General features: G+C 44.0%; 2 protein-coding genes and 1 non-coding gene across 3 annotated transcripts in view; 1 reads left to right on the top strand and 2 right to left on the bottom strand.

Moving 5' to 3' along the window:
• Positions 1-27,308: 27,308 nt before the first annotated feature.
• On the bottom strand, positions 27,309-91,739 carry ZNF81 (zinc finger protein 81). Its single transcript, XM_008272556.5, has 5 exons — positions 91,588-91,739; positions 83,415-83,637; positions 51,167-51,293; positions 47,684-47,779; positions 27,309-36,457 (listed from the first exon to the last, which is right to left on the bottom strand). Exons 2-5 carry the CDS (start codon positions 83,466-83,468, stop codon positions 34,761-34,763), a joined length of 1,974 nt encoding a protein of 657 aa, XP_008270778.1. The 5' UTR covers positions 83,469-83,637; positions 91,588-91,739; the 3' UTR covers positions 27,309-34,760.
• Positions 91,740-106,794: 15,055 nt separating this feature from the next.
• LOC127485008 (U6 spliceosomal RNA) lies at positions 106,795-106,901 on the top strand. The gene has a single exon (XR_007912217.1). It is a non-coding gene; the product is annotated as a U6 spliceosomal RNA (small nuclear RNA).
• An 18,296-nt stretch (positions 106,902-125,197) lies between these two features.
• The window catches only part of LOC103351829 (CXXC-type zinc finger protein 1), a 6,777-nt gene continuing 5,876 nt past the window's right edge, over positions 125,198-126,098 (bottom strand). The window contains exons 8-9 of the mRNA XM_089323933.1: positions 125,938-126,090; positions 125,198-125,861 (exon numbers count right to left, since the gene is read on the bottom strand). Coding sequence (XP_089180059.1) covers positions 125,715-125,861; positions 125,938-126,090 — 300 coding nt within the window. The 3' untranslated portion in view covers positions 125,198-125,714. The remainder of the gene's footprint in view (positions 125,862-125,937; positions 126,091-126,098) is intronic.

Genomic DNA, 126,098 nt, shown 5'->3' with positions numbered 1-126,098 from the left:
GGGCTGGGCCCCGCTCCAGGCTGCTTCTCCCCAAGACACCCTCCAGAGAGGAGGCAGACCCCAGCTGCCCAGAGACCAGAGGGAGGGGAGGACCCTAGAGAGGTCTGGCGCCCTCTAGAGGAGCAGGCCGCACAGTGCCACCACGGTGATAGGACAATCTCTGCTCTCTGCTCAGGAACCCTGGAGACACCAAGGCCAGGGAGGGTCAGGAAGGTGAGGCCATTTCTCACTTGGGGAAAGCGGCATGATCTAGCGCTCACCTTCAGGCCTCTCTCTGTAAGGACCCAGCACAGGAATCCAGTGACGCGAGGGGCAGCCGGGCGTTAAGAAGGCTGTGGCTAAGGGCTCGGGTTTGTGCCTCATACCCAGGAAACACTGCAGGTTTTTCCTTTCCCAAGCTCCTTAGAGATGTCACAGCTCGTTTGTGCTGCAGCTCTTACTGCTACAGCTCTTTCACCCTGCTGGGTGGCCTCACAACCAGGGAGAATGAAGCATGCACACAAGGAAGAATGAACAAGCAAAGGAAGTTAACCAAGACGAGAGAAAGCTCCGGACCCAAAAGGCGCTGCCATGAAGGGCTGGAAGGAGGAGCTTTGCTGTGATTCTAAATGGGGAAGTTTGTCTGATTGGTCGAGGGATATGCTAATGAAGCATTCAACAGGAGCCAACCAAGGCCTGACTTCAGAGCAGCCTGTTTTGCATAAAAGTTCACAGAATGTTGGGGTTGGCACTATGGCTTAGTGGTAGAAGCCGCCATCTGCATTGCCAGCATCCTATATAGGCGCTGGTTTGAGTCCTGGTGAGCTGCTCCACTTCCGATCCAGCTCTCTGCTGTGGCCCGGGAAAGCAGTAGAAGATGGCCCAAGTCCTTGTGCCCCTGCACACACGTGGGAGACCCCAAGGAGGCTCCTGCTTCCGGGCTTCAGATAGGAACAACTCCAGCCATTGAAGTCAATTGGGGAGTGAGCCAGCAGATGGAAGACCTCTCTCTCTCTCTCTCTCTGCCTCCCTCCCTCCCTCCTCTCTCTGTGAAAGAGTTACACAGAGAGTTACACAGAGAGAGAAGGAGGGAGGGAAGGAGGGAGAGAGAGAGAGAGAGAGAGAGAGAGAGAGAGAGGTGTCCCATATCCACTGGTTAACTCCCCTGATGACCACAATGGCTGGAGCTGCGCCAATCCGAAGCCAGGAGCCAGGAGCATTCTCCTGGTCTCCCATGCGGGTGCAGAGGTCCAAGGACTTGGGCCATCCTCCACTGCTTTCCCAGACTGCTGCAGAGAGCTGGGTCGGAAGTGCAGCAGCCAGGACTCGAACCGGTGCCTACATGGGATGCCTGCACTGCGGGCTGTGGCTTTATCCATTATTTCACAGTGCCAGCCTCTATATAAATAAATATTTTAAAAAAATGAAAAAAAGTTCACAGAATAGTCAACCAGGTCAGAGGTGGGCAAGAAGTTGGGCAGACACAACATCTGATGATTCTTTGTATGTGTTTCTCCCGTCTCTCAGGGCTCCTGGCGGTGTCCATCATGTATGTTTCTTCCTTTCCTTTCCAGGGCCCCTGCAGTCCCTGTCACTAGGGCCTGGCATTGTAGTCCGTCAGGTTAAGTTGTCACTTGTGACTCCAGGATCCCATATGACCACATAACAGTCCAGGCTGCTCCACTTCCAATCTAATTCCCTGCTAATGTGCCTGAGAAGGCAGCAGGAGATGGCCCAAGTGCTTGGTTCCCAGCCACCCCCATGGGAGACCTGGATGGAATTGCCAGCTCCTGGCCTAGCCTGACCCAATCCCAGCTATTGCGGGCACTGAGGGAGTGAATCAGTGGATAGAAGCTTTCTCTCTGTCTCTCCCTGTCTCTGTCTCTCTCTGTTAAGGAAATGAAACAAATCAAAAGAAAAGGGAGTGTCAAGATATGTCAGACTGCAGGGTATAAATCCTTACCTCCAAACCCGGTAAGATACACTGTGTCAGTAGTAACTTACAAGCACCCTGCCAAGCACATTCTAAACCCCAGAACAATGCATTGTCGAGGAGTAGCTCTGCCCTTCCTGCTCTTCTATTTCATGGTCAGCAGTTAGGGCTGAGACTTCCTGTGTGCCCTGCTCCCCCTCAGAGTGATCAACAGTTACTGATCAGATTCGTCTGCATGTCTGTTCCTGCTTGTCATCACCCATCCCTTCCTGACCAGAGCTTAGAAGGCCCTGCCTGCAGGCCAGACAGGCTGAGTCTCACTTAACCAGCCCCGCCCCCAGCCTGCTGCCTGGGAAGGCTGAAACCCTATTTCACTGTGCTGTCCTTCCTAAGGACAAATGCCTTTCTGCCTTGACTCGTTGTCTTGGCGCCTTCTGTGCACCAACATCTTAATCCTAACCCTTGGTACCAAAACCTGGGCAGGCGACTCCCAGGCGGCCGGTCCACGGGAACCGCCACGTCTCCTTGCTCCTTAGACTCGTCACACTCGTCACACTCCTGGGACGTGAGGCAAGTTCTGCTGAGTCCTGTCCAGAGGGCCTGGCCGCATTTCTACTCCAGCCATCCACCCAAACATCTTAGCACTGTTATTGGAGAAGCCAAGGCGTGAGACAGAGAGCAGGGGAAAGCCACATAGCGAGGTTCATTAGGGCAGGGACATCGGTGAGAACGGACGGGCACCTCTCCAGACAGGACCTGGGAGAGAGAGCCCAGTGCACATTTAGGCTGGGGCTTCTAAGGGGGTGGGTCTTGCCTTCCCTCCCCCTCTCCTTCTTCTCCCAGAACAAAGGATTTGTTGAATGTAAATATGAAAAATTCCGTTCTGAGTTTTTTTCCCACTGAAGTTACCAGACAGGGGAAGCCTGGCCGGCGTCGCCCCACCTTAGAGGAAGGATGGTTATTGGGTAGAAGGGGCAGGGCCCCTGGAAGGTCAAGATCTGGGCAGGGCGTTTGAAATGCAGATACTGGGCTGCACCTGGAAGGTTATCAGGATGACTTTGAGATGCCACTGTAGATGTCAATTCCTTAGGCCTTTGTCACACACACGTAAGCTCATTTCTGACTTCCTACCTAACAGCACTAGGTCCAGTTCCCTCCTCTGGCCTGGGACACTGTCCCTTCTGGCCAGCGCCCAACTGTGGGGAGGCCTGGAGTTAAGAGATGGTCTCAGTTTTCAGGTGCAGAAGGAGGTCTGGGGACGCCTGTGTCTCTCCCTCCTTTCCATTTTGTGACCCTCTGGAACGCACCTCCATTACTTTCCACGTGGGAAACTCACCCTCCCGACCACCTAAGGATTCACACCTTAGATGTCTCCTTTATAACCTTAGCACCCAGGGCCGGTGCTGTGGTGGAGTGGGTAAAGCTGCCACTTGCAGTGTGGGCATACCATATGGGCGCCGGTTCAAATCCCGGCCGCTCCACTTGTGATCCAGCTCTCTGCTGTGGCCTGGGAAAGCAGTAAAAGATGACCCAAGTTCTTGGACCCCTGCACCCACATGGCAGACCCAGAAAAAGCTCTTGGCTCCTGGTTTTCAGCTCCTGCCATTGCAGCCAACTGGGGAGTAAACCAGCAGATGGAAGACCTCTCTTTCTCTCTCTCTCTGCCTCTCCTTCTCTCTCTGTGTAACTCCGACTTTCAAATAAATAAATCTTTAAAAAAAACTAAACTAAAAAATAATAACTTTAGGACCCCCATATCCACAAGGAGAAAATAAAGCCTAAGAGACTCATCTTTTTCTGCAATTCGGGTTGGCCACAGTATACAACAGATAACAGTCAGTAGTCCTAAGATGGGAACTTTAACCCCCAAATGCTCCAAGACTTAGCCTCATCAGTCACAGTGGGACATGCTCTGGGCTCCCCATGTTCAGTCCACACATCCTCTTTCTCCATAACGCCCTTCATTCTGTCAGTCTCCCTCCAGCTATTAGATTCCCCCTCTTAGGGGAAAGACCAAAGTTCGAACCGTGGAGCCCTGAAGTCTGAGCTTGACTTTGGTACAGCCACCCTTGTCCCTGCCACCTCTTCCTCCTCCTCACGCCACCTCGACACGCTCAGAAATCTTCCTCTCCTTCCAACCCATCTTCTGCGTTGCATGGCTCTCGGCCTTCAGCCCGTTGCTAAGATTCCCGCCTGGCCTGGCAGGTGTACGCTCTCCATTAAACTCTGTCAGCTTGCTTTCCCCAGTCTACATTACTGGGCACACACTCTGATTCCCTCTGGAGAGATGTGCATCCGTTCTCTCGGATACCCTAACCCATTAACCTTGCTTGCTTGCTTACCACTACCCCGGGTCTCATGCCTGAATCGTTTCCTACGCGTAGACAAAAAGACCTCTGGTAAGCCATCTTTGGTAACACTGTTGCTAAAGCCAACCAGGAGAAAATGAGACCAATCACTAATTTAGGGTTCACAACGCTTTGGTACAGTAAAATTATGAACCTGTTTCCTACCTTCTCCCCCAAAATTCAAAAATTGCTTTAAATTAACGACGAGTTAAAATGCTGCCTGTTCTTGTAAAAGATGATTTCTCTTAATTTAGAGGTATTCCAGGAGTGTGTCAGGGTGTACGTTAGAGGAATTAGTGGGTAGGAGAGACAATTGTGGAGAAAGTTATAAACAGAACAATACATTCTTGGTGACAAAAGGTGAAAGAAGAAATTTTTTAATAAAAAGAATTTTATATACAAACAAAACTGAGGAAATAAGTGTGTTGTAGAAGGTTTGTGACTGGTAACTGCTGTGTGAGATTAGGATGGATGAGATTTAAAGGAAATTATGTAAAGTTAGATCTAGTCTTAAATGGCCAGTTAACAGGATTATCTGACTTGCTACCTCTTTGTCTACTGAAGTAATGTCTCACAGGCTGATGTCACCTGCTGATCTCTTTAATCAAGGTTTTTCTCTGTTTCTGTAACTAACCTAGGTAACGAAAATTGTATGTGTTTCAGGACAGCTTTCTCTTGTTTTCTGTTATATTGTTGACCCTTAATTACTTAGGAAAGCTGAGCCTTAAAGGACCCACCAGGGCCTGCGCTGTGGTGCAGCGGGTTAACGCCCTGGCATCACGTATGGGCCCTGGTTCGAGACCCAACTGCTCTACTTCCAATCCAGATCTCTGTGTGGACTGGGAAAGCAGTAGAGGATGGCCCAAGTCCTTGTGCCCCTGCACCCACATGGGAGACCCAGAGGAAGCTCCTGGCTCCTGGCTTCAGATCGGCACAGCACTGGCCGTTGTGGCTAATTGGGGAGTGAACCATCGGATAGAAGACCTCTGTGTGTGTGTGTGTGTGTGTGTGTGTGTAACTATGACTTTCAAATAAATAAATCTTTTTTTTTTTTTGACAGGCAGAGTGGACAGTGAGAGAGAGAGAAAGGTCTTCCTTTTGCCCTTGGTTCACCCTCCAATGGCCGCCGTGGCTGGCGTGCTGCGGGCGGCACACCATGGGGATCCAAAGGCAGGAGCCAGGTGCTTCTCTTGGTCTCCCATGGGGTGCAGGGCCCAAGGACTTGGGCCATCCTCCACTGCACTCCCGGGCCACAGCAGAGAGCTGGCCTGGAAGAGGGGCAACCAGGACAGAATCCGGCGCCCCGACCGGGACTAGAGCCCGGTGTGCCAGCGCCGCAAGGCGGAGGATTAGCCTAGTGAGCCGTGGTGCCGGCCCAATCTTTTTTTTTTTAAAGGACCTACTACATGGTTTTAAACCCCTGACAATATATTAAAGTTCCAAACTAAGTCTTCTGACCTTGAGGCATCTAGGTGGATGACTGGAACTCTCAGAGGATAAGACTCTCAGTTGGGGTAATAAAAACTTTTTAAGTTAAATTGTGTAAAATACACATGTTGCTCCCCGTCTTCGTGGAGGAGCGACACTAGACCCTGCGCTGTTCTTTTGTCTGCTCGGCCCTCCCCGGGTTTGCTGCTGGTTCTTCCCGGGTTGGCTGCCGATCCCTCCACCTCCGTGGAGGGGCGGTTCCCCCTAGCCAGTTTCCCCACTTCCGCGGGGGAGTGGCACACTGCCGGCCGGCTCTCTCAGGGGCTGCACAGGTGTTCCTTCAGATACATGTTCCTGGTGCATGTTGTCTCTCTCCTCCTTTATAGTCCTCTTTCACCAATCCCAACTCTGCTACCCACACACCGAGTACGCTGCTCTCCTCCAATCAGGAGTAAGTCCTACAGTTTATTGGTTGAACTGGAGGCAGCTGTGTAGAAGCTGTTTCTCCCTTCTCAGCGCCATATTGTGGGAGAGCAGATGCATAGAATAAGTCTTAATTCCAGTAACTTAGTCTAGTCCAAGTTGCTCCCCAGAGATCCCCCTTTCTTTTTATTTTTGGCGTTGATACGCGCCTGTCTTCGGTGCCCCGCGGCACACACTCTGCTCTGCTTGCTAGAGTTGCCCACAGGTGCTTACAAGCCCTATCAATCAGGCAAACCGAATCCGGGTCCTCTCTTCGCCATGTTGTGAGGTTTTTAGGAGCTGATGCGTGCCTGTGTTCGGTGCCCTGCAGCGCATGCTCTGCTCTGCTAGAACTGCCTGCAGGTACTTACAAGCCCTAACAATCAGGCAAACCGAATCCAAGCCTTCTCATTGCTGTATTGTGGGGAGACTTATTGGTGTTGATAACGTGCCTGTCTTCGGTGACCTGCAGCGCATAAGCTGCTAGCTGCCCGCAGGTGCTTATCGTCTTACTAATCAGGCAGACCGAATCCAAGCTCTCTCATTGCTGTGGTGTGGGGAGGCCTTATTTTTCTCTATTTCTCTATCTCCGGGCATTCCCATTTCTCCTATTTTACTTCTATCTGCCAGCATTCCTATTTCTCTCATTTTACTTCTAAACTTCTGTTTCTCTTATCCCTGCGGCTTCATCCTCCCTAACATATTTTTCTCTACCCGGTATGTTTCCTAACTTTTCTTCCAACAATATTCCCCTCTCACTTCTCCTGGCTTCTCCCCACAGTCCGTATCCGAGTCTAAGTTTCTTCTTGCTTTCACTTTAAATCCTAGCTTTCAATCCTAACTTCTTTCCCCCAGTCCGTATCCGAGTCTATGCCTAGGCTTTCGATAGCTTCTTTCGGCACCTTTTCCATCCGGCTTTTCCCTAGGCTCTTTGCTAGTCTCTCTCTCTGGTATTTTCCCACTTCTTCCCGTTTCTTCCCACTTCTTCCCTCCTAAGTTTCCTATCCGAGTCACGGCACCATTATGTCGCTCCCCGTCTTCGTGGAGGAGCGACACTAGACCCTGCGCTGTTCTTTTGTCTGCTCGGCCCTCCCCGGGTTTGCTGCTGGTTCTTCCCGGGTTGGCTGCCGACCCCTCCACCTCCGTGGAGGGGCGGTTCCCCCTAGCCACTTTCCCCACTTCCGCGGGGGAGCGGCACACCGCCGGCCGGCTCTCTCGGGGGATGCACAGGTGTTCCTTCAGATAGATGTTCCTGGTGCATGTTGTCTCTCTCCTCCTTTATAGTCCTCTTCCACCAATCCCAACTCGGCTGCCCACACGCCGAGTACGCTGCTCTCCTCCAATCAGGAGTAAGTCCTACAGTTTATTGGTTGAACTGGAGGCAGCTATTTAGAAGCTGTTTCTCCCTTCTCAGCGCCATATTGTGGGAGAGCAGATGCATAGAATAAGTCTTAATTCCAGTAACTTAGTCTAGTCCGAGTTGCTCCCAGTTGCTCCCCACATACACCATAATATTTTTTTTTTGACAGGCAGAGTGGACAGTGAGAGAAAGAGACAGAGAGGAAGGTCTTCCTTTGCCGTTGGTTCACCCTCCAATCGCCGCCGCGGCCGGCACGCTGCGGGCGGCGCACCGTGCTGATCCGATGGCAGGAGCCAGGAGCCAGGTGCTTTTCCTGGTCTCCCATGGGGTGCAGGGCCCAAGCACTTGGGCCATCCTCCACTGCACTCCCTGGCCACAGCAGAGAGCTGGCCTGGAAGAGGGGCAACCGGGACAGAATCCGGCGCCCCGACCAGGACTAGAACCCGGTGTGCCGGCGCCGCTAGGCGGAGGATTAGCCTAGTGAGCCGTGGCGCCGGCCAATACACCATAATATTATCAAGTGATGCCAAACTCATGTTGTGCTTATACAAAGATCTGGTGTTTTGCGCTCTGGGATCAATGGGACAGAACTCCAGAATGGACTGCCCCACCCCGCCACAGCTTTATGTTTGTTGTCTGATGACGGAGTGTAGCAAAAATGTATGCTCCTGGGGCCAGTGCTGTGCTATAGCAGCTAAAGCCGCCACCTGCAGTGCCGGCATCCCATATGGGCACTGGTTTGAGTCCGGGCTGCTCCACTTCTAATCCAGCTCTCTGCTGTACCCTGGAAAAGCAGAAGGTGTCCAAGTCGTTGGGCCCCTGCACCTGCGTGGGAGACCCAGAGGAGGCTCCTGGCTCCAGATCGGCACACACCAGCCACTGCAGCCAAATGGGGAATGAACCAAGTGATGGAAGACCTCTCTCTCTCTCTCTCTCTCTCTCTCTCTCTCTCTGCCTTTCCTTCTCTCTGTGTGTAACTCTTTCAAATAAATAAATCTTTAAATAAAAACATATGCTCTCTCCTCAAACCTCTGTCTGACCAGGGCCTGATGGACACTGAGACAGGGAGCTGCTGCCCACCCCACTGCACCCCCATTCCTGCTCACCCCCCTCTTTTCCTCCATACTGCCTGCGCATTCCCAGCAACTGCCCCCAGCAGATTCGGGGAGCCTTCCCGAATCCCTGAGCTCTGTGGAGGCCATGCTGGCCATGCTCACCCCTACCACCCATCCCCATCTTGCCTCTCCGTGAGGTGCCTGGTGCTGAGGGTGTTGTCCATGTCCGTGTCCCTTTCTCCTTTTCTGATCTGGCTCGAACTGAAAAGCACCGAGGTTCCTACAGCACGGAGTCTGCCCAATACACAAGGGAATTCTTGCACCTAACCCACGCCTGTGACCTCACCTAGCAGGAGGTGTATGCTACTCTTTCCTCTTCCCCACACCTAGAGAGAAAGGTCCACAGCGGGGCTGCTGTCATGGCCTTTGCAGACTCCTTACACACACCTAACTTGACACTCTGTTCAAACAGACGCAGCTCTAAGGACCCCAAAGGAACTAGGATAACATTTAAAATCACTTTACAAAGCCTTCATGAAAACCCTGAAACTTTTATGAACTGACTCAGAGGCCCTCCTCAAATACAGCAACTTAGACCCAGGGTTGGAGATGGACAGACTCTACTTCCATACTCTTTATTTCACTGGCACCCCCAGATATTACCAAAGAAAGCTCCTTAAATTAAAGACAAGCCCCAGACCCAACAAAAGAATCTCAGAAAAGCTGCCTTTGGGGTCTTTAATACATTAGACAAATCTAAAACTCAAAGCTAAAAGGAGAGCAGACTAAATACCAGCTACTTGCTTGCCCACTAAAGAGGGCCATACAATACCCTGGTCAACACCCTTCTAGCCCCTGGGGCCTTGCTTCAAGTGTGGCAAGCAAGAACACTGGGCAAGAGCCTTCCCGAATCCCTGAGCCCTGCTGAGGCCATGCTGGCCCTGTGGGGACGGGGGACACTGGAAATCTGCGTGCTCCCGCCTCTCTGGAGGCTGAGTCACTCCCTCCAACCCCAATCCAGAGCCAGGATTGTCCGGTCATGCGTGCCTTGGACTGGCTGCCAAGGACCGACAAGACCCCCATCACTGCCATCGCCAGTGCAGATCCCAGGGTGTGTCTCACAAGCCAATTTCTTTCTTTTTGGATATGGGGGCAGCTTACAGGAATATGTGAGACCTTTAGTCCTTGCTCTCTAGATATTATTGGAGATAATGGCCAGATTTCACAGCCACTCAGTACTCAACGTCTTATTTGCTCAAAAGGATCTATAATCTTCACTCACAGCTTTCTTATCTTACCTGCCTGTCCAACTCTGCTCCTTGGGTGGGCATATTGACTAAGCTATACTCCATCATTGCCCCACAATCCTCAGACCCTCGCCTATCCCCTCTCCTGTTACTAGCCCCCTCTCTCAAGACTCTAAACCTCACACGACAGTTGGGTATCCTTTCCTGCAGGTAGACCCTTTGTCTGGGACACTGGACACCATTTGGTTGCCCTTCACCTCAACCACGTAAAGATACCCCTCAAGGACCCCTCGTTCCCCAACAATCCTCAATACCCCCTCAACCCACAAGCCTTACACGGGCTTTGACCTACAATCACTAGACTGAGGTCAGCAGGACTACTTCAGCCAACTAACTCCCCTTACAATACCCCTATTCTTCCTGTCAAGAAGCCTGATGGAACATACTGTTGGGTCCAAGATTTGTGTCATAAATGTGGCTACACTCCCCGCAGTGCCAACTGTCCCTGCACCACACACCCTCCTCTCCTCTATTCCCACACACTACTCACTTCACTGTCACAGACCTCAAAGTGGCCCCGGTTGGTGGCTGGTGGCCTGCTGGGCACCCAGGGACACAGGAGCCCTCCCTGCACCAGGGCCACTTACCCTCCACGTGGGCCTCTGTGCCCCCTGTGCACCGCCAGGGGTTCCCTGTGGCTGGGGTCAGCCCGAGGCCTGCTCACGCACACGGCAACGGTGCCCACCAGGGACAGCTCACCTCAGCCCTAGTGGAACATGCAACTCTGCGAGGAAACAGCTGCACCCCAGGGAAGCCTGCACCCCTGCTCAGTGGGGACCGCAGGGAGGGTGGGGCACCTCTCCAACAAGAACCCCAGCGCCTCCTTCCCCGATGGAGCGAGCACGAGGCGCAGGAGAGCCAGGCGATGGGCAGCCACAGCGCATCGCCCCTACTCACACCCTCCAGTCCCTGCATGGGGGCAGGGCAAAGTGCCCCACGCTCCAACCTGGGTGCGACCTCAGCACAGCTCCTGCCCTAGACAAGCCATCTCCCAGGGGACCTCACAGGCGACCACCACCACCACCCCCCTCCAACGTGAGTGGGTCACAGGCCAACACCTTACACAGCACCTCGACGAAATCAGGGCTGGAAAACACAAGGTGCACACACTGGGGATCAAGAGACGTGGGAGCAGTTCATGACACTGACCTCTGCTCAGCCCTGTAGGTGCAGCACTCCTCTGCTCACATCCAACACGACATGGTGGAAGTTTAATGCAAGGCCAAACGTGAGCTAACCAGATTCTCAAAGCAGGTGCACCTCTCAAGGAAGAGGGGTCCCCAGACCTTGCAGATGAGCCTCCTTACCCCTCCTATTGGGGGCCACGTGAGAGATCAGGGCATTTGAGTATCACAAGGTCAGGAAAATGGGTTAATAGAAGAGTGCACCCAACAGAGAGTCATTTAAGCAGAGTCATTCGGGACTACACTAGATACCAGAAATCTACACACTGGGGCTACTACATGGCAGGGGGCAGGAAGATTAGACAGGAGAGGCTTCACCAGAACTGCCAAATCTATTTCATTGGCCCTCACCCTGCAGCATCAGGAACCACTAGAGATGCCCGAACTGTGGCAGATGGTGAAAGAGGCAGCTGCCGGCTAAGCCACTCAGAGTACCAACCTCCGCCACCACTGCCCAATGTTTCAGGCTTTGGGGAGCTGCACAGGCAGGCAGGCAGGCCCAGGGTGCTGCCTCACTGCCGAGTAAATGCAGCAACGGAATTTCTTTCTTTCTTTCTTTTTTTTTTTTTTTTTTTGACAGGCAGAGTGGCCATTGGTTCACCCTCCAATGGCCGCCGCCGGCGCACTGTGGCCGGCGCACCGCGCTGATCCGATGGCAGGAGCCAGGTACTTATCCTGGTCTCCCATGGGGTGCAGGGCCCAAGCACTTGGGCCATCCTCCACTGCACTCCTGGGCCACAGCAGAGAGCTGGCCTGGAAGAGGGGCAACCGGGACAGAATCCGGCACCCCGACCAGGACTAGAACCCGGTGTGCCGGCGCCGCAAGGCGGAGAATTAGCCTAGTGAGCTGCGGCGCCGGCAGCAACGGAATTTCAAACTAGCTTTGCTTGGGTTCCCACCTTCCTTAATGGCCCGTGCCATAGTAAGACACATAGGGCTTTTAGAACAAGGGTTGTGGGGAGAACTTCAGAAACCACTGCCCACAGCCCTGATGACGTTATTCACGCCCCTATGGCACAACGACAGTGTACTGCTACCCACACGCGGAGCAGACCCCTGCAGAGACACCGAGGCCTCTGCCCAGCACACAGCCACGCCGGGCACGTAGCCCCAGGACGCTGTTCACGGACATGGGGGCCCTGGCCTTGCCCCCACACCCGTTACCGTCCTTCACCTTCTCCCTCCCGGCAAAGCCGGCGCCTGGCCACTTCCCCCTCAGTCCCGCCAAAGAGCGGACCTGGACCATGCACCCCGGGGCCACGCCCAGCCTGTACCTGCTCCTCACCCGGCCTAAGCCCAGCAAACCCCACCACCACCTGAAAAGAGAGGGTGCTCACCTGCTGCCCAGGGACCCTTACTCAAGGCTCCAGGGACAAACCTGGACCTGTTCCCAACCCCCCAACCAGGGCCATCGCTTCAGTGACAGCCAAGGAAAACTGAGCCCCCACTGCTCACTGCTCATGGCAGATGGTCTCTGGTTTTCACCTCCACCCTGCTGCTGCAGCCCCTCCTTCTAAGCAGCTCTTCCCCTCCGCAGCGTCAAGTGCACACTCACCTCTTTTGCTTCTGATGGTGGAGCACCCCCCTCTTGTGCTCCCTTAACTCCGAGGGCCTGTTGAGACCCACTCTGTGAAGGCTCAGCTAGTTCTGCTGCTCCCCACCTGAAGACCCCAAAGCCTGTGGACAGAGCGACTCCCCCAGCTAGTCCCAGAGTCTCCTGCCTGTGCCACCACTGCTTCGGTCCATCTGCAGTGACATTCCCTTCCCCAGACTGCGACTGACAGTCTCAGTCCTCGGGCCCTCTCTTGCACCCCACCTGACCGCCCTGTCCCAGCAGGTCCTCCACTTCTTAGGAAGCCACCTTGAGCAGTGCCCAGAAGGCAGGCACACTTTGTTTTGGGCAGTGACTGTGCTTTTGATATTGGAGTCGTCATCAGGCTGCTAAGTGCTGGATCCTGTGCTGGGTCCTAGGGCTAAGCCTTTACCCCCAGGGAGCTGACAGTCTGCATTGCAAGACGACTGCGTGTGACATTTCCAGCCATTGCCTTGCCAGTGGGGCCTCTGCTCTTCCCCCAGGTTTTCTGGAACCTGGATGGGCTATGGTGCAGCTTCTCTGTGCAGAAGAGGAGGGCAGTGCCATCGTGGCAGGGGACGGTGCAGGGGGGAGCTCAAAAAGAACCTCTATCTCATTTGGGCCAGAGCACTTTGGGGTCTGTCTGCTGTTTCTCTAATATCGGGATATTTATAAAGAAAATAATCTCGAGGGCCAGTGCCGTGGATCACTTGGTTAATCCTCTGCCTGCGGCGCTGGCATCTCATATGGGCACCGGTTCTAGTCCTGGTTGCTCCTCTTCCAGTCCAGCTCTCTGCTGTGGCCCGGGAAAGCAGTGGAGGATGGCCCAAGTGCTTGGGCCCTGCACCCCATGGGAGACCAGGAGAAGTACCTGGCTCCTGGCTTCGGATCAGTGCAGCGCCGGCCGTAGCGGCCATTTGGGGAGTGAACCAACAGAAGGAAGATCTTTCTCTCCGTCTCCCTCTCTGTCTATAACTCTAGCTGTCAAATGAATAAAAATAAAAAGAAAATAGTCTCATATTTAGCTCATGTTTCTGGAGACCAGGAAACTCAAAGTTGGGCAGCCACATGGGGCAAGGGCCTCATGCTGCATCCTGACAGCACAGGGCATCACGTGACGGGAGCGTGCACCAGAGTAGTGAGCAGGCCTGCAGAAGAGAGGGAGGGGGCAGAGAAGTTGGCCTGTGTTACAAAAACCCACTCTCGGGAGAACTGATCCATTTCAAGAAAGACAGTATTCCCTCTTAAAGGTCCCACAGCTCCTAACACCACTACATTAGCAACCCAGTTTCAATGTGAGTTTACACAGTAGGAGACAAACAGGCCCTGAGCAGATGGCAGTCCCTGGCTGTGCAATGTGAACAGTTCTTTTTTTTTTTAAAGATTTATTTTACTTGAAAGTCACAGTTACACAGAGAGAGGAGAAGCAGAGAGAGAGAGAGAGAGAGAGAGAGAGAGAGAGGTCTTCCATCCACTGGTTCACTCCCCAGATGGCTGCAATGGTCCGGAGCTGCGCCGATCTAAAGCCAGGAGCCAAGAGCCAGGAGCTTCTTCCGGGTCTCCGATGCGGGTTCAGGGGCCCAAGGACTTGGGCCATCTTCTACTGCTTTCCCAGGCCATAGCAGAGAGCTTGATTGGAAGTGGAGCAGCCGGGTCTCGAACCAGCGCCCACATGGGATGCTGGCACCACAGGCAGCGGCTTTACCCACTATACCGCAATGTGAACAGTTCTTATGTGTAGTTTCAAAAAGCTCTAATGTACTTGGGAAAGCAGTGCAAGGTGGCTCAAGTGCTTTGGCCCCTGCATGCATGTGGGAGACCTGGAAAAAGCTCCTGGCTCCTGGCTTTGGTCTGGCCCAACCCTGGCCATCACAGCCATTTGGGGAGTGAACCAGTGGATAGACAATCTCTTTCTCTCTCCCTGCCTTTCAAATAAACGTTTTAAAATGCTTTTTTAATTTCTTTGTGTCAGTGAGTCAGACACTATTGGGCCTCCACCAAGAGTCTTTCTATGGGGCCGGCGCCATGGCTCACTTGGTTAATCCTCTGCCTGTGGCACTGGCATCCCATATGGGCACCAGTTCTAGTCCCGGTTGCTCCTCTTCCAGTCCAGCTCTCTGCTGTGGCCCAGGAAGGCAGTAGAGGATGGCCCAAGTCCTTGGGTCCCTGCACCCATGTGGGAGACCTGGAAGGGGCTCCTGGCTCCTGGCTTCGGATCAGTGCAGCGCTGGCCATAGCGGCCATTTGGGGAATGAACCAATGGAAGGAAGACTTTCTCACTGTCTGTAAACTCAACCTGTCAAATTTAAAAAAAAAAAAGAAAGAAAGAGTCTTTCTGTGCCGTCCCCACCCCTCCTCCCTTCCACCCCTGGTCCCTGGCCCTTGTGCCACTGTCCTTCAGAGGATGGCCCTTGGCTAAAAAGAGGCCCGTCCCACAGCCTTGTTTGCAAACACAGCTGCTTACTGGTAGCAGGTGGGACCGCTCCCGTGGTATCCCGCACGCTCCACAGCTCCTGTGCAGGAGACTGAGGAGGCTGAGGGTCAGGGCGCCGGATTCTGTCCCGGTTGCCCCTCTTCCAGTCCAGCTCTCTGCTGTGGCCCGGGAAGGCAGTGGAGGATGGCAGTGGAGGATGGCCCAAGTGCTTGGGCCCTGCACCCCATGGGAGACCAGGAGGAAGGCCTGGCTCCTGGCTTCGGATCAGCATGGTGTGCCGGCCGTGGTGGCCATTGGAGGGTGAACCAACGGCAAAGGAAGACCTTTCTCTCTGTCTCTCTCTCTCACTGTCCACTCTGTCTGTAAAAAAAAAATAAAAAGACATAAACACATCACGTGGACAAAGGGAAGAGGAGCGGAGATGTCAGAGAGGAGACATTATGAGAGCATAACGGATTGCTGCGAAGCAGCCGAGGAGTGGGAAGAGGTCCCACAGAGGACACCAGGGAAACATGCAGCCTTTTGACCCAGCAGAAGGCCAAGGACACAGGCACGGAAACCCCAGGCCGCACAGAGGGCAGGGCTGGGATCTGTGCTGGCAGTGGAGGAACTAGCCTGAGCCCAGATCTCTCTCCAGGTGTTCTGGGTGGGAACGGGGGCAAGCTCAAAAGCAAGCAAAGCAAAGTCCTAGTGGCAAAGGACAGTACAGAGATTGCCTGTGGGCGGCGCTGCCTGGGAGGGAGCCCGAGGGTGCTGAAAAGCTGGGTGTGACATGAGCCATCCACTCTAGATTGTGCAATTTACTGGGTGCATAAAGGAGTCTCTGAGAAGTTCATGGAAAATGATTCTAAACAAAACACCCGGCGTTGGTCTCAAACTTTTTTTTTTTTTGCACCAAAATGAATTTGAGTCCATTTTCTGTAAACACAGCTCTCTGCTATGGCTTGGGAAAGCAGTGGAGGATGGCCCAAGTCCTTGGGCCCCTGCACCCGCGTGGGAGACCAGGAGGCAGCTCCTGGCTCCTGGCTTCGGATTGGCGCAACTCCGGCTGTTGTGGCCAATTGGGGAGTGAACCAGTGGATGGAAGTCCTCTCTCTCTCTCTCTCTCTGCCTCTCCTTCTCTCTCTGTGTAACTCTGACTTTCAAATAAATAAATAATTAAAAAAAAAGAATCTATGTGGTGATATGGTCAGAAGACTAGTCAGAACCAGCATGCCTACACACGATTATTTATGTGTGTTTCTGTGCAGTAAGAACCCCTCCTATATCTCTACAGCATGAGTGTGTGTGTGTGTGTGTGTGTGTGTGTGTAAATTAAGGTTGCCTTCTATCACTGGGTCAAAAGGTGCAGGAAAGGGGCTGGCATGGTGGTGCAGCAGGTAAAGCTGCTGTTTGCAATGCCAGCATTCCCATATGAAGGGCAGTTCGACTCTCAGCTGCTCTGGTTCCAAACCAGCTCCCTGCTAATGCACCTGGGAAAGCAGCCAGAGTACTTGGACGCCTGCCAGCTATATGGGAGACCCACAGGGAGCTCCAGGCTTCTGACTTCCCCAGCCTCAGCCACTGTGGCCATTTGGGGAGTGAACCAGTGGATGGAAGATCTCTCTCTCTCTCTCTGCCTTTCAAATAAATAAATCTTTAAAAGAAAAAAGTACAGAAGAAAGAGGTCCACACACACATACAAACACACCCCAATAAATAAGCACATGCCCAGAAAAACATGAGAACAGCAGATACTCAGGTTGTTACGAATGGCAACGATTTCCTTATTTTTATGGATGAATAATGATATTCCACTTTATCTATTCATCCATTGACATGTGCTTAATTTTTTTTATCCTGGCTGTTGTAAATAATGCTGGAATGAATGTGGATGTGCAGGTATCATTTTCAGATACTGACTTCATTTGCATTGGATATATTCCCAGAAGTGGGGTTTCTGGATCATATGTTAGTTCTATTTTTAGTTTTTGGAGGACTATTCATTGTTTTTCCTAATAGCTGTACCATTTGACATCCCTACCAATAATGTACCAGGGTTCCCTTTTCTCCATATCCCCATCAACACTTCTTATTATCTCTTCTTTTTATTTGAAAATTTGTTTATTCATTTATTTGAGAGATGGATGGAGGGAGAGGGAGGGAGAAAGAGCAAGTGACAGGAGCCAGCACTTCTATCTGCTAGTTCACTTCCCAAATGTGTGCAATGGTCAGGGCTGGACTGGGGCTGGAGCCAAAAGCCAGGAATGCAATCCAGGTCTCCTATGTGGGTGGCAGGAACCCAATTCCTTGAGCCATCACTGCTGCCTCCCAGGGTCCATGTTAGCAGAAAGTTAAATTAGGAGCCAGAGTGGGAATTGATCCCATACACTCTGATGTGGGATATAGGCATATTAACCAGTGTCTTAACTAGGCAAATACTCATCCCATCTCTTCTCTTTGAAACTTTTGTTAAGATTATGTATTTACTTGAAAGGCAGAGTTACAGAGAGAGAGGAGAGAGAAAGAGAGAGAGAGAGAGAGAGAGAGAGAGCTAGCTTCCACTGGTTCACTCCCCAAATGGCCACAAAGGCCAGGGCTGGGCCAGGCCAAAGCCAGGAGCCAGGAACTTCTTTCAGATCTTCCACATGGGTGCAGGAGCCCAAGCACTTGGGCAATCTTTCACTGCTTCCCCAAGCACATTAGCAGGGAGCTGGACTGGAAGCAGAGAAACTGGGACTTGAACCGGCGCCATATGGGATGCTGGCACCACAGGCTGGGGCTTTAACCCGCTGTGCCACAGTGCTGTCCCCCCTCCCCACCTAAGTTTTCTTTTAGAAGTTTTGGTTTTATGGTTTCAAGTCTTACATTTGTCTAATCCATTTTGATTTACTTTGGTGCATAGCACAAGATAAAGATTCCAATTTCATTCTCTTGCATGTGGATATTCCGTGTTCCCTAGGACTAATTTTAGGAGTAATGGGTTGATCTTGCCTGCAACAATCATTACTACTCTTTTTTTAAAAGATGTATTTATTTATTTGAAAGGCAGAGTTACAGAGAGGCAGAGAGAGAGAGAGAGAGAGAGAGAGAGAGAGAGAGAGAGAGAATCTTCCATCTTCTGGTTTACTCCCCAAATGGTGGCAATGGTCAGAGTTGGGCTGATCTGAAGCCAGGGGCCAGGAACTTCTTCCTGGTCTCCCATATGGGTACAGGGTCCCTAGGACTTGGGCCATCTTCTACTGTTTTCCCAGGCCATAGCAGAGAGCTGGATCGGAAGTGGAGCAGTGGGACTCGAACTGGTGCCCACATGGGATGCAGGCACCACAGGCGGAAGATAATCTAGCGCACCACAGTGCTGGCCCCGGTTAACATGTTTTATATTTTGAATTCTTGCATTGTACTGAATAGCTCTGTACTTTTTAAAATTTTATTTTAGGGCACTATTCCTTTCAGAAAGTACATTAACCTTCATTTTCTTTGCAGAATTGCTTGTTTTGGGATTACTTTATGATTAGATATACTCCAATCTGATCACTCCGTATTAAAATTTTCCCTCTTCTGTGCCCTGTTCTTCTGTAATTTCTGGTACATGGAAGTCCATTCCAGGAGCACGCATACACAGTTACGAATTTGGCAGAAACAACACTGTGAATGAACAGCAACACCGAAGCATAAGTGCCTTCTTCTACCATTCACCTAGTGAGCTTTGAACCAGTGAGTAACCCCTTGGCTTCTTCAGGAAAATGTGGCTTGAGCTTATTAAAAGTTCCTAGAATTTTATCAGATAAAAGAAACAAACAAATTATGCATTTCTAAACTGCTTTCATAGCTGCTCTCTCATGTGGTCAATTCCTTCCCCAGAACGTGGCTTTCTATCCTGCTTTTATAACTTTTTTTTTCCATGAGAACTGTGGTTTTGGGGGTTCTGGTTTTCGAGATTGCAGCATCTGGAATTTTAGATTTTTCAGGATTTTCGGGGCTTTGGGGATTTCAGCATTTGGGATTATGGCGTTTGGGGACTGTAACTTTCAGGATTATGATTGGAGAGGCCAGGGAAATAGGATGACTCCATGCTACAGGGCATCCTGGACTGGATCCTGGGAGAGAGAAGTCAGTGTGCAGGGAAGGCTGTACTCTGATCAAAGCAGCTTTGGTCTCTGTCCCAGGCTTCCAGGAGGTAACTTCTAAGCCTTTTGAATATCCTGTCTGGTAAGAGTGTCTCTGTCACTCTGGGGGCCTGGAGCCACGCAGAGCCTGCTTAACCTCTGAGGGGGATGCGAGACTAAGGTTAGCCATGGTAAAAACAAGTCCTATTTGGGGTCGGTGCTGTGGCGCAGCGGGTTAAAGCCCTGGCCTGAAGTGCTGGCATCCCATATGGACGCTGGTTCTAGTCCCGGCTGCTCCTCTTCCCATCCAGCTCTCTGCTATGGCCTGGGAAAGCAGTGGAAGATGGCCCAAGTCCCTGGGCCCCTGCACCCGCGTCGAAGACCCGGAAGAAGCTCCTGGCTCCTGGCTTCGGATTGGCGCAGCTCTGACCATTGCAGCCATCTGGGGAGTGAACCAGCGGATGGAAGACCTCTCTCTGTTTCTCCTCTCTCTCTCTGTAATTCTGCCGCTCAAAACAAACAAACAAAAAAGGACAAATGTTATCAATGGAACAGAATGAAGATTCAGGAGCTAGGAAAATAAAACTTAGTAAGGAAATAACCGAGAAAATCCCAATAAAGTCTACAGCTTTGTTAACATTATTGATAGTTTTTATTTAATCTATCAGGATTATGTATAACATTAACATCACGGGAAGATGAGTGATAGCTATATATACTCTGTTATCTTTATAACTCTTTTATGAGCCTAAAATATTTTTTAAATAAAATTAGATATATAGGAAAATATATACTTGCTAAAACTGATCAAAAAGAAAATGGAATGGCTACTGGGAAACAACAATATGAAAACTATATATATAACAGATATATTTATGTATATGTATTTCATATATGTACACATGTATTTATATATATATGTCATATCTAATATAGTATTTTTACCGGGATAGGGTAATATAATGACAAAAGCATCTACTCAACAATAGGGCTTAACAATCCTAAATGTTTGTGTATCCAACAGCTTCAAGATAGACAAAGCATAAATTGGTATAACTGAAAGGAGAAATGGACAACATTGCAATTTAAATTAGAAATTTTAATAGCACTCCCTCAATAATTAATAAATAGACAAAAATCCAAGAACACCATAGAAAACTTGATTTAGTTAGAAATCTTAACTTAATTCACATTAATGGATCATGCTACATAACTAAGCAGAAAGCATATTCTTTTCTGGTATGCCAGGGACTTCTGGGCCATAAAGGAAGTCTCAATGAATTTAGAAGTATTCAAGTCACACAAAGTACATTCTCTTGCCACAGTGGAATCAAATTACAAATCATAAGATAAATATGTGTAAACTCCTCAAATACTTGGATATTGTAAGTTAGGAACTGAGTGAAAATGTAAGAACAACATTTCAAAATATACAGGATTCATTTTATTTATTTATTTATTTTTTGACAGGCAGAGTTAGACAGTGGGAGAGAGAGAGACAGAGAGAAAGGTCTTCCTTTTTCCGTTGGTTCACCTCCCAAGTGGCCGCTACAGCTGGTGCATTGCAGCCAGCACACTGCTCTGATCTGAAGCCAGGAGCCAGGTGCTTCCTCCTGGTATCCCATGCGGGTACAGGGCCCAAGGACCTGGGCCATCCTCCACTGCCTTCCCATGCCACAGCAGAGCTGGACTGGAAGAGGAGCAATTGGGACAGAATCCGGCGCCCCAACCGGGACTAGAACCCGGGATGCCAGTGCCGCAGGCGGAGGATTAGCCTAGTGAGCCGTGGTGCCGGCCCAGGATTCATTTTTTAAGACTTATTTTATTTATTTGAAAGAGTTACAGAGAGAGGTAAAGTCAGAGAAAGAGAGAGGTCTTCCATCTGCTGGTTCACTCCCCAGATGACTGCAATGGCCGGAGCTGTGCGGATCCAAAGCCAGGAGCTTCTTCCAGGTCTCCCACACAGGTGCAGGGACCCAAGGACTTGGGCCATCTTCTACTGCTTTCGCAGGCCATAGCAGAGAGCTGGATCAGAAGAGAAGCAGCTGGGACTCGAACCAGCACCCACATGGGATGCTGGCACTGCAGGTGGTGGTTTTACCCACAATGCCACAGTACCAACCCCATAGGATTCTACTAGATGAGTGCTTGAGGATAATTTATCTAACTAAAGATTTATATTTGGGGAGTGGCCTAGTGGATGAAGGATCTCTTTTGCTGTCTCTGCCTCTCTCTCTCTGTAATCCTGCCTTTCAAGTGAATGAGTGAATCTTAAAAAATTTTTTTTTATAAATGATTTTTAAAATTTTATTTGAAAGACAGAGTTACAGAGAGGCAGAGAGAGAGAGAGAGAGAGAGAGAGAGAGAGAGAGAGGTCTTCCATCCGCTGGTTCACTCCCCAGATGGCTGCAATGGCCAGAGCTATGCCGATCTGAAGCCAGGAGCCAGGAGCTTCTTCCAGGTCTCCCATGCGGATGCAGGGGCCCAAGGACTTGGGCCATCTTCCACCGCTTTCCCAGACCATAGCAGAGATGGATCAGAAGAGAAGCAGCTTGGACTCGAACCAGGGCCCATATAGGATGCTGGTATTGCAGGTGGTGGCTTTACCGGCTATACCATAGCACCAGCCCCATGAATGAATCTTTACAAAAAAGAAAAGGCAGTACAAAAGAAGCAAAGTCAAAATAAATGACCTCAGTTTCATCTGCAGAAATTAAAAAAAAAACAAATTTAGTACAAAATGGCCAAAAAGGAAATAATAAAGAGCACAAACCAACACAACAGAAGCTAGGAAAACAGTAGAGAAAGTCAATGACACCAAAAGCTGGTTATTTGATAAAATCGATAAATTTCTAGCTAGACTGATCAGGACAAAAAAGCTAGAAGACACAAATTACAAATATCAAACATGAGAGAAAGGGAGTGTGATGAAACATTGTATGTTCCTAAATCAGACAACTTACGTGACCACACAGTTCTTTGGAAGATAGAAACTATCAAAGCTCAGTGAAGAAGAAAATTATAACGTCAACAGCTTTATAACTATTAAATAATTTGGATTCATAGGTAAAAGCTTTCTCATAAGGAATTCTAGGACCAGTTGGCATCGCTTGAAAATTGTGTTAAAGATTAAAAGATGATATAATACTATTTTTACAGCAACTCTTCGGGAGGAGGGACACCGTTCCAGCTTATCCTATGACCTGATACCAAGAGCAGAAAGAGAAAACACAGGAAAAGAAAACTACAGAAAAATATCCCACGTAAACAAATATGGAAAAACTCCTAATCAAATTAGTAGCAAATTAAATCCAGAAATATATAAAAATAATTTATCATGACAAACAGGAGTGTAATGCCAGGGATGTTAGGTTTGTTTAACTGTCAAGGCACAATATAATCAACACGGTTCAACAGGTCAACCACCTGAAAAAGAAAAACCACATGACCTCCTCAATAAATGGAGACAGAGCATCCTACAGAATCCATTATCATTTTCTGATAAAGGCTATCAACAAATTACGAACAGAGGTGACTTCATCAGCCTGATAGTGTATATAAGAAAACCCTATTAACAGTGAAAAGCTAAGTGTTTTCTTACTAAGGTCAGCAAAAAGGCACAGATATTTGACAATGTCCATTCAACATTGTACTGTAGGTTTTAGTCCAATAAGACAAGAAAATAATAAAGGCAACTATTGTAAAAGGAAAGAAATGAAATTATCATTTTTCACAGGTGATGTGATTGTTTATGTAGAAAAGCTTAAGGGGGAGGGGTGGTGGTGTGCAACAGCTGGTTAAAGCATCCAGCTCTCTGCTAATGCACCTGGGAAAGCAGTAGAAGATGGCCCAAGTCCTGGGGCCCCTGCACCCATGTGGGAGACCCAGAAGAAGCTCCTGGCTCCTGGCTTTGGCCTTGCCCAGCTGTTTTGGTTGCAACCATTTGGGGAGTGAACCAGTGGATGGAAGATCTGGGTGTGTGTGTGTGTGTGTGTGTGTAACTCTGCCTTTCAAATAAACCAATAAATCTTAAACAATGAGAAAGAAAAGGTTACAGGGTCTCCCAAAAAGCTACTAAAAATAGTTTTGCAAGGTTATGGGATATAAGACCAACATATGAAAGTCCATTATATTTCTATATGCTAACAAAAGTTATTGACAATTTAAATTTAGAAATGACTAATACTATTTTTTAAAGATTCATAATTTATTTCAAAGTCAGAATTACACACAGAGAGAAAGAGAGTCAGAGAGAGAAAGAGAGAGAGAGGTCTTCCATCTGCTGGTTCACTCCACAATTGACCACAACTGCTGGAGCTGCACCAATCTGAAGCCAGAAGCCAGGAGCTTTTTCCAGGTCTCCCACGCGGGTGCAGGAGCCCAAGGACTTGGGCCATCTTCTACTGCTTTCCCAGGCCATAGCAGAGAGCTGGATGGGAGGTGGAGCAGTTGGGTCTCAAACCGGCACCCACATGGGATGCCTGCACTGCAGGCAGCATCTTAACCCGCTATGCCACAGCGCCCGCCTCATGACTAATACTATTTAAAATATCATAAGGGCCGACATGGTGGCACAGCGAATTAAGCTGCCATCTATGATGATAGCATCCCGTATTGGGGCACTGGTTGGAGTCCCAGAAGCTCCACTTCAAATCCAGCTCCCTGCTAATGCACCTGTGAAAGCAATGGAAGAAGGTCTGAGTGCTTGGCCATGCCACCCATGTGTGAGACCCAGATGGAGTTTTTGGCTCCCAGCTTCGGCCTGGTCCAGCTCCAGCAACTGGGGGAATGAACTAGCAGATCAAAGATCTCTTTCTTTCTCTGTGTTTCCTTGTTTCTCTGTCATTCTGCCTTTCAAATAAATAAAATAAATATTTAAAATCAAATAAAATACCATAGACATGAAATTTAGGGATAAATTTGAAAAAATATCTAAGACTTGTACATTAGAGATTATAGAACACATCAAGTAAATACCTAAATAAATGGAAAGTTATATCTTGTTCATGAATATGAAGAAAATATTACTGAGTTGTCGACTTTCTCCATTCAATTCAATTCCAATCAAAATCCCAGCATGCTTTTTATAGTAACTGCTAAGCTTCTATGGTAATTCAAAAGACTTAGAATAGCTTGAGAAACTGTAGAAAAAAAAGAATAAAGTAGAAGTTCTTAATATGACCTGATTCAATATGTTTTTAAAAATTTTATTTGAAAGGCGGGGGGGGGGGGGGAGAGATTCATTTTCCATCGGCTGGTTCACTGCCTAAATGGCTGCAACTACCAGGGCTGGGCCGATTCGAAGCCAGGAGCCAGGAGCTTCTTCTGGGTCTCCCATGTGGGTGTAGGGGCCCAAGACTTGGGCCATCCTCTGCTGCTTTCCCAGGTGCATTAGTAGGCAGCTGGATCTGAAGTGGAGCAGCCAGGACTCAAACTGGCATCCATTAGGGATGCTGGCACTGCAGGCCGCAGCCTAACCCACTGTGCCACAGCTCCAGCCCCAATTCAAGACTTGAGAAGCTATAGTATTCAGTAATCCTACAGTGAGGCAGAAGCTACAGTAATGACAATAGTGGTACTGCCATTACAACAGGCAAACAAAAATATAACCAAATGCAACCAGCCAATTGATTTTCTAATAAAAGCAATTCAATGGATCATCTTCTCCAAATGGTGCTGGAACACCATTTCATATGGCTGCACAGCTATATGAAAGCCAAAATGAACTTGAATCCTTGGACAGGATTTATATAAAATTAAATTAAAATGGACCACAGAGCCAAATCTAAGAGTCAATTTTTTAAAGAATTATTTATTTATTTGAAAGTTGGAGTTACACACACACACACACACACAGAGAGAGAGAGAGAGAGAGAGAGAGAGGTCTTCCATTCACTGGTTCACTCCCCAATTGGCTGCAACGGATGGAACTGTGCCGATCCAAAGCCAGGAGCCAGGAGCCAGGAGCATCATCTGAGTCTCCCCTCTGGGTCTCCCAGGGGCTCAAGACTTGTGCCGTCTTCTACTGCTTTCCCAGGCCATAGCTGGATCAGAAGTGGAGCAGCCGGGACTTGTACTGGCGCCCATATGGGATGCCAGCACTGCAGGCAGCGGCTTTACCCACTACGCTACAGTGCCGGCCCCTAAGAGTCAATTTTATGGTGGCTGATGCTGTGGCATAGCAGGTAAAGCCCTAGCCTGCAGTGCTGGCACAGGTTCGAGTACCATCTGCTTCACTTCCTATCCAGCTCCCTGATAATGTGCCTGGGAAAGCAGTAGAACCCAAGTTCTTGGGCCCCTACACCCACATGTGAGACTGGATGAAGCTCTTGGTTCCTAGCTTCAGCCTGGCCCAGCCCTGGCCATTATGGCCATTTGGGGAGGGAACCAGTGGCTGCAAGACCTCTCTCTCTCTCTCTCTCTCTCTCTCTGCCTCTGCCTCTCTGTAACTGTGACTTTAAATAAATAAGTATTTTTTTAAAAAGAGCCAATATTATAAAACTTCTAGAAGAACGCATAACATAAATCTTAATGACCTTAGGTTTTACAAAAAATTTCTTGACCATAACATAAAAGGCATAAACTAAGAAAATAAAAACAAATTGGACTTACTATAACGAAAAGCTTGTGCTCTTCTGTTACTTAAATGAAAAGGCAAACCTGGGAGAAAAATGCTAGCAAAAATATATATGTAACAATAGACTTACATATAGGATTTATAAAGAAGTCTTACAACTCAAAAATAAAATAAACTAGTTTAAGAAGGGCAGAGTAGGGGCCGGTGCTGTGGCACAGGTTAATCCTCTGCTTACAGTGCCAGCATCCCATATGGGCACCGGTTTGAGCCCCGGCTGCTCTACTGATTCAGCTTTCTGTTAATACACCTGGGAAAGCAGTGGAGAATGGCTCAGGTCCTTGGGCCCCTGTACCCACGTGGGAGACCCAGAGGAAGCTCATGGCTCTTGGCTTTGAACTAGTCCAGCTCTGGCTGTTGTGGCCATCTGGGGAGTGAACTAGCAGATGGAAGACCTCTCTTTCTTTCTCTCCATCTCACTATCTGTAATTCTACCTCTCAAATAAATAATAAATAAAATCTTTTTTTAAAAAAAGGGCAAAATATTGAGACAGGCATTGTGGTGCAGCAGGCTAAGCTGCCACTTGGGACGCTTGCATCCCATACTTGAATGTCTGTTCAAGTTCAGGTTCTTCTGCTTCCGATCCAGCTTCTGGCTAATGCAACTGGGAAGGCAGCAGATGATGGCCCAAGTACATGGGTCCCTGACACCCATGTGGGAGATTCAGATGGAATTCTCGGCTCTTGGGTTCATCCTGGCCCAGCTCTGGCCATTGCAAACATTTAGGAAGTAAACCAGCAGATGGAAGATCTTTCTCTGTCTGCCTTTCCTTCTCTTTGTCCTTCTGCCTTTCAAATAAATAAATCTATCTTTTAAAAATGGGTAAAATGTTTTAAAAGACAGTAACAATCAAGATGATATATAAATGATGTCTCAGCCCATTTTCCATTACTGTAACAAAATTGTGGGTCATTTACAAATCAAAGAGTTTTATTTTGACTTCACAGTTCTGGAGCTGAGAATGTCCCAGATCATGGTGCCCACATCTGCTCAGCTTCTGGTGGCACCTCATAACGTCATTGCAATGGTGGGGAACTCAGTGCATTTGTAAGGAGCACATGTGTGAGAAAGGAAGTATGAAAAAGTCAGGGAAGCCAAGCTTGCTTTAGAACAGTTCACTCACACAATAACTAATCCAGTTCTGGGAGAACGAGAAGTCACTCAAAGGGCTCTGCCTCCATGACTCAAACACCTCCCAAAAGGTGGCACACATTCCAAACCATCGCAGAGGACTGTATACGAGAAAAGATGCTCAAAGCACTAGTTGTGAGGGGCTTATACATGGAACTCATTGTAAGATACCACTACATTCATACTAAATGGCTACATTAAAAATCATACCCAGTGAAGACAAAGATATGAAGTAACTGGGACATTTTCATACTTCTGGTACAAATGCAAAATAGCACAGTTTGGAAAACAGTTTAGCATTTTTAAAATATTGAGCATCCACCTATTGTATGACCAAGTCATTCACTCCTTGGCATTCGTCCAAGAGAAATGAAAACCATGTACACAAAAGTGTGTGTACAAATATTCATAATGGTTTTATTTGAAATAGTCCAAAACTAGAAACAAATTTCCATCAATACATGCATAAACAAATTTGGGTATATCCATACAATGAAATATCATGTAGAAATAAAAATGCATGAATGAATCTAGATACATGTAAGAATACAAATGAATATCAAAATTATGCTGAATGAAATAAGCCAGAGAACCCACAATGTGATTCTACTTACATAAAATTACAGAAAATGCAAACTAATCTATAATGACAGAAAGCAGATCATTGGTTGCCTATGGATGGGGCAATGATGTGAGGAGGGCGAGTGATAGATGCATTCAATATTTTTATTGTAATTATGCTATGAAAGGTGTACATGTGTCAAAACTAAATCATATGCTTTAAATAAGTTACATTTATTATATGCTAATTATAGCTCAATAAAGCTATAAAATATATTTTGGGGACAATGGGAGAAATTTGAAAATGGACTGGATATTGGAAATCATAAAATTAGGCTGAAAATGATATCCCAGTTATGTGGGAGACTGTCCATTTTTAGCAGATGGATGTTCAATCACTTACGGGTGTAATATTAGTATCTATAACTTATCATCAATATTTCAGGAAAAATGTACATACACATTACTAAATCTAGATAAAAACTGTATGTATCTATTGTGCTGTTCTTTCAATATTTTTACAATTGAAAATGTACATAATTAAGATGTGGGAGAAATACTGTTATATTGTTTTATTGCCCATCTTCTCTGGAAATGTCCACAAGGAAGGAGAAATTCTCTGTTTTTATTATTCTGCAATGTAAATAAATCTGAGCAGATTTGTTGTTACTGTTTAACATGAAGAAAAATGAGGTTCATGGAGAACTGCCTCTGAACAGGAGGCAAGAGCCAATCACACAAACACAAAAGAATGATGACATAAAAGGAATGTAGAATGGCACAAAATGAATGCAAGATGACAAAGACACAGCTTATATCTGTGAAATTGATATCCCTGAAGAAGTGTATCAGAAAAAAAATATTAAGCAAAATAAAACTTCCCTGAAATCAATGAATGGCTCACTATAACCTAGGTAAAATTCATACACCAAAATCAGGACCAAGAATATGCTTTCATGGATTCTTATCTTCAAGAATTAAAAAAGAAGCATGAGGCAAAAAGGTACATTATATACAAGGGAAAAACAGAGCAAGTTCATCTAAGATTTCTAAATGGCATATCTCAATTTTAGAAGAGCAACATGTACCAAGCTCTTAGGAACTTGTCCCAATCAGGGAAGCATAATCACCATGAATATATGGAATAAAAGATTTAAAAATATTAATTGGATCTCACAATTTATAGAAGTAGCTGGGGAAGTAGAGGCATGGAAGGAAGAACTGGAAGGTCAGAGAAGTCACTAACTCAGCCCCTTTGAAACATTAGCATGAGTAAGAACTTTCAGGGAAATCTGAGAAGCCATGCACATCCAGCTGTCGAGGTGGGATAGTGAGAGAGAGTGGATGGAGAAATCGATGAGAAGCTGTTAGCTTTGTGTGTCTGCAGCCAAGTAACTAATGGTAGGCACGAGACTAATGCTGATCTCCAGGGCTGGGAGCTGGAAGGAAGGGTTGCAGATAGGGTAGGTGAGTGAGGAAAATTCATAACCCGCTGGCTAGCTCTGCATCTGCCCTTCACTGTATCTAATCACAAAGACTTTGAGAGTAACGGTTGCTCCTTCCTTTTGGCCTTTCAAATGTCACAAAACTTCTACTTTTGGCCAACTCTCATTTCTCAGTATAACCTAGACCACCATGGAGCAATCCAGCCCAATGACTTAATATTTTTCTATCAGAAGAGTTGCTTTATGGTGAAGTACTATTACCTGAATTCATAAATTCCTCCAGGTTTGCTCAATTGCTTTCTTTAGTTTAATTCATTTCTAAAATATTACTCATCAGTCAACAATGACCTCCTTGTCACAAAATCAAGAAACAATTTCCATCCTCATATGAACTGATCTACAGTTTGGACAAGTCCTCTGTTGAAACACTTCTCAGAAAAACTGTCTTCTGTGAATGTCACAGACAGGCTCTCAAATACCACCTCTGGCAGTTGAAAATCTGGTTGGTCTAGGGCACCTCAACTAGGATGACTGGTCACTGCTCCATCACTCTGTGAGCTATATCATCTTACAACACCACAGCCTAGACTTTTTCACATGCGGGCTCAGGATTTCCAAGAGCAGCAAGGGTGGGCAAACCTCAACGTGCAAGTACTTATGAAACTTCTGCTTGGGTCATATTTGATGATGTCCTACAGCTCAAAGAAATGTCCAAGCCCAGTTTCAAGAGCTGGAGAAATAGATTCCACCTCTTGATGGGTGAAGTGGCAAAGTCACATTGGAAAGGGGCATACAATCTGATAGTAGTGGCCAAGGGGGTAATGTCCAGACTTTTGGCTTGCCTAGGATGTAGACATCTGGAAAGAGCACTGCTCCCATCTTTACAATAAAAAAGTTGAGTAATCTATAAAATCATCTTTTCTTGGACCCACTAGAGAACTAAGACCACAGAGCAACTAACCATCTTGAAATATAAGAAAAGACAAGCAGAAAGTTATCACTGGTTACCCATGGCAGAGTAGGAAGGAAGAAGGGGCTACTATCCAAGCAGTAAGAATTCAGCAATAGTTGAATGAATTGCTGAAGACTAAGTGTAGGATGGTATAAGAATATAGAACTGCTGCCGGCGCCGTGGCTCAATAGGCTAATCCTCCACCTTGCGGCGCCGGCACACCGGGTTCTAGTCCCGGTCGGGGCGCCGGATTCTGTCCCGGTTGCCCCTCTTCCAGGCCAGCTCTCTGCTATGGCCAGGGAGTGCAGTGGAGGATGGCCCAGGTGCTTGGGCCCTGCACCCCATGGGAGACCAGGAAAAGCACCTGGATCCTGGCTCCTGCCAACGGATCAGCGCGGTGCGCCGGCTGCAGCGGCGGCCATTGGAGGGTGAACCAACGGCAAAGGAAGACCTTTCTCTCTGTCTCTCTCTCTCACTGTCCACTCTGCCTGTCAAAAAAAAAAAAAAAAAAAAAAAAGAATATAGAACTGCTGGCAGCTGCAGACCTAAGGGTAGTTGGCTCCCACTTGCAGGCTCTTCTCTACAGACCTCCACTTCCTGCTCACAAGAAACAGTGGGAGAGGGGAGGGAACTAGAGAAAGTCTCCCTTCATTAGGTGTAGACCTGTAAGGGGGCAGCTGCTAATACAGATATGACACAAAACCCCAGTGGGATCCTACTCTCCTATGGAACAAAAGCCTTAAGTCACTAGCAGAAATGGAGCCAACTTTGCTGCCCTCAGGACATAGGTGAGGATCCACTGTGACTAGAAGGGAAATGTAGAAAAAAAAATCTATCCATGATATAAGGGCAGGAAACCATCTTGGGCCCAGATTATTCAAAGCCTTCTACCAGGAGAAAAGAAGCAGGATTACCGAAAAAAATCCAAAGACAGGGATACAGGGCCTGACTAAAAACCGATGCTAGTCTAGGACAAGTTCTGCATCACCAGGTCAGCAAGAACCAAATAATAACAGCCATCTACTACTAAAGGAAAAGCAAGAGCAGAGAGAGAGAGAGAGAGAGAGAGAGAGAGAGAGACCCTCCTTGAGGTCTTGTGCAGGCACACAGGAAAGGCCTAATGGCAAGTGTGGTCCAAGAACATTGTGAGAAATTCTCTGGGAAACCGGTGTCTACCCCACATATCAGGTAACACAAGAGTAATTTGAAATCTGTGGTATTGAAGGGAACAACAGCAACAATAAAACCCAAACTCAGCCCAAGTCCTGACTAGACAGGCTCAATCCCACCACATTAACAGCCTAACAGAAACGCAGCCATGCCTATTTCCAGAATAAATATTATTTAACCTCAGCCTCTACTACCCTACATACAATGTCCAACATTCAACCAAAAATGATTAGATGCAAAACAGCAAGAGAAAATCACCCATTGCCAAGATACAAAGCAATAAACAAACCCATACTCTGCTGACCCAGTTATTGGAATTGTCAGGGAATTAAAAATAACTACCATTAAAATGTCAAAGGGCATTACATACTAAATGTGTATCCCAAGAATTTATATTCTGAACTCTTAATCACCAATGTGATAGTATTAGGAGGTGGAGCCTTTGAGAGGTAGTTAGGTCATGGGGATGGAGCCCTCATGAATAGGATTAGTACGCTTAAAAAAGGAACTCTAGTCAACCTTCTACCATGTGAGAATACAACGAGAAGTTGACAATCTGCAACCTAGAAGAGGGGCCTCAGATTTCCAGCCTGCAGAACTGTGAGAAATTCATTTCTGCTATTTATAAGCCACCTAGTTTTTGGAACTTAGTTACAGCAGCCCAAGACAAGACAAAGGGGTAGTGGAGAACATGAACAAGCATGAAGAGATGGAAAATTTCAGTAGGAATATGAGAAATATAAGAGTCAAATGGAAATAAAAATTATAAAACATGACTAAGACGAAGAACGCCTTCAATGGATCCATAAGTAGACATGACAGAGCCAGGGTGGGGGGAAAATCAGTAATTTTGTAGACAGATGAAAAGATATTGTCATAACTGGAACACAAAGAGAAATGACTCAAAAATGGGAACACATATAGGGGTAGGAGAAATTTGTAGAATTTTTCTAACACAATGTGCCTATGGTCACAAATTATTCACATTACTACTCCATGCAAAATACATTCACCCCCACTCCAGGACCTCCAAATGTCTCATTCAAAATTATGACATGAGGCTCAAATCCAGGATTTCAAGTCTTCTGTATCAGGTTCAGATATGGCTGGAGCTCCTTGGGTACAGCTCCTGTTTCTTGATTCAGACACCTATATGCTAAATGACAAGTTATATGACCCTCTTCCCAACACACACACAAAATATATACACAATGGTGATGTAGGGACAAGATAGCTGCAATAACTTTCATTCAAAATGAGAAGGAACAAGAGGTGCCTGTTAGTCACTGTTCCATAACAATTCTGAAATCCCAGAGAAATATTTTTAGGTTTCCCACTTCCAGGGAAAATGATTTTTTTTTTTGGATTAGGGCACAGTTCTCTCTAGGAATGGCTTCCTAGTCCATTTTGACGCATTGTTCTTGAGTCTTCCCTCTGAGATGTCCTTTACTTCCCATAAGGAATGGCCCATGATTGCAGATGAGTAACTTTCTTGGCTTGTATCCTGTTGACAGAAGTTAAAGAGGAGAGTCTAGGAGGCTACCTTTCAGTTTGAAAGGCTTCAGTCCCTTTAATCCCACATGGAGGTAGTTTCACTGGTGAAACTCAACAAGGAACATGATGGGTTTCCCATGAATCTGGTTTGGATCTACTCCATGCTCCAAAGGCCTCTTTCTATGTTGAGTAGTGTGTCAAGTTACTGTGGGACAATGTTGTAAAGATATTCAGAAGCCCTTCAGTGTAGCTGAGAGTCCTCCAAGCACCAACTAGGGTCTTAACACACACATGATTTGATCCTAAGGCCATATTTTTTAACCTTGAAAATTTTTGATGGCTGGAGAGGTTAGTAATGTGAAACAGTTATTTTCCAACCCATTAAGTACTAAATATTCTGTATTTCTTCTGAACTCCGCTTGCCAATGGCACAATTATTACTTTAGTTCATCTCTGTACCTTTTCATATGAGCAAACTGACACTACCATATACTGGCAAATCTATTTAGCCAGATGCCTAAGTGCGTTTGGTACATTCTCTTATCTGTCTACATAGCATGGTCACTGCTTTGGCAGTGTTTCCTTACCAAATTACAAGGACTGCTATTTTTTTGAGCCTTTATTAACAGTTTCCTCACTGTTTTTCCAGTCTCCATCTGCATCTAGGCCCAAAGCCAATACCACTTGTGTTAACGATTTAGTATAATATCTCTGCCAAAATACACTTTCAAGTATGACTTAGCGCTTTCTATGCAGCAAACTAGACCCAAACGTAGTTGCTTAAGATGATAATGATTTTATTTCACAATTTTGCAGGTTGGCTTGGCTGCCTTGGCTGGGGCTGGAGGTCTAGGAAGGCCCATTCCTATGTCTGATGGTTGGCAGGCTACTTAGTTTGAAGGGCCCTCAGCCAGGTTGGCTTGCCTCTGCTCTGTGTGGGTTTTCATCCCACAGTAGACAGTAGAGTGATCTGAGCTTCCTGACATAGAGATCTCTGGATTTTAATGAGCAACAAGACAGTGCAAGCCTCAGGCAGTCTTCTCACACTTCTTGAGCCTCTTTTTAATGTCCATTGGCCAAAGTAATTTACATAGCGAAGTTCAAAGTCAAGCAGTAGAGATGCCACCTCTTAATAAGAGAAACAAGAAAGTAACATTGCAAAAGGACATGCATAATAGAATGAGAGAAATCTGTGGTGATTATGCATTTTTCGCACAGTGAAAGAAGGTAAGAACATTATGCTATGGAAACCAGTATGAATGATAGGATAATGTGTAAAATTATACCTGCAGATGTGTGTGCATGTAAAACCAAAATGACTTCTCAATTATGGATTCACTTGATAGAAATGTTCTGTAAGAAACATATCTGACATATTTGATAAAATTATTCTAAATTTGAAAAGAGAATTTTACTTAAACCATTTCTGTTGTTGTGCAATGTGTTCTGCCACAAATGCTCTATGGAACTAAGAATAGGTCTATATGTCAAATAGATTATTGTTTCAACTTTCATTTTGTCACTTTAAATTGCTTAATATAACACATTAAACATGATTATCATTTATGTAAGGTTGCCCTCTCCTTCCTATAAGAATTTGGTAACAATTCACCTTATGATCACCATCCCTTGGAATCACTGGGGATTGGTTCTAGGAACCTCCTGTGGATACCCAAATCCATGGATGCTCAAGTCCCTTACACAGAATGGCACACAGCTTGTATATAAGCTATGCACATCCTCCTGTATACTTTAAATCACCTTTAGATTACTTATACAATTACTTAATACAATGAAAATGCTAAGTTGTTATACTGAATTATTTAGGGAATAATAACAAGAAAAAAATTTGTGCATATTCAGTATAGACACGTTATTTTTTAGAATATTTTTGATCCAAGGTTGGTTGAACTGGTGGATGTGGAATCCGTGGACACAGAGGGCTGACTACTTTCTCAAGGAAGGCTTTTCCTCATGCATCAAAGGGACAGTAGTTTTCCTGGCATGAATTCGGCTATATTTTGTGAGGCTGAACAAAAATGGCAATTCCTTCTCTCTCAATGCATTCTTAGAGAGTCTGAGCAATTCTTCTTATCTCAGGTGAGACAGCCTGATGAATGCAACTCACTCAGACAGATCTGCCTTGGAGGAATTTTCTAACACATATTTGGACCTGACTTGTGCTATAAGGTGCTCTCATGTTCAAGTACTGGGCTTGCTTTCAGGTATGAATATTGCGATGCATACTGAGAACTGATTTCTGGGTAAAGCCCTTTCCGCATTCATTGCATTTATAGGGCTTCTCTCCAGTGTGAATGGTGTGGTGTTTGTTGAAATTCGACCTGTCGGTGAAGGCCTTCCCACATTCTGCACATATATAGGGTTTCTCTCCTGTGTGAATCCGCTGATGGACTTTGAGATGTGGTTTCTTGGAGAAGGATTTCTCACAGTCAGGGCACTTATAAGGCTTCTCTGTAGTATGAATTCTCTGGTGTGTGATTAACTCTGCCTTCTGGATAAAGGCCCTCCCGCACTCGGCACAAACGTAGGGCTTCTCTCCAGTGTGGATGGTCTGGTGTTTGTTGAAGTTCGACCTGTCGGTGAAGGCCTTCCCGCACTCAGCACATATGTACGACTTCTCTCCGCTGTGAGACTTCTGGTGGGTGTTGAGATTGGACCTGTTGGTGAAGGCCTTCCCGCATTCCGTGCAGATATAGGGTTTCTCTCCCGTGTGAATTCGCTTGTGCATCTGGAGTTGTGACTTGGAAGGGAACGACTTCCCACAGTCGCTGCATTCGTAAGGCTTCTCTCCAGTGTGAATTCTTTGATGTGCAATCAAGTGGGCTTTCTGGATGAAGGCCTGCCCGCATTCAGTACATATATAGGATCTCTCTCCCGTGTGAATCCGCTGATGCATCCTGAGTGTCGATTTCTGGGTAAAGGCTTTTCCACACTCACTGCACTTGTGATGTCTCTCTCCGGTGTGGATTTTCTGATGTATGCTGAGGGCTGAGTTGAGGGAGAAGCCTTTCCCACATTCACTGCATTCGTAGAGTTTCTCTCCAGTATGAGTCGTCTGATGCCTGAGCAGAGATGACACCTGGAAAAATGACTTTCCACAGTCACTGCACTTGTAGGGTTTCTCCCTAGTATGGATTTTCTCATGCATCATTAACTCTGAATTCTGGATAAAGGCCTTGCCACATGTAGTACATACATACAGCTTTTCATCTTTATGGACTCTCAGATATATACTGAGCAGTGGCTTCTGGGTATAGACATTCACACACTTGCTGAGTTCGCGAGCTTTTTCTACGGTATGAATTCTCTGGGGTGCAAAGAGGCGTGACTTTTGGGTGAGGATCTTCCCCAATTCACTACGTGTGTTTGCTTTCTCTGCAGCAGGAAACTTCAGATTTTGACTGAGTGTGTGTTTGAGGTTGAGCACTTTGCCACACTGATTGCCTTCGCAGAACTTCCCTCCTGTGTGCATGGTTTCATGGCTAGCGTAAGAAGAGCCCTGGGTGAAAACGTGACCATGTCCAATAATTTTATCGAAGTTCTTTGCTGCACTGCTTTTACTATGAATATGCGGGTCTAAATCATGCTTCAAGCGCTTCCCAAATGTGTCACGTTTATGTGGTCTCCTCTGTGAAGGAAAAAGGTTTGGGTTTGGAGGAGCACATTTTCCAATGTCTTTATATTCACAATCCCACTCTGCATTCATTATTTTCTTAGTGATGAAAGCAGCATGGACCGGAGGTGTGGTGTGCTTTTCCTGGCATCTCTTTATCTGTTCAGCACCTTGCCACAGTTCTAACACGGAACACAAGGACTCATCTCTTGTAGCTTGGCCCTCTGTTTCTCTGTGAAATGGAGCTTTTCCAGAACTTCTTTTTAGAGAAGCTTTAATCCCATCTAAAAAGAGAAAGGAAGAGTAAAATTGACGTAAGAATAGACAGCATTAAGACAAAAAGGACCACATCAGTTAATCCAAATTGAACAAGTGGAAATCCTTCAATGTGATAAGTATTTTAGTCACTATATCGTACAATCTCTTTATTACTGCAATTACCTTGGATGTAGTTCATATGCAATTCTTGCTGAGATTGTCACAGGTGTTTCCAATACCATTTCAGTGCCTAAGACATATTTGATTCATGATAAATAATTTTTAAATAAAAATATTTAATTGGCTTAGTCAGTGAGAGATTTCAATTAATTATTTCATTTTAAATTTGTCGACTAACATGTAATACTCTATGAGACACAGTATAATATTTCAATGCATATACACAGCATAAACTGATCAAACCAGGCAAGTAGGCCTTTCAATTTTCTTATCTTTTCTTGTGTTTGGAGCGCACCAGCTCCTCTCCCAGTTCTCTACACAGCATGTAATACCTGATTGTGAACTTCAGTAACCCCACTATGCTGCAGTCATCCTCCTATTCTGAATTTGTTTCTGTATTCTTATACATTTGGCTTCAACATATTCTGAAAATGTTAAGCACTGACTTCCTAAGCATGGTTTTAGAAGCAGTTCTGCTTTGTCATTTAGTAACTTCTCTTTTTTAAGATTTCTTTTATTTATTTGAATGTCAGAGTTAGAGAGAGGTGGAGAGAGCTTCCATCTGCTGATTCACTGCCCAAATGGCTACAATGGAAACGGCTGGGCCAGACCAAAGCCAGGAGCCAGGAGGTTCCTTCAGGACTCCACATGGGTGCAGGTGCTCAAGCAGGTGCATTAGCAGGGAGCACCCAGGACATCAACCAGCACCCATATGGGATGCTGGCATTGTATGCTGCAGCTTTACTTACTAAGTCACAATGCTGGCCCCTCAATTATTAAATTCTAAGCTTATGGCTGTACCAGATAAGACTGAGATCACTAGTGCCAGTGCTTACTGTAAAAAGTTTGCTCCCACAATAAAGGCTTTTTTTTTTTTTACAGGCAGAGTGGACAGTGAGAGAGAGAGACAGAGAGAAAGGTCTTCCTTTGCCATTGGTTCACCCTCCAATGGCCACCGTGGCAGGCGCACCGCACTGATCCGATGGCAGGAGCCAGGTGCTTCTACTGGTCTCCCATGGGGTGCAGGGCCCAAGCACTTGGGCCATCCTCCACTGCACTCCCGGGCCACAGCAGAGAGCTGGCCTGGAAGAGGGGCAACCGGGACAGAATCCGGCGCCCCAACCGGGACTAGAACCCGGTGTGCCGGCGCCGCAAGGCGGAGGATTAGCCTAGTGAGCCGCGGCGCCGGCCCTGGCCCCTCAATTATTAAATTCTAAGCTTATGGCTGTACCAGATAAGACTGAGATCACTAGTGCCAGTGCTTACTGTAAAAAGTTTGCTCCCTCTCCTGAGTCCACCGATTCTACCAACAGTACACAGATGAAGAATCATCAGTCTAGAAAAAAAAAAAGATACTCCTATAGGCTTATATTCTACTCGCCACTCGTAAAAATGCCTCAAGTCAGTCTGATTGATTCCCAAGTTAAAGAATATGTCATGGCCTCTTCCTCCACGAAGCCTTTTTAGCATTTTCTTCTATGCCATTAAAAAAAAGGTATGTGTGCTTCATGAAGCAGTTCAAGAATATTTTACTTTGAAAATTTATCTGATCACAATACTAGTAAGACATTTTTCCTTTTTTTTTTTAAAAAAAAGATTTATTTGAAAGGCAGAGTAAGAGAGAGAGAGAGAGAGAGAGAGAGAGAGAGAGATCTTATATCTGCTGGCTCATTCCCCAAATGGCCCCAACCAACCAAGGCTAGACCAGGTCAAAGCCAGGAACCAGAAACTCTAGCTGAGTCTCCCTTGTGGGTGGCAGGGCCTAAGCACTCGGACCATCTCCAGCTGCTTTCCCAGGTGCATTAACAGGGAGCTGGATTTGAAGTGGAGCTACCAGGACTCAAACTAGTGCTCCAATATGGGATGTAGGCACTGCAAGCAGTGGCTTAAACCACTGTGCCAGCACACCAGACCCAAGACTTTTTTTCTGAACTTAAGCAGACGTTCTCTATGCTATTCACTTTGCTAATAATTTTAATGGACTTCTATTACAACAGAAACACTCTACACAAATATAAACTTTCAAATATGATACCATTGTCTTTACTTTCCAATAACAATCTGTGTTCCATTGAATTGCTCTCAGAATTAAAAAAAATCCTTCTGAGAGCAAAAATACTCTTCTATTCTTATCCCCCACAAATTCAATTAGTTACTATTAATATAAGTATCTTCTTCATGCTTAGCATTTGAATAATGAAAGTAAGACAGAAGCTCTTATTTTCAGAGACTTATCAAATTATTAGGGGCAAAAGCACCTGGCATATTGGGAAACAGAAATGAGGATGAGCAAGAAATTTGGCATAGGCAAGGCCATTTCATGGGTGACATCCTGAACAAACATGCACAACTGAGTATTATCTGGATAGTAGAGCACAAAATAATAAAAAGACTGGATGTAGGGGCAAGCTTCAGTCATGGCAGGCATTGAAGACAAGATGAGAAATTTAAGGAAAGCATGAATTGAGGAAACTATACAGATGTTGATTTTAAGTTAGAAATAATGGCCATGTGAGAGACAGCACTGAGAGAAGAGTTACTGGTCCTGTGTAATATAATATGCAGTATGTGTAAGTTTATGCCATAAAGTTAATGACAAAGACAACTGCAACTTTTTTTTTTTTTGACAGGCAGAGTTAGACAGTGAGAGAGAGAGATGGAGAGAAAGGTCTTCCTTCTGTTGGTTCACCCCCCAAATGGCTGCTACGGCTGGCACGCTGCGCCGATCCGAAGCCAGGAGCCAGGCACTTCCTCCTGGTCTCCCGTGCGGGTGCAGGGCCCAAGCACTTGGGCCATCCTCCACTGCACTCCTGGGCTACAGCAGAGAGCTGGACTGGAAGAGGAGCAACCGGGACAGAATCCGGCGCCCATATGAGATGCCGGCGCTGCAGGCGGAGGATTAACCAAGTGAGCCATGGCGCCGGCCCAGTGTATGATTTTAATCCTTTGAAATTTGTTTTGACTTTAGTCCCCCCAAAAATCTATTTTGGTGAGTGTGTTATGTGCATTTGAAAATGATGTTTACTCTACAGTTGTTGGATGTAGGTAGTAACCTGTGCATGTCAATTAGGCCATATTGGCTGATTATGTTCAAATCCACCTTTTACAGTTTCTTTTGTCTGCTTATACTACCAGTTATAGAGAGAGGTATGTTAAAATCTCCAACTATGGGGCTGGCACTGTGGCACAGTGGGTTAATGCCCTGGCCTGAAGCACCAGCCTCCCATATGGGCACTGGTTCGAGACCCGGCTGCTCCACTTCCCATCGAGCTCTCTGCTATGGCCTGGGAAAGCAGTAGAAGATGGCCCAAGTCCTTGGCCCCCTGCATCTGCGTGGGAGATCTGAAGCGGCTCCTGGCTCCTGGCTTCGGATTGGCGCAGCTCTGGCTGTTGCAGTCAGCTAGGGAGTGAACCAGCGGATGGAAGACCTCTCTCTCTCTCTTTACTTCTCCTTCTCTCTGTGTAACTCTGACTTACAAGTAAATAAATAAATCTTTAAAAAAAAAAGAAATTAAAGACAGTCTCACAAAGACAACTTTAGATGACTCAAATGAGTTCAATGGTGAAATTTAACATATATTTAGTAAAAATTATAAAATTTCAGGTAATTTTATACAAAATCATAAAACAGGAGAGTAAACATTGAAAACTTCCAACAAATATAGCAATTTCACATAAACTCAGAAAACACAGCAGGTATGAAATTTCAAAACTCATTTTATAAGATTAGCATTAAAAGGATAGCAAACTTAAAGTTATTATAAGGGAAAAAAACCTAAAGACTACTATCTCTCATAAACATGGAGATTAATTACCTTAACAAATACTAGCAAGAATCAAGAAATACATAAGAAGGTAATATACAAGCTGGCGCCACGGCTCACTAGGCTAATCCTCTGCCTTGCGGCGCCGGCACACCGGGTTCTAGTCCCGGTTGGGGCGCCGGATTCTGTCCCGGTTGCCCCTCTTCCAGGCCAGCTCTCTGCTGTGGCCCGGGAGTGCAGTGGAGGATGGCCCAAGTGCTTGGGCCCTGCACCCCATGGGAGACCAGGAGAAGCACCTGGCTCCTGCCATCGGATCAGCGCGGTGCGCCGGCTGCAGCGCACTGGCCACGGCGGCCATTGGAGGGTGAACCAAGGGCAAAGGAAGACCTTTCTCTCTGTCTCTCTCTCACTGTCCACTCTGCCTGTCAAAAAAAAAAAAAAAAAAAAAAAAGAAGGTAATATACCATGACCAAGTACGGTTTATCCTAGGACAGCAAGGTCAATTTAACATCTAAAATTAGTGAAATTCAACACATACTTTTAAGCAGGGTGAAATGGTTATCTCAATAAAAGAAGAGAAAGTACTGAGAATGGGCCTGTGTTGTGGTGCAATGGGTTACGCCACTGCTTGTGATGCTAACATCCTGTATCAGCCAACTGATTTTTGACAAGTGGTCCTGGCTGCTCTGCTTCCTATCCAGCTCCCTGCCAATGCACCTGGGAAAGCAGTGCAAGATGCCCCAAGTACTTGGGTCCCTGCCACTAATGTCAAAGACCTGGATGGAGCTTCAGACCTGGCTGTTGCAGCCATTTGGGGAATGAACCAGCAGATGGAAGATTCTCTCTCTCTCTCTCTAACTGTGCTTTTCAAATAAATAAATACATAATTAAAAAATATCTTATCAAACTACAGATCCCTATTACCATCCAGTCATGTTAAATATACTAATCACCAAAGAGAAAGAAATTGCAACAAATTAATAAAGAGTATGTGAGAAAAACCACAGTTATTACATACACTTAATGGTAAAAGACCAAAAGCTTTTGCCTTCAGGTTGAGAAAAAGATAAAATAAAAATAAAGAGCATACAGATAAAACGGAAATGATAAGAAGACAAGACCATATGTGAAGGGAAATGCAGGATATTCACAAAAGGGACCAGTAGAATTATTGGAATTTAGCAAATGTCATAACAAGATCCACGTACAAGAATCAGTTGTAACAGCTCTACTTTAGGTATGGAGAAGTGAACTCCTAAATAAAGATCCTTCTATAGAGAGCAAGTATAATCTACAGAAAACAAAACAAAAAGAAGAAAAGCAAACAATACAAAGCAAGAAGATTTTGGAGGGGAGTCAAAAACCAGAGGAAGTGATGGGCATGTAGTGAGTTTTCCCCTTCTGGGTTTTCTCTTGAATGGCCGCATTCAGTAAATCTTACGATTAAGTCATGGGGCTGGTGCTGTGGCGTAGTGGGTAAGGCTGCTGCCTGCAGTGCCGCCATCCCATATGGGAAGGTTCTAGTCCCGGCTGCTCCACTTTTGATCCAGCTCTCTGCTGTGGCCTGGAAGAGCAGTGGAAGATGGCTAAAGTCCTTGGGCCGCAGTGCCCACACAGGAGACCCAGAGGAAGCTCCTGGCTCCTGGCTTCGGATCGGTGCAGCTCTGGCTGTTGCAGCCAATTGGGGAGTGAACCAGCGGATGGAAGGTCTCTCTTTCTCGCTCCGCGTCTCCACTCTGTGTAATTCTAACTATCAAATAAATAAATAAATCTTTTAAAAAAAAGATTAAGTCGTGTCTGGGGCTCAGTCCTGGCCCCTGCAGACATTCAGGCAGTGAACCAGAAGACAGAAGCACACATGCTCTCTCTCTTCCTTCCCCTCCCTCCCTCTCAAATAAATAATTTTATTTAACAAACATTTATGGGGCCAGCATTTTGGCATAGCAAGTTACGCTACAGCTTGTGATGCTGCATCCTATGTGGGTGCCGGTTTGTGTGCTGACTACTTCACTTTTTTTTTTTTTTAAAGATTTTATTTTATTTGAAAGTCAGAGTTACACACAGAGAGAAGGAAAGGCAGAGAGAAAGAGAGAGAGGTCTTCCATCCGCTGGTTCACTCTCCAACTGGCCGCAATGGCCAGAGCTGTGCTGATCCAAAGCCAGGAGCCAGGAGCTTCTTCCGGGTCTCCCACATGGGTGCAGAGGCCCAAGGACTTGGGCCATCTTCCACTGCTTTCCCAGACCATAGCAGAGAGCTGGATTGGAAGTGGAGCAGCCGGGACTCGAACCGGTGCCCATATGGGATGCTGGCACTGCAGGTGGTGGCTGAATCCTCTACGCCACAGCGCCAGTCTCATCAATCTAAATAACTGTAAAAATATGCTATGTTCATCAATTACAAGACTCAATATTGTTAAGATGTCAGTTCTCCCAAAACTGATCTATAGAATCAACTCAACTTCAAACAAAATCCCAATAGCCTTTTTGATAAAATTAAAAACTGATTTTAAAATCTATGTGGAAATGAAATGACCTAGAAGAGCTAAAGTAACTAAAAAAAAGAAAAAAAAGAAAATCTGGAAAACTTATACTACCTGATTTGAAGATTTACTATAAAAGCTACAGTAATAAAATAGTATGGGTGTGTGTACAGGGCTATGTATTAACTGTGTTTTCTTATTTATTTTATTCTTTACACTCTTGGGCTTGGCTGATCCTGGAAAGATTGCCCCTCCAGGGCTAGCTAATCGCTAGAGAAAGAAAAAGACTTATTTTATTTATTTGAAAGCCAGTGTGACAGAGAAAGGGAGAGAGTGAGAGAAGAGGGAGAGGGAGAGGGAGAGGGAGAGGGAGAGGGAGAGGGAGAGGGAGAGGGAGAGGGAGAGGGAGAGGGAGAGGGAGAGAGAGAGTGAGCGAGAGCAAGCTTACATTTTCCTTCCACTGGTTTACTGCCCAAATATCAGCAACAGCCAAGGCTGGGTCAGGCTGAAACCAGGAGCCAGGAAGCCCATCCAGGTCTCCCATGTGGGAGTCAGTGGCCAAACACTAGAGCCATCCTTTGCTGCTTTCCCAGGCATATTAGCAGGGGGCTGGACTGGAAATGGAGCAGCTGGGACATGAACTGGCACTTCGATATGGGATGCTGGTGTCACAGGCTGCAGCTTAACTCCCTGTACCACACCACCAGCCCCAGGCTAACCAATGTTAGACTTGCCCAGCCTGCTTACCCTGCCTGGTCCATTCCCTCCCACAAAGTCCATAATAAATGTTCTGGTCTGTGCTTGACGCTCATTCATTCTGCCTCCTGATGGACCCTTGTGCTTCCCACGTGGCTCCCCATGGTGCGGCACGGCCCATCCTCTTGGAAACGGTGTGTAAAAACTATCTTTTCAGTGGTAGCTGTCACCTGATCTGTTGGCTGCACCATACCGGAATAATAATAAAACCCACTTTTTAAAAATTGATTGAGAAATAGATTAATTCAATAGAGAAGAAGGCTCAGAAACAGGCTCATATGTATATATGATCCCAAACTTACAATAGCTGAATTTAGGATTTTCCACCTTTGTGATGGTGTAAAAGTGAAACACACTGAGCATATTAGGTGTATTAAAAGCATCTTTGACTTAAGATATTTTCAACTTACTTTTTTTTAAACTTTTATTTAGTAAATATAATTTACATAATTTTTTGGATTACAATGGCTTCCCCCCCATAAATTCCCTCCCACCTGCACCCCTCCCATCTCCTGCTCCCTCTCCCATTCCATTCACATCAAGATTCATTTTCAATTATCTTTATATACAGAAGATTGATTTAGTATATATTAAGTAAAGATTTCATCAGTTTGCACCCACACAGAACATAAAGTATAAAATACTGTTTGAGTACTAGTTATAGCATTAATTCACATTGGACAACACATTAAGGACAGATCCCACATGAGGAGTAAGTACACAGTGACTCCTGTTGTTGACTTAACAATTTGACACTCTTGTTTATGGCATCAGTAATCCCCCTAGGATCTTGTCATGAGTTGGCAAGGCTATGGAAGCCTTTTGAGTTCGCCAACTCCGATCTTATTTAGACAGGGTCATAGTCAAAGTGGAAGTTCTCTCCTCCCTTCAGAGAAAGGTACCTCCTCCTTTGATGGCCCGTTCTTTCTACTGGGATCTCACTCACAGAGATCTTTCATTTAGTTTTTTTTTTTTTTTTTTTTTTTTTTGCCAGAGTGTCTTGGCTTTCCATGCCTAAAATACTCTCATGGGCTCTTCAGCCAGATCCGAATGCCTTAAGGGTTGATTCTGAGGCCAGAGTGCTGTTTAGGACATCTGCCATTCTATGAGTCTGCTGTGTATCCCGCTTCCCATATTGGATCACTCTCCCTTTTTGATTCTATCAGTTAGTATTAGCAGACACTAGTCTTGTATGTGTGATCCCTTTGACTCTTAGACCTATCAGTGTGATCAATTGTGAACTGAAATTGATCACTTGGACTAGTGAGATGGCATTGGTACATGCCACCTTGATGGGATTGAATTGGAATCCCCTGGCACATTTCTAACTGCACCATTTGGAGCAAGTCCAACTGAGCATGTCCCAAATTGTACATCTCTTACAATGAGTTTATTGCGATACCCCCAGTAAGTCAAGAAGCATCTGTGTGAAGTCAATTGAGTTTGATAAACATGTCAAGGAAATTAAATGGAAAAACAGAGAAAATCTCTTCAGCAAATGGTTTTGGGACAATTAATCAGTAGTGAAAAATTAACATCAACTCTTGCATTACAGACCAGAAAAAAAAATGAATCATAGACCTCAACTGATAAAAACTCCTGGAAGACAACATGAGAAAATCTTTATTATTTTGTGGTGGCAAATATTTCTTCAGCAGATAATAAAAAGCAGTAACAATAAGGAAAGATAATAAATCAGATATTAGCAAAATTAAAATTCTTGCTCTTTGACAGGCACTAGTAGGAAAATGAAATTGCAAACCACAGATTGAAACAGAGTATTAGCATATATCTGACAAAGGAGTTGCATCTAAAGGAACTATATTAAAACTCAACAATAAGACAGGAGCTGCTATTGTGGCGCAGCTGGTTAAGCCACCACCTGCAACAGTGGCATCATACATAGTAGTGCTTCCTACCCAGCTCCATGCTGATGTTCCTGGGAAGGCAGGAGAAGATGGCTCAGGTACCTGGGCCCCTGCCACCCATGTAGGGGTCATGGGTGGAGTTCCTGGCTCCTGGTTTCAACCTGGCCCAGCCCTGACTGTTGTAGGCATTTGGGAAATGAACCAGTGGATGGAAGATGTCTGCCTGTCCATCTGCCTGTCTCTCTCCAATACATTAATTTACACTTGATCTTAGCCAACGGCCGGGAAGCGATCCAATACATTAATTTAAAAAAGACAATCCAATTAAAGTGGGAAAGATATTTGAATAGACATTTCATTTAAAAATGTACAAGCACATGCAAAGATGCTTGGCATCATAACTCTCATCAGAGGATTGCAAGTTAAAAATCACAATGAGGGGACAGGCATTTGGCCTAGGGTTGGGATGATAGCATCCACATGTATGAAAGTCTAGGTTTAGGGCTAGCACTGTGGTGTAGCAGGTTAAGCCGCTGCCTGCAGTGCTGGCATCCCATATGGGCACTGGTTCGAGACCTGGCTGCTCCACTTCTGATCCAGCTCTCTGCTGTGGCCTGGGAAAGCAGCAGAAGATGGCTCAAGTCCTTGGGCCCCTGCACCCACGTGGGAGACCTGGAAGAAGCTCCAGGCTCCCGGCTTCAGATCAGCACAGTTCCAGCCATTGTGGCCAATTGGGGAGTGAACCAGTGGCTGGAAGACCGTCTCTCTCTCTCTCTCTCTCTCTCTCTGCCTCTCCTTCTCTCTCTGTGTAACTCTGACTTTCAACTAAATAAATAAAATCTTTAAAAAAAAGGAAAGTCTAGGTTTGAGTCCCAGCTCCATTCCCAATTCCAGGTACCTGCTAACGTGCACCCTGGTAGGTAGCAGGTGATGGCTCAAGTGGGTGGGTTCCTTCCAGCCATGTAGAAGACCTGGATTGAGTTTCTGGTCTCTGGATTTGGGCTGGCCCATTCCTGGCTATTGTAGGCATGTTGGAAGTGAACCAGCAGGTGGGAGATTGGTTGCCTCAGAATCTCCATTACAAATGAGAATAATCTTATATGAAGAGACACATTTGGAGTGAGTTTGAATTCATTTGGCAAACCTTCTCATGTATAGCTCTATATCTGTGTCAACAGTGAGTGGTCTAGGGGCAAGTGTTTGGCATAGCAGTTCAAATTTTGCTTTTGAGATGCCTGCATCCCATATCCAAGTACCTGATTCTAGCTTCCTGCTAATGCATATTCTAGGAGGCAGCAGGTGAGTCCATGCCACCAGTGTGGAGACCTGCATTGCGTTCTGGGCTCTCAGCTTCAGCACCTGTTAGGGGCATTTGAGGAGTGTATCTGCAGATGGGAGCTCTCTGTATCTGCCACTATCTCTATCTTTCTCTTTTTCTGACTCTCAATAAAACTTTAAAAAAAAAAACAGAAGAAAGCATGAAAAAATCACAGTTAGGTACTATTAAATATCCACTCTAATAGTAAAAAATAACCACAGTGAAAAAGTCAGCATATGATCCAGAGGATGGGAACTGGGGCAATTTTCCTGGAGAAAAGCCAAACAATTTTTAACTGTGAGGTAGAGAAAGAAAAATTTGGTATCTGACAGGCCAATGCTATTTATTCTGAGAGGCCAATGCTATTTATCTTCAAGCAACTTCCAAAGTGTAGAACCTTTTTTTTTATTATTTTTATTTTTTTTATTTTTTTTTTAATTTTTTTTTTGACAGGCAGAGTGGACAGTGAGAGAGAGAGACAGAGAGAAAGGTCTTCCTTTGCCGTTGGTTCACCCTCCAATGGCCGGCGCGGCTGGCGCGCTGCGGCCGGCGCACCACGCTGATCCGATGGCAGGAGCCAGGAGCCAGGAGCCAGGTGCTTTTCCTGGTCTCCCATGGGGTGCAGGGCCCAAGCACCTGGGCCATCCTCCACTGCACTCCCTGGCCACAGCAGAGGGCTGGCCTGGAAGAGGGGCAACCGGGACAGAATCCGGTGCCCTGACCGGGACTAGAACCCGGTGTGCCGGCGCCGTTAGGCGGAGGATTAGCCTAGTGAGCCGCGGCACCGGCCAAAGTGTAGAACCTTTAAAAAGAGTAGCAATAGCCTTTTTCAGGAAAAAAAAAATACTTCCATGTCTCCCCTTCTTCCTGGTTCACAATTACTCACCTGAACATCTCTGATGCGGGGCTTCTTCCTCCAACATCCATGGCTCCTGTCCTTGCTCCAACTTAAAGATGACCTCTGGTTTGGGGACTTCAAATCCTGTCAACAGGACACGATAGAGATTTGGGCCCGGCTAATTGCTTTGCACTTGTTCCTCGGAAAAGTAACCGCCTTTCAGTAGGAACAGAGTAGTCTAGTCATCACAGAAGCAGGAAGGGACTGAAGAATCTCAGAGAAATCCAGAGTAACCATCAAACACTGTAGATGTCCCAAAATGCTTGGCAGCTGAGAATGGAAACGTCCTCTCTGAGGCTCTGTATTAGTTTCTTAGCGCCGCCATAACAAAGTACCAAAATATGGGTGGCTTCCAATAACGGGAACTTATTCTCTCACATTTCTAGAGTCTAGAAGTCCAAATTCAACATGTCAGCAGGTTCATGGTGTTTCTATCAGATCGAGAAGAGACTTGGAACAGCTATACTCAGCAACTGGCAGAATCCCCACACAGGTTCCCTCATCTGTGAAGTGAGGACTATTACAGTGGGAAAGGCCAAGTAGGAGCCACTAGAACCACATCTACCTAGGAAAATAGTGAACAAAAAGCCATATCCTATTCCTGAAGGGATTGTGGAGTTTAGTGTTACTATCAGGAACTCGAAGGAGGCAAGGGATGGTGACTCCCACCAAATCCCCATTCAGCTTGCCTATTTGGCCTGTGCACATGGCAGATGGATCCTGGAGAATGATAATGGATTATTTCAAGCTTAACCAGGGGATGACTGCAGTTGTAGCTGATCTTCTGGATGTAATTCACTGCCTGAGTAAATTAACACTTTCCCTGGTACTCAGTACGCAGCTATTGATCAGGATAATGCCTCTTTTGTGATATCTTAGTAACGACCATCATAAGCATTTTCTTGCAGCTAGCAAAGCCAGCAGTACACTATCCCTGTCCTACCTCAGGGGTATAGCAACTGTCCAGTCCTATGTCACGACTTGGTCTACAGTGACTTTGATTGCATTTCCCTTCCACAGGACATCACGTCACATTGGCCTTTTATATCAATTATATGGTTCTGAGTAGACCTAGTGAGCAACAAGTAGAAACTACTCTACACTTATAGGTAAAACATTCATATCTCAGAGTGGGACACTAATCTGACAAAATTTAAGGACCTTCTATCTTATGGAAATTGTTGAGGGGTCCAGTGGTGGACACATGTGGAGATATCCCCTCTAAGGTAGAGAATAAGCTTTTGCATCTGGCCCCTCCTAGAAGCCAAAAAAAAAAAAAAAAGGTACAATAAGGTATAATACCTACTAAATCTCTTTGGATCTGAAAGGCAACACATTCCTCCTCATTTGGATCTGCTAATCTGGCCCATTTACTAAGTGATCCAGACAGTGCTTAGTTTTGTGTGGGCCCTATAAGAGAAGGATCTGCAACAGGTATAGGCTGCCATGCAAGATGCTTTGTAGCTTTGGCCATAGGACCCAGCAGATCCAATGGTGCTCGAAGTGACAATAGTAGACAGAGATAGTGCTTGGAGCCTTTGGCAGGCCCCATAGGTGAATCACAGCAGAGATCCTTAGGATTTTGGAGCAAAGTCCTGCTATCCTCTGTAGATAATTATTCGTCTATTCAGAAATAGTTTCTGGTTTCCTATTGGGCCTGCATTTGTTCACTCACTAAATGTAAGAATTAGTTAGTGGAGAAGAAACTTAACAAGGATTCCCTTAGTAATAGCAAATGAACATGGAAGAACCCAAGGCTGAATCCCTGCCCCAGAGTTTGGTGCTGGGAACATGGCATATAGAAGATGCATTCTTTTGTGCTGCTCATAGGGGAGCCAAGTCCTTCTGTTTGAGGCTTAACTTGTGGATGGTGTAGGGCAGTAGAAGCCCCTTGAGCACTGCACCTGGGTATTACTGGAGTGATACTGCTTGAGAATGTAGTCTAAAGTGGGTGATAAATGTTATCTAAGGCCAAATACTGGTGAAAAACTGAAATCCAATAAGTACTTTAATGGAAAGTTAAAGAGAATTTTGAACATGTGAAATTATTAAGGGTTGTGACCTCAGATCAGACATGGCAATCCCACACCCTCGGTCCTGGGTGGTGGCTCTACTCATTTAGTCTTGGAAACAAGGAGACAGCCCTACCCTCTGAAACTGAAACAGTGGATCCTCCAAATTCTCTGGCCTTTGACCTCGCGGACTGTGGTGGCAGCTGCAGGCCCCTGGTCTCTGAACCATCCTTGAAGTGATTATTTCGTTTTCTTAAAAGACAACACATGTTCACAGCCAAATGGCTTTTCTATCCCTTTCATGCTTGTAGAATCCCGGAAGCCCAAAAGTCTTCCTTCATTGTCTCCCTTCTCTGTCCCATTGAGCTTCTGCTGACAGAATTTCTACTGAGATAGTTGATTAGATCCAGAAGTCACATATCTAATCGCTTTAGCAACTGATTATCCAATTCTTGTTTTCTTTCCAGAAGACATTTTCTCAATATTTTCATCATGAATAGGGTGGAAATGTCCCAAATCTTCTGGGACTTTTTTTTTCCTAACAATTTCTTCTTAAATTTATCTCTCTCTCTCTCTTTTTTTCCACAGTTCACATTTACTATAAGCAGCAAGGAGAAACTGGACTGCACTTTCAAAACTTTGGTTAGCAATCTCCTCAGCTAAATATTCAAGTTGATTACTTACAAGTTCTATTTTTCACCCAACAGAACACAATTCAGCCAAGTTACCTGACACATAATACCAAGGATTGTCTTTCATCTACTTTGTAATAACACTTCCATCTGAGACTCCATCAAAAGTAACTCTAACACTCACGTTTCTGCCAAGAGCTTCTTTAAGGAACTCTAGGATTTTCCTGTCAAGTACCTAAAAATATTTCCAGTCTCTATTCATTACCCAATAAAACATCATTTTCACATTTTTCGGTATTTATCACAGCAACATCCCATTTCTAAGTATGAAAATCCTTATTAGTTTCTTAGGGCTACTGTGACAAAGTGCCACAGACAAGAGGGTTCAAAACAACAGAAATGTACTGTCTCACAGTTCTGCAGACCAGAAGTCCAAAACGAAGGTGTCATCAGTCACACCCTCTTTGAAAGTGCTAAAGAAGGAATGGGTTCCTTATTTCTCTACTAGCTGCTGGTGGCCTCAGGCGTTTCTTGGCTTCCAGATGTATTGTTCCAGTCACGTGCCATCTTCTCCGTGTGTGTCTTCACACTGCTTTCCCTGGGTGTCTCTGGGTCCAGATTTCCCCTTTTTCTAAATACCCCAGTTATACTGATTTAAAGCCTGCTCTGATGAGCTCATTTTAGGTTTATTACTTCTCTAAAGACTCTCTCTAAACAAAGTCATATTCTGAGTTTCTAGGGGGATACGACTTCAACATATTTTATTTGAAGGACACAGTTGAACCCACAACAGGCTCCTCACAGCTTTGTGCGGTGGCTGTGCTTACCCACTGAGAGCAAGTGGCTGTAGTTCTCCAGCATTACATCCTGGTACAGGCTTCTTTGAGTGAAGTCCAGTTGCTGCCACTCCTCCTTACTGAAGTCCACGGTAACATCCTCAAATGACACTGATACCTGTTAACAATACAATTCTGTTCAAGACAACATGATTGACACTGGAGGATGGAAGAAGACAGAGAAGAAGAGTTTTTCATCATACTATACCATACAGTATGCCTGGTAAATATCTAATTAAATATAACATATGTAAAACATTGTATAGAATATAAACATCTAGTCATAGATTTGTTTTTAAAAAGATTTATTTATTTATTTATTTGAATGACAGAGTTACAAAGACAGAAGAAGAAGGGGAGAGGGAGAGGAAGAGAGAGAGAGAGAGAGAGGGAACTTTCATCTACTGGTTCACTCCCCAAATATTTGCAACAGCTGGGGCTGGGCCAGGCTGAAGCCAGCAGCCAGGACCTCCATCCAGGTCTCCAATGCGGGTAATAGGAACCCAAGTACTTGGGTCATTATCTGCTCCCTCAAAGGTGCATTAACAGGTAACTGGATTGTAATTGTAGGTGAGAGTAGATCCCAGGCACTCCACTATGGGATGCAAGTATCTCAAGTAATGGCTTAATTTACTGTACAGCACCCACCTCCACAGTTGTAAAATTCTTTTGTTCATTATATTTAGATTAGTCTGTCTTCCATTTTTTTAAAAATAATAATTTTGGTAAGTATTTGAATTTGATTCTATTTCATTGCTCATTTTTATGGAAAAAATTTATTCTATAACATTTATAAGTAAGCATGCATATTCTTTTCATTATCTTTTAACTTCACAGAGCTTCTTCTACTGTTGCTTTCATTTACTCTTCAAAAATGTGGCCATTTTCTTTTTAAAAGATATATTTATTTATTTGTTCATTTGAAAATCAGAGTGACAAATACAGGGAGAGACAGAGAGATATGCTTCATTTACCAATTCACTCTCTAAACGCCTGTCACAGCTAGGGGCAAGGCTGACTCCAGGAACAAGGAACTACAACCAGGTGTCCCATGGATTTTCCTGGACTCACACCAGGTACTCCAATATGGGATGTAGGCATCCCCAGTAGCTGCTTAACATGCTGTGCCACAATGCCTGCCCCAGCCATTTTCTTTTGATACATCTTTATTGATCATTTATTATTTGATTTGATGGTGGTCAGCAAACACACTATCTGATTTCAACATATGATGATACTTTAAAATTTTATGGAGGGGTTGTCACTGTGGTGTAGCAGGTAAAGCTGCTGCCACAGTGCTGGCACCCATATAAGTGCAGTTTGAGTCCCAGCTGCTCCACTTTTGATCCAGCTCCCTGCTAACGCACCTGGGAAAGCAGCGAAGGATAGCCAAAGTGCTTGGGTCCTTGCATCCACATGGGTCAATCTTCTGCTGTTTTCCCAGGTGCACCAGCAGGGAGCTGAATCAGAAGTAGAGCAGCCAGGATTTGAACCAGGATGCCCACTCTTACTGTTCATATTCAATACAGTACTGGAAGTTTTAGCCAGCATTGAGCAAGAGAAAAAATAAAAAAAAAAACATACAGATAAGGAGGGAGGAAGCCAGCTTTTCCTTGTTTGCAGATGATATGTTTCTATATAGAGAGGAAATAAAAGTCTCTACTAAGAGACAAATGAACTCAGTAAAGTTGCAGCATACAAATCCAACACAAAAAAATCAGTACCATTTTTATACACCAATAATGAACTTGCTGAGAAAGAACTTCTAAGAGACATCCCATTTACAGTAGGTACAAAAAATTAAATATCTTGGAAAAAATTTAACCAAAAAATGCAAAAAAATCCCTATAATGAAAACTATAAAATGCTAATCAAAGAAACTGAAGCCATCACACACACAAAATGCAAGGGTTTCCATGTTTGTGGATTAGAAGAGTTAATATTATTAAAATATGCATATTACCCAAAGTGATTTACAGGTTCAACACAATCCCCATTAAAATACCAATGGCATTTTTCACAGAACTAGAAAAAATCCCAAAATTCATATGGAAGAACAAAAGTCCTGAAATAGACAAAACAATAAAGAACAAAAAGACTAAGCTGGAAGCATCAGAATGATAAAGACAATACAGAGCAATTATAACCATGCAGCATGATACTGGCATAAAAACAGACACACAGACTCGTGGAACTGAACAGAGCTCCCTAAATGAAACTACACATCTACAGATAATTGATATCTCTACAAAGGCTCCAAAAATCATACAACAAAGGACAGTCTCAAGAAATAGTAATGGGAAAACAGGATGTCCACATGCAGAAGATTGAAACTTGTCCTTACTCACATCCTATACAAAAATCAACTCAAAATGGATCAAAGGCCCAAATATAAGACATTAAATTATGAAACTACTAGAAGAAATCATAGGGGAAACATTTCAAGACACTGGCAAAGGCAATGAATTTTGGAGAAGAATGCCAAAGCACAGGCAACAAAAGCAAAAATAGACAAAGGGGATTATAACAAACTAAGAAGGTTCTGCACTACAAAGAAAACAATCAACACAGTGAACAGAGAACTAGTAGAATGGGAGACAATATCTGCAAACTATTCAACTGGCAAATGATTAGCATTGAGAACTCAAAAAAACTCAACATCAACAACAAAAACAATAACCTATTTAAGAAATTGGTAGAGGGTCTGAAGGGACATTTTTCAAAAGAAGAAATACAAATGGCCAACAAACACATGAAAAATTTCTCAACATCACTAGCTATAGAGAAATGCAAATCAAAACCACAATGAGATATTATCTCATGCAGTTAGAAGGGGTGTTATCAAAAAGCCAAAAAAATAGCAAATGGTGGGCCAGATCTGTGGTGTAGTGGGTAGGGTCACTGCCTGCAGTGCCAGTGTCCCATATGGGTGCCAGTTTGTGACCTGGCTGTTCCACTTATGATCCAGCTCTCTGCTGTGGCCTAGGAGAGCAATGGAAGATGGCCCAAGTCCTTGGGCCCCTCCACCTGTGTAGGGGTCCCAGAGGAGGCTCCTGGCTCCTGGCTTCAGATTGGCACAGCTCCGACTCTTGAGGCCATTTGGGGAGTGAGCCAGTGGATGGAAGAGCTCTCTTTCCCTCTCTCTCTCTCTCTCTCTCTCTCTGCCTCTGCCTCTCTGTAGCTCTGATTTTCAGATAGATAAACGAGTCTTTAAAAAATAGCAAATGATGTTGAGGCTGTAGAATAGAGAACTTTTATACATCATTGCTGAAAAATGCAAATTAGCACAGCTATTATGGAAAACACTACAGAGGTTCCTCAAAAAACTAAAAGCAGATCTACCATATGACCCTGCCATCCTACTTATGGGCATGTATCTGAAAGAAATTAAGTCAGTATATGAAAGAGATACCTGCACCCCCATGTTCACTGCAGCACTATTCACAATAGCCAAGATAGAGAATCAACCTAGGTGCCCATGAATGGATGAATAGACAAAGAAATGCATCATAAATACACAATGAATATTATTAAACCATAAAAAGAATGCAATCATGACATCTGAAGCAAAATGAATGGAACTGGAGGCCATTATGTTAAGTGAAATAAGCCAGACACAGAAAGACACATACCACATGTTCTTTTTCATATATGGAAGTTTCTTTTATAAAAAGTTGTTCTGAATATAGAATAAGAATTAATAGAGGCCAGGAAGGATGGGGGACAGGGAATAGAGGGAGGTTGGAGAACCAGTACCAAAACACACTTGGATAAAAGAAATAAGTTCTAGCATTCCACAACACACTGTGGTAACTAGGGTTCATGATAATATATCACATGTTGTATAAGAAGAGAAGAGTTGCTTGGCTCCAAGTGCGTAAAAGACAAGGAAATGGAAATGCTAGTTGTCTGATTTGATCAGTTAAAGCTGTATACATGTGTTGAAATATTGTACTATTCCAAATAAATGTACAAGTAGTACATGGGTTTAGATTCCAGAATATTTTTGGATTTTGGATTTTTGGAGTAAGGTTACTTAGCCTGTATTACTCATTTATTCCTATGCCCAGTTAAGACCTATAGAAGGTTGCACAGAACTTGGATGTGGGCTTTCTGTTTACAGCCCAACAAACAGGGATGTGCACTGGCACAAGCAGGGAATTCTGCAACAAAAAGGCTTTATTTGCTTGATGGAGCAAACATGTCAGAGCCCAGAAGGCGATTCATCTCAACAGAGGGTATTGTGGTCAGAATACTATGATTATCTGCTGACCCTTACATCCATGGAAGAATTAAGGGCTTTAGGGACCCACTGAAATGGGTTGCCAATGGCCAGTTTGAACCCTTTCTGCTTTAGTCATCTGGGAAAAGTTTCAGCAGCATATCCAGAAGATGACTGGGCTCCTTTGTTGATAACTCCCAGCAACTTGCTGAGGTGTCCTCAAAATTTATTAGCACAGATGCAGGGAACAGATCAAAATCACCCTCTGGTCCTATCTACTTTTGTGTCAGCCAAGCACAGACTATTACTCAAATCTAAGCAGGTGCAACTCAGTTTTGGGACGAACTAGAGAAAGGCAAAGAAGAAAAGAAGCAATTAAAAACTGCTGTGTCCACTGCTCAGTGGGAACTATTTTTCTAGCCTGGACAATCTATGATGGGAATCAAGAGCAATGGAAACACTGCATATGTCACTACCTTAAGAAGCCAGAACACACACAACACACTCACACACACACACACACACACACACACACACACAGAGAGAGAGAGAGAGAGAGAGAGAGAGAGAGATTGATTATTGTAAAAAGAGACTCCAGAGGATTCAGAGATTGTAGGAAGTAGTAGGGAATTAGAGAAGGCTAGGAGGATAATACCCTGAACTAGGGAATAACTGGCAATTGTCTCAAATCAGCAGACTTCAGGACTTGAAGAAGTGGAAATGAATGAACTACAGTGTAAATAATTTTCCCACAGACTATCACACACTTGCCTTTTCTAGTAGATAACTGACGGTATTCTGCAATTTCCTCCTAAGCATCTCATTTGTCACCTGGTTTTAGGTCAACACAGGATGTTTACATTTCAGACTGGTCTTCTGTTTCTTTCTTTCCCTCCACAGTTCCCATACAAATAGGTCTTCTGATGAAGAACTTGCTTTCTCACTTTCTCCTGATTCTCATGTAAACCTATTGGATAAAGACCTGCTGGCAAATCTGCTGTGCAATATAAAGGCTACCATATTCTGTGTTCTGGATGGAGTGCAGTGCTAGAAATATATACCAAACTGAAACAAACCGGTGTGTTACTTTGTCACCCCCGAGAATAATAACACTGGTTTAACTCAAGTTGCAGAGTTCATAAAAATGTTTACCAGAAAGCTATGGCCAAAGGCAGGGGTTGGGGGGCAAACCTTCATTTGTTGAGAGCTCAACTAGAAAGAATAAAACTAGTCATAAAAGATCCAGCAAAACCAGGTACTTACTCTGTAATATTTCCATTCTTCTGGTAAAGGAAGGCATCCTTGATAAAGATGGACAGCTACTATATAGAATTGTATAAGATCCTACAGAAGTAAATAACTTTGTTGTTCCATTAACTCCTGTAGTTCCTAATTCTGGAACTATTCTGACTTTGGTACCATAGTCTATCAAGTTTTGTCTGTAGTTTCTCTATGTTCTGCATTTTTCTTTCCTGTTCCTAAATTCTTGTTTGATTTTACTTACAAAGTCAAATGATCTCTCAAGGATTTCAAGACCCTCCTACTATTTTTCTATAGCCACTCACAGGAAAATGTACATAAATTTGCCCTGCTGGAGGGACTTATTCAATATGCAGATTATTTGCTGGTGGCCTTCAAATTTAAACAGCAATGTTAAGACTGATACTTTGGCTTTGTTATAATTCCTTGCTTCATTGGGGCACAGGCCACACTAAACAAACTCTAATATTGCCAAACTGAAGTAAGTTATTTATGCAACCTGCTGTCACGTGAAGGTTGTAGTCTTACAGACGAAAGAGTCTACTACAATAAAGCAACTTTAGATAATTAGGGGGACTCAAAGGATACTGCAGAACACTGGATTACAGTCTTTACAAAAGACTGTAAAAAAGACTGCAAAAGACTGCATAAAACCTCTGCTGGAAGAACTGCAGATAATTTTCCAGATTCTCTGATTTGTTCTCTAGAATATGAAGAGGCCTTTATATAACTGACATTGGCTGTAGTCTTTCCATCAACTTTGGAAATTCTATTTATTTATTTATTTATTTTGACAAGCAGAGTTAGACAGTGAGAGAGAGAGACAGAGAGAAAGCTCTTCCTTCCATTGGTTCACCCCCCAAATGGCCGCTACGGCCAGAGCTACACCGATCCGGAGCCAGGCACTTCCTCCTGATCTCCCATGCGGGTGCAGGGCCCAAGCACTTGGGCCATCCTCCACTGCCTTCCCAGGCCACAGCAGAGAACTGGACTGGAAGAGGAGCAACCGGGACAGAATCCGGCACCCCAGCCGGGACTAGAACCTGGGGTGCCAGCGCCGCAGGCAGAGGATTAGCCTAGTGAGCTGTGGTGCCGGCCCAACTTTGGGAATCTAAAAACCTTTTCCTGGGTTGGGCACTGCAGCACAGCAGTTATGATGTGGCTTGGGATGCCCACATCCCACATCAGAATGCCTGGACTCAAGACCCTCTCCACTTCCAATCCAGCTTCTTGCTAATGTGCACCCTGGGAAATAGCAGGTGGTAGTACTAGTAGTTGGGTCACTGTCACCACATGGGGGACTCAGTTGGAGTACCTAGCTCCTGGCTTCAGCCCTGCTCAGCCTCAGTTGTTGCAGGAATTTGGAGGATGAATTAGCAGATGGAAGATTTCTCTGTCTCTCTGTCTCTGTCTCTCTCTTGGTTGTTCTGCCTTTCAAATAAATAAAACTTCAAGAACAGCCTTTTTGGGGCCAGCGCTGTGGCACAGTGGGTAAAGCTGCCATCTGCAATGCTGGCATCCCATATGGGTGCCAGTTCAAGTCCCAGCTGCTCCACTTCCCATCCAGCTCTCTGCTATGGCCTGGGAAAGCAGTAGAAGATGGCCCAAGTCCTTGGGCCCCCTGCACCTGTGTGGGAGACCCAGAAGAATCTCCTGGCTCCTGGCTTCAGATCAGCTCAGCTCCAGCCATTGCAGCCATCTGGGCAGTGAATCAGCGGATGGAAGACCTCTCTGTCTCTCTCTCTCTCTCTCTGCTTCTGCCTCTCTAACTTTCAAATAGATATATAATCTTAAAACAAACAAAAACTTTCCACATGTTTTATTACAAAAATAAAGGCACAGCTGGTGGAATTTTAATTCAAAAGGCAGAGTTAGAAAGTTCTGGATACCTTAGTATTGGGTATGTGTGGATGCTTCTGAGCAGTGGTAGCAACTGGCACATTTAGTGCAAAGGTTCAAACCTCTACCTTGGGTCAGTTAACTCTTGTGCATGTCCTTATTCTGTGAACACTCTTACAAATGCATAAGACCCAGCATTTATCGTTACATCATTTGACTATGAACAAGCATTATTATTGAATCCTACACCTTGTGCTCAGTAAGAACAATCAGCTAAACGCTGCTCCTCTTTTACCAGATCCTGGCCAAATAGATGATAATGAGTTTCTAGTGGTAATAGAAAATGATCACTATGATTTGAATATTGATTTTTTTGACCCAAAATATTCACTATTAAGGGTTTGCTCACCAGGAGATGCTACTGGGAGGTGCTGGAACCTCTGGGAGGTCAGGTCTGGTGGGACCTTAGGTTATCAAGGGTAAGCCCTTAGAAGGGGTTGTGGGACCCAGTCTCTGTCTCTCACTTCCTGTTTGGTGATGTAAGCTCTCTCTCTCTCTCTCTCTCTCTCTCACACACACACACACACACACACACACAAACACTCTTGCCATCATACACCACCATCAACCACCTTCATCAGAGGCCAGACCAATGAGGCTACCTGATTTTGGATTTCAAAGCTCCAAAACTGTGAACTAAGTAAATCTTTTCTCTTTTATACTAGTTAGCTTTTTATTACTACAATGAAAAACCTGAGGGAAGCTAATTTTATAAATTGTTTATTTAGCTCATTGTATTGAGGTTCAAGTTTGTCGCTCCCCCTCTTCGTGGAGGAACGACACAGGACCCTGCGCTGTTCTCTCGTCTGCTCGGCCCTCCCCGGGTTTGCTGCTGGTTCTTCCCGGGTTGGCTACCGTCCCTTCCACCTCCGTGGAAGGGCGGTTCCCCCTGGCCACTTTCCCCACTTCCGCAGGGGAGCGGCACACCGCCGGCCAGCTCTCTTGGGGGCTGCACAGGTGTTCCTTCAGATAGATGTTCCCCTTAGATGTTCCTGGTGCATGTTGTCTCTCTCCTCCTTTTAGTCCTCTTTCACCAATCCCAACTCTGCTATCCACATGCCAAGCACGCTGCTCTCCTCCAATCAGGAGTAAGTCCTACAGTTTATTGGTTGAACTGGAGGCAGCTGTGTAGAAGCTGTTTCTCCCTTCTCAGCGCCATATTGTGGGAGAGCAGATGCATAGAGTAAGTCTTAATTCCAGTAACTTAGTCTAGTCCGAGTTGCTCCCAGTTGCTCCCCACAAAGTTGAACATCAAACAGCTCCATTAGTTGGGCATTTGCCGGGGGTGGCAGATGACAATAGTGGAGCATGTGGAGAGGAAGGATCCCAGGATGACCCAGGAAGTAGAGAGAGGAGTTAAGCCCAACTCAGGTTTTTATAAACCAACTGTGGCATGAGAATGACCTTGCAAGGGTACACCCCCAGTGAATCTCAGGTCTTCCCACTAGGCACACCAGGTCCTATACATCATAATTGGGTTAAGTTTTTACCCTCTTAGTACCATTAACTTTTGCCTTTGGGGTTTAAACTCCATGTGACTGTAGGGGCCAAACCATTTTCAAATGATACAATCTTTATAAAGTTAGCTGCCTCATGTATTTCATTAATGTTACAAAAATCAAAAACAAAAACACTAGACAAAAATACTAGTTCCTATTCAAAATGCATAGTTGATAATGTTTACTCATGGATTGTGTACCCAGGATGAAAATGGCCACCTTTAACCTTCTATGTTGTGGTAACTGCTATAAAAATCTTGAAATCTTAAGTTTTGCTTAAAATAAAAAAAAAAAAACTACAAGAAAAGAATTTTGATTTTTTTTTTTTACCATAAATCAATGTTAAATGATTGAGGAGGAAGGTATGTTTACCCTGGACATTACTCAATGCATTCACATGACTGAAACATCATAGGATACTCCATAAATATGTACAATTTTTATGAGTCAGTTAAAAATTAAAAGTATTGGGGCTGGCACTGTGGCACAGTAGGTTAAGCATCCTGTGGCACCAGCATCCAATATGGGCACCTGTTTGAGTACCAGCTGCTCCACTTCTGATCTAGCTCCCTGCTGATGGCCTGGGAGAGCAGTAGAAAATGGCCCAAGTCCTTGGGCCCTTGCACCCATGTGGGAGACCCAGAAGAAGCTCCTGGCTCCTGGCTTCGGGTCAGCTCAGCTCCACCTGTTGCAGTCATTTGGGGAGTAAAACCAATGGTTAGAAGACTTCTCTCTCTCTCTTTCTCTCTCTCTGCCTCTGCCTCTCTGTAAATCTGCCTATAAATAAATAAAACTTTAAAAATTAATAAAAATAAAGTAACAGATACTAGTACTGGGACTCAGCTGAAAAGAGGTACTTAATACGACCCTCATAGAGTGCCCTGCTGTCCCATTCACCGTAGCATTATTTCATAATAATAATTACATAAGAAGAATCATACTTTATTAGAAAACAAATGTTGGCCGGCGCCACGGCTCACTAGGCTAATCCTCTGCCTGCGGCGTCGGCACTCCGGGTTCTAGTCCCGGTCGGAGCGCTGGATTCTGTCCTAGTTGCTCCTCTTCCAGTCCAGCTCTCTGCTGTGGCCCAGGAAGGCAGTGGAGGATGGCCCAAGTCCTTGGGCCCTACACACGCATGGGAGACCAGGAGGAAGCACCTGGCTCCTGGCTTTGGATCGGTGTAGCTCTGGCCATAGTGGCCATTTGGGGGGTGAACCAACGGAAGGAAGACCTTTTTCTCTGTCTCTCTCTCTCTCTCTCACTGTCTAACTCTGCCTGTCAAAAAAAAAAAAAAAAAAAGAAAGAAAAGAAATGTTATTTGTTATACTGCTTTTTTTCTACTTTACACTCAGTAATGGTCTCCACAATGACATATTCCTGATGAACTCCTTACTATATTCCCAGCATTGACAGGATCTGAATTTTGAAGTCCAACAATCCAATTACTGGCAGAGTAATGGTAAAACCATAAATAGCATCCATGTACTGAAGCCCTAACTTTGATATCAAAATGTTTTGTTAACTGGAGAAGAAAAATCTTTTAATGGTACTATAATCAAAATGACCATAAGAGTTAAACCCACTAATGATTTGTTCTCGTACATTTACTACGGCAGGGAAACAGAATTTTCTCCTTTACTAGATTTCCTCTTGACAAAATCCCCAAAACTAAAAGCCTTCCTTCCTGGAAACTTCCTCGCCCTATGCTTTAACAATAGATTCTGGCCATAAAAGTCCTATCACATCTTCTTTTTTTCTTTTTAAAGATTTTTTATGATTATTTATTTGAAAGTCAGAGTTACACAGAGAGAGAAGGAGAAGCAGAGAGAGAGAGAGAGAGAAAGGTCTTCCATTCACTGGTTCACTCCCCAATTGGCCGCAATGGCCAGAGGTGCACTGATCCGAAGCCAGGAGCCAGGAGCCAGGAGGAGCTTCTTCCAGGTCTCCCACGTGGGTGCAGGGTCCCAAGAATCCTCTACTGCTTTCCCAGGCTATAGCAGAGAGCTAGATGGGAAGTGGAGCAGCCAGGACTCAAACCGGCACCTATATGGGATGCCAGCACTGCAGGAGGAGGCTTTACCCACTATGCCACAGCGCCGGCCCCTCCATCACATCTTCTAAAGTTCTATTTTCTTAGGAGAGCTATTTGAGATTTATTGACATAAGTATAGAAGAAATACAGAACCAAAAATTATAAGGTGTATAACTTGGACATACACAGAAGAAGGAAAAACCTAACATGCAGAACCAAAGAGACGGAAGCACAACTGGAACTTAATAGGTCAGAGCCCTTTCAGAAACAAAGGTTCCATTGAACAAGGAAATCTGGAGCTGTTGCCATCTAACTATATATTTTTTTATCATAAATGGCCTTATTCCAAGCTCCTCCAATCAGAAATTACTGCACCAGTGTTTCCACATACCAGCTTTTTCTAACTAATCCACCAAACTTTCTCCAGAACCCCAACTGGGGAGGCATATTTGAGCCATATCTTCTGAGTCCTTTGCTAGGCAGCCTTGCAAAGCCTTTTTCTTCTCAAAAGATCAGTGGCACAGACTGATTTGGTCTTTGTGTGCACGAGGTGGCCTACCTCCTTCCTTAAGAGAAAGGGTTTGGGGCTGGCGCTGTGGCGTAGTGGGTTAACGCCCTGGCCTGAAGCGCCAGCATCCCATATGGGCGCTGGTTTGAGTCCCGGCTGTTCCTCTTCCAATCCAGCTCTGTGCTATGGCCTGGGAAAGCAGTAGAAGATGGCCCAAGTGCTTGAAGTGCTTGGGCCCCTGCACCCACATGGGAGACCTGGAAGAAGCTCCTGGCTTCAGATCCATGCAGCTCTGGCCGTTACGGCCAATTGGGGAGTGAACCAGTGGATGGAAGACCTCTCTGTCTGTCTCTACCTCTCTCTGTAACTCTGTCTTTCAAATAAATAAAATAAATCTTTTTAAAAAAAGAGTAAGGGTTTGTTTCAATGAAACTACTGAAAGCTATAAAGACTGCAGCACTAAATTACATGCAAACAGGCAGGCCTATCAACAGACTCCTCTCAAAGTATAAATAAGAGAACCCTCTACTATCTTTGGAACTGGCAGTGTAGGGTTAAAAAGTTAAAAGCCGCTTCCCCCCCCCCCCCCCAACCTCCTCTGGTGAACTTTCCTGACCTCGTTAGACTTGCTCTGCATAGCCATTCTCTATAAAGTTAATTGGTCAGTAAATTACCCCAATGTGAGCGTAACCTTAGTTTCACCTAAGTAAGATAGAAGAAGTCACCATATATCTCTTTGCCTCCTGGAACCCTGACCCCACCAGGTGTCCCTTATCGCCATTCGGCTGCATTCCTAGGTATCATCAAGGCAGTTCCTGCAATCTTGTGTGGCCCTCCCTTTTGGCAATAGGAGGCTTTTTGATACTCCCTGTGTTCATAAATCAACTGAGTGTAAAATCACTTAACTTGTATCAATTGTTTACTCTATACCACTGTCTGCTCTACGCAATGATTGATTTTCTTTGTTTAAACGTGTATAAAAACCCCAACCCAAGACTATTCGAGGCCGCTCGCCTGTACTGGGACGGGGCCCCGACATGTCGGAACATCAATAAACTTTACCCTTTGTTAATTACATGAGAGAAGGTCTCTTGGAGCGTTTTTGGGGTGGCAAGAGCAATTCAACTCTAATTCGACTGTAACAGCAGCTCCTGATCACATTTTAACAGTCCCCAGGATTATAAGACAGGTCTTCAAAAAGTTCGTAGAAAATGTGTGTTATGAACAATCCATGCTTGATTTACAATTTTTTTGCACCCCCAACTAAAGCTCGTACTCTCCTTCTCACCTGGAAGCCTCACGTGCACCACCCCAGTCTTTCCCCATCTGCTACTCCTCCTCATTCTGCAGATCCCCTCTCTTCCTCTCTCAGTCCGTACTCATTTACATTTCCTGGCTCCATTAAACTCTCTTGCTCCCCAACCCCCTTCCTAACCTGATGACTGACTGGTTTTTATCCACCTGCAACAGTAGGGCAACAGCCTGAGCACACACCTGAAAGGTATATTTTAGGCCTGGGTCTTACTAGGATTTCCATGCCATTGTTAAAGACTTCCCAGACCCCTGGTAAGAACAGAGAAGAATTTAGTTACCAATTCATATTGGCCCTTGGGTTACCTTCTCCTGGCTCCCTGATTTACATCAATTTGTGCAACTGGTTGGAGGCCCCTGAGATGGACACTTCCTAGAAATCAGAACACCCTGAGGCTTACATGCAAATGTAAACCATAAGGGAGAGGCTTTTGAAATCCATTCCCAGGGTCTTCTTCCTCAAAGATACTTCAGGCAGAGATACAAGACTGCAGACAACAAAGAGATGACTATCTCTAACTAGACAGAGATAAGGAAATGTCTGGAAGCACTACTCTGGTCTTGCTCTCACTGATAAAGCCACAGTGACTGTTAACAGCTTAAAGTCAGAAATTAAAGAACTAATTTGGAGCCGGTCTGTGGCGTAGTGGGTGAGGCCGCCACCTGCCATGCCAGCGCCCCGGGCGCCAGTTCGAGTCCCGGCTGTTCCACTTTTGATCCCGCTCTCTGGCCCTAAAACACAAAAGACAACAAAAATCCAAAAAACCATCTCCTGAATTATCTTCCTTGGCGAGCCCTTCCCACTGTGTCCACAACTGACTCTAAATGGGCAGCAGAATCTTTCCCAGCCAAAGACGTGCCGCCACCTTCCTAGCAGACACAACAGTCACCCGTTCCACCCGCGGCACCGCACTTTCCCAACACCTTCCCACAAACCACACCTCTGATGGAACTTGGGCATCTACCACGTGGCTATCTTTATGTTAAATCTCTTTCTGTCTCACTAGGACCTCTCAAGACCAGCTTGGCGTTCTCTTCTGCTTAGTCCCACTAACCCAGTAAGTCTACTGGCAAGAGAACATCTCTGTTACATGAGCTCTGAGGGGTCTTCAAAAAGTTCATGGGAAATGTGAATTATTAAAAGAGAGAAAGAGAGAGAGAGAGAGAGAGAGAAATCTATGCATGGATTTCAAACATTTTTTTTCACCAAAATAAACTTGACTTTGAAGTCTATCTTTCCACATCCAGACTGACATACCCTCATTTAAGCTCTCTGTTTCAGTCTGCATTTGTGTTTACATGTCTGTAAGTAATATATTCCTATCACTGAGGGTGGAAATGAATGTTCCTATAATTCCACCCACAAATAAATTAACTTCCAATAATCTCAATACATTGTAAAAGGTATTCTCATACAAACCAATTCAAATGTTCTGATAATTCAAGTTCACATGATGTAAGTAAATCTCCAGCAAATGAGATTAGTTTTTACATTACTGGCTAATAAAAAGGGTCATGTCTTCAACATTACAAGGGTCAAATATAATATATACAGTTTCGTTTCTTTGGATTGGAACCAGCTCTTTTAAAAATTTTTCACCTTTTTTTTTAAATGATTATCTATTTATTCAGTTACCTGAGAGGCAGAGAAACATAGACGTATATAAAGTTCCCTCCTGCTGGTTCACTCCCCAGATACCTGCAACAGCTGTGACTGGACAGAGCTGATTGACAACTGGGAACTCCATCCGGGTCTTCCGTGTGGGTAGCAGGAACCCAATCTCTTGAGCCATCACTGCTGGCTCTGCGGGTCTGCATTAGCAGGGAGCTGGAGCTGTGTATTGAACTCAGGAACTCCGATACAGGACTCAGGCATCTTAACTGCTAGGCTAGACACTCCCTGCCTTGCAACCAGATTTGATTTTTAATGAAATAGAGTAGTGGGCGAGGAGAAGACAAAATATCCCAGTATATTATTTCTAGAGTATCGCTTCTTACAGTTTTGTTTCTCGTGTGTGTATGTGTATGTGCACCCGTGTGTGTGTACCTGTGTAAATGCACTGTGGGAAGATATCCATATATGCCTAAAACCATGTAAAATGTACTCTTCACTGTGCATCAAAGTCAAAAACGTTTGAAAAGTTCGATGAGGGGCCAGTGCTGTGGCGTAGCGGGTGAGGCCACTGCCTGAAATGCCAGCATCCCATTTGGGAACTGGTTCAAGTCCCGGCTGCTCCTCTTCCAGTCCAGCTCTCCGCTGTGGCCTGGGAAAGCAGTAGAAGATGGATCAAGTGCTTGGGCCCTGCACCCGTGTGGGAGACACGGAGGAAGCTCCTGGCTCCTGGCTTCAGATTGGTGCAGTTACGGCCATTGCGGCCAACTGGGGAGTGGACCAGCGGATGGAAGACCTCTCTCTCTCTCTCTCTCTCTCTCTCTGGGTGTGTGTGTGTGTGTGTGACTCTGCTTTTCAAATAAATAAATAAATCTTAAAAAAAAAAAAAAAAACTTCGAGGAACCTTTTCTACAATGTGTTCGAAAGTCGGCTCTGTTTGCTAATTTGCCTTCAGGGGCAAGCAAAGCAACAGGCTGCACTGTCATTTTCTATCAGATAAAAGCCTTGCCTGAAGAATCTAGAATGTCCGGTTGAAGCCTACAAAGTCAGCATCTGTCTGCATCCATCAGGCAGCACATTGAGATGCTTCTCACTATGTCAGTCCTGTTGGACAATAACACCTTGATTGTCATTCCTAATCTAACATTCACTAGATTAGTGAATTCATTGTGGCCCCCAGAAGGCTAACCAGCTTTTAAATTACTTTTTAATAGTTTTAATTGATGGGCCAGCACCTGTGACATAATAGGTTAAGCCTCCACCTATGGTGCTGGCATCCCACGTGGGCGCTGGTTCTAGTCCCAGCTGTTCCTTTTTCAATCCAGCTCTCTGCTAATGGCCTGGAAAGCAGTGGAAGATGATCCAAGGGCTTGGGCCCCTGCACCCATGTGGGAGACCTGGCTCCTGGCTTCAGATTGGCCCAGCTCCAGCTTTTGTGGCCATCTGGAGAGTGAACCAGCAGATGGAAGACCAACCTGTCCCTCTCTCTGTAAACTCTGCCTCTCAAATAAATAAATAAATAAACTTTTTAAAAAGCTGTAATGGACATAACATTTTTACATATTTATGGAGTAGTATGTAACGTTTCAATACATGTATTTATACACATTGTGCAATGTTCAAATCAAGATAAATATCTTTCCTCAAATGTTTACAATTTCTAACTAGTGAAAGCTTTCAAAATCCTTTCTTCTATCCTTTCTGAGCTGTACATCACTGTTATCCATAGTCATCCTACTGCGGAAGGTGGGCTGGCATTGTGGCACAGTAGCTTAAGCCATTGCCAGCATCCCATATCAGAGCACCAGTTTGAGTCCTGGTTGCAGCACTTCCCATCCAGCTCCCTGCTAATGCACCTGGGAAAGCAGTAGAAGATGGCCCAAGTACTTAGGCCCCTGCACCCACGTGGGAGACCTAGAGGGAGTTCCAGAGTCCTGGCTTCAGCTTGGCCCATCCTGGCTGTTGCAGCCATTTAAAGCCATTTGGAAAGTGAACCAGCAGATGGAAGATCTCTGTCTCTCCCTTTCTGTCACTCTGGCTTTCAAATAAATTAAAATACATTCAAATAAGAACACCAGAATGTATTATTCCTGGTCAAGAGTAAACATGGTTACAACATAAAATATGGATAAAGTAGTTTTCTTCATCAGAAAGTGAAACCTAACAGAAATATACGATTCTATTGCAGTCAGGTATACTCCTTCCAAGTTTATATAGGTCTGCGACTATAAGCTAACATTATATCTACTAGCTCAAGATTACAAAAAAATGTAACTTTATATTTAGCCAAATTGACTCACTATCAAGATAAGCTTTATTTCAAGGAGTAATTATGTTTTGAAGTATGTCAGCTTGAAGATGGTTGCCAATATCTTTAGGTAACTTAAGCCTTGGAATTATGTTATGTTAAATTAAGTTGACCACTGGTTACTCATGAGATACTTAATTTCTAATTAAAATAGAAAAGTGAAATGTTAAGCATGATTTAAAGTTTCTGAATCTGACTTTTTAAATATTTATTTGAAAGGCAGAGTGACAGAGAAGGAATAAGAGACAGAGAGACAGAGATCTTGGGCTCACTCCCCAAATGGCCTCCATGATTAGGGCTGGGTCAGCTGGAAGCCAGGAGCCTGTAACTCCATCCAGGTTTCCCATAAGGGTGGCAGGGGCCCAGGCACTTGGGCCGTCTTCCGCTGCTTTCCCAGGTGTATTAGCAGGGAGCTGGATCGGAAGAGGGGCAGCCAAGACTGGAACCAGTGCTCCAATATGGGATGCTGTCATTGTAAGCAGATTAACTCACTGTGTCACAACACCAGCCCCTCCAATCTTATTTTTATATGATACTGACAAGCATTATATATGTGAGTCTGTTAATGAACTTGTTTGGTTTTGCCACTTTGAGAAATTGTACTACAGGTTGAGCATCCCTTACCTGAAACATTTGGACCAGACTGTTTCATATTTCAGAGTTTTTCAGATTTAGAGATATCTGCATAGATTTTACAGGTCAACCATCCCTAATAAAAATATCCAAAAATTAACATACCTCAAAATCCAAAAATTCTTGAGCATTATGTTGGCACTTAAAAGGTTTAATATTTTGGCATAATTTGAATTTTAGATTTTCATACTAGGGATGTATGCTTATGACTATAAAAAATTAAGACATATATTCATAAATAAAATGCCCATATATTATAGACAATTCATAATGATTCACAGTTCCCAGGCTGTGATAAAAAAGTTACTATGGTTAAAAGCTGTAATCAGTGGTGAGTGTTTGGCAATGATTAAGATACTTGTTAAGATACCTGCATCCCCTGTTACAGCACCTTGGTTCCACCCCTGGCTCCAACTCCCAATTCTAAGTTCCTGTTAATACAACCCTGGGAGGCAGCAATAATGATCCAAGTACTTGGGTCTCTGCCACCCATGTGGGAGACCTGAATTGAGTTCCTGGCTCTTGGCTTCTGCCTGGCTCAGTCCTGGCCACTGCAGACATTCAGGGAGTAAACCAGCAGATGGAAGCACACATGCTCTTTCTCTCTCCCTTCCCCTCCCTCCCTCTCAAATAAATAATTTTATTTAAAAAACATTTATCAGGCTAGCACTGTGGCATAGCAAGTTAAGTCATGGCCTGTGATGACGGCATCCTACATGGGTGCCAGTTTGTGTCCCGGTTGCTTCACTTTCAATTCAATTCTCTGTTAACGAGCCTGGGAAAGCAGCAGAGGATGGCCCAGTGCTTGGGCCCCTGCACCCGGGTGGGGGACCCAGATGAAGCTCCTGGTTTCTGACTTTGGCCTGGCCCAGCCCTGGCCATTGCAGCCATTTGGGGAATGAACCAGAAGACAGGAGATCCTCTCTCTCTCTCTCTCTCTCTCTCTCTCTCTAGCTCTGTATTTTATATTTTAGATAGATAAATAAATTTTTTTAAAAAAATTTACAACCACCATATATTAATGAGACTTTACCAGGAATAACAGTACCAAAAAGAATTCAAGGTATGTAAGCTATTTTTAAAGAAAGGACTGGACAGTTTTGTCCTAAAATAAAATGACTGAGTGTTCCCAGATGGATATGTAGGACAAAACCTGAATAGATATAGGAAGCTGTAGATGGTCCACAGTTTGTTCAGTTTTATGAGTTTAGACCATTTTTATTTTTAAATTTTTTTAAGATTCATTTTATTTGAAAGAGTTACAGAGAGAAGCAGAGTTAGAGAGAGAGGTCTTCTATCCGCTGGTTCACTCCCCCAAATGGCTGCAACAGCTGGAGCTGAGCCAATCCAAAGCCAGGAGCCAGGAACTTCTTCCAGGTCTCCCACCATGGGTGCAGGGGACCAAGGACTTGGACCATCTTCTGTTGCTCTCCCAGGCACATTAGTAGGGAGCTGGATCAGAAGTGGAGCAGCCAGGACTCGAACCAGTGCCCATATAGGATGCCAGCACCACAAGCTGGGGGCTTTAACCCTCTGTACCACAGCGCAGGCCCCAAGTTTAGAACATTTTTAAAAGAACATTAGTATCAGCCGGCGCCGCGGCTCACTAGGCTAATCCTCCGCCTTGCGGCGCCGGCACACCGGGTTCTAGTCCCGGTCGGAGCGCCGGATTCTGTCCCGGTTGCCCCTCTTCCAGGCCAGCTCTCTGCTGTGGCCAGGGAGTACAGTGGAGGATGGCCCAGGTGCTTGGGCCCTGCACCCCATGGGAGACCAGGATAAGTACCTGGCTCCTGGCTTCGGATCAGCGCGGTGCACCGGCCGCAGCGCACCAGCCACGGCGGCCATTGGAGGGTGAACCAACGGCAAAGGAAGACCTTTCTCTCTGTCTCTCTCTCTCTCTCTCACTATCCACTCTGCCTGTCAAAAAAAAAAAAAACACATTAGTATCAAATGTTATAATGATACAAGAGGAGAATTTGGTCTTGTAGAACTTGGCTAAATTACCCCCCTGCCATCACACTTCTTTTTCTGTTCTTTGTCATATTTCTCCATTTTCACTGACCTCTCATCCATCCCCTTGCAACAAAACACATTCTAAGATGGCTTTGCCCCTTCCCTCCACACAAAGAGGGAACAAAATCCCCTTATTCAGTTTTCAATTACTGCTGCCATTCTCAATGTCACTAGTTGCTGGTTATACCATCCCCCTGAGACTCCCAGGACCGACACCTAACACATTGCCTGTACTGGTATCTAAACTACCCAGTATCCTCAACCCCAACCTCCCACCACATACCAGCTAGACTGTATCTCCTTAGATAATTAATGCTTCTCTTGAAATCTCTAACACTGTAACTCCATTTCCTTAGGATCAAGCATATGAAAAAAATATAGTGGCATCCCTATACCTGATAACCACCATTTTTTCTTCTACCACTTTACAAGCAGTCTTACGGATTTTCTACACAAACACTGCCTTCCTGAGGGCTCCACGCCCTGGTTACCTGCAGCTCTTATGAAGAATGCCTATGCCCCCAAAACTGTCTGTGACCCCCTGTAGTACTAATTTTATGTGCCTATCCAGCCTGTGCCTGCCTGTCCATGCTAATCTTTTCTGTGCCTTTGGAATCCATGACCAGGACCTCCCAAGATGGAAAACCACTACCCCAGGTGTGAACCACATGTCCTGAAGACTTAAATAATCACTCTCAAATGAGGCAATACAAGGTATTCAGAACTCCTCAGGAGAATCAACAATTTTCTCTTCATGCATACCAGGAGGATCATTTTATCCATGAATGGAATTACAGATGGTTTAACTTAGTGATTTTCAGCTGTCTCTAAAAGTTAACTATTATCAGCCCGCTGAGATGGCATGATGGAGGTACTCTCACCCTATGTCCTCTGATCGCTGTGCTCTTAGTTAGGGAGCCCCACCAGTTAAAAACAACACTTTCTTCCTAGGAGCACCCTGAGATTACACTCTGTGTGGAGGCCAGATAGTTACTTGCTCCCCACCAAAATATGGTGATGTGTACCTTGGGTTGGGGGATCGTAGGAGACCTGTAAGCATTTAGGAATACCCTTAAATAACTCTGGAGACATCTCTTAAACAAGGCTACCCTGGGTTGCTGGGAGGAACTTAGTTTGTTAACCCCTAGAGGGATAACTGGCTCATTACTTCTGTGCACCTGCGGGTACCTGCTCCTATGATAGGAATCATTCAATTACTAAAGGATGTGGGAAATCTGCCCCTGATTTTAACTGAGGTGATTAATGATGTTACCTCGGTCCTGGGAGGTATTTGGTCAGCCTCAACATGTCCAGGATTGTTGTGAATGATGAAACTACAAGGCAGAATCTGTGCAATTGCCAATACATCCTGCTGCGTCTGGATTAACATCTCTGGCCAAAAGGAAAGATCAATATAGAAACTTAAGGGGAGAAATAGCTGTCTTTGTAGGGCAGACTTTGATGGTTTGTGTAATTTGTTTAGCTGGTGGTGTCCAGGACTCTGGGAGCAGGGGTTGGAACTAAGGAAAATGATGGGGATTGGCTTCATCCTGCTTCTTGGAGTACTGCTGATAACCACCATCATTAAGTGCTGATTGAAACAAATGGAACATATTTGACCCTAGGCTTTGTCAAATTAATCAGAGTAGGTGATGGAGTACTGTACTGGGAAAATGTGCAGAAGCCAAGATAGTGTAGAAATGAGGAGTGGAGGACCTGGCATTGCAGCGTAGCAGGTACAGCTGCCACCTGACAGCATCCCATACGAGTGCCAGTTCGAGTCCCCACTGCTTCACTACTGATTCAGCTCCCTGCAAATGCACCTGGGAAAAGCAGCAGATGATGACCCAAGTGTTTGGGCCCCTACACCCACATGGGAGACCCGGATGAAGCTCCTGGCTTCAGCCTGGTCCAGCCATCGAGGCCATCTGGGAAGTAAATGAGCAGATCGAAGATCTCTCTGTCTCTCCTCTCTCTGTAACGCTTTCAAATAAATAAACAAATCTTTAAAAAAAAAAAAGAATTGAGGGGTGGATATTATTGGCAGGTAATTCCTCTTACATTTCCACATGTCTTGTGAGCACAGGCTACTTGCAAAAGGAAAAAAAAAATCCTTGTTTTTTACTTCCACTCCCCCATAACACTTCTAACATCAAATGAGTGGATTTTCCACACCAACCAATTCTCTGCGAATTCCAACAGGTGGTCTATAATTTAATTTGGATCTAACCACTTGGAGTTAGTACAGATCCTCATAGGTTATGGCCAGTTCCACAAGGCTATCCCTGCTCAGACACCAATCACAAGCCCAGGCCTCCCCTAATCTCTGCTCTCTTCGTGTCACCCTGTAGGATTTGGGACCCATGGAGATAGAACAAATGTAAAGACTCTGGCCACTGTTACTGCCGTGATGATACAGTTTTTTTTCTCTAGCCTGGGAGTTTCATGTCTTCTGTCAGCATCCGGGACACTATGGCAGGCTATAGTTAGTTATTGTTAGCATGAGCGCAGGCAAAATCTTGAACTTCTCACAGATCTTGACAGAAATGTTATGAACAAACTGCACACCTGGTTTGGATTCTGATTTGAAATAACCAGCTTTGAACTGAGCTATTTTTCTTTTTTTTTTAAATTTATTTATTTGAGAGGCAGAGTTACAGAGAGAGGGAGAGACAGAGACAGAGAGCTCTTCCATCTGCTGGTTCACTCCCCAAATGGCCACAACAGCTGTAGCTGGGCCAATCTGAAATTGGGACCCATGTACCTGGGGCATCTTCCACTACTTTCCCAGGCACATTAGCAGAGATCTGGATCAGAAGTGGAGCAGCCAGGACTCGAACTGGCATGCACATGGGATGCCGGTGCCACAGGTGGAGGCTTAAACTTCCACACCACAGTGCCGGCCCCTGAGCTAGTTTTCAAATATTTTTAAATGTCTTGCAAACCTCAATAAAGAGGCAAAGACAAAAAACAAAAAATATATAAATTAATATTAATAATTCCTATCAAAAGAAGTGGAGACAAAGGGAGATTTATGCCCAGAATACAGAATGAAGTGGAAATGAACAAATACTTTAAAATATAATAGAAGGGCAAGTGTTTGGCCTGGCAATTGAGGTGCAAACTGAGATGCCTGCATGCCATATCAGAATGCCTGGGTTTGAGTACAGGCTTTACTCAGATTCCAGCTAGCCTCTATTGCACATCCTGGCAGGCAGCTCAATGCAATGAGCTTCATGAATAATGCCTTATGTAAGTGGGTCCTGCCACCCACAAGGAAGACCTAGATTGAGTTCTCATCTCTCTGCTTCGGCATGGCCCAGCCCAGCCATCATGGGGAACTGGGAGTGAACCAGTGGATAGGAGCTCTTTCTCTGCCTGGCTCTCTGTCTGTCTCTGTCTCTCAAAATCTTTCTTCTTCCCACTCTCTCTTTCAAATAAATAAAAAATTTTTAGTAGTTCCTACTCTTTTATTTATCTTAGAAAATTTTTAAAAATTAAAAAAATAGTTTTTTTTAAGATTTATTTATTTGAGAGGCAGAGTTAAAGACAGGGAGAAGGAGAGACAGAGAGAGAGAGGTCTCCCATCCACTGGTTCATTCCTCAAACGGCAGCAATGGCTAGAACTGGGTCAATCCGAAGCCAGAAGCTTGAAGTTTCCTCCAGGTGTCCCACTCAGGTGCAGGAGCCCAAGCACTTGGGCCAGATTCCACTGCCTTCCCAGGCCATAGCAGAGAGCTGGATTGGAAGAGGTGCAGCCAGGATATGAACCAGTGCCCGTACAGGATGCTGGCACTGCAGGCGGAGGCCTAACCTACTACACCAATGCCGGCCCCTTACTTTTTAACAGATTCGATGTGGTATGTAGATACAATAAATATTTTTTTAAAAAGAGTTGATCCAGATAAACTGAACAGAGAAGTTCTCCAATACAAGGTTGACAGAAAACTAATAAATGAATTATTGAAATAACAGTATACAAATCTTGTCATTATGCACACTGCACAGTTAACAGATACTATTGTAATAATTAGAATATTAAATCCATTTCATTAAGGTAATGTTATAAAGAAACCACTTAAAGGATGAAATAAGGAATTCAAACCTTTCAAATTACAATGGAACACAAAACAAAGCAAAATAAAGCATATAATGAAAGGTAAACTAAAAAGCCAAGCATTAAAATTCAAAAGCATAATATAAAAGGCATCTTCCATTTATTACATAGAAGCAATGAACAAAAGACTCAGAACAAGGATGGTCAAAGAATAAACAAAGGTAACACCCACAAAGGAAGCAAAATCTCCATCTTATTCTCAACCTGAGTAGAATTCTGAGGCAAAGAATTAGACAGCTACTTTATAAAGATCAAAGATTTGATCCAGAATCAAAGCTTCTGGATACCATCACTGTATCAGGAGGTCCCAACAGAAGGAAGTAAGGTCTCCACATTCATCAGTCAGAGGTGAATTCCGGCAAAGTGTGAAACAAGACAAAGGAAGATACTTGATAAAGAACGCAACTACAAACGAAGACTTCTTGATGTTGTGAACCAGTCCCCACTGCTTCAGCAATAACCCCTTCTGTGAGTTTGGGGAAGAACTGCAAGTGTGGGACACTTAACTTTGATACTATTAACAACTAAGAATGGATGTCTCATTTTATCATATCCCTGTTCTGTGACAATATGTTAAGATGGTGAATTATACATCGATTTTGTAATACTGAACCAAAGGTCAGAATGAGTGAGTTTTTAAAGCAATCATTGATTGGATTCTGCTTGCAAATATTTCACTAGCAGTTGCTCACAAGTGGTCCAAAATTGTTGGTGCTCTTTTTTTTTTTTTAAGATATATTTATGGGTCCAGAGCTGTAGCATGGTGGGTAAAGCTGATGCCTGCAGTGCCGGCATCCCATGTGGGTGCTGGTTCAAGTCCCAGCTTCTCCACTTCTGATCCATCGCTCTGCTATGGCCTGGGAAAGCAGTAGAAGATGGCCCAAGTCCTTGGGCCCCTGCACCCACATGGGAGACCTGGAAGAAGCTCCAGGCTCTTGGCTTCAAATCAGCCCAGGTCTGGCTGCTTCAGCCATATGGGGAGTGAACCAGTGGATGGAAGATCGTTCTCTCTCTCACTCTCTCTCTCTCTCTGCCTCTGTAACACTGCCTTCCAAATAAATAAATAAATCTTTAAAAAGATTTAAAAAGATTTATTTATTTGAGAAACAGAAATATACACAGAGAGAGGGAGAGACACAGAGAGAGATATTCCATCTGCTGGTTCACTCCCCAATGGCCAAAACAATCAGGACTCGGCCAGGCCAAAGCCAGAAGCCAGGAGCTTCCTCTGGTCTCCCATGTGGGTGCAGGGGCCTAAGGACTTGGGCTATCCCCTGCTGCTTTCCCAGGTGCATTAGCAGGAAGCTGGATCAGAAGTGAAGCATCTAGGATTCAAACTGGCACCCATATGGGATGCCGGCACTGCAGGCTGTGTCTTTAACCTGCTGAGCCACAGCACTGACCCCTGTTGGTGTTCTTTTGGCAGGCTTTTTAGGCAACAATGTATTAGGATCCTAGAAAGGATGTAGTAGGAATGGCAGTTTAGATTATAAGAGGGGAGAGAGCTCAGAGTAGAGAGCTTGCCATAATTAGGACTTTCAGGACCTGCAGAGACCTGTACCACGGGGGGGACTACAGGGGAATGGGCTCCACCCCCACCCCAATTTGAGGAACCAAGTCTCTGGCCTGAAATCCAGGACATCAAAGGCATTATTTTTATGCAAATCTTGTCAGTCAACTTACAAGAATAAATTACTCTTTTGGTCAAACAAATTGGCTGGAAGGGAGGCTTTTTTCAAATGGAAAATATGATTACATGCTGTATGCCTGGGAGAAGATAGCAACACAGAAGTAGGAAAGAAGTCGAATGAGGAAAGATGGGAGATAATTGGAGGAGAAGGACAGGGGCCCAGTGGAAAGGCTGTTTCTTTTTAACAGGAAGTTCATGTGTACAAGAAAGATCTATAATTTCAGATCTATAATTTCCCCTCTACCTGCAAGTTTAGCTTTACTTCATAAACTGACATGTGCTGTTTGAAGTTTACCTCTATGTATTTTGTAATGTGATTTGTATTTTCTCTTTAAAATATATTGACAAAATACCTTTTTTCCCTTTGTTTCTTAAGATTTATTTATTTGAAAGGCAGAGTTACAGAAACAGAGGGACAGATAGAGAGAGAGAGAGATATCTTCCATCCACTGGTATACTCCCCAAATAGTTATTTTAATTTGAGCTATTTAGCCCCAATGGCTCAGGCTGGGTCAGGTTGAAACCAGGAGCCAGGAGCCCCATCTGGGTCTCCCACGTGGGTGGCAGGGGCCCAAGCACTTGGACTGTCATCTGCTGCTTTCCCAGGTGGATTAGCAGGGAGTTGGATCAGAAGTGGAGCAGCTAGCACTTGAACCTGTGCTCATATTGGATGCTGGCGTCACAGGTGGTGGCTCAATTTGCCATGCCACAATGCTGGCCCCTATGAAATATTCTCAATGTATATAGAGATGATTTATTTTAGCCAGTTTTTTACTTCTTAATGGAATGCTCTGTGGTCACAGAATACAATGAGACATATTATAGTAAAGCTTTAGATTATTTTTCTTTGCTTGATGACATAGTTACTGAAAAGGAGCAGGCGTTTGGCACAGCAATTAAGATACTGTTGGGATGCTTGCACCGCATATTGCAGTGCCTGGATTCAGGTCCTAGTTTCCATTCCTGATTTCGGCTTTTTGGTAAAAGCGCATCCTGAAAGGCAGCAGGTGATGGCTCAGTACTGGGGGCCCTGCCACCTACTTGGGAAACCGGAACTGAATTCCTGGCTGCTGGTTTGGCCTCAGCTAGCCCCAGCTGTTGTGGGTATTTGGGGAGTGAACCAGGGGATGGGAGACCTTTGTCTTTCAAATAAAAAAAATTTAAATTTAAAAATGGTTAATGGTGGAATTAACTATTTCTGCTAGTTTCAATTTTACACAGCTTAAGAATATGTTATTAGCTATAAGTGTATTGATAATTTTTCTAATTCTTGGTATATACTAGTTTGAACCATTTACCTTTAGCCCTTGTGATGTTTTTGAGCTTACATTCCTTCTAGGCAGATATTAAAATTGCAGCTCCAGGTTTCTATGTTCTTGGTCTATTCCTTTATTTCCATATGTTCTGAATCTTGATTTTTTTTTAACGGTTTAATCATCTCATTAAAGTTTCAATAGCTGGAAAATTTCTCCAGTAATTTAAAAATGTATTTATTTATTGAAAAGCAGAGGGTCAGGGGGTCGGGGGAGAGATTTCCTATTTACTGGTTCACTCCTCAAATGCCCTCAACAGTCACAGCTGAGCCAGGCGGAAGCCAGGAGCTAGAAATTCAATCTGCATCTCTCACATGAGGGGCAGGGATCTATATACTTGAGCCATCACCTGCAGTCTCCCAGGGTGTACATCAATAGGAAGCTAGAATCAGGAGTAGAGCCAGGACTCAAACCCAGGCACTCTGATATCGGATGTGAGTGTCCCAAGCAAAGTTTTCATCATCACACCAAATGCCTGTGCTAGGGTCTTCAAGTATAACTTATATTTATAAACTAATTCTGTACCAGGGCTGGCACTGTGGCAGTGGGTTAATCTACTATATACAACACCAGCATCCCATATAGGCACCAGTTCGAGTCCTGGCTGCTCCACTTTTGATCCAGCTCCCTGCTAATGCACCTGGGGAAGGAGTAGAAGATGGTCCAAGTGCTTGGGTCCCTGCACCCATGTGGGATACCAAGAAGAAGCTCCTGGCTCCTGCTCTCTCTCTAATTCTGACTTTCAAATAAGTAAATAAATAAATCTTAAATGTACCTTGGGGAATTAATGCTTGTTCCCTTTTTCCAATTAATCTGAAAATCATTTATTTCAATGAATGCTTCTAATCCATTTATAATATGTAATTATTATCACTAGGTTGTATTTATACAATTTATATATTTCTTTGTATATTCCTTTAACTTTCTTGGCACTTCAAATTTTGGTATTTCACCCCTTAATTCTCACTTGAAAGTTACTATTTATTTTTATTCTTCTATTCATTTGCTCCAACAGAAGATCATAATTATGTGCATATTTCTCTAAAATATAATAGGTCTATCAATACCTATAGCCTTCTTCTGAAAAAGAATAAGAAAACCATAAGATTGTTTTTTATTTTCCTTTCATTTATTTTCTCTCAACTACCTTTTGTGTGGCTATAATTGTAATTTTAGTTCCAATTTATAATGATAAATATTCGAATACATTTGCATTGCTTTTTCATTTACCAAATAGAAACAAAAACTAATGCCAAAATATATTTGTAGAAAACACTGGCACACTAATGGGGAACACAAAGATTACTTGATAAAAATGCAGACATACCCAATTCTTTAGTACATCTGAATGACCATAAACAGATAGTCCTATCTTAAAGTATAAATTTAAAGCAAGCTCACTGACAACAAGAGGATTTTTAAAAAATATGTCATGCTTATTATAAATTGTATGTAGAAAAGAAAGTGGTAGATTTCTAAAAAAGGGTAATCAGAGACTTAGCCCTACCATCTATTAGAATAAATTATAAAGAGATTAATAAGAATAATTAAGTTGATGACCATAAGGCAGCTCAATGGAATAGAATAAAGTCCAGAAATATCCTAGAGTTACATATTGGGATGTATGTAAATGTCAGTATAGTATTGCATTTTAGTGGGAAAAATATAAGTTATTTAGCAATTGGTGTTGGGACAGATGTGCAAAGAATATGAAGATGGATTTCCCAGCTAAGGTGTTACAACAGAAACAAACAACCAGATAATCACAGAAACAGAAAATAAAAACACAAAAGTACTAAAAAGAAAATACAAGAGTTATGTGTGTGTGTGTGTGTGTGTGCGCGCGTGTGTGTTTTCAAATATAGCTGAGCAATGGCAAGGGCCTTTCTAGTTATGATCTTTCTAGTTATGATCTAAAACTTAGAGAAAACAAAAGATTTATAAGCTCAATTATGTGAGTACATTGATAAAATAACACAATTTTAATTTAAAGGACAAACGAGCAGTTGGGAGAAATGATTTGCGGCATATATGAAAGATAAGAGTTGGCGCTGGTGCTGCAGTGTAGGGGTAGAGCCGACACCTGTGATGCTGGCGTGCCATATGGGTGCTGGTTCCAGATCTCACTGCTCCACCTCTGATCCAGCTCCCTGCTAATGCACCCGGGAAAGCAACGGAGGAGGCCCCAAGTCCTTGGGCCCCTGCACCCATGTGGGAGACCCAGAGGAAGCTCCTGGCTGCTGGCTTCAGCCTAGCCCATCCTCAGCCATTGTGGCCATCTGGGGAGTGAACCAGTGAATGGAAAATTCTCTCTCTCTCTGTTCCTCCTCCCCCTCTCCCTCTCTCTCTATAACTTTTTCAAATAAATAAATAAAATCTTTAATAAAAAGATAGAGTTAATATCCTTAATAAATAAATATAAATTAATAGCAACAACCTGATAGAATGAGGGGCAAAGCAAATTTTAAAAGGGCCCAGAAAAAAATAACATAAATGATTCTTTTAAAAAAAGATTTATTTATCTGAACATTGGACAGAGTTAATTCCTCCTTCATTCTGAGAACCCTTTTTTTCTCTTGGCTTCCCAGACACAGGACTGGTTTCCCTGGCTTCATTACCTGTTTCTTCCCTGGTTCTTTGTTTGCTTCTCTTTTAGACATCAGTGCTTCAGGCTCTGGCCAGGACTACCTTCCCCTGTCTATGGCAGGCCCTCCCTTGCTCATTTCTTCTGCTCTTATAATTGTATTTTTTAAAGAAAATCTATGTATGTATGTATGTATTTGAAAATGAGAGTGGCAGAGAGAGAGGGAGACAAAGAAAGATCATGCTGGTTCACTCTCCAAATGGCTGCAACACCAGGAAAAGCTGTTGTTTGCAACACCGGCATCCCTTATCGGAAGGTCCATTCAAGCCTCGGATACTCCTCTTCCATTCCAATTTCTCGGTATTCTCCTGTGAAGGCAGTGAATGAAGGCTCAAGTATTTGAGTCCTTGCTCCCCATGTGGAAGACCAAGATGGATTTCTTGGCTTCTGGCTCCAGGCTTTAGCCTGGCCCAGATCTGCTGCGACCATCTGGGGACTGAACCAGCAGATGGAAGATTCCCCCGCCCCGCCCTTTTCCTTCTCTCTCTCTCTCTTGATTTTGCCTTTCAAATATATAAATCAATATTTAAAATACTAATAACATTCTTTACAGAATTAGAAAAAATCCTAAAGTGTATATGGGAACATAAAAAATCTAAAATAGTCAAAGGAATATTGAACTGAAAGAACAAAGCTGGGCACCGGTGCTGTGGCGTGGAAGGTTAAGTCTCTACCTGCAGTGCTGGCATCCCAGACAGATGCCAGTTCAAGTCTCCGAGGCTCCACTTCTGTTCCAGCTCCCCGCTAATGTGTCTGGGAAAGCAGAGGAGGACAGCCCAAGTGCTGTGGCCCTGCACCCACATGGGAGACCCGGAAGACACTCCTGGATCCTGTCTTCATCCTGGCCCAGCCCCAGCCATCACAGCCACTTGGGGAGTGAACCAGCGGCAGGAAGATTTCACTCCTTCTGTCACCCTGTCTTTCAAATAAGTAAATAAATCCCTTTTTAAAAAAAGAATAATAAACACTAATCATGGATTCTACCTAAACAATGATATATTTATCTTAGGAGGAAATGTGTATGTGAGTGGGGTTGTCTAGAAAAGCTAAATCTGGCCGGCACCGCGGCTCACTAGGCTAATCCTCTGCCTTGCGGCGCCGGCACACCGGGTTCTAGTCCCGGTAGGGGTGCCGGATTCTGTCCCGGTTGCCCCTCTTCCAGGCCAGCTCTCTGCTGTGGCCAGGGAGTGCAGTGGAGGATGGCCCAAGTGCTTGGGCCCTGCACCCCATGGGAGGCCAGGATAAATACCTGGCTCCTGCCTTTGGATCAGCGCGGTGCACCGGCCGCAGCGCGCCGGCCGCGGCAGCCATTGGAGGGTGAACCAACAGCAAAAGGAAAAAAGGAAGACCTTTCTCTCTGTCTCTCTCTCTCTCTCTCACTGTCCACTCTGCCTGTCAAAAAAAAAAAAAAAAAAGAAAAAAAGAAAAAAAGAAAGAAAGAAAAGCTAAATCTCTAGGTTCCATGGTGGAAAATCAACAGATAATGCTCCAAACTGAAAAAAAAAAAAACACAGATATTAAAGATATCGAGAGTGCTTCTTAGGGAGCTGGCATCTATAGAAAAGGAAACTGGGAAGAACTATTTTTCTAACAAGATTTCCAGAACTATTTGATACTTAGTATCACTTTTAAAGATTTATTTATTTGAAAGTCAGAATTACACAGAGAGAGAAGGAGAGGCAGGATGGGGGGTCCTCCATCTGCTCAATTGGCTGCAATGGCTGGAGCTGCAATGATCCAAAGCCAGAAGCCAGGAGCTTCTTCTGGGTCTCTCATGCGAGTGCAGGGGCCCAAGGACTTGGGCCATCTTCCACTGCTTTCCCAGGCCATAACAGAAAGCTGGATTGGAAGTGGAGCAGCCGGGATTCGAACCAGCACCCATATGGGATGCCGGCACTGCAGGTGGCGGCTTTACCTGCTGTGCCACAGTGCCGGCCCCTAGTACCACTTTTAAATAAAACTAAAAAGTAATTGAGGGGCCGGCACCGTGGCTCACTTGGTTAATCCTCCGCCTGCGGCGCCGGCATCCCATATGAGTGCCGAGTTCTAGTCCTGGTTGTTCCTCTTCCAGTCCAGCTCTGCTGTGGCCCGGGAAGGCAGTGGAGGACGGCCCAGGTCCTTGGGCCCTGCACCCGCATGGGAGACCAGGAGGAAGCACCTGGCTCCTGGCTTCAGATCGGCGCAGCGCCGGCCATGGCGGCCATTTGGAGAGTGAACCAACGGAAGGAAGATCTTTCTCTTTGTCTCTCTCTCTCACTGTCTATAACTCTACCTGTCAAATAAATAAAAAATAAAAAAAACTAATTGAAAATTACAAAGTAGTAAAAAAGATTCATAAAAATATACAAGAATGACAAAGGGTTATTAACTTAAATTTTTTTAAAATACATAAACTAAGATACACCAATCATCAGTGGAAGAGGAGTGGGAAGTTTACAAAAGAGAAATAAATTGCCAATCACAATATGTATATGGGTGTGTTGGGGGAGGAACTGATCCTGCCAAGAAAAAAAGTAATAAACAAGATCTTCAAAAAGTTTGTGGAAAATTCATACTATGAAAAAAAGAATGAGTTTCAAAAATTTTTTGCACCAAAATAAAACTGATGCTTTAATTCCATTTTCGATGAACATTTTGAAGTACCCTCTGCTATGGTTTGGCTATAAGTTTGGGTGTCCCCCAAAGGCTCATGTGCTAAAGGTTTAGTCTCCAAACTCTCATGTTAGTGCTACTAAGGAGTAGGAAATCTAATCAAAATACGGTGTTTAGAAGAGCCTTTGGGAAGTGATTGAATTAAATTATTAGGGTGAAGCTGAATTAGGGTGAACAGCTGAATCACGGTGGCTTGATAAGGACAGTAATAGATAAGGAGAGTGTAGATGGGTGTGTTCTCCCTTCCATGCGGTACTCCGCACCACCTAGGGACTCTGTCAGTAAGAATGCCCTTAACAGATGCCCAACCAATGGGGCCACCTGATCGTGGACTGTGAATCTCCAGAACCATGAGCTAAAAAATCTTTTTTATCTTTATAAAGTTAGTTCCCTTGGTTATTTCATTGTAGTGATGAAACGCTATTTAATACACCTTTATGCAGATGAAAACAAAGAGATCAAATCTTTCCTTCAGGTTCAGGAGCCCCAGATGAATTCGTACCCCTGGGCGCCCCTTCCTCCTCACCTCACAGGTGTTGCCATGTCCCCCTGGTTGGCAAACATCTGCATTAGCTGCCATGTTCCTGATAGACCTCAGCCCTGGGGCTCTCCTGCTGACAGCTCCACTCTTCCCAGGAGGCTGAAGCGCAGTGTGTCTGTGGACTCAGAGCTTCTGGGGTCAAAAGGAAGAGCCTTTTGTGGGGTCTGGCCCGGTGACTCCGCAGAATCTCCAAGAACCTCCAAGAAACCTAGAAAGACAACATTCACAAGGTCAGAGCCATACAAACATTGCCTGAAGGCATCAAGGGACAGCTCATGTCACTGGGTCCTGTGGAGCAGACACGGTGTAGGAAACACTTAGTAATTAAAATGCAATATGAGTGACACCATGAGATTTTACTAAAAATTAATAAAGGTTGATTTTCTGGCTCTGCCAGTTATTATCTGTGAGAATATGAAAAGGCTTCTTCAATTATATTTTTCAAAATGAACCAAAACTATTTATCCTAAGTGGTTGTGAAAAAATTAAATGAATTAATGTTCATAAGGCATCTAGCACCAGGTTGGCACAAGATATTATTATCATTATTATTATTATTATAATGAACTGTGTAATGTGCAGAATCAGGTACCTCAACTAATTTGCACAATCCTGCCATGTATTTGTTGCTAGAATTATTATTCCATTTTAGGCACACAGAAATAGAAGTTTGGTGATGTTAAGTCAAACCCAATCTACCTGGATCCAAAGTTTATGTTTTCAACATTGTATCATATGATACCTTTTAGACAGTAGGCCCAAATAAACATGGTTCTGTTTAATAGATGTTAAAAATCTGACTGTGAATTTGGAATAAAGAAGTTTAGTAAGTGTTCTTGATACAGGAGAGATATGCCATAAGGAAAATGTTAATAGACTAAGATTAAAATTTGTAAACTACCTCAAAAATATCTAAAGGTAAAGCTATTTCTTCTATTGAGAGATCTAGGGAGGACAGTGTCTTGTCGATGTTGACTAATATAAGAGACAATTTTAGTCCAATCAGCTGAGAGGCACTATAGATTTAGTCTTGTTAGGAAAGGGAAAACGTCCACTTAAAATGAAGAGGAACCTAATTAAAACAGCATAAATAAGAAATGGGTGGAAGAAGGGCTGGCATTGTGGTGTAGCAGGTAAGAGCACCCCTACAGTGCCAGCATCCCATATGGTCACCAGTTCGAATCCCTGCTGCTCTACTTCCCATCTAGCTCTCTGCTATGGCCTGGGAATGCAATGGGGGATAGCCTAAGTCCTTGGCCCCTGCACCCCCGTGGGAGGCTTGGAAGAAGCTCCTGGCTCCTGGCTTCAGATGGGCCCAATTCTGGCCCTTGCGGCCTTTTGAGAAGTGAACCAGTAGATGGAGGACTTTCTCTCTCTGTGTGTCTTGCTCTGTCTCTCTCTCTCTCTCTCTCTCCCTGCCTCTCCATGACTCTTTCTTTTCTTTTTACATTTATTTATTTATTTGAAAGGCAGAGAGCCATGGAGAGGCCGAGGCAGAGGCCGAGGCAGAGGCCGAGGCCGAGGCAGAGGCAGAGGCAGAGGCAGAGGCAGAGAGAGGTCTTCCATCTGCTGGTTCACTCCCCAGATGGACGCAACGGCTGGAGCTGAGCCGATCTAAAGCCAGGAGCCAGGAGCTTCTTCCAAGCCTCCCACGGGGGTGCAGGGGCCAAGGACTTAGGCTATCCCCCATTGCATTCCCAGGCCATAGCAGAGAGCTGGATCGGAAGTGGAACAGCTGGGACACGAATTGGTGCCCATATGGGATGCTGGCACTGCAGGTGGTGGCTTTACCCGTCTACGACACAGCACCCGCCCAACTCTGCCTTTCAAATAAATAAATCTTTTCAAAAAAAGAAATGGGAAGGGGCCGGCGCTGTAGCGTAGCAGGTAAAGCCATTGCCTGCAGCGCCGGCATCCCATGTGGGTGCCGGTTCGAGTCCCGGCTGCTCCACTTCCAATCCAGCTCTCTGCTGTGGCCTGGGAAAGCAGTAGAAGATGGCCCAAGTCCTTGGGCCCCTGCACCCATGTGGGAGACCCAGAAGAAGCTCCTGGCTCCTGGCTTTGGATCGGAGCAACTGCAGCCGTTGCAGCCAAATGGGGAGTGAACCAGCGGATGGGAGGCCTCTCTCTCTCTCTCTCACTCTCTCTCTGCCTCTTTGTAACTCTTTCAAATAAATAAATAAATCTTTTAAAAAAAGAAACGAGAGGAAGAAAAAAGAAGTAAATAAAAAATAAGAATAAAACTATAATAAAGAATATAAACCAAGTCAAATTTTTAAAACAGAAAGAGGATGCTGCCAAAGAAAGAATACTCCTTCTTCTCTTATACTCAAGGAAATGTTAGAAAATTTCTTCAAATAACTCAGTCACAAAGAATATCTGATAGATGTTTTAATCCTAGGAATCAGCAGGCTTAATTTTCTGATCACAGCATAAGCTGTACAATATTATTAGTCATTAGGGAAATACAAATCAAAACCAATATCGTCCATTCACCAGGAGACTAGTTCACATCCCTTAGGATGGCTAAAATAAGAAAAAAGACAATAGTAAGCGTTGACAAGATGTGAATAAGCTGGAGCCCTCACACATTCCTGGTTAGACTATAAAATGGGGCAGCTACTCTGAAAACTAGTTTGGCAGTTCCTCAAAATGTGAACCATGGAGTCACCACATGGCTCAGAAATTCCCCTCCTAGGTGGAGAGAAATCAAAACATGTATCTGCTCCAAAATTTGTCCATAAATATTCACATTATTCATAGCAAACAAAGATAAAAACAATTTAAATATCCATCAACTGACAAATGGGTAAGATTTGGCATAGCCATACAATAAAATAATATATGGTAATTAAAAAAAGAAGCACTGATACCTGCTACAACCTGGAATAAACCTTAAAATCATTAAATGAAGGGAAAGAAACCAGTCACACAAAAGCACATATTTGATGATGCCATTTCTGTAATATGGCCACAACAGGCAAATCCATAGAGATAGAAAGTAGATTAGTGGTTGCCCAGGGCTGGGAGTGTGGGGTGGCATGAGCAGTGAACATCTGCTAGTCTAAACAAGGTTTCTTTTGTGGGTGTTTCAAAGGTTCTAAAATTGTATTGTGGTAATGGCTGCACAACCCCATGACTATCCTAAAATCCACCGAACTTTATCTTTTAAATGGGTGAGTTTTATGATTCTGGAATAAATTCATTTAAAAAAAAAAGAAAGAAAAGAAACTTTTCCCTAAATAATCCAGTAGAAAAGTGGGAAATAAATACAAAAGCTATTTGATTTCTACCAGAAGGTATGGAATACAAAGTTGTATTTAGACTGAAATTTATACTTTAAAATAGATTATTTTTAATTAAAAATAAATATAACTGAAAAGTTATAGGCCCAACCAAAAATATTCAAAATAGAAAAAAAAAACAAAATTAAACAAAATAAAAACAAAAACCAGGATGTATGAATTACTAAAGATAAAACTTTAAATAAAATGAAACAGGGGCTGGCGCTGTGACGCAGTGGGTTAACGCCCTGGCCTGAAGCGCCGGCATCCCACATAGGTGCCAGTTCTAGTCCCGGCTGCTCCACATCCAATCCAGCTCTTTGCTATGGCCTGGGATAGCAGTAGAAGATGGCCCAAGTCCTTGGGCCCCTGCACCCACGTGGGAGACCCGGAGGAAGCTCCTGGCTCCTGGCTTTGGATCGGCGCAGTTCTGGCCGTTGCAGCCAATTGGGGAGTGAACCATCGGATGGAAGACCTCTCTCTCTCTCTCTCTCTCTCTGCCTCTCCTCTCTCTGTGTAACTCTGACTCTCAAGTGAAAAATAAATAAATCTTAAAAAAAATAAAATGAAACAAATATAACACTATAGGGTTTAAAGAAAATAAGAGCTAGTCCTTTGGAATGACCAGTGGCATTCTTAGCAAAGACAAAGAAGAAAAGTATATATGTATATATATATATGTGTGTGTGTGTGTGTGTGTGTGTATATATATATATAAAATGCAACAGTTAAGTTGCTGCTTGGGATGGCCACATGCCAATATTGTTATGCCAGATTTGAGTCCCAATTGCTCTGTTACCAGTAGAGTTTCCTGCTGATGCATATCTAGGGAGTCAGATGATGGCTCAAGTACTTGGGTCCTTGCTGCCTGTGTGGGAGATCTAGATTGAGTCCCTGACTCCTGGCTTTGGCCTGGCCCAGACCTAACTTTCTCGGACATTTCAGGAGTGAACCAGTGGATAGAATATCTCTCTTCATCTCTCTCTGCCTTTCAAATAAAAAATGAAAATAGGTGTGGGTGTTGTGGAACTGTGGATTAAGCCACCACTTGGGATGCCTACATTCTATATCAGAGTGTTGGTTTGAGTTCCAGTTCCTCCACTTCCAATTCAGTATCCTGCTAATGTGCACCCTGGGAAGCAGCAGGTGATGGCTCAAGTACTTGGTTCCCAGCCACCCATGTGGGAGACCCAGAGGGCACCGCAGGATCCCCAGCCCCAGCTGTTGTGGGCATTTGAGGAGTGAGCCAGCAGATGGAAGATCTCTGTCACTCTCTTTGTCTCTGTTTCTCTCCATCAATTGCACTGTGTTTCAAATAGATGGAAATAAACATGTTAAAAAATACAATGAACAAAAATATAGATATATTTCAAATTATATATAATATACAAATACATTTATTTCATATATATGTGTGTATATATTTGAATTGAGAGAGGAGAAACATTTTCCAGGTAGGGGGCTGTTTAAATAAGCAAAAAAAAAATCAATGAAATTGAAAATAGAAAAGCAATGGAGAAAAACTGTTAGAAAAGATCAGTAAAATTGATAATCCTCTACCAGGACTGACAAAGATAAAAAGAGAATACAGAAATTACCAACATCAGAAATGAAACAGAGATATAACTGCAGATACTACAGCCATTAAAAGGACAGTAAGAAAATACCACAACGTTATGCACATAAATTCAACAAGCTGAATGAAACAGTCCAACTTCTTCTAAAACACAAATTACCATGACTCATCCACTATTAAATAGATAATATGAAAAGTAATTAAACAGATAATCTGAATGGTTATATTACTACAAAAAGCTTCCAAATGGAAATTTTCAGGCCCAGATGGTTTCACTGAAGACGCTACCAAACATTTAAAGAAAAATTAGCTCTGATTCTACATAATCTCTTCCAGAACACAGAAGAGGAGAAAGCAGTCCTCAACTCATTCTGAGTCCAATTTTACCCTAAAACCCAAACCACACAAACACATTGCAAAAAAAGAAAACTATACATCACTATCTCTCTTGAACTTAGATGCAAAACTTTTCAAAAAAAGTATTGGCTAATCAGTTCCTTCAATATATCCAAAGAATTATATGTCATATCTAAGTGGGGTTTCTTTTAGGAATATAGTAAGACTGGTTCAACATTCAAAACTTAATGCATAGTAACAGGCTAAATGAGAAAAATCCAGAGATCATATAAATTCATACAGTATTGACAAAATTCAACATCCATAATGCTAAAACTCACAGAAAATTAGGAACAGAGGGGAACCTCTCAACCAGATCAGGAACATCTGGGGAGAGAGGGAGAGAGAGCGAGAGCGAGAGCCCACCTCCAACCAACACTGTCATGGTAAGAGGCTGAATACTTTACCCCTAAAATTGGGAACAATGCAAGGACATCCACTCTCACCACTCTCATTCAACATAGTACATATACACAGAGCATCTCATATCTGAAAATCCAAAACCCAAAATTTTCTGAGGCCACAAATAGAAAATCCCACACTTGACTTCATGTGACAGGCCATAGTCAAAATGCAGGTGCACAGGCCGGCGCCGCGGCTCACTAGGCTAATCCTCCGCCTTGCGGCGCCGGCACACCGGGTTCTAGTCCCGGTCGGGGCGCCGGATTCTGTCCCGGTTGCCCCTCTTCCAGGCCAGCCCTCTGCTGTGGCCAGGGGGTGCAGTGGAGGATGGCCCAGGTGCTTGGGCCCTGCACCCCATGGGAGACCAGGAGAAGCACCTGGCTCCTGGCTCCTGCCATCGGATCAGCGCGGTGCGCCGGCCGCAGCGCGCCGGCTGCGGCGGCCATTGGAGGGTGAACCAGCGGCAAAGGAAGACCTTTCTCTCTGTCTCTCTCTCTCACTGTCCACTCTGCCTGTCAAAAAAAAAAAAAAATGCAGGTGCACTAAAAATATTGTGTAAAATTATCTTTAGTCTAACTGTATATGTTGGATATGAAATATAAATGAATTTTATGTTTAGACTTGGGTCCTTCCTCCAACATATCTTATTTTATATATATATATATATGTACATGTACATATATATATATATGTATTCCCAAATCAGAAAAATTCCAAAATCTGGAACACTTCCATTCCCAAGCATTTTGGATACGGGATACTTGATCTGTACTGGAAGTTCTAGCCAGCATAACGAAACAATAAAAAAGTGCACAGAGATTGGAGAGGAAGAAATAAAACTGCCCATTTATTTGTATATGACATGCTTGTTCATGAAAACAGAAACAAAACATCTACCAAAAAAAAAAGATGTTTAAAACAAATAATTGAATTGAGCAAAATTGTAGATAAGAGATCAACACAAAATATTCATCTGTAGGAGCTGGCACTGTAGCATAGAAGGTTAAGCTTCTGCCTGCAGTGTCAGCATCCCATATGGGTGCCGGTTCGAGTTCCAAGTGTTCCATTTCTGATCCAGCTCCCTGTTAATGTGCTTGAGAAAGCAGCAGCGGAGGGTGGCCCAAGTGCTTGGGCTCCTGCACTCGCATGGGAGATGCGGAAGAAGCTCCTGGCTCCTGGCTCCTGGCTCCTGGCTCCTGGCTTTGGTCTAGCTCAGCCCTGGCTGTTGTGGCCATTTGGAGAGTGAACCAGCAGATGGAAGATTGATCTCTCTCTCTGTATTTCTGCCTTTCAAATAAATAAATAAAATCTTTTTAAAAAATACTCAACTATATTCCTGTACAAAAGCAGCAAACATGTGGAAACCAAAATTTAAAAGACAAGGTCATTTACAACCATTCCAAAAAAAATTAAGTACTTAGGTAGGAACTTAACAAAACATGTGGAGAACTTGTATGCTGAAAATTACAAGCTATGAAAGAAATCAAAGATCTTAATAGACATGCATACTGTGTACATAGATTAAAAGACTTGACATAGTTAAGGTGTAAATTCTTCCCAAGATGTTAATACCAGTAGAGGTTTAACACAATTCTTATCAAAATCCAAGCAAGATGTTTTGCAGATAAAAACAAAATTACTCTGAACTGTATATGGAAAAGCAAAGGAAGTGGAAGTGCTAAAACCATTTTGAAATAGAATAAAGTGGGAGGAATCACTTTACCCGATTTTAAGACTTGTACAATTATTGTAATCTAGGTAGTGTGGCACTCCAGGCAGAGGGATAGCACATGGATCAATGGAACAGAATAGACAACTCTGAACCCCCTCACAACTACAGCCAATTTATTTTTTGACTAAGGTGAAAAATATATCAATGGAAGAATAGGCTTTTCAAAAAGCTGCTGGAGCAACTGGGCATCCATATGTGAATAAACACACTTTGATCTAATGTCGCACTTTATACAAAAATTAACTCACAACAGATCACTGACAGTAGTTAAGAGAAATGAACAAATCACCATCACAGTGGAGAATGTCTGTTTTCTCTCTCAGTAATAGAAGGAGAAGACAAAAAGAGGACCAAATTTTTGTATGACAACCAGATAATTAGGTATTATTTTCGAGTTATACACAGGGCATTTCAAAAAATTCACAACGGACTAGGCCATAAGTATCTTCATCTTTCAAGGAATGAGCTTCATTGTAGACATTTTCCTGACACAGAAAGCTACGGATAGAAATCCACTAAAAAGGTAAACTTTTGGAAACTGAAAACGCACTTCTAAATAACTGCTGGGTAAATGACAAATTTCTTTAAAAAAAGAAACCACCCTTAAAACGTAATGCATCAAACCCAGTGGGTCTTAGAGTGAACTTTAAGACCTTAACATTGAAATGAGAAAAAAAAAAAAAAGCCAGCAAAATAATGAGAGAATCATCCAACTCAAGTTAGACGAACGATTCCATCACTGACCACACAGAATCCCCCAGCACTCACCCTCCCAGGCCGCCCGTCATTGAGCCTTGAATCCTCTTGACAACTATTAAACCGAGGCTGAGAACCGCAGCCGCTTCCGGTCACCACCTCTAGCACCACCCCTTCTCGGGTTGGGGGCTTATCACCGGGCGGGGGAGATGAGGGAAGGGGGGGAGGTGGGGGGAGGACCCACGCATGCGCAATACCACTTACGAAGCCTCTGCTAGCCAAGAGTCAACATGGAGGTGTTACGGTATCTATGCTTTTGGTTCAGGGTGCTCATTGTCCCTCGGCAGCATTGTCAGGCGGGGAACATGGCTGCGCCCAGTTCCCGATTCCCTATGGGATACGCCATGTTGGAGGAGTGTCCATTCCGTACCGGGGATGAGGACTCCTCTAAACTCTGGGAGTAGAGGGGTGGAGCTGTCCCGCTGGCGGTAGAGAGTGGGGAGGGGCGGGGGCATTTCTCCGGACCGGCTTGCTGGAGGATGGGGATCTGTTTTGTGTAATTTGGTTCAGAGAAGCTCCATAGCCTTTTGGAAAGACGCAGGGGCGCCTGCGGCTATTTCCTGGCAGATACCATGGGGTGAGAAGGGGGGAGTCAGGCTGTTTCCTGGAGCATACTATGAAAGAAGAAGGGGGGGGGGAATCAGGGCTGTGTGAGCCCTTGTGAGATACACTGCGGGGGAGGGGCCGCCGCTGTGGCGTAGTAGGTAAAGCCATAGCCTAAAGTGCCGGCATCCTTTACAGCCAGTTCGAGTCCCGGCTGCTCCACTTCCGATCTGGCTCTCTGCGAAAGTCTTTCTGAAGCTTCCAGTGGGAAAAGGACCTAGGTACTGCGAAAACTTCCTGGAAAGTGGAATTTAAAAGTAAATTTACTGAGGTGCAAAATAGACTCACTAAACACAGGAAAAGGTAGTTTTCTTACAGGATTTTGAGGAATGGGGGAATTTCAGAGAATTCAATGATGTAGTGTTTTGGTGAGCTCAAAACAAAGCAGGGATTTGCCAGAGGGTCAATCTCGGGTCTGCACCAGAAGCGAACCCACAGTTGGCCAAGGGATCATGTCGAACACTGTGTCCAGATATCCTCTATCCGAAGCTCTGAACCGGGCTTGCTTTCCTGTATCTAAGTGACTTAGAATCTCCCGTAAGAGTCAAGTGTTTCATTCTTAGGTGTATAATGTTAAACAGCAAAGTGTCTGGTAGTCTATGATTAAAGAGAAAAAACTTTTTCGTTGACTAGTGTAACGCCATAAAGAACCCCTTCTCTGAGCAGTGCTCACTCAGTGTCCTGGTACTTTATGGCATTAGAACATAGCATATCCTTAGGAGAAGTAATGTTTCCTGTTAGCTTTGTGTCTGGCTTTATCGGTACCTGTTCTTCCAGCCTGTTGAATAACAGGGCAGATGGTGTGTAGTCTGATTTCTTTTTTACTTTGAGAAGGAGTGGACTCTCTGATTATCCCGGATTCTCTTTCTGCCCCTGCATCCCTAGTGTGGGTGTTTGTAGAATAAATAAAAGAAAGCAGAAATGGAATCAGTGGAAGCACATTTGTCACAAATATACTTCTCTTTGAGTGCCAAGAATCATCCCTAATGTTGTTGGGTGGAAGAATAGTATTATGGGCATGTTTTTGTTTTTTTAAAAAAAGTCTGTTAGACCAATTTACAGGAGAAGGAAATAGAGCCAATAAACATATAAAGAGATGCTCAAAGACATTAGTGATCAGAAAAAAATACAAGTCAAGATATAATGCGATGCTGTTTGAATAAGTGCGGAAACCTGACAATACCAAGAGTTGGATGTTATGTGACCGACCCACAGGATCTTCTTGTTCTGCTGAAGAAATATAAGTCAATGAAACCACTTGAGAAAATAATTTCGCATTCACTCTTTTTAAAAATATTTTTATGTGTGTATGTATTTATTTATCAGAACTATAGCGAGGGAGGGGGAGAGATCTTCCACCCACTGGTTCACTCTGCAATAGCAGGGCCTGGGCCAGACCAGAGCCAGGAGTCAGAGCCAGGAGCCAGGAGCCAGGAGCCAGGAGCCGGGAGCCAGGAGCCAGGTCTCCCACATGGCCGGCAGGGGCCACCTTCTGCTGCTTTCCCAGCCACATTAGCAGGGAGCTGGATTAGAAGTGGAGCAGCACAGACCCCTACTGCCTTCTGTGAATGAGTTTTCCAAGGCTGTCTATTTACTTTCATTGTTCTTTTCCTGTTTTCAAGTTTTACTCTTTTTTCAAGGATTATTTATTTGAAATTCAGAGTTACACACACACACACACATACACACACACACACACAGAGAGAGAGAGAGATCTTCCATCCTCTGGTTTACTTCCTAGATGGTTGTAATGGCTGGGGTTGGGCCAGGCCAAAGCCAGGAGCCAGGATGCCCAAGCACTTGGGCCATCCTCCACTGCTTTCCCAGGCTGGGACTTGAACTGGTGCCCATACAGGATACCAGCACTGCAGGTGGCAGCTTTACGCACTGCACCACAGCACTGGCCCCTTGGCATTCCCTCTTAACAGTGATGTTGCATACCTCGCAATCCTGCACATCTATTCTTAGGAATGTATTCAATAAAAACACTTGGTATCCTATTCACAACACCACATTTTGGATCAAAAACGGATGCTCATTGACAGAAGTCAAAATAAATGACTGGGCCAGGCATTTGGTCTAGCAGTTAAGCCAGCAGTGAGGGTGCCTGTGTCTCTCACCTGAGAGCCCGGATTCCATATGTGGCTCAGGCTCCTGAGTCGAATTTCATGTAAATGCAGACCTTGGGAGGCAGTGGTGACAGCTCAGGCAGTTGGGCTCCTACCACCCCTGGGGAATACCTGCATTAAGCTTCCAGCTTCTGGCTTTGTCCTTCTCCTTTTTGTCAGAATTTGGGGAGTAAATCAAAGGACAGGATCTCTCTCTCTCTCTCTCTCTGTATGTGTTCTTGCTCTCTCAAATATATATATAAGACAATAATGTTTAAAAGCATAAGTTTAAAAAAGGGAACGAACTAGATCACTGCCCAACAATGTGGAAAAATAGGAATGGGAAAACTGTAATCCCAAAAGATTATATAAACTATAACACACTTTCATAAAATTGAAAGCTACTAACATATAAAACATGAACTATTGAGGATTTTTGTGTAGTTGCAATAAAATGATATAAAAAGGAAATTAAAAATTGATGCACTTTGGATTCAGGATGATGTTTGCCTCAGTTGAAGGGAGGCAGGGCAATGAATTGAAGGAACTACATGGATAGTTGGAAGTTATTTTCAAGGTTACCTTTTCTTTCGGATGGAAAGCGTGTACGTGCTAATTGTATTATTAAAAGTAAATATTTTAAAAGATTTTTAAAGAATTAACATGTGAACTAAATCTCTAAATAAAAAAGAGGGTATGGAGACAAGTACTATCCCTTCTGTAAATTGGGACAAGAAAATTTTTAACCCCAGCCCGAGATGCCACCTAGTGGTGGGATGAGCAAGGAGGCAGGAGCCCCACGCCCTTAATACCTAACCGATGCCACTGGCAAACATACTCTGGCTGATTCCATTACTCACAAATTTGCTCAAATGTCTTTTTTCCCCCAAAGGTCTTTCTTCTCTGAGTTACCGCATCTTCACCATGTTTGTGTTTTCTCCGTAACCTTTCTTTCTTTCTTTTTTTTTTTTTATTATTTGACAGGTAAAGTTACAGAGACAGAGAGAAAGGTCTTCCTTCCGTTGGTTCACCCCCTAAATGGCCGCTACAGTCGGCACTGCGCCGATCCGAAGCCAGGAGCCAGGTGCTTCCTCCTGGTCTCCCATGTGGGTGCAGGGGCCCAAGGACTTGGGCCATCCTCCACTGCACTCCCGGGCCACAGCAGAGAGCTGGACTGGAAGAGGGGCAATACGGACTAGAACCCAGCGCCCATATGGGATGCCGGCGCCGCAGGCGGAGGATTAACCAAGTGAGCCATGGCGCCAGCCCTTCTTTTTTTTTTTAATCAGAAATTCTCTGACGGCTCATTTACCTGTTCATGATATTAATACGGTGCTTTCTGATTCTCACATATATGAAGTAATCAGCTATTTTAATTTTAGTAGTTTTACTGCACAATGTAAAGGGCACCAACACACACACATGCGCACATGTCATTTTCTTACAATATTATTTATTCCCTCCAAAAGACTGTGTAGCATCCCTGGATGATACAACTGATAAAATTAATTTAGTATAAGTAATACAGGGAATACTAAAGAGATAAAGAATTTATAAGTATTTAAGACCCCACGTGTTTATTTATTACTTACTGATTGCTAGGCATTGTTTTGTATACTTAATTTTTGGTGGAAACAAAGCAGCCCCCAAATCGCTAACTTCATGGAGCTGACATCCTAGTGAGAAATAGAGGCAATCGCATTTTTAAGGTGAAAATTATATTATTTGTTAAATGGTGATAATGGCTACAGAGAGGATGTGGATAGCGTAGCATGGGGTTGGAAATACTGGGGAAACTTCTGCTTCAAATAGGAAGGTCATATCATTGACTTCCAAAGAAGGCTAGTCAAGAATCTTCATGCACATGTACATATGTACATATGCAGTTGAAAATGAGGATGAATGCAAAGTCAGGGTATTTTATCCGCAGCTAAGATTATGACGAGCACCTGTGTTCCGGAAGTAGCTGCAAGAAGTAATGTACGTGAATGTGAGGGCGATCTGGCTGCGACATCTGTCACCCCACTGATCGCCAGGGTTGATTCAGCTGATTTGGCTGGCTAGGCGGGTGTCTCCTTCCTCCCTCACCTCCCCATGTACATCCCTCCAGAAGCTGCACACTCGGTTGGAGAGGTGACGTTCCCTGCTAAGAGGAAGACCGGTCTTCGGTCAAGGGTGTAAGAGTAGCTGTGTTCGCCTGCTAGAACCTCCAAACAAGCTCTCAAGAAATAATGTACAGCCGCAGTCTTCGGATTAGTTTTGTCTTGTATGCCTTTCTTTAGCTCCCCAGATACCTAAACGCCACCTCCACGTGTGATCCTTGTCTTCTTCGCCCGGCCTTTTGGCAAGAGAGCAGTCTGCCTGCCTCCTCTCCCCCCATCCTTGTACTCTGGACCGCATGCCAGGCTGCCTCTTCAAAGACCTCCCTTTCTTGTTTCTCCTTCCCTGATATTCTGCGCACCTCCGTGTTGCCTTCTCCCATGGTTTTAGATGCAGTCCTCATGAATCTGCCACCACTGAAAAAAATCATCGTGTTCTACCCTTTCATTTCGTTTCGGAACTGTCGTCAACAACCTGCCTCCCATGGTTACCTGCCTGTTGACTGTGCCATCAGACTCTGTCCTCTTGCTCATTAGCCTGTGCCTCAGTCCCACTGTTCTCTTTCTGCTGTTCATGGTTGCAATGAGCTACTTTTAGCATTTAATTTTATTTGTTGTCTGTGTGGGGTTCCCTTCTCTGAATTGCTTCTTCCTATTGTTATACCCATCTGGAATCACAAATCTTTGGGTCATTTTCTTGCTGATTTGTACCTTGTTTTCTTATTATTTTTTTAAAAGATGTATTGATTTATTTGAAAGAGAGAGAGAGAGAGAAAGGAGAGGAGAGGAGAGGAGAGGAGAGGAGAGGAGAGGAGAGGAGAGGAGAGGAGAGGAGAGGAGAGGAGAGACAGAGAGATCTTCCATCTGCTGGTTCACTTCATGAATGGTCACAATAGCCATCCAGGGAGCTGGATTAGAAGTGGAGCAGCTGGGACTCCAAGCAGCATCTATATGGTTTCTTATCTTTACAGACTTTTCTTCCCTCCATTTCCTTTAACTTTGGAATCTTAAGTAGGACTCTTACTTTCTTCTGCTCTTTCCTCTATATAATATCCTCCTTGAAGGAGACTTATATTTTATTCCCCTATTCTATTGACTCATATACTTGTTGTTATAACTGTGCTATTGTACCACATTTACCACTTTTTTTTTTTAATTTGACAGGCAGAGTGAATGGCAGGCAGACAGAGAGAAAGAGATCTTCCATATACTGATTTACTTCCCAAATATCCTTAACAGCTGTGGCTGGACCAGGTCAAAGCCCAGAGCCCAGAACTCCATCTAAGGTCTTCCATGTGGTTGGGAGGAAATCAAGTCCTTGGGCTATCATCTGCTGCCTCCCGGGAGCATTAGCACTACACTGGATCTGAAGCGGAGCAGCCAGGACTTAAACTGGTGCTCTGATATCAGATGCACGTGTCCCAGGCTGTAGCTTAATCTGTGGCACTACAATGCCTGCCCTGGCTTTTGAGAATTTAGAGCTTTGCTGATCCAGATCCAAGTTTTACCTTTTCCATAAAATTTGAGCCTTAATTTTTCCAGCATCTAATATTCTTTCCTCATCTCTCATCCCACAGAGAACTCGGAACAAATCATTTCCCCCTTTTATTCTAGTTTGAAACTAAAATTTTTGAGAAGAGACTGGCATTTTGGCACAGTGGGTTGACACTACCAGCATCCCATATGAGCACTGGTTCGAGTCCCAGCTGCTCCACTTCTCATCCAGCTCTCTGTTAATGTGCCTGGGAAAGCAGTGGACGATGGCCCAAGCGCTTGGGCCCCTGTACCCATGTGAGAGACCCAGATGGAATTCCAGGCTCCTGGCTTCAGGTTGGCCCAGCCCCAGCTGTTGCAGCCATTTGGGGGAGTGAACCAGTAGATCGAAGATCTTTCATTCTCCTCTTCTCCCTTTCTCTCTCTCTCTCTCTCTCTTTTGCTCTGCCTTTCAAATAAATAAATGAATCGTGAAAAAGTTTCGTGAGATACTACAGCCACAGGGTTTGATATTCAAAACCTTATGACAGTGTATAATGAAAAATCTCTCTCTCATCTGTGGCCCCCATTTTCCTCCCCAGGGACTATGATGTTGATAGCTGCTTAGGTCTCCCAGAAATATTGATACACAAATGTATTCACATTGTATGATACATGGCGATTTCCTTCGCACATCTTCTTAGCAATCCTTAAGTCTAAGGGCAATGGCAATATTTTATTCTTTATTTTTCTAATGGAGGGAGAAACTAGTTCAAATATTGAAATTATTCATTTTGCAGAAATAGGAAAACTAAGGTGTTTTGTTTCAGTAGGATTTTTTAAAGCGTGTTGAAAAAAATTCAAAGGGACAGATTGTTGGTGGGCAGAGAAAACATGGTTTGAAAACAAAATAATTCAGCCCTTGTTCATTAATCATTCCAGTAATATGGACAACCAATATTGAAAAAGCATTAAAATGGATAGAATAGCTTGTGTCTGCTTTTAAAATTTGGAGAAAGAAAATAATGTCTCACTAGATGTGAGGAAAGATTGTAAAGTTTGTTTGCAGAGCTTAGGACTTTTAACTGATCCACGAATCACATATACATAGGGAATTGGCAAAAAGGAGCAGAAAAAGGTAAGCTTGATAGAGGAATATATGAACGATGAGTGGATTGGAGAATAAGCTGGATGTTTTGACTCCATGTGGCTTGTAACTAAATATGTGGAGTCTAGGAAAAGGTTTGGGGATATATATATACACACACACACACACACACACACACAGAGTTTGAAAAAGTTCCCAGTCCATGTCTGTGAAGTGGCAGGCATGTTTAAAAATATACAGAATATATTAAAGGAGTTTTATTGATATAAAAGTACAGCACAAGAGTGAAAGAATAATGAGGTTTTGGGGACAAGACAAGGTTCTGAATGCCAATATTTCAGTCCAAGAGAGGAAAACAAAGTGGATTCCATGACCAGATCATGCTCAGTATCTTTGTTCTTTTCTTAAAAAAAAAAAAAAAAAACCTGTATATTTGAAATTCATGAAACTTGAATAACTTAAATAAAATTAAAAACAAAGAAACAAAAGCCATTTATTTATTTATTTGAAAGGCAAAGTTACAGGGAGAGAGGGAGAGAGAGAGATTATCTTTCATCTACTGGTTCACTCCCCAAATGGCTGCAATGGCCAGAGCTGGGCTTGGCTGAAGCCAGGTGACTGGAACTCCATCTACATGGGTAGCAGGGGCCCAAGCACTTGGGCCATCCTCTGCTGCTTTCCCAGGTGCATTAGCAGGGAGCTGGATCAGAAGTGGAGCAGCCAGGTCTCAAACCTGTGCTCCCATAGGGGATGGTAGTTGCAGGTGGTGGCTTAACCGGTTGTGCCACAATGCTGGCCCCATGCTGTGACTTTCTTCAAAGCATTACCCTTCACTGACCATAGCAACATGTCTGGGGAGGACTGTGATGTGTACCACCATCCGGGGGAGTTAGCTAATGATTGACTTGTACAGGAGTACAGGAAACATGTTTCTCCTTCAAGATAGTACAACTTCATGGTACAATCCACAATCAAGGAGCCCCTCCCCTCCCTCCACTCCTTTGCTCTGGATCTGGCCCAGGCTTGAGTGTACATGAAACCACAGCCTTGCAATAACTTTTTATGCTTCCGTGTTCTTCTTCCCTTACAAGTTCAGCCTAAAGAACACACCCGCAATAGATCACAAGTATCCAGATACCTTTCCTAGTCTCTGTGTATGCAGGGAACGAAAGCTAAAATAGTATCATAGGTTTATAGAGCCCAAACTAAAAAGAAGCTGTTCGAATTTGATGCTTTAGGAAAAGACTTCCCATAAAAAGCAACATAATATAAACTGATATCAATCTGTTATTGAAAAAGAATATGGAAATTTATGTAAATCCTTTTTCCATTTTCTGTGAAATGTTGAGTGTTTTATAGTATCAACAAACCATATTCTAGGATAGCTAAGTAGTATATAAGATTTAGACATATCCTAATTTAAGAAAATATGTTCCAAAAAATATTGCATAACAGGAGGCGTAGTATGTGCTTCAGATCTTTTTTAATTTGACATAATTGTGCCTATTAAATATGCTCCTTATTGTGAATTTCTAGAAAAAGATTCCACAATAAAACCATGATTTTGATTTCATTATGCATATAGAGATCTATTTTTGTGTGCATGCATAAATACAATCCTATCAAACCAGCATTTATATTATAGTGCTTTTTCTTTTACTGTAGGCATACGCGAAAATACATAGACACAATGCTGACATTCTCACTAGATTTTATTATGAAGCACTTTTTTGTCGCTCCCCCATTCGCGGAGGAACGACACAGGACCCTGCGCTGTTCTTTTGTCTGCTCGGCCCTTCCCGGGTTGGCTGGCAACCCCTCCACCTCCGTGGAAGGGCGGTTCCCCCTGCCACTTTCCCCACTTCCACGGGGGAGCGGCACACCACCGGCCGGCTCTCTCGGGGGCTGCTCAGATGTTATCCGGATGTTCCCCTTAGATGTTCCTGGTGCATGTTGTCTCTCTCCTCCTTTATAGTCCTCTTCCGCCAATCCCAACTCTGCTACCCACACGCTGAGCACGCTGCTCTCCTCCAATCAGGAGCAGCTCCTGCAGGTTATTGGTTGAACTGGAGGCAGCTGTGTAGAAGTTGTTTACTCCTCTCCCAGCGCCATATTGTGGGAGAGCAGATGCGTAGAATAAGTCTTAATTCCAGTAACTTAGTCTAGTCCGAGTTGCTCCCCACACTTTTTCTCTTTTATTCTCTCAATTTCTTCTTCCCTTCATTCTACCTATAACTATATCTGCAATCCTCCTTGCAGATAAGCAGCTGTAACCATCAAGTAGGAAAACACTTCACTCTTATTTCCGTGTTATATATTTCATACATAGATATCTCCGGTATTATGCACTTACATTCTTTTTTATTTTACAAAAATGAGATCATATCAGCAACAGTTCTCTGCATCTTGACCTTTTCACTGAATAACATTTTTAGATTATTGCATAAAAATTCATATGGTGGAATTCCCTACAATTATTCTTCTGTGTTTAAGTCAAAAACTTCTCTGGATCTGGAAACTGCCTGAGGTTTGTCTCATCTAGTCTGAGTTCCGCTAGGTGGCGCTGTGGCTGGGCCAACTCTGCTACTGATGCCTCACTGAAGCTAAGGCTGGAAAGCCACAATTACCTGGTGTCTTATAGTAGTGCAAAGGGGCAAGAACACCAGCGAAAACAGACAAGGCTTCTTAAGGTCTAGTCTCAATGGGCCGGCGCCGCGGCTCACTAGGCTAATCCTCCGCCTAGCGGCGCCGGCACACTGGGTTCTAGTCCCGGTTGGGGCGCCGGATTCTGTCCCGGTTGCCCCTCTTCCAGGCCAGCTCTCTGCTATGGCCAGGGAGTGCAGTGGAGGATGGCCCAAGTGCTTGGGCCCTGCACCCCATGGGAGACCAGGAAAAGCACCTGGCTCCTGGCTCCTGCCATCGGATCAGCGCGGTGCGCCGGCCGCAGCGGCCATTGGAGGGTGAACCAACGGCAAAGGAAGACCTTTCTCTCTGTCTCTCTCTCTCACTGTCCACTCTGTCTGTCTGTCAAAAAAAAAAAAAAAAAAAGGTCTAGTCTCAGAAATGGCATGCTACTTCTACCCATATGCTATTAATCAAAGCAAATCACACGGTAAGCATGAAGTCAAGGGGGCAAGGGTCTGGAAGCAGGGAATGGCAAAAAATTGGAAACAATCCTTGAACCTCCCACAACCCATGGGATGGTCACACACCTCTTTCCCTGACTTTTTTCTGCAATAAAAAATTATAGCATAGAAGTTAAGAGAATCAACTCGGATACCAGATTGCCTAAATTTCTTAAGGGAAAATAAGCTAGAAAACCCTAAAAAAGAAAAACAATGATGGGGATTAATTCCACTAGGTATTGAAACATACTACAAAACCCCTGTTAGAACCATGTGATGTTTAACTATACACATGAATATACAAATCAGTGAAACAGAGCAAAAAATCCAGAAATAGATAGAAATCCCCAAATCTCAAAGAGAATTCTGTATATGATTGAAATGGCATCTTCAAATCATGAGGAACAATGATGAACTTTGAAATAGTATATTTGTTTTCCAGGATTGAAGTAACTAGTTGCTACAATCTGGGTAGTTTATTCTCTAATGATCCTGAAAACTAGAAGTCCCAAATCAAAGCATCAGCAGGACTAGTTCCTTCTGGGGGCTTGAAGGACTGGCTACACTATTCCTGTTTCCTAGGTTCAGGTGGTTCTGGGAGTTCTAAGTGTTCCTTGATTTATAGATGAATCACTCCAATCTCTGTCTCTTCATGTCACCTTCTCTGCAACTTTCTCATCTTCTGATAGAAGGGTGCTTGTCATTGGGTTTAGGACCTACCCAGTTAAACACAAGGTGGTCCCATCTCTAGATCCTTAACTTAATTACATATACAAAGATCCTTTTTCCAAATAAGGCCACATACATAGATTGTGGAAATATATTTTTTGGTAGATACTATTTAACCCATTAGAAACAGATTAAATTGGATCCAAACCTTACACTACATACATGAACAAAATCCAGATGGATCAGATAAATGTAAAAATGAAACCACTCATTCTCTATCACTATGCCTCTAAATTAAATACATTTTTATTTTTTAAAGATTTATTTATTTATTTGAAAGACAGTTACAGAGAGATAGAGGCAGAGAAAGGAGGGAGAGAAAGAAAGATTGATCCTCCATCTGCTGGTTCACTCCCCAGATGGCTGCAACATCTGGAGCTGCGCTGGTCTGAAGCCAGGAGCCAGGAGCTTCTTCCGGGTGTCCCACGGGGGTGCAGGGGCCCAAGGACTTGGGCCATCTTCTACTGATTTCCCAGGCCACAGCAGAGAGCTGGACTGAAAGTGGAGTAGCCAGGTATCAAACTGGGCACCCATATGGGATCGCCAGTGTCGCAGGCAGTGGCTTAGCCTGCCATGCCACAACACCGACCTCTAACAATGTTCTTGAATCCGTTAGAAAGCTGAAATGGTGGGGCACACCACTACTGTAAACCTGGAGACAGGCACCTTCGGAGGAAAACAGGACCCGAGAATTTGTTACGTGGCGCAGATGCCAACTGAATGCCATATTAAGCTAGTAAGAAGTTTACACTGGAACTTTCGATGAATTCCTAAATCACATGCAGATTAGTTTGAGTGTGTGACGTTCCTGAGGACTGCAGACGTCGCTGGTTGCACCCTTTTGCAGGCTTTTCCTCCAGGAACCCGACAAGGTTCTTCCAGTGGCAGAGTCTAAAGAAAGTTCCCCCTTTCCATGGTGTTCACCAGGGGGAGGGAAGAGAATAAACCACGGTAAAATCCATCCAAATACTTTCATTTCTTATAAAACAGGAGGCTTAATCTGCTGGGGAAAATGAATCTAAATCTACACCCCGAGGGCACTGGTGACATTTTAGTACCCCTGGGGAAAGGAGCAGGGTAAAAGTCAATTTCTAACCCGCGTTTACCCTCTCCACACACACACACACACACACACACACACACACACACACACATACATACAGGTCCATAGCACCTGCCAAAGATTCCTCCATTAAAACATCAGAGATGACTCTCACAAACAACCCCCCACCACCACCCTAACAAGCAAAAGTAATTGGGGCACAGCTGGGAGACTTTCGAGTGACAGATTGTCTCTAGGTAGCAACACTAAGGGAAGATTCGAAGACAAGCAGCGAGAGAAAAACAAGGGATGCCAGAAGAATTGGAAATTTTTGGTGCCCATAGCAACAACAAACTAAACACAGCCCAACTCCTGATTTTTTACAAACGTTTTGGTTAACCCATAATTGTACATAATCATTAGGTACCATTTGCTATTTCACTGCATGTGTAAAACGAGTAATAGTCAAATCAGGGTAATTAGAATATCCATCTCCTTATTTCTTGATGTTGGTAGACTGCAAACTCCTCTATTCCCATTCTTCTAAAATATGAATGTATTTTCAAAAGCCATAGAAAATGCATAGTAACATAAAACTACAGATTTCAAATTTTTTGCACCAAAATAAACTTATCATTTAATTTCATGTTCTATAAACTTTTTGAAGTACTCTTGTATGTGCCAGGTCATTGTAAACTCTAGGAACTCTTACTGTGTTCTAGAACACAAGAGTTGATTCCTCCTAATTGTATTTTGATCCCTATTCTCCAACTTCTGGCTATCCCACCTCACCCCTAGCCTTGAAAAATCACTCTTCTCTTCTACTTTGAGATCAACGTTGAAAAACTTCCACATAGGGGCTGGCATTGTGAAGTAAAGGGTGAAGCCGCCGCCTGCAATCCCAGCATCCCCTATGGGTGCTGGTTCAAGTCTGATCCAGCTCCCTGCTAATGCACCTGCCAAAGAGTGAAAGATGTCCCAAGTCCTTGGGCCCCTGCACCCACGTGGGAGACCTGGAAGAAGCTCCTGGCTCCTGGCTTCAGCCTGGCCCAGCCCTGGCTGTTGGAGCCATTTGGAAAGTGAACCAGTGGGTGGAAGATTTTTTTTTCTCTCTCTCTCTCTCTCCCTCTCTCTGTGTAACTCTACCTTTCAAATACATATATCTAAAATAAAACTTCCACATATAAGAGAGAAAATTGTTTTTGCCTTTTTGTGCCTGGCTGATTTCCCTTAACATAAAGTTCCTTGCTTTTTAAATCTCAAGACACACACACACACACACACACACACACACACACACACGGTTCCCCAGTTTCATCCATTTTGCCACAAATGATGGCATTTAATTATTTATGGCCAAATAATATTCCATTGTGTATGTATAAAAAATATGCTTTAGTCATTCATCCACAGATGAACACCTGGGTTGATTTAATATATTAGCCACTATGAATAGTGTAGCTATAAGCAAGAAAGTGAAAGTATTTTTTTGCTATGCTAATTTCATTTTCCTTGCATATATACCTAGAAGTAGGATGGCTGGGTTATATTTCTAATTTTTTGAGGAACCTTCATAGTGTTCTCCATAATGGCTGTACTACTTCACATTCCCACCAATAGTGTACAAGAATTCTCTTTTCTGCACAGCCTCACCAGAATTTTTGTCTTTTGATACCAGCCATTGTGACTGGGGTAAGATGATGTCTCATTTTGGTTTTGATTTGCATTTCCCTGATGGCTAGTGATATTGAGCCTTTTTTCATATACTTGTACTTATTGGCCCTTTGTTATTTCTTCTTTTGAGAAATGTCTAGTCAGATTATTTATCCATTTATTTTAATATAATTTATTTATTTGAAAGGCAGAGTGACAAAGAAAGAGAGAGATCTTCCATCTGCTGGTTCATTTCCCACATGCCCACAACAGCCAGAGCTGGACCAGGCTGAATTCAGGGGCCTAGAACTCCATCCAGGTCTCCTACATGGGTGGCAGAGTCCCAAGTACTTGGGTCATCATTTGCTACTTTCCAAGATGCATTAACCTGCAGCTGGATTGGAAGCAGAGCAGCAGGGACTGGAACCAGCACTCCAATATGGGGTGCCAGTGTCACAAGCAGCAGCTTAACCCATTGCACCACAATGCTGGCACTACCCATTATTTGATTATATTTGTTATTGTTGGGTTTATCCATTCTGGTTATTAGTTCCTTGTCAGATTAAGAGTCTGAACCTATTTTTATCCATTCTGTGGGCTGTCTCTTAGTATGATATATTCCTATTTGTTTAGTTTTGCTTTTGTTAACTTTGCTTTTAGAGTCTTATTCCCCAAAAAAGTAGTGCCTATACCGATGTCCTGAAGTGTTTCCCGTATATTTTCTTCTAACAGTTTTGTAGTTTCAGAACTTACATTTGGATCTTTGATCCATTGTGAGTTGATTTTTTATAGGTGGTGAGAAATAAGGATGTAGCTTCATTCTTCTGCATATGGATATCCAGTTTTCCCAGCACCAATGCAGGTTTTTGGCACGTTTGTTGAGAATTAGTTGGCTGTAAGTGTGGGGATTTATTTCTGGGATTGCAATGCTGTCCCACTGGTTTATGTGTCAGTTTTTATGCCAGTACCACCCTGTCTTAGTTACTATAGCTATCTGGTATGTCTTAAGAGCAGGTATCACGGTGCCTCCAGCTGTGTTCTTTTTGTTCAAGATTGCTTCGCTATTTGGGATCTTTTTTACCTTCATACCAATTTTAGGATTGCTTTTTATAGTTATGTGAAGAATGTCTTTAATATTTTGGTGGGGAAGTGCATTGAATCTATAAATCACTTTGGATAGTACAGCTATCTGTGAACATGTGAAGTCTTTCCATTTTTTAAACATTTATTTATTTGAAATGCAGAGTGACAGAGAGAGAGAGAGAGAGAGAGAGAGAGAGTCCTTGTTTCAACAGCGCATACACTAAAATAGAAAAGACACAGAGAAGATTAGCATGGCTTCTGCAGGAGGATGACACTCAAATTCGTGAAGCATTCCATATTTTTCTGTGATGTAGTAGGTTAAGCCTCTGCTACAGTGCCAGCATCCCATATGGGCAGCGGTTCATGTTCTGACTGCTACACATCTAATTCAGCTCCATGCTACTGGTCTGGGAAAGCAGCAGAGGCTGACCCAAGTCCTTGGGCCCCTGCACCCGCATGGCAGACCTGGAAGAAGCTCCTGACTCCTGGCTTTGGATGGGCCCAGCCATTTGGGGAGTGAGCCAGCTGATGGAGGACCTCTCTCTCTCTCTCTCTCTCTCTCTGTCTCTCCCTCTCTCTACCTATAACTCTGTTTCTCAATAAAAATAAATAAATCCTTAAATAAAGAGAGAGAGTGAGAGAGAGAGAGAGAGTTCAATCACTGATTCACTCCTCAAATGCCTCCAACAGCTGAAGCTGGGCCAGGCCAAAGTCAAGAGACTTTATCTGGGTCTCCTGTGTGGATGGCAGGAACTCAAGTACTTGAGCCACCACTGGCTGCTTCCCAGGCACATTAACAGGAAGCTGGATCAGAAGCACAGAGTATCTGGGACTCACACCAGGCACTGGGATATGAGATGCAGGTGTTCCAAGTGGTGGCTTAACGCACTGTGCCACAGTGGTTACTCTCTTTCCAGTTTTGGTGGTGTTTACCTTTTAATTCCATTTTTACAAATTTTGTAAAGATTTATTTATTTAATTTAAAGGCAAAGTGGCAGAGAGAGTCACACACACACACACACACACACACACACACACACAGGAGGGGCACGGGGATATATCTTCTATCTGCTGGTTCACTCCCCAAATGCTGACAACAGCTAAGGCTGGCCCAGGCTGAAACCAGGAGCCAGGAACTCCATCCAGGTATCCCATTTGGGTATTAGGGACTCAAATACTTGAGCCATCACCCTTGCTTCTCAGGTGCATTAGCAGGGACTGAATCGGAAGTGGAGTAACTGGGTTTTTCTTTGTTGAGAGACTTTTTAATGTTGAATTAATCTGATTATTCATTACTGATCTATCCAGATTTCCTATGTCTTCATGATCCAGTTTTTGCTAGATTATATGTGTTCAGTTTTCCATTTTTTGTCTACACTTTCCAATTTTTTGGCATATAGTTATTTATAATAGTCCTTAATTATTTTTAAATATTTATTTATTTATTTGAAAGAGTTACAGAGAGGCAGAAAGAGAGAGAGAGAGAGAGAGAGAGAGAGAGAGAAAGAGAGGTCTTCCATCTGCTGGCTCACTCTCCAAAATGGCCGCAATGTTCGGAGCTGTGCCTTTGGAAGCCAGGAGTCAGGAGCTTCCCCTGGGTCTCCCACACAAGTGCAAGGGCCCAAGGGCCTGGGCCATCGTCCACTGCTTTCCCAGGCATAGCAGAGAGCTGGATTGGAAGTGGAGCAGCCGGGACTTGAACCAGCACCCACATGGGATGCTGGCACCGCAGGCGGCGGCTTCACCCACTACACCACAGCGCCAACCCCCTTAATTATCCTTTGTATTTATGTGATATCAGTCTTCTTTTTCATATCTGGTTTTGTTTATTTGGGTATTCTCTCTTTCTTACTTGTTTTGTGCCACTAAAGAGCTGTCATTTTTTTTTTCAAAAGCAACTCTGTTTCATTGACCTTTTGTATTATTTTTTGGTCTGGAGTTTATTTCTGTTCTGATCTTTGTAATTTGTGTCCTTCTACTGCTTTTGCTGTATGTCAGAGTGTGGTATGTTGTGTTTCCATTTACACTTGTTTTAAGCAATATTTTCACTTTCCTTTGTGATTTCTCCAGTGGTCCATTGCTCATTCTGCAGCATACAGTTTGGTTTACATCATGTTTCGTATAATTTCTAAAGTTCCTCTTGTTGTTTTCTAGTTTGTATTCCACTGCGGTCAGAGAAGATACAGGATATCATTGTGACTTCTGTGAATTTGTTGAGACTTGTTTTGTGGCCTAACATATGGTCTCTCTGGGAGAATGATTCATGTGTTTATGAGAAGAGCGTGTTTACTGTGGCTGCTGGACTACGTGTTCTGTGAACATCTGTTAAGTGCAGTTGGTCCGGTTACATAGCTTAACTCCAATGTTTGCTTGCTGACTTCATCAAAACAAGCTGTCCATTGATGAACGCGGTGCACTCAAGTCCCAACTATTATTGTATTGGAACCTAGCCCTTCATTTAGATCTGATAATCTATGTTGTATAAAACTGGGTGCTCTGTGGGTAGGTGTTTGGCATAGTAGTTAAGATACCCCTTGAGATGCTTTTACCCATCTCCGTGTGCCTGGTTCTAGTCCCAGCTCTTCTACTCCAGATCCAGCTTCCTGCTGCTGCACACCCTGGGAAGCAGTGAGTGATGACTCATGTACTTGTGTCCCTGCCACCCACATGGGAGACCCAGGTGGAGTTCTAGGCTCCTGGCTTTGGCCTGACCCAGCCCTTACTGTTATGGGCATTTGGGGAGTGAACCAGCAGGTGAAAGAGCTCTTTCTGTCTGTCTCTCATCTCCCTGTCTTTAAAATGAAGTGAAAATAAAAACATAAAAATTTAGAAAAGTAACAAAAAATAAAATAAAATTAGATGCTCTGGCATTAGGTGCATCTACATTGAAAATTTTTGGCCGGCACCGCAGCTCACTAGGCTAATCCTCTGCCTTGCGGCGCCGGCACACCGGGTTCTAGTCCCAGTTGGGGCGCCGGATTCTGTCCCGGTTGCCCCCCTTCCAGGCCAGCTCTCTGCTGTGGCCCGGGAGTGCAGTGGAGGATGGCCCAAGTGCTTGGGCCCTGCACCCCATGGGAGACCAGGAGAAGCACCTGGCTCCTGCCATCAGATCAGCGCGGCGCGCCACCCGCAGCGCGCCAGCTGTGGCGGCCATTGGAGGGTGAACCAACGGCAAAGGAAGACCTTTCTCTCTGTCTCTCTCTCTCTCACTGTCCACTCTGCCTGTCAAAAAATAAAAAAAAAAGAAAATTGTTATATGTTTTTGTTGAATTAATCATTTAATCATTATATAGTGACCTTTTTCTCTTTTTACAGTTTTTTTTTTTTTTTTTTTTTTTTTTTTTTTTTTTTTTTTTTACTTAAAGTCGATGTATTTGGTTTATTAAGGTGCTTCAAAATGTTTATGGAGGTCCATGTGTTCATGTGTTCGGCTCAGTGGTTAAGCTGCTGCTTGAGATGCCTGCATTCCATTGTGTACTTGAGTCCCTGCCACCAAAATGGGAGACCTGGATGGAGTTCTGGTTCCTAGCTCCAGCCTGGCCCAGCTCCAATTCTTGCAAGCATTTGAGGAATGAACCAGCAGATGGAACATCTCTCTGCCTGCTTGTTTCTCTCTCTCTCTCTCATCTCCCTGTCTTTCATACCCATAAATTGAATATTTGTTTCTATAATGGTGTTCCATAAGTGTCAGAGGTTTTCTTCATCCTTTGGATGTTTTATATTTTCTGTGTAGGCTATTTCAGGAAGGTCGGTGTTCAAGTTAACAAATTCTTTATTCTGCCTGATCTAGTCTATTGTTGAGGTTCTCAACTACATTTTTTTTATTTGACTTATTGGGTTCTTCAACTTCAAGATTTCTGTTCTTTGCTGAATTTCTCACTCATATATATTAATTTTCCCCCTAATTTTGTTAAATTGTCTCTTTTTTGGTATTTCATTGAGTTCCTTTTTTATTTTTTAATAGATGAAATGAATATTTAATCTTGGGGGAGTATAAGAATTTTCTTAGCACAAAAAAGAATTAATAGATTTGACAAAGCATAAATGTATGTCTTACATGTAAAACACATGCCAAATGTACAACTTAAATGTAAAAGAAATGCCAAATGTAAAAAAAACCCAGCAAATTAGAAGTTGAACAAGTATTGCTATCTTACCAAAAATACTCAATAAATGAAGTGCTTGTATTGATTAAATGTTATTTTTGTGAAATGAGGAAAAAGCCAATAACAATTTTAGATGACATAACAGTAAAAGGTAATTAAATGCTATCATTGTATTAAAAATTAACTGTTTTGGGGCTGCTGCTGTGGAGTAGTGAGTAAAGCTGCTGCCTGCAGTGCCGGCATCCCATATGGGCACCGGTTCAAGTCCCGGCTGCTCCACTTCCGATCCAGCTCTCTGCTGTGGCCTGGGAAAGCAGTGGAAGATGGCCCCAGTGCTTGGGCCCCTGCACCCACGTGGGAGACCTGGAAGAAATTCCTGGTTCCTGGCTTTGGATCAGCGTAGTTCTGGCCATTGCAGCCAATTTAGGAGTGAACCAGCAGATGGAAGATCTCTCTCTCTCTCTCTCTGCCTCTCCTTCTCTCTCTGTGTAATTCTGACTTTCAAATAAATAATCTTTTTAAAAAAAAAAAAAGAAAATGAGTGCTTTTGATTGACCATTTAGAATTTAGTATCATATAATTTTAGTATCTATAATAAACATAATGAAACACGTAAAGATATAAGGCTCACACATTTTTTTATTTTAAGAACATTAAGTCCCTTATGGTCAGAAGTAATTACTCTATATCCTTCACAATAATACTCTAAATATATTCACTCCAATGACTTAGGTCTCTTTATATTATACATTAACTGTATTTGCTAGTATAATTTTGAAAAAAATATTTGTTCATTGAGTTCTTTAGAATCGTTCTTTTGACTCTGTTTTAAGGCACTATCAATTTCCTTTTTGGGGGGTCTGTTACTATGCAGTTATTATGCTCTTTGAGAGGTTTCATTTTATCTTACTTTTTCATATTTCCTGTGTCTGCATGTTGGTATTTTCACATCTTGTGGATCTATTGCTACCAGTGTTACAGGTGGCTTACACAGTAAGAGACTTTCTCCAGAAGATGTCGATTTGGCATGCTATATTGGCTTGGGTTCCACTGGTTTTGGTTCCCATTGAGTGACATCAGGTACTTTCTGTATAGTGTTTTCAGCTATAACCAATGCTTTGCGTATGGTCGTGTGGCTTCAAGTGTGGAGAGCCTGTCCATCTCTAGGATAGCAGAGGTGGAGACACTCTAGGAGCCCAGATTGATGGCCAGGACTTTGATGGCCCAGATTGATGGCTACAGGACTCCCCAGAGCCCAAAACTTCAGATGTCCATAGTGTCAGTGGGGAATTTTAGGAGCTTCCTTTGTACCTTTTCCTCATTGTGGGAGGACTTTCTTGAATTCAAACTAGGCCCATGCTGAGCAATGGGACAGTCAATGCAAGGCACCATGTTCCCTTCTTTATCAGTCATTGCCATTTATATGTTAGGAAACAAGAAACAAAAGGAGTAAATTAAACCTGAATCAAGAAGAAAAAAATAATAATAATTATTAGAGTTGAAAAACAGAAAATAGAGAAATAAATATGACCAAAAGGTAATTTTGTGAAGATAAAAGTAATAGACCTGTAGCCAGGATAACCAAGAAAAGTAGAATGAAGACACAAATTACCAATATTAGAAATATAAATGGGGGCACCACTATTAATAAAGTAAATTTCAATAGGATAGTAGGAAATACTACAAACGAATCTAGGTCCACTAATTTACTAACTTAGATGATATAGATCAATTCTTCAAAAGACAGAATCTATTCAAACTCATTCAAGGAGATTTAGGCAACTTGAGTATCCCATAGTGTATTAAAGAAATTGCATTTATAATTAAATATCTTCTTTAAAGAAAACTAGGCATGGATGGCTTCATTGGTGAATTCTGTCAGATAGGAAGGGAAGAAGCAATATCAAATATACACAATATCTTCAAGCAAAGAGGAAGAAACCCTTCTTGGGTAATTTTTACCTTGATATAAAAACCAAAAGGAAACATTACAGAAAATGAAAACTGTACTCTATACCTCTCATGAACTTACACACAACATCCCTTAACCAAATATTAGTAAATTTAATCCAGCAAAATGTACAAAAGATAATATATCACAACTAAATGATATTTATCCCAGGCATGCAAAACTGTTTCAACATTCAAAAATCAATCAGTGTAATTCACAGACTAAATAAGAAAAATCATATGTTCATATCAGCAGATGAAGAAAGAGCATTCAGCAAGCTCCCATGATTAAAACTCTCAATAAAGTAAGAATAGAAGGAAATTTCCTTAACCTAAGAAAGGACATCTATAAATGAGAGCCATAGGCAACAGCACACTTCATGGTGAGAGACTGTTTCCTTCCTGTGCTACAACTGGGAACAAAGGAAGGTTATAGTCTCTTTCCACTCCTGATTCAATAACATACTGGAATTTCCAGCAAGTGTGATAAAGCAAAGAAACAGAACACATAAGATGGCAAAGAAAAAATAAAGCTTTCCTTATTCACAGATAACATGCTTTTTGTTGTAGATAATCCAAAAGAACATATAAAGAAAACATCCTAGAAATAATAAGTGGTTGTATAAAGGTTGCAGCATACAAAATCTATATCCAACAGTCAACTCGCTTACCATACCAGCAATAAACAATTAGAATTTAAAATTTCAGGACATCAATTTTTCAAAGATTTATTTATTTGAAAGATTTATTTATATGAAAGGCAGAGTTACAGAGAGGGAGAGGCAGAGGCAGAGACAGAAGTCTTCCATCCAATGGTTCACTCCTCAAATGGCCACAATGGCCAGGGATGGGCCAGGCCAAAGCCAGCAGCCAGGAGCTTCATCTGAGTCTCCCACATGGATGCCAGGGCCCAAGAAGTTGGGCCATCTTCTACTGCTTTCCCAGGCCATAAGCACAGAGCTGGATCGGAAGTGGAGCAGCTGGGACTAGAACTGGCATCCATATGGGATGCAAGCACTACAAGCCATGGTTTTACCCACTACACTACAGCGCTGGCCCCGATATATGCCATTCTTAGTAAGCATAACTAAACTTGCACAGACATATGCCTTCTCCTCAGTTTTCTCAGCAAATTGAACATTTTTACTTCTGAACATTTCAAATGTAATTTTCAAGTTTTAGTTCCTAGCTATTTATATTTTATTTATGGCATAATTTTTTTTTCTGTTTCAAGAGGCCTTACTTAACAATTTTATTCCAGATTCACGGTCACATACATTCTATGATTTAGATACACACGTATAGAAGAGAAATTCACAAAGTTTGTGGAGAAATGGATTTAAAAGATAAGTTTGGGGCTGGTGTTGTAGTGCAGCAGGTTAAACTGCAGCGTGTGATGCTGGCATCCCATACTGGACCGCTGATTCAAGTCCTGGCTTCTATATGTACCTGAGAAATCAGTAGAAGATGGCCTAAGTGTTTGGGCCTCTACACCTACGTGGGAGACCTGGATGGAGTTCCTAGCTCCTGGCTTCGGCCTGGTCAGCATGGCCCAGCCCTGGTTGTTGTGGCCATTTAAAGAGTGAATCAGTGGGTAGAAGATCTCTCTCTCTCTCTCTCTTTCTCTCTCCCTCTGTTACTCTGTCTTTCAAATAAATAGTGCAATTTTAAACAGATGTTTATTTTGCTGCAAAAATATTTTGAAATTCATGCAGTTTTTTCAAAACACAAGTTTCATGAACTTCTTGAAGACTCCCCTATGCATGAATTTTAGTTTTGAAACAAAATAAACATGTTTTTAAAATAATTTTTTCATTTTTAACTGGAACATAAAAATTGCAAATATTTCTCGGTTATCCTGTGATGTTTCAATACATGATATATTGTGTAATGTCCAAACAGGGTAAACATATCTATCTCCTCAAGCGTTTAACATTTCTTTATGGTGAAAATTTTCAAAATTCTTTCTTCTAGTTTTTCATAGAGAAACATATAGAACATTATTATTTTATAGTCACCCTACTAAACTCACCCTTTTTTATTTATTTATTTGAAAGTCAGAGTTAAACAGAGAGAGAGAAAGAGAGGCAGAGAGAGAGAGAGGTCTTCTATCCGCTGGTTCACTTTCCAATTGGCCAGAACGGCCAGGGCTGGGCCGGGTCTTCCACACAGGTGCAGGGGCCCAAGGACTTGGGCCATCTTCTACTGCTTTCCCAGGCCATAGCAGAGAGCTTGATGGGAAGTGGAGCAGCTGGGACTTGAACCGGTGCCCATATGGGATGCCAGTACTGCAGGCGGTGCCCTTACCCGCTATGCCACAGATCCGGCCCCTAAGCTTACCCTTTCTTTAAGATTTTATTCATTTATTTGAAATGTGGAATTAAAAAGAGATAGAAAGAGATTCCATCCACTATTTCACTCCCTAAATGACTGCAATGGCCACGGCTGGGTCAGGCCAAAGCCAGGAGCCAAGAGCTTCCTACGAGTCTCCCTCGTGGGCGCCGGGGCCCAAGGACTTGGGTCATCCTCTGCTGCCCTCCCATTCTCATGAGCAGGGAGCTGGATCAGAAGTGGGCCAGCTGGGACTTGAATCGGCACTGTATGATATGCCAGCTCTGCAGACAGAGGCTTAATCCACTGTGCCACAATGCCGGCCCCTAAACTTACCTTTTTAGTCCATTTTTTAAAGAGATTTATTTATTTATTTGAAAGTCAGTTACACAGAGAGAGGTCTTCCATCCGCTGGTTCACTCCCCATTTGGCTGCAATGGCCAGAGCTGGGCCAATCTGAAGCCAGGAGCTTCTTCTGGGTTTCCCAAGTGGGTGCAGGGGCCCAAGGACTTGAGCCATCCTCTCCTGCCCTCCCATTAGCATGAGCAGGGAGCTGGATCAGAAGTGGGACAGCTGGGACTTGAATCAGGACCCATGTGGGATGCCAGCTCTGTAGACAGAGGCCTAATCCACTGTGCCACAATGCTGGCCCCCAAACTTACCCTTTTATTCCATTTTGCCAGAACTTTTTGAAGTCCCTTTCTAGGTGGATGTGTGTGTCTTTAAGAATGATTGATTATTGACTTTGCGGTCTATCTGCTTACTGAGTTTTAATTTATTTGGAATACTTCCTTAAGTATTTTTCTTTCATATGGTATGAGAGCTGTCTTCTGATACAGACACCATCATTCCTACCTCTTGGTTTTCATACTCTTGTTTAATCTCCTCCCCTTGCATGTAAACTGGGCCTCAGGACTTGCTTCTAATAGAAAAAGAGAGAAGTGCCAAGATATCATTTTCCATATTATGCTGTAAGATCTTGGATATGCCGTGTCTCTCTCATTCTACCTTGGATTACTTGCCTCAGAGGAAGCCAACTGCCATGTCATCAGGTATCCCTGTGTAAAGGCCCTCATGGGTAAGCGTGGAAGCAGATCTTCTGAGGCTTACCAACAACCATGCATGTGAACTTGGGAACAAATCCTTCAGCCCTAGTTAAGCCTTCAGATAAGTCTGCAGTCTTGACTGCAAGTTTATAAGAAGCATTGAGATAGACACACCTAGCTTGGGAATATTTGGATTCCTGAGCTATAGAAACTACAGAGAATAATAAATATTTGTTATTTTAAGCTACTAAATATTGGGATAATTTGTTATACAGCAGTAGATAACAAATGCATATGAAAAATTGAAGAAACATTCTATATTTTTATGCCTGAAAAGATATTCTAGTAAATTTTGAGTCAAAGAGGAATTTCTATATTTATAATTTATTTATGTGAAAGGCAGAGAGACAATGAGACAAAGATCTGCCATCACTGGTTCACTCTCCAAAAGTCTGCAGCAGCCAGGAGGGAGGTGTGTGTCAGGCGAAAGCCAAGAGCTGGGAACTCCATCTGGATCTCCCACATGTGTGGAAGGGAGTCAGATACTTGAGCCATCACCTGCTGCCTCCCAGGGTGCACATTAACAGGAAATTGGATCAGAAACAGAGCCAGGACTGAAACCAGGCACTCTAATATGGAATGCAGAGACTCAAGCAGTGGTCTAACTGCTGTGCCAGATACCTGCCCCCATAAAGAGGAATTTAAACCTGAAATTTGAAAGTACGAGTCAATGACGACAAGAGCACCATATCTATCTATCTATCCATCCATCCATCTATCTATCTATGAATGACAAGGGGACAGCCCCTTCTTATATCCCTCTGCACCAGAAATGTGGCTACTGCCATTACAAATCCTAGTGTGACTGACACCCAACTCTCTAGGGCCTGAAGACACATCTTTGGAAGCCAAAATCATCTTCAAAGTCCAAGTTTTTAATGATTTATGTATTACTAAATAAGAAAAAAAACAAAAGGAAAATGAACCAAGATGCCATTCTATTTCATATGTCCCACACACTTCACAAAATTAGTAATCTTGCAAGTGTATAATTTACTCATAGATAACAAATCTTAGCAATTTAGTATTTGGTAGACATCCTTCAGGGATCTCTTTTTGGATACTTTTAATATATTTTAACTTGTCCTAACTAAACAAAGAAAGTATGTGACAGAATGACAGAGAGAGAGAGAGAGAGGCAGAGACACAGAGGGAGAGAGATCTTCCATCCACTGGTTCACTCCCCAGATGTCTGCAACAGTTGGGGATTTGGGCCGAGACAACACCAGGAGCCAGGAGCCCCATCTGAATCTCCCACATGGGTGTCAGGAACCCAACTACTTCAGTCATCATCTGTTGCCTCCCAGGGTGCACATTACCAGGAAGCTGGGATTGGAAGGAGAGGCGGGACTCAATCCCAGGCAATCCAGTATGTGATGTGGGAGTTCTAACAGGCGGCATAACCTGCTGCACCACAATGCTTGCCCCTAGAAATACTTCTTAAATGATGAATAGGAGAGAGAAAGAAGAATTACCAGTAATGTTATCATCTAGACATAACATTTTTAAAGGAAAGGTAGATATATTTTGCCACATGAAAATATGTTGTATGAGGGGTCTTCAAAAAAGTTCATGGACAGGTGTGTGACTGACTCAGTGGTTATGATGCCTGTTAAGGAAGACATCAGACTGCCCGAGTTCAATGCCTGGCTCTGGCTCCTGACTCCAGCTTCCTGCTAATATGCGCCCTGTGAAGCAGTGCTGATGCTTCAAAAATGTGGGTTCCTGCTACTCATGTGGGATATTTAGATTGAGCTCCTGACTCCTACTTGAGCAGATGTGGGCTTCCAAAGATGTGTATCTTCAGGTTCCAGAGAGTTGGGTGTCAATCACACTAGGGTTTATGATGACAGTAGCCACATTTCTGGAGCAGAGGTATTGGGTGGGGGGTGGGGTGGTGGTGGCTGTTCTCTTGTCCCAAGCAAGCCAGAGTGATGCTGGGGCTTGAGGTAGCAGTAGTGATGGCTCTCCAACTGTGTGAGATGTGGATGGGATCCTCCCCAGGTCCTGCTGGGTGGGTTTTACTGATGCTAAGGCTGACAGCATCATGAAGTCAAGTGCCAGCACTAAGACCTTGCCCCAGACCCATGGGATGAACACAGGTTATGCTGAAGATTGTGCACTGGCAGGCATGTATCTGGGGAAGTGTAACACAGGTAGGATCTTTCCTAGGGCCTGCAGGCTATGCTCTCAGCAAGATGATATCCCTGGGTAGGGAGCTGAGGAAGGAGTGACGGGCAACTGCAGCAATGAAGAGTTTTGTTCCTGTCTGCCTGCGGGCCTTCAGAGTCTCTGTGCTGATTGCAGATCTCATTATTTCCTTACTAAAGTAGTTTTCCCTCAGTTCTAATAGTTTATATAGAGAGCCTCATTTCCTGCATGATGGTGTCCCCAACAGGGGTGCCAGAGCAGGAGAGGCGGTTCAAATGCAAATTAAACAGAGAAGGTAACCATGGAAAATGAAGGGCTGAGTCAGGGTGCACCCACCCGGACCTTGCCTTCAGACACCCTCACAGGCCATGAGCTGAGCCCTCCACATCTCCGTCTTCCTCAGCAGGTGGATTGCATGTTCCACCAAGACACAGAGGGCTCTGGATGTGGTAACATCAGCCACATGGGAACTGTGCCCCACCCCCCACACCATGAAAGATCCTGCACTGTCTCCAGGCAGCTCTGACCTTGGCCCTGGGCACAGACACCAGGCACCTCTTTTAATTTCTGCTGCAGCCCTGTCAGTTGGACGACAATGATCATTAGGCCCGTTCTACAGCAGAAGGAGCTGAGGGGCAGCAACGCTAAGTCGTTTGCCTCCAAGGCGTCACTGTGGGCAAGAGGGACAGGGCAATGCCCTAGCCACACCCTGCTGACTCCACAATGCCCACACCCAGGCGCTCTGCGATACGGAATCCCTTGCAGAGCTGACTCTCAGTGCATGACGTTTCTGTTTTCCATTGTCTTCTTTCTAAAGGGGGCGGGCAGCCCTCCCATTTGATGGTCACTCTCCAAATGCCCACAGTGCCTGGAGCTGGGCCAAGCTGAAGCCAGGAGCTGGAAATGCAATCCAGGTCTCCCACGTGGGTGGCAGGAGAACAAGTACTTGAACCATCACTGCTGCCGTCCAAGGTCTGCATTAGCAGGTAGCTGGAATCAGCAGCCAGCAGTGGGGAGCAAACCCAGGCACTCCATGTGGGAGGCAGGCATCTTAACTGCTAGAGCAAATGCCTGGCCCTTCTGTTGTCTTCCAAGCACTCGAGCCGAGGACTGACAACATCTCCTGTGCACAAACAGCTTTCGCATGTTTCAGGACACACCCAGGTAACCTACCTCATTCCCCTCTTCTGACAAAGATGAAAATCTCAAACTCACTTTCCCCACCCTCTTCCTGGACACGGAAAATCAGCTGTGCATCAGATTACCAAAAGCTAACCAATCGGGACTATCAATCTTTAGTCACCTCAGGTTCCAAATGTCTGGGACCCTGCCCTGATTCTTCCAGTTGCTGATCCCGACTCCTCCTCTGACTGGACTACAGACAATTCCAGAGAGCACTGCAAAGTCTCCCAGTAACTGGCATGGCCAAGGCTCCCCAGATCACTAATCCACGGTCATGGTCAATTATTATGTCCTAGGGAGAGGATGTTTAGCTGCCTGCCATGGGAACCCTGAATAATGTCCACCAGAGGCCCCCCAGTGCCACACCTGCAGCAGGTGTCCAATCACTGACTTCTCAGGCTGCCAATCACTGACCCAAGAAGTGTCTGAAAATTGACTCATGGAGAGGCCAAACCCTGACCACTGCTGGAGGGTGTTATGGCTCCCGTTCCAGACACCAGCCCAGTATTCCTCAAGAAATCATCTACTCTCCAGGCTGACTCCATGTCCCACTCATTACAGTTACCCATAGGACACCAAATCAGTAATTCCAACCGTTTTCAAGATATGACTTCCAAAGTCCTCAGATCCCTAAAGATTCCAGGTTTTCAGCCGGCAAGCACCTCAGATCCCTGGTTCCTAACTCCCAGAGGTTCCAATCACTGATCTCAAGAAAAAACCTTAAGATCCTCCAGAGAAAATTCATGCTTACAGAGGTGCTCATCAGCTCTCAACTGCATCTCCTCCCCAATTAATGTGCACCAATGGTATGCTTAAGATATCTATTCACTATCCCAAATTAGCACCAACCCTAGGTCTTGCTGTTTCTCATTTATGTTTCAAATTCATTCTTACCAACTTTTGATGCAAATTAGAATCACGGAAGAACTTCTGAAATGTGCTGATACGTACACCTCAGTCTTGAATTCTTCAGTCAGTATTGCTGAAGTGGGACTCATGAAAATGTATGTGTTCCAAGTTCCACATGCGATTCTGATGTTCAGTGAAAGGTGATCACTAAACCACTGATGCTGCCCCACAAAGCTACTAGAAATTATTTTTTTTTTGTAAAAAAAAATTATTTGAGAGGCAGAGTTACAGACAGAGGAAGAGAGAGACAGAGAGGTCTTCCATATGCTGATTCACTCCCCAAATGGTCAATCCGAAGCCAGGAGCCAGGAGCCAGGAGCCAGGAGCCAGGAGCTTTTTCCAGGTCTCCCATGTGGGTGGCAGGGACTCAAGCACTTGGGTCATCTGCTGATTTCCCAGGTGCATTAGCAGGGAGCTGGATCAGAAGTGGAGCAGCCGAGATTTGAACCAGTGATCATATGGATGCTGGTGCTGCAGGTGGAGGCCTAACCTACTATATCACAGCGCTGGCCCAGCTACTGGAAATCATCACAGGAAACCTTGCAATGACCAAGACTGGTTATAGTCTTGTAGTCCAAAGATGGGGAAGCAAGTTTTATTTAAGGGAAAGGAATGAGGGTTTGTCACCAAGACAGAAGTTATCATTTCTTGTAATCTAACCACAAAAGTGACATCCCCTTACTGTTAAGGTATCCTATTGGTTAGAAATAAGTTAGCCGGCGCTGAGGCTCACTAGGCTAATCTTCCGCCTTGCGGCGCTGGCACACTGGGTTCTAGTCCCGGTCGGGGCGCCGGATTCTGTCCTGGTCGCTCCTCTTCCAGTCCAGCTCTCTGCTGTGGCCCGGGAGTGCAGTGGAGGATGGCCCAAGTACTTGGGCCCTGTACCCCATGGGAGACCAGGATAAGCACCTGGCTCCTGCCTTCGGATCTTTGCGGTGCGCCGGCCGCAGTGTGCAGGCCGCGGCAGCCATTGGAGGGTGAACCAACAGCAAAGGAAGACCTTTCTCTCTGTCTCTCTGTCTCTCTTTCTCTCTCTTTCTCTCGCTGTCCACTCTGCCTGTGCAAAAAAAAAAAAAAAAAAAAAAAAAAAAAAGAAGTTATTCAAATGGAGATTACACAAGGGATTACTGAGGACCAGCTTTTTTTTTTTTAAAAGGTCTATTTATTTATTTGAAAGTCAGCATTGTAAGGGGGTGGGGGGAAGAAGGGAGGGAGAGAGAGAGAGGGAGAGGGAGAATGTCTTCCATTCTCTGGTTCATTCCCCAGATGGCCAGAACTGCCAGGACTTGGACAATTGTCAGGTCAGGGAGCTGGATTGGAAGTGGAGCAGCTGGGACTCGAACCAGCTCCCATACGGGATACTGGCATCTTAGGCAGCGGCTTTACCTGCTATGCCACAATGAATTCTCCAGGGGGACCGTCTTAAGAGCTAATTCCCCAGGAACATACTCTAAATAAACAAATATAAAATGAGAAGTGAGACCTCAAAATAAGAGAGCAAAACTATGTTCAACAATCACTTCTGGGATAAAATATACACCCCCTGAGGTATACACTCATATCGTTAAATTATGGTAGATGAAGCGATTTGGGACTTTGGATAAATACATCACATGAGATTTCTTGAAGCAGAATTAACATAAGAATATTCAAGTAAACAGCTTAAATTTCTGTAGAAAAAAAAAACTTAAAAAGCAATACTGTTCATTGTTAGGCACAATCAGAGGATAGAATATCTTTCTCTACAAAAAGAAAGGTCCAATTATATTCTGATCAAATCGTAGAGAAGATGATATAGTTGATATAATTTAAATCTAGTAAAAATAAAAATTTTCAATCTAACGAGTTTTAGGGGAAAACAAAAATGAGCACAAGCTTCATTAAGCCATTTAGAAGGATAAAAGCTATCTGTAACATCAATAGGAAGCACAACATAGCCCAAAAAGATGAGTTTTTTTTTTTGACAGGCAGAGTTAGACAGTGAGAGAGAGAGACAGAGAGAAAGGTCTTCCTTCCATTGGTTCACCCCCCAAATGGCCGCTATGGCCGGCACTGCGCTGATCCGAAGCCAGGAGCCAGGTGCTTCCTCCTGGTCTCCCATGCGGGTGCAGGGCCCAAGCACTTGGGCCATCCTACACTGCCCTCCCAGGCCACAGCAGAGAGCTGGACTGGAAGAGGAGTAATTGGGACAGAATCCGGCGCCCTGACCGGGACTAAAACCCGGGGTGCCAGTGCTGCAGGTGGGGAGGATTAGCCTCGTGAGCTGCGGCGCCGGCCGAGATTTTTATAATTATACAAATTTAAATAGACTGAATCTCAAGACACAAATGTGGGATTAAGGGAAAAATTATGCAAGGGGTCCTCAAAAAGTTCATGGAAAACACGTATGATGAAAAACCTATGTTTGGATTTCAAAATTTGTTCACACCAGATAGACCTATTTTTCAAAGATTTATTTATTTATTAGAAAGGCAGAGTTACACAGAAAGAGAAGGAGAGGTCTTCCATCCACTGGTTCACTCCCCAAGTGGCCACAATGGCCGGAGCTGCACTGATCTGAAGCCAGGAGCCAGGAGCTTCTTCCAGGTCTTCCACGTGTGTACAGAGGCCCAAGGACTTGGGCCATCTTTTACTGCTTTCCCAGGCAATAACAGAGAGCTGGATTGGAAGTGGAGCAGCTGGGACTCGAACCGGCACCCATATGGGATGCCGGCACTGCAGGCAGCGATTTTACCTGCTATGCCACAAGTCTGGCCCCTAGACCTATTTTTTGAATTTTTTCTTCCCACAAACTTTTTGAATACCCTCGTATACTTATACCCAGATACAACAAGTACATCTCTAGCAAAGAGAAAAATGCAGAAGAAAAAAGGTTCAGGATAAGCTATACCAGGTAAGTGGCAGCAAAACAAAAGCAGTAGTGGTGATGTACTTACCAAAGTAAAATTCAAGGGCAAAAGCATTCAAAAGACAAGGCAAGGAAAATACACAATGGCACTGTGCAAACTGGCCAAAGACATATACTTTTAGGTTCTTCTTCCCCTACCCCCCTAAAATAGAGCCACAAGAAGAAATTTCTTTTAAAATATTACAATAGATTTATTGTACTGCTTGATAATATAACAGCTGAAGTACACAGAAAGACAAAAAATAAGAGTAGGGAAGCCTAAATCATCACACTAGATTGAAAAGGCCTTATGAGTAATGTATACTTAACAAATCAGGCATATAGTTTATTCTCACATCCATGAACGTTTTTACACACTCCATTTGGGTAGCTGGGTCACACTGAAGACATTGAATAATGCTTCCAAGTTTATATTCAACAGGCTACATTCTTCTGATCGTAGTGCAAACATTGCTTACATAAAACGAAAGAACCAAACTACCTAAACCAATTAAAAATCAACAAGACTTTCCTCAATACCTAGTTTCATACCACATCATGTGATACACCACTACATTTAGGAGAAAGTAAATAGTTTCCAAACCTTTACTATAGAAAAAAAAAAAAAAGACTTGGAAAACCCAAAATGGTTGAGTTGGGAATTTAACTCAGGAAATTAGAGAAAGAACAACAATACTCAGCAAAAAAAAAAAAAAAAAAAAAAAAAAAAAGAAAGAAAGAAAGAAAAATATAGAACAAAAGTACAAAAGTACTAAGAACTAGTAATCAAGACAAATAAAAGTTTTAAGAAATTAAATATAAAATTAGAAAATGTTAAAAAAACACAAAAAATCTAGTGCCTTCAAATGACAAGTTATATAGAATAACTTCTGGAAATCATGGTGAAATTGGAAAGAATACAAAATCAGTAGTAGTAATACGAAAGGAGTCAGGTAGCAATATAAACTAATTATTATGGAATATGAGGTTTAAGTCTTGAGCAATGTATTTAAACATGTAGGGGAAATATGTGAGCTCCTGGGAAAAGAGTATTTATGAAAACTGATGTAAAAATTCAGAAGGGACCAGCGAGTATAGGGAAAAAAACAGAGAAAGTAGTTTATATCTATCATTTGCCTTATACTTTTAACCACACACGAAGCCAGGCAGGGCTGGCAAAGTCAGAGGCAGCAGAGGTCTAAGTCCTTTTATGGCAACCCCATGGGTGTGACACGCACATGACAGCATGGGGACTCAGTGACCTTGGCAGGCTGAAGAGGGCAGACCCAGAACAGAGTGATGAGGGCAAGGAGGGCTGGGCAGGGCTGAGGCGACACAGACACAAGAGCTGGGAGCTCCTGGGATGTTCAGGGGTGGGATAAGACGGGCAGGAGGAGGGGCACGATGGCATGGTCATGCCAGGTAGAGCAGGGAAAAACCATACCACTCGGAATCCTCCTCAGTGTTCCAAAATGGAAACATTAGGGGACACCAGCCCATGTTACCCAGCCCTGACCTTCTCAAGATGCATCTCAAAAGGGAGTACTAAAAGATGGCATTTGGCATAGTGATTAAAATGCCACATTGGGGCACCTGTTTCTGAGCGCCTGCGTTTGAGTCCAGGGTTCATTTCAAGTTCTATCTTTCTACTACTTTCTATGATGGCTTAAGCATTTGGGCCCTTGCCACTCACATAGCAAATCCAGATTGAGTTCTTGGTTGTTGGGGACATTTAGATGGAAGACCTCTCTCTCTCACCCACTCTTAGATAAAAATAAATAAATAAGCTGATAAATCAATAAATCATAAATAAATCAAACATAAGCAAATAATCATAAACTGATACATAAGTCATAAAGAAAACAAATAAATCAATAAATAAACCAATACATGAATCATCAATAAATATAACAGGAACAAATAAATCATAAGTAAATAAATATTTTTAAAAATAAAAGGGAAACCTACTATCCTCAACCTTTTCCCAATATCTCTGGCTGAAGAATATTAACAATTTCATAGGCGCGGGCAGATTGGCTAATCAGATGCTGACTACACACCCGATGGTCCCAATGGCGGTTTGGAGGACCAAGGGTCGTGGACTCCTCCAGCAGAGCACTGAGTGGGCATCACCCAATACCCACTCACAGGCATGGCAGCTCCCACTCGGGACTTTATACTCAATTTGCGATTGGCTTTCTGGCCAGGAACAGATCTGGGATACGTATGGGATCAAACCTTTGTTCTTTCAAGATTCTTGACCCAGTCTCCAGACAGTGGTGATGAGAGCAGAACAGATCTCCTGGTCTCACCCAGGTTCAGGGAAGAAAGAGACACAGGGATGAAGGAATGGAATGGGAACCCATGGGATTTTGAGACACCCTCTCCCAAAGGAGGGACAGAGAGGCGACCAAAGGTAGACACACAAGCCCAGAAAAAAACTACACAATGTCGTGAGAAAAAAAAAAAGTGGATGGAGGGGGATGCAGCAGGCTCAGCTGTCCGCCCGGGAGCGCAGGTCAGAGGTGAGCGGATCGTGCTGAATGGTCTGGTGAAGCATCAGCCCCAGGAGTCCTGCCCGATTGGTCATAGCCATGCGCACCTTTTGCTCTTGTTCGAACAGCTGTTCCAGCTTGTGCAACTGTAAGAGATGCGTGTGAGAGGGAGAGACCAGGACCCCACCCTGTCGCCCAGCCCCAGTCGGCCGTGCAGCTTACCGCCCGCACGCGTTCCAGGTCCACCTCGGCGCGCCTCAGCTTCTCCCAGCAGTAGTGGCGGTTGCACAGGTGTTTGGGAAGGCGACAGAAATCACCTGTGAACTCAAAGACATTGCTCACTAGCGGGCAACCACACACCTCGTCTTTGGACACCTGTGGGG

This window comes from Oryctolagus cuniculus, chromosome X, assembly GCF_051225735.1.
Source record: "Oryctolagus cuniculus isolate XC-2025 breed Fujian yellow rabbit chromosome X, ASM5122573v1, whole genome shotgun sequence".
Taxonomy (NCBI): Eukaryota; Metazoa; Chordata; class Mammalia; order Lagomorpha; family Leporidae; genus Oryctolagus; species Oryctolagus cuniculus.
Note: the sequence above shows the minus strand (reverse complement) of the source record. Positions and strands in the feature narration are given on the sequence as shown.

What these genes read in the sequence shown, in the direction of transcription:
- ZNF81 (XM_008272556.5), bottom strand. Translation starts at nt 83,468, where the DNA reads ATGGCAGCTAATGCAGATGTTTGCCAACCAGGGGGACATGGCAACACC. An exon ending in GACATGGCAACACCTGTGAG is followed by an intron (nt 51,294 to 83,414) that starts GTGAGGAGGAAG and finishes TATTGTTAACAG; the next exon opens with GTATCAGTGTCATTTGAGGA. An exon ending in CCCGCATCAGAGATGTTCAG is followed by an intron (nt 36,458 to 47,683) that starts GTGAGTAATTGT and finishes TTCTCTTTTTAG; the next exon opens with ATGGGATTAAAGCTTCTCTA.